At 36.3% G+C, this 144179-nt stretch overlaps 3 protein-coding genes and 1 long non-coding RNA gene across 6 annotated transcripts; 2 read left to right on the forward strand and 2 right to left on the reverse strand.

The window, feature by feature from the left end:
- The first annotated feature begins 1229 nt into the window (after positions 1–1229).
- Positions 1230–39161, forward strand: LOC149791653 (uncharacterized). 2 transcript variants are annotated; one of them, XM_089970206.1, is made up of 13 exons: positions 1230–1686; positions 3221–3263; positions 6642–6696; positions 9150–9216; positions 17010–17138; positions 20564–20644; positions 23503–23621; positions 25752–25794; positions 27181–27334; positions 29957–30014; positions 31550–31621; positions 33395–33557; positions 38426–39161. In XM_089970206.1, exons 1-13 carry the CDS (start codon positions 1592–1594, stop codon positions 38472–38474), a joined length of 1128 nt encoding a protein of 375 aa, XP_089826332.1. In that variant the 5' UTR covers positions 1230–1591; the 3' UTR covers positions 38475–39161. The 2 variants fall into 2 exon arrangements, with proteins under 2 accessions (XP_089826332.1, XP_089826333.1); XM_089970207.1 differs by having other exon boundaries at positions 23506–23621.
- A 2090-nt stretch (positions 39162–41251) lies between these two features.
- Positions 41252–43200, reverse strand: LOC149791654 (uncharacterized). Its single transcript, XR_016423384.1, has 2 exons — positions 42778–43200; positions 41252–41744 (listed from the first exon to the last, which is right to left on the reverse strand). It is a non-coding gene; the product is annotated as an uncharacterized LOC149791654 (long non-coding RNA).
- Positions 43201–48800: 5600 nt separating this feature from the next.
- Positions 48801–54582, reverse strand: LOC149791655 (uncharacterized). Of its 2 annotated transcripts, none has more exons than XM_089970209.1 (4): positions 54426–54582; positions 53917–54309; positions 52859–53073; positions 48801–52459 (listed from the first exon to the last, which is right to left on the reverse strand). In XM_089970209.1, the coding sequence occupies exons 2-4, from the start codon at positions 54050–54052 to the stop codon at positions 51962–51964; spliced, it is 849 nt and encodes a 282-aa protein (XP_089826335.1). In that variant the 5' UTR covers positions 54053–54309; positions 54426–54582; the 3' UTR covers positions 48801–51961. The 2 variants fall into 2 exon arrangements, with proteins under 2 accessions (XP_089826335.1, XP_089826334.1); XM_089970208.1 differs by having other exon boundaries at positions 52859–53088.
- Positions 54583–55224: 642 nt separating this feature from the next.
- LOC149791656 (activin receptor type-2B-like) lies at positions 55225–109259 on the forward strand. Its single transcript, XM_089970210.1, has 6 exons — positions 55225–55500; positions 59213–59575; positions 74030–74748; positions 88884–89022; positions 90303–90433; positions 97094–109259. The coding sequence occupies exons 1-6, from the start codon at positions 55437–55439 to the stop codon at positions 97283–97285; spliced, it is 1608 nt and encodes a 535-aa protein (XP_089826336.1). The 5' UTR covers positions 55225–55436; the 3' UTR covers positions 97286–109259.
- Positions 109260–144179: the final 34920 nt, after the last annotated feature.

Here is a 144179-nt window from a genome sequence, read left to right on the forward strand (position 1 = left end):
AAATACAACTTGCCATTAATAGATGCACATCCGAAGTGATCATATATATATATATATATATATATATATATATATATATATATATATATAACGCCCTTGCATCACATACACCCCAAAAATAAAGAGAATTAAAGTTCTTCTAACAACACCTAAGATATACAATGTCTTTTTTTCCATAGCCAGCCAGAAAAGCCAAGGGAAATTATTTTTCTTTAAAATTCCAAATACGAAACTGTAGAGTGGAATAAATAAACTCGGAAGTATCTTAAGAATAGCGTTGAGTGAATGTGTTTGGTGAATTACCTCTTGGTTAGTATCTATTTTAACAGTAACTGTTCAGATTGTGAAGTTGTCTACTTCCGCCATCATAGTGTTCCATGTATACGAAAGTAGTTCAGAATGTAGTTCTATCTGGTTAGAAATTAGAATCGAGGTTTCTTACTTATCGAAAAAGGAAGGGAGCATTTCGGTTGTACAGCTGTTACGTTTGAACCCTAAAGGGGTGGGGATGGGTCTATTATCAACATGCATAATGAAAAGAATGTTGACATACCTCTGTGCCACTTTGTTATACCGTGAAATTACTTTACCTGTGCTAAATTATGGAAACAATGCACTATATAAAGCAGACAGCCGATAAAAATGTTCCGATGTGCTCGAAAATGAGCCTGAACTAGTCCTACAGATAGTAAAAATTAATTTTGTCCAATTAGATTTAACTAGCTTCTGAAAGTGTATTGAATGAATCATAAAACAAATGTTGAAAGAAAAGAGTTATTGGCTCATTTTTCCCCCAATATACCTTTGAAGACCAGGAAATAACCTAGCGGAGCTAGCAGTCTTTTGATAGATGTACATCTCAAAATTAGGCCAATCTTTTATAATGCCTTAGGAAAGAATGACCGCAAAGTTGAGGTGACTGATCCCCTATCAAAGTTCTCTATAGATGTGGTAGCTTCTTAAATGCCAGGGACCAAGCTATAAGTTGAGACGATGATACAGAGTGACTATCTAGTCTTCGTTAAATTAGCAACCATCAGTCAATAGATACGTAATAATAATAACAATAATTACAGTTCAATACATTTGATAACATCCACTAAAGTTGACTAAATTTGATGTTGAAGTCAGCGATTTGTTTATATGTATAGTTTTTATGAACTTTAAAGGTTATGCTTATTTTTCTTCGAATACGTATTTAAAGCAATAAATCAGGTTTCCAAGTCCACTCCATTTTTAAACAACATGGAGGACAAGTTGATCCGCATACAAGACGGAAAGACTAGTTTTATACATTTTGTAAAAAATATATATGCTTAACAAACTAGCACTTGACTGATTAATTGTTACGAATTTATATAATTTTTGGGAGGAATATTATTAATATATTTATCAGAGATCCCTGGTTAAACTTGGCTCTTTGTCGACTCGGACCGCGTTGTTTTTGCAGGTTTTTCGATTACTATTGTATCTGTTGTCACAGAGATTTTATGTGAGTAAAATGTTATTTTTTCCCAAATTTAAAAAAGACTGAAAATTCTATGGCAGATTTGTATCCGACAAAAAAAAAAATCTCGAAAGAGGAGTAAACATGACTGCTAACAGGTCTAAAACTGAACACAAACTACTTGTTCTAAGCGACGAAGAATCGCGGAATTCGCCATTGTCTACCGACCGTGGTATCAGGTAATCGTGTTTTTGGTTTTCAACGGCAGTGATTTCATTTTTACTATAATTAAAAGCTATTCTGTCAGAAGCTAACCCACAAATAAGCTACATATGGTACTTGATTTGATGCACTAAAATAAGTATTACATCTGTGGACTATGCAGTTAATTTAAGAAATAATAAACAAAATTGAATGCTGATGGTTATGTCTTTTACACTCAGTAATAGATAACATGGATATGTATGCAGTTAATCAATAATAAAATTTAGAAAACAACATTTTTAAGAAAATGTTAAGGAGATTTCAGCATTTTATCATATCTGCAGTGAAGATGTCATGAGCCATTGCTGTCATAATTACCAGTTTTCAAGCCATAGAGTGATCATTGGCATTCAAGTTACTAGAAATGCATAACTATACACACTTGAAATCATGAAGAGATCCTCAGAAATCAGTTATTATTTATTACGTTGGGTGATGTAACATTCATGTCAGAAGTGTTACATCCCAAAAGTGGATAAATTTTATTTCAGTTGTGTAAGCTCACAGCTGCATTTAGCCTTGTGAAGAAAGTTTATTTTTGACCGCATTCATGAAACAAGCAATAAAAATGAAGACAGACCTCAAAAGATCTGATAGCCCAGCACCCAGGGCCCTCTAAATTTAGATGTATCCCTCTCATATTCTAAGTGAGTTACTCACCAGGTCTGACCCCTTCCACCCCAAAAAGTGCTATTTTGCTACATGTCTGCGGTTTGATGCCCCAGTGCTAGACATCACTATAAACTGACAAACTGCAGACATTGTAGCAATATGACTGATTTTTTTTAATTAAAAACTACTTTCAAAATCCAAATATCACCCACATATGCACAGACACAATTCATTGCTCATGACCAAAATGTACAGTTGAGGCTGACTCCTTACATCTGTGATGCAGGAATTTCAGTACAGTGCAGTGTCAATTGAATATATAGCTTATAGATGATTATGTCTTTTTTACATGTTTGATATACCTATGGAGTAATAACCACCCTTAAAAAATGTGTATGAATATCCAGGGGCTTGAGAAAATTAGCTTGAAGAAAACAATTTTGAAAGAGAGTTTAAAAAGAAAATAGCTGGAGGGGAAGATAATTACTTGTGCCCTTCCCACCCTGTATTGGGTTACCTTGATCATATGCCCGTTTCTTTGGATAAATGATCAGTGAGAAAGATATCTTGCATACTGGTACATGTATGTATATAACCTATTGCAGTCATACACATGTGTCACAATGCTTGGTTGGGGCATGCAGCTTGTTAAATGACTGTACAGTGTTTGAATTCTGCATTTGAACATTGTAAAAAATTAACTTCTAATGCAGAAAATAAGTTGGACTGAAGAAAACATTAAATTCTGTCACAGACCCCCAAACTAACATGGAATTACTAGTGTGGAAGATATCTGTATTAGTATTAAGCTTCGTATAACTTATTATTCTGTCTACTTGGATTTGATATATTAAAGTATTGCCCTTTGTAAACTAGCTTCTGTATTTTTTTCTTCAGAAAAAACACTACAGACAAGACAAAACATTCCATCTCACCACTGGTAAGTGATCAGTATAGTCATCTGATTATCTCAAGATTCAGAAAAGATTGATTAAGAGTAACTGATTTCAGATTTACCACTGCAATGATGTGACCAACTGCACATTTTTCGAGATGTTATATGCTTGGCAGTAGGTCAGATTATCTGTTGTTAAAGTCAGTAAGAAAGATTAATCTTATGTCACAATATGACAGCTTAATTTTAGTCCAGTAAACCTGTTTTGAAAGACCACTGTTATGAGACCACATGTGTCAAGAGACAAGATTCTTAATGCACATTGATTGAACTGTCATGAGTACCACATGTCTTGAGAGAACTAGATTTTTAGGCAGAAGGGGTGGTCTTTCCTGGCAGGTTTGGTTTAACAATAGTGATTGAATATTAAAATCTGGTGTTGACCAATTAACTGTACATGTAACTGCTGTGCTGTTCATATAATACCATATTTGTTCCATATTAAACATATAACCTTGTGATCTCAGAAACGACATCATGTAATGCAAAGGTATAGTGTTTGAGGCGTATGAATGTACCATATATACTCACTTATAAGTCGAGTTAGATTGTGAACAACAAGGATCTTGATCTGCTGCATACAGATTTGGGTGCATTTTATCTGTTCTACTGATTATTCCTAACAAACTGCACAGAACCAGATCACTGCCCATGAAAAGACAAATCAGATATATAATCCTGGCTATTTATTTGGACAAGATCTATGGTCACAGAATTGTTGATTCCAGAGTTGGACATTGTTAGAGCTACCAAAGGATGGTGGACTTAATTTTTTTTAAAACGTTTAGCAAAAAAGGTAGCACTTGCAAATACATTACTCTGATCTTTGTTTAGCAAAGCCATCAGAAAGATAGCAATTCCAGGAGACCATGTTGGTATCTGCAACAAGATTTGACTATTAAATTCAAGTTGCACAGAAACTCTTGACCTTTATGATTTTACTAAATTTTATTTAAGTTGACCATAATCCTCTTATCATTGCAACAACTCTTGTTCTTTAGTCATTGATGAATCTTTCTGTTTGATTTTAATTTATTAATAATGGCATTCTGGTATTTATCGTGGGATGAGCAGCTTATAACTTCATGCAATGTTGACATGAATAATCAATTCTTAGGACTTTTTGCCTCTAACTCAGTTACTATGCCACGCCAGTGCAGCATATGTACAATTTCGGTTTGGCAGTTGCATTTTCTACTTTGGTACTGTAAACATAAAAATAAACAAATGTATATATATATATATATATATATATATGTATATATACACACACACACACACACACACGTGAAGTGGGCGACTAAGTTGCCTAAAAAAATTATACTTTGCCACCTTTTGTCAGGAAAGTCAAAAGGACTTTGCCTTGTGATTTTTTTAGAGGAACATTGAATGACCATCCTTTTTGAGATGCTCCCTCACTTTATCCGGGTTTGTTACAGTGTTGTTATAACTCATTCTAAATTTAAGCTTCAAACCATCAAATAGTTGGTGTTGATATCAATTGTACCTACAAACTCTTGCAGATTCACAGGCATGTGTTTTGATAGCTGATTGAGCATTAACCCTTTCCTGAGTAAGTTAGATTCTATATACTGCCTGATTTCCTCAAGTTATCTTTTGATGATGAAAACATACAAACGTGTGTTTCAGACCTTACAGTTATGTAAATAGCAATTTGTGTTTCAAGAATAGAACATGGATATTTGAACTGCCACATGTACAAAATCAGTTTGGAACTGTAAGTAAACCTGTCATGGGGAAATAATGGTGGACATCACCGAGTCTGGAAAGTACCATTTTATTAGATCATGTCTTTTTGTAAACTATTGCACAAATATATTCAGGAAAATATACAATTCATAGAAAGCAGAATCTAAATATTATGTTATTGAAGTCTTTGCTTTAAATGTTATTATGTAGGTCAGAAAAATACGGGACAATGCTAGGTTGTGAAATTCAAGAGACATGTCAGGTCAAGGTTGTATTCTGAGTTCACTCATTTTTTTTTAAATAGGAAGGAAAAACTAGCAAAGCTGTTGCTATTTAACCAATGCCTAACCTTACACCAAGTACATAGACAAATAATAAAACCTTATATTTTCAATCCTCAATTGGACTGATGTAACAAAGTGTGTGGTTACATTAAGAAAATCCCACTTTTAAAAATAGATGCACTTGCATGTTGGCAGTGTTGATTCGGTTGAAAAAAGGATTAGTTTATTCATATACTGGCTCTAATTCTTCAGTGTGTTGTCTATGAAAAGTTACGTAAAGTTTTATCAGCAACAAGAAATTAGGATCAACAGTGTGATCTGAAACCTGTGTGCATTTGCTCTCATCTACATCTTACAGGGGTTGTTTCAGACAAGTTTAGAAGTCTTTTCAACTGCCATTTGATAGTGAACTTTTAGAATCTAAAAAGAAAAATTCTTGATTAAGTTGCAATTACAATACTGTAATCAAGTTACTCAGTTAAAATTCATTACAATGTAGCTTCTGTTGTTCTCTTTTTAAGTCGTTTTGCCAAAATACACTGCATTTGAATATGATAGTTTTTGAACATACACCACTTGTGTTTATAATATAGATAGAACTCAGAAAATTTTGTGCTAAAAAATAAATTATTGTTTAAAACCAATGTTAAGTGCAATTATGCATCCTAGGAAATAGAGGGCATAATTCAGATAAGAGAATGAAAAGACTCACACACGCAATTTGGTGGAAACACAATTTAAGAGTCACTTTGTTATGCATGTATATGTCAGTAAGTCCATACAGCTGTCAGCATTCTAGATTAATCTTCATGTTAGTAGTTGTATATTCAGTTTGCAAGTCAGGTCTGATGGCTTACACACTAGTTTTCCATTGCATAATGCACTGTCAGGTCTCAGCAGTTTGTTAAGAGTAATCAGTAAAGCAGCTAATCTTTCAGTCATTTTGCTAACTACTCGGCCAATTCAGACAGCATCAGAATGGCATTGATGGAGCAACTGAAAGAAAATGCCTGTATCTCTTGTAACATTGCACTTTGTTTATTTATGTTCAAGACATTTTCTGAAAAACATAAGGTAACCTATCTAAAAAAACAATATGGCTATTGAGTGGGGAATAAAATGTTTAAAGTGACAGCAAGTTGAAGTTTTACATAAGGAGTAATCATTAGACTGCTGTTTCATTCTAGGTTTAGATACTAAGAAAGTAAATGCAACTTTGAAACATGAAGGAATATGTGATAAAAATGTCGTATTCAGCAGTAACTGTTAGTTTTGTGATGCAGACTTTCACACTTGTATTCTTAAATAAGTATTTTAGTACTTTTGGTAATTGTAAATCTGATCTGTAATGAAATTATTTTGTTTTCAGAATTCAGCACAATTCAGTCCCACTCCATCTGATATTCCAGTTTTAGGTGAAGGTGGTAAGTTCCTTGTGTTAATGACCAAATTCAAAACAATACCTTCATGTTAATGAAATTAATTATATGGCTATTGATTTTGTATTCTTTGATTAGCCACAATAATATAAGTTGTCTTTACAAGAATATGTCCTCTCCCCTATTTATGCAAATGCACATGTAGAAATGCTGTAAGAGTATGCTTCCTTGCTAGTTAAAAGTATAAAAAAAATAATAAGGCCCAAAGAAAAATATTTGTGGTTCAGGTAATGGTTAATAGGATGGTGGATATTATTGTTTGTTTTTATTGCTCTTCTGATCCAGTTCAGGTTAGCTTATGTCACATTTTCCAATCTAAAGTTACTGGTTCAGCTGTGAAAAATGGGGTAGAGTTGGTACCATTAAAATGGGGTAGGTCTTTTTAATAGAACCATACTTTTTTTTTCTTTAGCCTAACGGGAATTGTGGTTTATTGGTAGCATTCAGTCTCATTCAGGAACAAGTCATACAGGAACAAGTCATACAGGAACAAGTCAGGAACTTTCAGCAGTAATCAATATTGTTAACAATGTTGACAAATAATAGATGACAACGACATAAAAGAATTATATAGAAGAAAAAACAACATTTTCCTTGTTGCTAAAGTTAAAATATGCTTGTCTTCATTAAAAGAGAGAAAGAGAGTTAGCATGATAGAATTATTTTGAGAAAGATTTCAGATGCACTCCAAGAACCAAAGACAGGCCATGAGGACATTCGGAGCTAACTTATGAGAGAAAGATGTGCTGATGATATGTCCGAAGGTGACCTTAACATAACTGGCAAAGTTTCATGCAAAGACAAGCCAAGAAAGTTGTGAGCTGTACAGAAAAGTTTATTTTTATTACAACTTGAACAGAATTATATTATCTCAGAGTTAGAGGTTGTACTGCAGCCTAAAAGAAGACACAAAGAGGATGGATATTATTGAAAATTTTCTTGTAATATACTAACCATTTTTGGAAACCTACTGCAATACATGTCTTTGTGAGCATAGGCATCTATTGATATAATGTCATTACAGGACACAAAGCTGAAAATCCAGTTGAAGACTGTTACTAGTTATTCTAAACATTTTTATGTGAACAATACCCTATAGCTTGCACATAACAGAACCTACCCCACCTCACCTCCAGCAAAAGAAGAGGATGTGTGTATTGGAGAAAACTGAGTCTGCTCTTAATTTAAGTGTTAACTAGGCTGAATTGGAACCATTTTCCAGCGTGCAGCTGTAGCCTTTGTGGATGAAGTAAAAAAAAATGATGATATTGACGATATTCGGAGAACAGTTGATACATACCATATTCATACAACAGTTGATACATACCATATTCATACAACAGTTGATACATACCATATTCATACAACAGTTGATAAATACCATATTCATACAACAGTTGATACATACCATATTCATACAACAGTTGATACATACCATATTCATACAACAGTTGATACATACCATATTCATACAACAGTTGATAAATACCATATTCATACAACAGTTGATACATACCATATTCATACAACAGTTGATACATACCATATTCATACAACAGTTGATACATACCATATTCATACAACAGTTGATACATACCATATTCATACAACAGTTGTCACAGAAAATGTTAATACAGATGTTACAGATATTACCAGCATGTTGCAAAATATTTCATACTTTCAGCTAGTTTTCACATTGCTGCCCATTTTTATGATAAGTAATTGTGGAAGTCTTGCAATATATATTTGGAAAATGGAATAAAACATGATTCAAGTAGAAGGAAAGAATGTTGAAAATTTTCTGATAAAGATTTTAAAAAACCCCAACTAAAATCATTTATTATTCCTGTATGACCTGATGAAGCAAATGAATATGCTGTGGGTGAAGTATTCCTGGTTTCATATAGTTTATGAACAAATTGCATATTTATGTGTTGTTTTGTTATTCTAATTGTCCTTTTTTTGTAATAAATTAGTTATATAATAAAACAATTAGTAACTTTTGATTTTAGCTGTTATAATGTTTTATTAACCCCAAAAATAATAAATATGTATCATTTTTTGGTCAGGTATATATATATATATATATATATATATATATATATATATATATATATATATATATATAATTGAAGGTCACTAAGTTTAGAATTTTTATGAATACAATACAAATGTAATATCAAATATAGTTTTTGTTTTTCATTTAGACATGGAACCATTTTTGTGTGCCTAAATTTGAGATAAACAAGCTTCTAGATTGGATAAAAAATTTTAGTCTAGATATGTTGTCTTATTTAGCTTGAATTGAGATTAGGAATGCAAACCATGCTTCTTGCATTTTGACTTTCCTTCATTTAATGTAATTTTGGCAAGTTTTATTGTTTTTAATTCTGAGACTCCCAAGTAACTCTGAAAGACAACATACAATGCTATTGCAGGTGGTTTACTGGATGGATTCTTTGAAGAAATGCAAACTTCACCAGGCAATAGACCAGGGTCTAGCAGGTAATGTAAATCAATTTCTACAGTTTCAGGAGGGTACAGTTTTTGTACATTTTAAAAAATGATAACATTTTTCTGATTTTATGTGCATCTATGACAACATACATTTCCAGTGTTTGAAATTTGTAAAGGAGGAGTAAACCATGAAACATTATTGTAGCTAATATGCAAGGTTTTTTCATACCACCAAGAAAAGGAAAATCAGTCCTTTGTAACATTAAATTTTATAATCTCTCCATTGTTATTTTAAGAAATGAATAAAGTCACACTATTGCATAGAAATTTGTGGTTCGGGTGAATACTGCATGTAAACCATCATTCATACAGGGTGGGGGATGCACTGATTACTTTTGCTAAGTGTATTCATTTATTCATCAGAAAAGATAAACAGAGAACTAATTTTACCCTGGTATGCAAAAGAACATTGTACATATGACTTCATTTTCATAGTGGGAATAATGAGTATCCAATTGTCATAAGGGGAGTGTAAGTATCTTGCTGGTGTGTACACATGGGTGAGGTCAGATAAGTATATTGGACTGGAGTCTGTCAGTGAAACACAGCACAGATAAGATTTTGTGTTTGATTTTGGATCAAATGGATAGCCAGTGTAGGGTACAGAACAGGGGGAGAGGTGTGCTCTGATCATGGTGCTCTAAGGATGATCTGAGCAGCTGTGTTTTGAACTTTTTGAAGTTTCCGGAGTAGATATTGAGGTAAACCAGACAGAATTGAGTTACAATAGTCTAGTCTTGAAAGTACTAATGAACACACAAGTGTTTTAGTGGCATCAACTGAAAGAAATTTGCGAATTGAGCTGATGCGTCTCAGCTCAAGATATAGTACTAATATTAGTACCCTTACTCGTACCTCGTGGACAGGGTACTAACATGAGCATATACGTGTTAATGGAGCAAGCCGGGTGTGATTCACACCCGGCGCTCTTTTAGCCTAATAATAACACTTTAAACATATTCCTTGCACATAATCCCATAAATTGAGTAGTCCTCTTATTTAATACTGGAAGTATCGAAAATCTTTGTAGAAATAGTTGTAAAATCCCGTTTACCTTTTTTAGCTGATATTTTCGTTTAGATCGTCCGCCATGTTATTTCAAATAATGATTACTTCCGTTCACAGCCTCGCGTGTTTGTGTGCCATATAAGGACATTGACGCCTTATTTGGAAATGTAAACAAATCGTAGTAAAAATTTGGCGCCGTTTGGGTCAGAAATTCTGCGCATTAAAAATAAATAGGGTTTATTGGCAACTTTGAAATTCCACCAAGAAGCTATTATTCGCACTTGATTGATAATAATATAGCGTAAAATATCAAAAATATGGTCTGGCAAGCCTTACGTAGAAAAGGGGTCACCGCGAGAGTCTCGCGTTATCTGTCATGGTGGACAGGATAAGGTTAGAATAACCATGCCAATTTACTTTATCGTGTAAGGGCTTAATAAATTCAAAATAAGCCAAACTTCTTTCACAACATGATTATATTTATGTAGTTGATTTGTACACTTTTTTTTTTTTTACTTTAGTGTTGATTATTTTTGCTCCATTACATGATATGGGATCAGTTCGTAGCCTCAACCACAACAAATCAAGTCGAGGCTACGACATTGTGGCTACTCAAGATATGCATCCTTGCATATGGTCATGACATGTTGGTGCAGTGTTAGAGTACTTTCCAGAGTAACACCTAAGTTTTGTACTGATTGTGTGAATTTAATTTGGTGTTGCTGATATTTATTGTTTGAGGTAAAGGATGTAAATGAGAAAGTCTTTGTGTTGTGATCAGAATGGCTTCAGTTTTATCATCATTCATCTGCAGAATGTTACATGTCATCCATGATTTCACACCAGAATGCACCTCTCTACACCTTGGATGGTAGCATCAACTTCAGCTGGGTGGCTTGATTTGTATATTTGGGTGTCATCAGTTTACAATTGGTAAGGCACTGGATGATGATCTATGACACTTGAGAGCAGTTGAGTGTATAGAATGAAGAGAACAGGTCTAAGAACAGACCCCTGTGGAACACTACAACATAGATCAACTGGGCTGGAATTTATTCCATTTACAGACATAATTTGTGTCCTGTTGACCAAACAGGACTTGAACCACAGTAAGGCTGTATCATGAATGCCAAATACATGCTGGAGACGGTAAAGTAATATATCTTGGTCTTTTGTGTCAAATGCTGCAGACAAATGAAGGAGGGTGAGGACTAATTGTTCTGCTATCCAAAGCAGAGAGAAGGCCATTAACTACTTTTAAAAGAGTAGTTCCAGTACTGTGGCAAGGGCGATATGGAGACTGTACATTGGTAAAAAAGACTGTTTGAATTCCGATGAGATTCAAGTTAGGATAGAACAACATTTTATAAGATTTTTTATATGAATGGGAGATTAGAAACTGGGTGGTAGTTCTTTAAATCATTATGGTCAAGTGTTGGTTTCATCAGCAGAGGCTTTATACTGGCAATTTTGAAAAATGATGGGAATTCCCTGGATGAAAGAGAGGTATTAATAACATTAGTTAGTGAAGGCAATACTGGATCTAAGTACTCAAGCAGCAGTGATGTTGTAATTGAATCAAGTAAGTTCACATGACTTTGGTGCACTCTTCGTCACGATTGTATGTACTTAATACATAGAGACAGGTTCAAATGCTGCTAACGGTTGCCGCTGAAATTCTGTATTGCAACTGTATGGTGAAGATGGGTCAATTGAAATTGTGTTGTCAAGCTTATATCTAATGGTTTGTACTTTGTCACGGAAGAAATTTGCAAACAGGTCCGGAAGGTCGACTGGAGAAAAGGTAGTTGGAAGTGGTGTACATTTCTTCATTGACATTAATTAGTTTGTTAGTAATCTCGAAGAGCTCTTTGCAGCTGGAACTTTCCATGATTTTAGTACTGTAATGGGCAGCTTTTGATGTATGGACTCTGTGACATTCTTAGCGACTTCATAGATTTGCTTATGAATAGCGAGTCTGGTGGACAGCCAAAGCCTCTCAGCTTTATGGCAGTCTTTTTAGCAGTGCAAAGCTGGTCCTTAGCTGGTCCTATACCACGGGGAACACTTTTGAATTGATACTCTGCGCTTGGTTGGTGGGGCATGTTTGTCAAGCAATGAACACAGGCAGTTATCGAGTTGTTCTGCTGTAGGAGGTAAGCAAGTTGTTAGGTTTGCTTGGATGTCATGCATTAGTTTGGTTCTATTTATCATAGTAGCAAATAAAGGTAGATGGTTTGGGACTGATATGTCAAGATTGCATATAATGAAGAGGTGATCTGATGCAAGTTCTTGGGATACTAGTGAGGACCGTAGAATGTTATCATCAGGTCTATGAAGAATCCAGTCTAAAATGTGACCATGTTTATGGGTGGGATGGTTAACTGACTGAGGTTGAAAACATTAATGGAATCTAGGAGTTTTGATGTGTATGGTTTCCAGGACAGTCAAAGTGAAAGTTGAAATCTCCAAGAATAATCAGGATGCCACCTATCAAATTTTCATACTCCGGGATATTCGGAAACAGCTTCAAAAAGAGAGATTCAGTCAGCTTGTTTTTTTAGCTAGGAGGAAGGCAGTAGAGGCAGATAAAATGGACTGACCTTTGTTCCAGTATGAGTGTGGTTTGGACTAGTTCAAACAATGTGTGGAAGAAATTGAAGGTTGTGGTGTGGTTAAGACATTTGATCAATCCATATAGTTATTTGCGATGACAATAATTCTGCATCTGCTAGAGTGGCAGGGGAATGACTTGATGGAGTAACTGGTGGGTGTTAGATCCACACACTTAGGCTCATCGCCTGATGTTTTTAGCCATGCTTCTGTTAGGAAAAAGACGTCGATATTCTGATTGTTGATAACATTAACTATCTCTGTGCGCTTTTCCGGTGGTCCTACTGATTGGGCATTGAATAATGCAAGACGCAGATGTATATCTTGGATAGTTGACACAACGTTTGATGATTTAATAGGGATTTGAAATAGTTTATCTAAATTTGCGGTCGAATTTTTAAATTGTTGAGCTGGAAAAGGCATAAGAGAGATAACGGGAATTCTTCCTTCTGTTATACGCCGGCCAGCTTTGAAACAACGTCCCTATACCATATATTCCTCATGGTTAATGCAACTAAACACAATTGTGCTTGTACCGTATATTCTTTGTAACAAATTCAACTAAATACATATGTTTGTATACCATATATTCCTCGTGATTAATCCAACTAAACACAAATGTCCTTATACCGTACATTCCTTGTGATTAAAAGAACTAAACATACGTGTCTTTATTCCGTATATTCCCCATGATTAATGCAAATAAACACATGTCCTCGTACTGTATATTCCTTGTGATTAATACAACTAAACAAATGTATTTTAATACCGTATATTTCTCGTGATTAATACAACTAAATACATATTTCCTTATATCATGTATTCCTTCTGACTAATACAACTAAAGGTTGTGGTGTGGTTAAGACATTTGATCAATCCATATAGTTCTCTACATCTGCTAGAGTGGCGGGGGAACGACTTGATGGAGTAACTGGTGGGTGTTAGATCCACACTCTTATGCTCATCGCCTGATATTTTTAGCCATGCTTCTGTCAGGAGAAAAGGCATTGATGTTCTGATCATTGATAAAATCAACTATTTCTATGCACATTTCCGGTGGTCCTACTGATTGGGCATTGAATAATGCAGTATGCAGTAGTATCTCTTGGATTAGTAAATTAAATGATGATTCACTTCCTCACCAGTCTGGTGAAAACCCTATTTTCAAATTCACTGGAAAACAGCTGAGTTATTTTCAGCCAAACTTAATAGGATGTGCTCAGTCAAAGGTATATCTGACATGGCTCTTCTAGCAATGGGCCGATAAATCAGCCCCACCCATGACAATATTGATTTTAGGGGCTGGTATCACCTATTCATTAAAAGCTGCAAATATTTGCAGCTAATTTTGGCTGCACACATCATAGTGCGTTTTATACTCTTACTGGTATTTCTTGTAGCTGCGGATCTACCATTTGCAGAAGGGTTCAATTGGTGACAAGTACTTTATGTTTCTGGAGCAAATCATATGTATTTTGACTTGTAAATCCATGTGGAATAGCACAACCATCTGTCCTGTGGCCATTTTGAATTTTGTACTAGATATGGCTGTTACCAATTACCAGTATGTGTCTAAAGTGAACATAGGTTTGTTCTGGAAAGACTTGCATACAGCGAAATCACACATTTTATTGAACAAGTTAGGAATGTTACATTATTATACATTTGTCTTCCCTCCAATTCAACTCTTACCCCAGGGTTAGGGGCCACACAGTTTTGGCATATTTTTTTTGACACACACTCAGACATGCACACACACACACACACACTCTCTCTCTCTCTCTTGTGCTTACATCACAAACCTCAGACCCTGCTCACATATGATGTTGCAAAGTTTTGCACACACCCCCACCCTCTGATACAGATTTAAAAAAATAAAATGGGTTTTAAATCACTTTCTATAGAAAAACATACAATAATGCAACACTGTACTCTGAATTATTTAGTACTTTAAAAAAAAATCTTGTCATCTTGAGCAATCCTGGTTTAGATTTCAGGAAATCTATACTAAAGAGAAACATTATGGATAGGAAAAGGACTTAAAATTCAATAAATAAAGTTGTAGACATATCATCTCATGAATGGTGATACTACAATGCTACATAGTTTACATTTTCTCTGGTAGATGGCACTGGTGTTGTTTTTGTGACATCACCTTGGTCAAAACTACCAGTCATCACATACTGTTAAAGAAGTTTTATCCCCTCCCCACATTGTCAAACATTGTCACACAAATCGAACCCCCTATCCCCCCTTGGTATGTGACATAATATTTGGATGTCCCTGGATATGGCCATGAGATTCATATGTAGAACATTGTTTGGAATCTGTATTTTACTATTTGGGTAATGTCAGAAACTGTTAACATCATTCAGGATTAACACATATTTCATTCATGCCAAATGGTCTTAAGTATAGAATTGTACCTTGTCCTGCTGACATTGTTAAACAGATCATTGCATAAAAAAGAAATTAATGCTGCTGAAAGCTGTATGAATTTTCTAATTAAATCTTATAGTTATTTGATTTGATGCAAAATAAGTACAAAAAGGTACATTAATTGTTACGCTAAAAATCCAGTCAGTATACTTATTTCTAAAAATAATTTCAAACGTAAACACTATCTAGCATAACAGAATAAGTATTAGATTGAATACTCGCTTCAGTTATAAACGTGTGAACAAAAAGGACATGCCCTAAAATTCTTGATATCAATGATGACAGTCTAGCTCTGAGTGCAAAAATAAAAGAGGTTCTGGCAGCAACCCTTTGTTTTGTTTCAAACAACCTCTGTCCAGGTTGGTCCAAATTTAGAATTGTATAATGATCTTAGACTTAATATTCTAACAGTAAAAGTTGTTTTCCCAAGGTTTCATCCCTAGATTGGGTCATTTGGGTTTTGTTGTTGTTGTTGTTGTGGGGTTTAACGCCATTTTTCAGCACACGATAGGCTATATATGGCGGCCAGTATTAATGGTGGAGGAAGAACCGGGGAAAACCCTGGAAAGAACCACCGACCCACGAGAAGCTACTGGCAAGCTTTCTCACATACCCACATTGGCTGAATCTTAGACTCGAACCGACGCAGGCAGAGGTGAGATGGCAGTGATCCGTAACGAAGAGTGCTTTAGACAACTCGGCCACTCGGGGCCCCCATTTGGGTTTTAAAACAGGTCATGGTTTAGTTTAAGTTTTTATTTTGCCCCCAAGGGCATGTCTGTATGACATTGGGCAAGTTTGGTTAAAGTCCTTTCCAGCAAGGGTAAGACAGTGACTACTTGCCTATTTTACTTGCCCAGTTCGCTTCATATTTGGAATGTTTTAAATTCACATACCTTTCCCTCAGTACCAATCTTCCCTCTGGGTCATGTCATATGATCCACAGTTATATTAGGCAAAAAGTTTGATAAATTGTTATTTCGTTGCTTGATATTTCCACAACTCCATGCTCAATTGACATAATGCTTGGAATTTAACATCATCACATTGACCCTGAGTATGCATCTTACCACTCAAGTCCCAGGGTTATATTCGAGGTTGTGGCAATGGTTCAAGAAGTACATGGAGTTGCACTTTAAATTTTGATAAAATTTCTTTAATATTTTTTTCCTTTGTTTTTTTGAGATTTTTTTTATAGTCCACAATAATTCAGTGCTGCAAGTTGATAGCAATTCATTAGCTGATCAGTTAGTATTTTGCATGCAGATTTTTGTTGCATTCATCTGGTCTTCAAAACATAGTTGAAGGAAAGAGGGGGTATTAACAAGATTTTCTTGTTTGTTTGGCAAGTCACTGTAATTCAACGAGTATCTATTCTTATGTTTTATTTTCCACAGAGAACTAAAAAAATCAAAAACAGTCATTAAGTTTTAGAAATATTTTTGTTAAGTTTGGGAAGCTGATTTAATTGACCTATTTCTTTTAATTCAAAAATACAAATGAAATCTGATAAAAGTTTGTTTTTCGTCATTGTTGTAAGTGCCAGAAATCCTGAATAAAATCTAAAGGAGACTCATGCAAACACAGAAAAGTTGACATTTATGTCTCAGTGCTTCTGGTTCAGCCTTGCTATGGCAGGAAACGTTTTGAATGCTAATCAGAAACACTTAAACATCTGCTGTGTATAGGGTATTACATTAATGCTGTATACTTCTTTGTAGTGGAAGCAGGCCTGGCAGCAGTACTTCCAAGAGTGTGCCACCCAGTCCCCACTCGAACTCCAGTCTGCGTCGTCAACCTACACCCACCAAACAGATTTCACTGCAGGCAGTGAAAAGAAAGGAAGAAAAGTAAGAAATGCAAATTACCTACCATTTGCTTTGTAACATGCAGTCAGCTGTGAAAAAAATAGATTTGTCATTATATAATATGCCAGTAGATCAGGGTTTATACTGTTTAGTAAAAAAAAGATGTGAAGAACATACATGTATGATCACATAATATGGCAGTAGATGTTTGATCAGATAATATGCCAGTAGATGTGTAATTGCATAATATGAAAGTTGATGTATGATTACATAATATGACAGTTGATGTGTGAGTGCATACTATGACAGTTGATGTGTGATTGCATACTATGACAGTTGATGTATGATTGCATAATATGACAGTTGCTATATGATTACATAATATGACAGTAGATGTGTGATCATACAGTATGCCATTAGATGTGTGATCATCTAATATGCCAGTAGATACGTGATCATGTAATATGCCAGTAGATGTGCGATCATATATTATCCCAGAGGATGTATGATCACTTAATATGTCAGTAGATGTGTGATCATATAATATGCTAGTAGATGTGTGATCATATAATATGCTAGTAGATGTGTGATCATATAATATGCTAGTAGATGTGTGATCATATAATATGCCAGTAGATGTGTGATCATGTAATATGCCAATATGATCAAGTTTACATTATTTATTCGAAAAATGTCAACAATATATTAGATTTGTGATCACATAAAATGCTGGCAGATATGATTTAAATATGTGTACAATATCATGCTTGAATAGAGCAGGAGATCCCTCTGCCCCTGCAATTTAAATGGCTCTGTTTCAAAGTCAGGCGTCCAGTCTCAGTACATGTAATTTGAAATTACCAAACCATTTTAAGGACGAAATAAGATATATATCTTAACTATAACTTTGTAACTTAATGATAAGAATCACAGTCACAAGTAGCTTGCATGCTTCATTTACTGTATTATAATGAATCGATTGAATGCAGATCATTTCAGATTGTAAGCATATTGGTATAGCCACCTAATGACTTTGGCATATGCATGAAAGACATAATGCATGTGTGTGTGTGTATGTATGTATGTATATATATATATATATATATATATATATATATATATATATATATATATATATATATATATATGGAGTTAACTTTAAGAGGTAACATGAAGAAGGAGGGTGAGGGTACATATATGTAGCAATTACCAGAACTGCTCAGTGCATGATGAATATCATAACAACAGTAGCAAATTTCTGGTCTAATGCAGTATACACAAAATAAATATCTATTCCACTTATTTATGTTCTTTGGGACAAAGGTATTGTTTACCAAAGAACTGATTTATTTTCAGCTGCCAGTCAGTCGATCACATGACAATTGGTTGACAATACAGCCAAGCACATGTGTATAAAGGTGGCTTTCATTTTTTTATTATTTTGTATTTATCTTTTGTAAATAAACTAGCATACAATAATTGCAACATATATTTGATGTGGGATTCATTTGGATGATTTGCAATGGCCATCTTAGGTAGTTAAATTAATTAGTTTATCAATTTGATTGAGAAACCTATTTCAATAATGGCATTTTTTCTTGCACTGTTTTTTATGCAGGTTGATTCATGATCTAAAGTCTTATCGTCAGTTTAAGAAACAAATTCTTAATATTGTGAATGATTTTGCCAACAGATACCATCAGTTATTAATCCATCTGTCATCCATCTTTAAAAAAGAATAGATGTCAAATAATAAATTAAAGTGCCTCTGCATACTTATCAACTGCATTATCATCATCATCAAGATCACCATTATCATCATTATCATGACCATCATCATCATCATCATGACCAACATCATCATCATCGTGACCTTCATCATCATCATCATCATCATCATCATCATCGTGACCTTTATCATCATGACCATCATCATCATCATTTCTCGTATACCTAATATATAATAAGATACTACAAGTATATAAACTGTCATTTTTAATATTGGTTCACCACCATGATAATAGCTATAAACACTGCAATAACTCATGACACCGAAGAGTAGTCAGGTAATTCATTATAGTGTAATTGTTTGCTACCTTGTTCATTACAGTAAACTATATTGTTGATTGAAGTGCACTATCTTGTTCACCATAGTGTACTAAAACCCATGCTCAGTGTGCAACACTGATACCGCGTTTACAAGCGCGATCGTTAGTGTTGATACTCACAACAGCAAATCTCTCCAGAAATGTCAGTTGAAATAGATCTGGATTCAGAAAGAGATAGAAGCAAATGAAGTTTCATAGTAAGAAAAGTTAATGAATAAAATTCCACAAAATAATAGATCAACATAAACCTTCATGACATTGTTATGCATTCACCTTCATACAGTGTCACTTGCATTTTTATCACCATGCCTGGCCACATGTTTACAAAGAGATACAATAACATGACAGTCAGTACAAGTTAGCAGACATATATATATATATATATATATATATATATATATATATATATATATATATTAGAGACACAAAAAATTTACAGTTATTTTAGTCATTGTTAAGTTAAATGTCACTTTAAATATTTCCGGCTAAGTAAGGGAAAGTGTTTTCAGAATTCATTAGGTGCCTTTTTCACACCCGATTGAAGCTTGATTTATCAATCTTCCTTGATAAAAAGATTTTTATTCTGATGTTTGTAATCAAGGATGTCCAGCCGAATAAAAATTATTGTTATTGAGACATGTTTATTTATCAGACAGAACTGAATTTTATCTTGGCTCATTTACCAGCAAACACAGCTAGATAATTGCATAGCAACAAAATAACAGGTTCCATTAGATGGTATTCAGTAAAAAAATTTTATTGTGAAACATTATCCAGAAATTACAAGTTTTTAAAACTTTATTTGGCAAATAGATTTTTGTGTATGAAAACAAACAGTGCCCAAATACATACTGAAAATACCATATAAGCTGTAATTTTGATAATGATTAACAATCAGCAGCTTTTTAATTGCTAAAGTCCCTTATGAATAACAAGCTGGTAATAGAAAGGCATTAACAGACCAGTTATCATATTTGAAATCAACATTCACAAATAGAAATTTGTAATACCGTAATTGGTTTAAGGAAGGACAAAGTGCTCAGACAATTTTTGTTTAAAGAATATGTGATTCTCACCAGATTAGCGGAACAGTGTTGTAGAAATTAAAAGAGCCATGCATAACCATGTGATGTCAACACTGGTTTATTAACCATATTTCCATGTGTGTCTTATGTCTATTTTGGCAATATGAAATCATTGAATCATTGTAGAGTAGTTACTGCAGATGAAGACTTTTAAACATCAGTGTGTGTGTGTATACTGTATATATATATATATATATATATATATATATATATATATATATATATATATATATATATATATATATATGCAAGTCAGGATGACTTTTTGTTCTAGAGAGGGCTCTATTCCTTTGGAACCAGATCTAACATGGAGCACATTCATCAGGACACCACGAAGTGTTTCAAATACAAGCAGGTAAATATTCCTTGAGGAAATAAAACAGTGTAGCAGTTGTGTTGAATATGTATAGCAACCAGTCTATTTTCTAATAGAGCCAGCAACAAAAAAATATATTTGTGTTTCCTATTGCACTGGTTTTGTAGGGTTTGTAAAAAAAATGTGTATGTTGATGATTAGTGTGTGTGTATGTGTATATATATATAGTACTAAGCACTTAAAGTACTGGGCAAAACTGTTTCAGTAAGTTGCACAAATCAGTTTTAGAATTTTTTAAATTTATTTGTGTATTTATTTAATCTTTTTGTAACCAGAAGGAAAAATGATAGGGTTGGCATAGAAAAACTGGGATAGTCAGCTGAATGGAAAAAACATTATTTGTGTCTAATAATCCTGACACAAAATACATTTGCAGATAGTGTTCTAATACTGCTCTTATAATATATATTTTAACCCTGTAAACCTTTGCTTTTCACATTCTTGTATTTGCACACTGTGAAGTACAGATAGAAATGTATCTGCATGTGTTATACTTGTACCCATCAAATATTGCCCACTCCCCAGCTGCTTCCAAGACCCAAATTCTGTTTTTGGAAGGCTCATCAGATAATCCTGTCTGTCTAGCTACATACATACATACATACATACATACATACATACATACAGACAGACAGACAGACACACACACACATATACATACATACATACATGCATACATACATACATAGGGTTGGCACAGAAAAACAGGGACAGTCAGCTGACTGGAAAACATTTTTTGTTGTCTAATAATCCTGACAAAAAAATACATTTTCTGTACAATTGCTGATAGTGCATGCATTTTCCTTCTGGTTACAAAAAGATTAAATAAATATACATACATACATACAATGATACATACATAAATACAGACAGACAAACATACATACATACAGACAAAAACAGACATACATACATACATACACACAGACACACTTACCTATATTCATACATACATACAATGATATATACAATGATACACACAGACATACATATTCATACATACATACACGCATACAATGATACAGACAGACATTCATATATACATACATTCATACATACATACAATGATACATACAGACAGACAAATATACATACATACATACAATGATACATACATAAATACAGACAAACATACAGGGGCCCCGAGTGGCCGAGTGGTCTAAAGCGCTCTCCGTTACAGATCACTGCCATCTCACCTCTGTCTGCCTGGGTTTGAGTCTCGGATTCGGCTAATGTGGGTATGTGAGAAAGCTTGCCAGTAGCTTCTAGAGGGTCGGTGGTTCTTTCTGGGGGGTTTCCCGGGTTCTTCCTCCACCATTAATACTGGCCGCCATGTATAGCCTATCATGTGCTGAAAAATGGCGCTAAATCCTACAACAACAACAAACATACATACATACATACAGACAAAAACAGACAGATATATATTCATACATACAGACAGACAGACAGACACATATTTATACATACATTCATGCATGCATTCAATGATGCATACAGACAGGCAGACATGCATATATTCATACATACAAAGATACTTACTACGATGTCAGCCTATTCTGCGCATTGGGTAATTCTTAATTCTGCTGAACAAATTTCTGTAAACATTGAATTATGTTCTATTCTGGGTCAAAAATCCATTTTGTATCAAGAAAGAACAATCATACTTTAATTAAGAAAAGTGATATTCATAAAGTGTACAGAAATATCCCACATTTCGACTCGAAATGCATGTGAAAATGTGATTTCTAAATGTCAACATGAAGACCCACTCCATGACTTTCTTGAACCTGTAACCCAGAAAATCCTATTTACTATGTATCTTTTAGAATCATATACATAAATACATTATTTAAAAGATGGAACTGCATACCTTAAAAACATTCTGCATCTTAATCCAAGTTTCCAATTTTGCAAGAAGTTGTCCCACACATACAAAATCATCTGCTGCCCAATGTGTCAGCTTGCCGCCAGAACAGAATTTTCAAGAAATTCCCAGGTGTTTAGTCTGTTTCTAAATTCTTTAGTAATTTTTCCCCATAAACATGACATTGTAAACACAATACATCCTATTCATTGTTGTTTCTCTTCCAAATAATATTTTATTTTTCATAAAATGTTGAACTTCTCAAATTTTTTACAAGATTGGTGACTGCTCCAAGGGCCTAGTGGTTAGAATATCCGCCTTGGATGCCGTAGGTTGTGGGTTCGATCCCTGGCCGAGTCATACCAAAGACTTACAAAAATGGTACTAACAGCTGCTGTGCTTGGTGCTCAGCATTAAGAGGTTAGTGTTAGGACTGGTTGGCCTGGTGTCAGGATAATGTGACTGGGTGGGACATCATGCTATATGTCTGTAGCATGATGCCTCAGTGCTAGACGTCACTATAAACTGCCACACTGCAGACATCATAGCAGTATGACTGAAAAATTGTTAAAGCTGCGTTAAAAATCTAAGTCACACACACACACTCAAACATACAAGAAAACATGTTTGTAGACAAGTTTGTTATGTTGGAGTTCTCGGGAATGTCTGAGATTATTTCAATAAACATCATTTAAAAAGAATAATCTTTGCTTGATGATTCACCTCATTACTTTAGACAGTCTTGTTCAATGCATAACTGAATCCTGATCCGCCTTCTCATAATGTGCTGGCAGATCAGAGACTGTATTGTTGTTGTACCGATTACCCCTAACAAACTGCATAGAACCATATCTGCTGCAGTATTATGTGATGGCAGATCTGGGTCTTTGCAGTTTGCAGTTAGACTAGACATATAAGCAAATATAGATTCGTTCATGGTGTCCCTGAAATTAATGTTAATATTTGTCAGCAGGACATCTCCAGAAGCCAACAAGGTGAGGAAACAAGAAAGTCATACAAAAGAAGCGGGAAATATTGCTGGTGCACATGCAGTGGACAGTGAATTTTCATCACTTATAACAGCATCAGGTACATAATGGCAATAGTTTATCACGAGAACCCTGGCAATGAATTAAAAACGGGTACATACTGGCAGAATTTCATCATGAGTACCCTAGCAATGAGTACCCTAGCAATGAGTACCCTAGCAATGAGTACCCTAGCAATGAATTCAAACTAAGTACATATTCACAATTGTTTATCATCAGTACCATATCATTGAATTAAAATTAGGTACGTAATGGCAATAGCTCATCATGAGTGCCCTAGCACTGGACTGCTTCAGTGTCCTTGTGGTTAGATCATTCACTTCAGGTGCAGGAGGTTGCAGGTTCGAACCCCAGCTGAGTCATACCAAAGACTTAAGAGGTTATTGTTAGGACTGATCGACCTGGTGTCCAGAGAATGTGACTAGGTGGGACATCATGCTACATCTTTGCAGCATGATGCCCCACAGCTAGACATTACTATAAACTGCCGCTTTGTAGCAATATGACTGAAAAACTTTTAAAAATCCAAATCACACATACACACACACACACACACACACACTACCCTGAATGTTGCCATTGAAATAAATGCAGCTGTTTTTTTGCAGAAGATATCTTCTCTTTATATTTACTAGCCATGATAAGCAACCGTATTTTCTTGATGATGCCCAAGCTAATAAAAATTAGTAACTTAGACATTTCTGTCAGCTAATGAATTTGATCAAGTGTCTCTTTGACAAAGATTGCACTCTGTTCAGGAAGCCGGCCTTGAATATGCTTGATTTAGTTAGCCTAAATTCAGCTGTAACAATCTTTCATTTTTGTTTTTATGAAGTCTTTTTTATGTGCACTCTGAGCACTCTGAGCACCATGCAAGCAACTTTCTTGCATCAAAGATGACAAAATAAGGGTCAGTTGCACAGCCTTGTATGAAATCTCTACATGTGCAGGCAGTAGATGCAGTGACATTTATATCAATTTTCCATCAGATATATATATATATATATATATATATATAATATATATATATATATATATATATATATATATATATATATATGTTTGTAATGGTGCTAAACAATTTTAAAACAATCCTCAAAATGTATTAACTAAATTGTCAGATATTTTCAAAAAGATGTCTTAAAATCTGGATTGTGTCAATGCAGTTAAAGACATGTGTAAATGAAAAAATCTTAAGTTCAGCTATGTGTGGCATCACACTGCCCATGCTCTGGGCAAGGTATAGCAGCACATTGTCAATGCCTTGAGCAAGGTATGGCAGCTCATTGTCATTGCTTTGGGCAAGGTATGTCAACACATTGGCAATGCTTTGAGCAAGGTATGTCAGCACATTGTCAGTGCTTTGAACAAGGTGTGTCAGCACATTGTCCATGCTTTGAACAAAGTATGGCAGCACATTGTCACTGATTTGAGCAAGATATGCCAGCACATTGTCCATGCTTTGAGCAAGGTATGTCAGCACATTGTCCATGCTTTGAACAAGGTATGGCAGCACATTGTCACTGATTTGAGCAAGGTATGCCAGCACATTGTCATTGCTTTGAGTAATGTATGTCAGCACGTTGTCCATGCTTTGAACAAGGTATGGCAGCACATTGTCACTGATTTGAGCAAGGTATGCCAGCACAATGTCAGTGGCTTCCATATAAGTCGATGTCAGGTGTACATCTAATATGCAGATTAGAGGGAAAAAAATGAATTTTAGATCAGTTCTTTTAAATGGGAATATTTTGTTTTACTGTATAGCATATTCATGTTCAGAAAGTTTGGTAAACATTTCAGACTTCAAGGCAAGTACTATCTGCCAAACTATTGAACTATTGAACCTGAAATTTAGTTGTTGCGTCTACATTCAGTTTTGATTTTATAGATGTATTTACAAATGTGGCAGACTTTCTACATTTACAGTTAGTAGCAAATTGTAATGAGATATTAGTAAAGACATGAAAATTGTATAAATAACCTTCATATTGCTAGACTTTTTGAATTTTCAAACACATAGTACTTTTCTAATAGTTCACTAATACTGATACTTGAAATTTTAAAACTTTGTCCTTTTTTTTTAAAATCTGACTTTCTCATTTTGCAAAAGATCATGAAACTATGTCAGTTTTCAGAAATATTTTTGATAGTCTCCCCTTCCTTTCAGCCAATGGTCTTACAGATAGCAATGGTCCTATCCAACCAGAAAGGTCAGTTTCTTATCATTCATTAGAAATAATTCAAATTACTTTAAAATGCCTTGTTTCTTTAAAGCAGGTACAGCAGACTGCTCTCACTTTTGTTTCGCTGATCATATTTGATATTGGAAAGAATGTGTGTGTTTGAGTGCACCAAAATATTGTTAAACTTGACGTGGTTTTTTTCTGAGCAAAAAATAAGCAGTGTATATTTGCTTATTTTACATAGACACATTTTACTAAAGACAATTTTAATGCAAGAAAGTATCATTTTAAGCATTCAATCCAGCATATTTCTTCTGCTGTAAACATGGTTCCTATTGTATGATAACACATTCAGTCAGTTTGAACTGTGCTGTCTATTCAAGTTGCCAATGTTCCATACATGTTTGGAATGGTAGTACTTGATCATCATGAGAACACTCACTCAGGTACTGGCATACAAATCAAATGCATCCTGAATGAGTCTTGATAACTAAACCATAGGTTGCATTTAGAAAGGTATGATTGACATTGATGATTAAGACTCAGTGTAAGCATGTGTTCCAAAATTTCAGCTACTTATAACCACAGGGTAAAACAACCAGCTTGTTAACATTTTTTTGCTAACACATTACATTGAATATTGTATGTGCTGCATCAGCATGGTAATCATTTTATATAAATAATTTTTATTTAAAAAGGCAATTTACATTAATTATTCTCTTTCTATTCTTTATATAGTATGATCTAATTACTGTTTGAGTTTCTCATGAAGAAATATTATAGTTGTAGAATGACAGACGTTTACAGTACATTTCATGTAGAATGAACTTCATTTATATCTAAAAGAAAAGATCCTGTTCATATATCAGTATATTTATCTTAAATTACAGCAGTGTTTTTGTGAGCAAACTTTATCAAGTAATGCAATAAGTGGAGTATTTAAGTCAGTGATGGTGATGGGTTTTAAGTACTATGTAGTAAATTTCATACTGAGTAGTTGAAGCTTGCTAAGATTGAATCCAAATGTAAACTACATGGGTCGAGATCGGACATCACATAATGTATATGCAGATCTAGATCTGTACAGTTTGCTTGGAGTAATCAGTAGAACAAGTGACATAGACCCAGCTCTACCATTACATAGATCAGGGTCTATATTGCTTTTAGATGGACCTGACTTGCTGGGCACTGGGATCATATATCAATGTTAGTTTTTTTCTTTTCCTGTAAGGCTTGACTTGTTTTTCAGACCAGAGTTAAAGAGTATAGATCATAGATCATATCTCAATGTTAGTTTTTTCTTTTCCTGTAAGGCCTGACTTGTTTTTCAGACCAGAGTTAAAGAGTATAGGTCATAGGTCATATCTCAATGTTAGTTTTTTCTTTTCGCATAAAGCCTGACTTGTTTTTCAGACCAGAGTTAAAGAAGAGTGAGTCATTGTATAAATCAGAGGACCCTGAAAATGATGAAGAATCTTCATCCAGTACAGAGGAGGGGGATGTGGCAGAGGAAGAAGATGATCTTATTGGACACAAGGGCAAGGCTCCCAATAATTTGTTGATGGAGGTAATTTACCTCTTACATTATATTTTTTCTTGTTTATATATGGACAGGGATTTACAAATCCACTTGCCAGTGGGAAAGTCCACAACATTGAGAGAGGAATACAAGAAATTTTATTGACCATCATTGCCTGGGTAAAATACAGTAATTGTTTGTAAGCTAATTAACTAAACAAGGAGTCTTGGTCAGTGTAAATTGTATACCCTGTGATCTCACCACAATGCATATATAAAACTTTTATATAGTGGTGATATTAGTGCATACCTGGCTACAGTTTCATTCATCTGTTGTTTTTTGTCATTTCAAAGTTGTAGTCAATGTCAAGGTCAGTCATGCATTTTCTCACACAAAAGATGTGAATATTACTATTTGAAGCAAGTTTTTACAAATATTTGTGTTTTAACTTGCCACATTGTAATCATAATATTTGTATGTCTCATGTATTCACCAGCTTTAAGTTGGCCTTTGGCAGTTTGTGGGAGATTGTCAGAGATTGTTTTGATGAATGTTGCCATTTTTTATGGTGAGTAGATGTTAATGCTAAAAGTACAACTCATGAGACTTCGTTCACAGGTGTGCACTTAGAAATAAAAGGCACTCATCTCTAATGATTAACTACCAGGACAATTTCATTCAAAGTGTGATTATGTTAGGAAATATAGCACTCACAGATGGCATTTATGATATGTTGTTTATGCAGTAATTACAGGAAACTCAATATACAATGTATGGCAAACAATTAAATGGACCTAAAGTGTCTTCAAATCATTATTAAAAGTCAAATTCTCAAATATTTTGATGCATGTCACTGTCAGATCCTAGAGTTTTGAGTATAAACAAATCATTAAAAGCAGTCCTGCTTTAATTCTTTCTCTTAAAAATGTACCTATTTCTAAAATCTTTTCTTCCTATCCCTTTATTTACATGTTTGTTTCTACTTTTGCTCTTTCAATTATGCATTTGAACTTTTTCTAATCTACATATAAATATATGTGCATTATTTCCATACATGTCTTTAAATAACATTATTATCATCATATGGTTGTGCCAGCAGAGATACAAAAGAAACAAAAGTTTCAATAAATGTAATGTGATTTTCTTAAAAATATACTGTATTGTGTCCTATTGTTCTATTCAAGTTGGTATATCATGTTTGGGCAGAAGCTAAAATTTCCAAGGGCAAGTTTAATTTTCCAGTCAGGAAAGCTGACTTTTTATAAAAATTTGTAAATCTCTGATGGAGATATAGTTAAATATGTAAGAATGTTGAATTCTCTTGCCCAGTGCCCAGGACAAGCTCAGATTTGGCTCAGACAAACTAAATTTTCCAAAGGGCAAGTAAAAAAAAACCCTGATAGATATAGGGAGAAAGAGGGTGTGTTTGTTCATAATACTTATGTTCTGCAAATTTTATAGCCTGCAGTGTCACCACAGTAATATATCAGTACTTTTATTTAGTGTTTATATGTACTGCATTCTTCTGCCAGTTTCCTTCATCAGTCATTTCCAATTTGTAGTCAGTGTAGTCATTGTCTAGGTACTCCTCTGGAATGGGAAGTAATATTGGCATGGGATTTACAGCAAAAGACTTCTTGTGATGTTTGGATGGTCCTAAATCAAAATGATGCTGATCAGATGTCCAAAATGGCCACCACAGGGTTCAATTTGAAAACGTTTTAATGCTAATTTAGCTGAATGAAAAATAATATTGCCATTGGGATTTTACTACAAGACTTCTTATGAAGTATAGTCAGTCAAAAATTAAAATGGTAAAATGGTTCTGATCTGTTTCCGATATAGCCATCATTGGCCATTTTGACATTGTTAGTATCACTGTTCCTGAATGGATGGTCGTATCAACATGGTGTTTTTATTAAACAACTCCTTGTGGTGTTTAGTTAGAATAAATGGTGCCATTCATACATTCAGTATACCTGCCACAGTTGCCATCTTGAAAATGTTGTTATCTCTATTTCTCCTAAATAAATGGTCATATCAGCATGGGCTTTTTACTGAAGGACTTCTTGTGATGTCTAATTGTTTGTAAATAGAAATGGTGCAAATCTGAATTCTTATGGGACTGCCACAATGGCCATCTTGAAAATATTGTTACCACTACTACTCCTAGATTGCTGGTAATATTTTATTTTTGCCAAAAAAGCTTGTTATGTTGTCTGGTTGGTATTACTCTGTAATAGAAATGGTGCCAGTCTGACATTAAATATATCCACAATGGCATCCATCTTGAAAATGTTGTTATCATTATTGCTCCAAAACAAAGCCATATCAGCATGGGATTTCCACCAGAAAACCTTGTATGATGCTTTGATGGTCCTAAAAGAAAATGGTGTCAAGCTGAAATCCAATATGTCCACCACAGCAGCTAATTTCATAATCTTTGTACCACTGAAAAATATCAAAGATGGTTTAAACACTGACATTTATAAGGAAGAAATGGTCTTGATTTCCTGGAAATTCTTTTCAGCGAGTAGAGCTCGAGTCCTTACAAGAAACTCATGTTTTCAAACATCTGCTATTAATTTTGTTTATTTTTGCATCATATTGATCACAGATTGTTTTTATTTTGTCTAATGAACTGAAATTTTTCTTTCTTTTTAAAAAAAGTTTTTGACAGCTGTTATGGAAAAGGATTACCAAACAGCAGCAAAGCTATGCAAAATGAGTGAGTATAGATAGGATCAGCTTCAGGCTGGAGGGAATCTTTTTCCATTGCTTTTAAGTTTGAATCATCAGTTTTTTAATAGTTATATTTTGTTTAACAACTTGATACATAGATTTTCTGCATGCTGTTGTAAAAATTAATGCTGTGTAAATTTTGATGTACACAATTCTTCATGTGTTGGGTTTATTCTTTTCAAAGGGTAGTAAATGAGATGTTGAATTGATGTCATGGGATATGAAGGCAACTTTCACTGTTGATATAACAGATGATTGTATGTGAACAAATTTGACAATCTTCATCAGATTTTGAAAGAGGTTATTATTTCAAGTTACTCAAATTGTTATGTGTATTAACAAATATGCTAAGCTTATTAATGTATATAACTTTCTTATGTCTGATTACCACAAATAAAAAATATTCCAGAGAGAAGCTTGTACTGTTTTCATTCATATGTAGTAATGGTAAATTTTTCTTAAGGTTTATATATTGCCTTTGGAAAAGACATTGATTAAGAAAGCTGAGTCTTGCATACTGGAAAGGAATACTTACATACAAGGAATTATTTAGAAATTATTATCAACTATTCGTAATACTAATTTGAAATGGGTAAGAAAGTTTCCGTATTCAGTTCCTGGTGCCTTGCTTTACAGAAAGATATTTTTTAAAAATTCTTCCAATAATGTTTTTTATTCATTAGCTCAGCAACAGTTTTCAGTATATAGGACATCTTACCTATTTTGAAACTATAGTACATACTTATACGTATTTTGAAACTATAGTACATACTTATTGCCTATGAAAAAATAATTTTTAAAATTAATTTAGTTATGGGGTGATATGATAATTTGTTATTGCTCTTTATCTTGAAGTCAGGTACATTTTTTACTTACCTTAAATGGACTTGAGTAAATTGATTTTTAATGATCAGTACAAAGGGAGATAACTAAGCATTTCCAAGTTTGGATGCCCATTGGGCATGTAATGTATATTTATTTCTAGTGCGTGTGTGTGTGTGATTTGGAATTTTAATGTAGCTTTAAAAAAATTTCAGTCATATCGCTACAATGTCTGCATTGTGGTAGTTTATAGTGATGTCTAGCACTGGGGCATCATGCTGCAGACATGTAGCATCATGTCCCACCCATTCACATTATCCTGACACCAGACTGACCAGTCCTAACACTAACCTTTTAATGCTGAGCACCTAGTGAGGCAGCTGCTAGTACCATTTTTATAAGTCTTTGGTACGACTCAGCTGGGGTTCAAACCCATGACTTCCTGCATCCAAGGCAGATTCTCTAACCACTTAGGTCACTGGAGTGGTTTATTTCTAGTCTGAATATGATATAATCTTGGTAAGTTAAATATTGTCAGTATGAAACTCTACAGTTTGTAGTAAAGCTTCATTAATTATCATAAATTGGATAAATGAGATACAAATAGTTTAGAGATTCTAGTGATGTTAATAAGTCTCTTGTTTTTTTGTTATTATTTCTTTTCACTTAGTATTTAATTTTCATTGATTTTATTTGCAGTTTTGATCTATGAACCTGATAACAAAGAGGCTTTATCATTTGCTCCTTTGATTGAGGAGAAAATGAAACTAGGTGAGATTATTATGTCTAACACACACACACACATACACACCTACATGCATCCACCCACCCACCCACAGAAAACCCCAAAACCACACACACGCTCATACACACAAACACACACACACATTATGATCATATGTCCATTATCTGTAGTAACACAAGTTTTAAACTTAAGTACACACTTAAACTCAGTTTATGAAATCAGATAATGAACATACTAATTAAAATGTAGAAGTGTTCAATTTTGTATTTTGTAAAGATTGTGATGTTAATTTTGGGTAGTTTGTGTCATGAAGCATTAACCAAGAATATGTTTATAACAGGAAAATAGTTTGGTGACTATAAGACAAGAGCCCCATTTCACAAAACGCTGTAATTTTTGTTAGTTTAAGCATAAGAAAATCTTACACTTAATAGTGCATTTCACAAACATATCAACTGAGAAAGTTTCTGTGTCTAAGAAAGAAAAAAATTATGTAAGCAGTTCGTTTGTCTAGGAGGTAGGTAAAATGTAATAGGACGCCTACAGGATATAAAAATTATGACATAGGTGACAAGATCATAATGATGACAATTTAGGACAAAATATGATGAGTATATTGGCCACATTGAATCAGACCAAGTTGTTATTTCTGACAGAATTCATCTGCACAATGTAACAGATCTTAACTTGGAAGATCTGAAGAAAATGGAGCATGTAAACTTTGAATATAGAAATTTCACAAATCTTTTTTGCTCACTTGTGTGCAGATTTCCTCCAATTTTCAATTAACTGCTGGATTTCAAACAATATCCCAGGAAAGTGGGGTGGGGGACAGAATTAGAAGGTGTTAATCAGTACTGTTTAGATCTAGCAGTATGGGTGAAATTTGGGGTTTTGTGAAGTTGAGTTTTCAGAGTTGCTGTAATTTTGTAACTGAATGAAATAAATGAAATGAACCAAGTTCATTTGTTGCTTGTAAGTATTGGTTCATAAAGATCACTGTTTATTTCTATCCCAGAATCAAACACCCACTGCAAACTCCCTTTAACAAAAGAAGCAGTTGGGGTGATGGTTATTTGGGGATATGCAGTGCTTTTAACATTAATGACAATATTTTTATAACAGCAGTAAAACATGTCTCAAAAGACCACTGCTATATGAGACCACCTGTCTTGACCATATTTTTCACGCACAGATTTATTGATTATATAGTGTTCTGACCTGTCATGAGAGACCACCTGTCTTGAGAGACCATAATGTTTTGGCAGAAGGGGTGGTCTTTCAAAACAGGATATAATGTACTATACACAAGCATGGCTTGCACATGTGAATCTAATTCTGTACTGAAAATTTGATTCATTGTATTATGCACCATGATATTAGGATTCAGTCTTCACATTACTGTCTATACTTGCTTGTACATTGAGTCTGACTGCAAACTGTGCAGACCCAGATCTGTCATTGCATAAAGTGCCAGCAGATCAAGGTCATTGTGAGTGATAGGAATAATAAGTATAACAAACAAAATGGACTCTGGTCTGCCAGCACATTGTACAACAGCAGACCAGAGTCGATGTTGTTTGCAGCAGTATAGATGGTATAATGTATTCAGTCCATTCAGCACAGTCGTCATTCCATTCAGTATTATTGAAAATGGAGAGAATATATTATAGTTACCTTAGTTTCAAAACCCATTAAGCTTTAAAGTTTTTTTATATTGTATCGAGAAATATAAAACCTTTTTATGCACCTTATGGTCAATGGCTGATGTACTTTAAAAAAAAAAATGTTTGACATAGATGACGAAGCTGATGTAAATGAATCTGAAGGAGTAGATGAGGAGGAGGATGAGGATGAAGAAGATGAGGATGGGGATGATTCTGTGGAGGATAGTGATGAAGATGAAGATGGTGATGATGAAGAAGATGAAGATGAAGGATCTGATCATGATTCTGAATCTGAGTAAGCGGTAGACTTATTATAGTTAATGGGTACAGAGTAAACAGTTGACATATAGTTACTGTGTACATAGTAAGCAGTGGACATATGATTATAGGTACTTTGTACAGAGTAAGCAGTAGACATATATTTACTGTGTACGGAGTAAATAGTGGAGATATGATCATAGTTACTGAATACAGAGTAAGCAGTTGATATATGATCATAATGAGTACATAGTAAGCACTGGACTTCTGATCATAGTTATTGAATCAGAGGAAACAGTGGACTTATGATCATATTTACTGAGTATGATTTATGGCGATATTTCTGCCTGCCTTAAGTGAGGTTTATTATTTTAAGATGTTCTACTTCTGCTTTGCTTTTTCAGCACATAACTTTATAATTGCTGGAGAAATATTCATGAAGCTGTGCATCATGAATGACAGTGTGTTGCTTACCGTAACCATGTATATAGCCTCAGTGTCAATTTAATGGGAAGGGGAAAAATGTTAAGGTTTTAATTTGTATCATTATCTCAAGCATAATTTTCCACCCACTGGTATTTTAATTAAACTTTTTACACATGATGATAGGACTGTGTGTCACATACCTTAGCTATACCGACTGCTTCAAGGTCAGGGTTGCAGAAAGGGAGAATATAAAACTCTATCCATGTACAGATACAACTTTTACACAAATTATATATATATATATATATATATATATATATATATATATATATATATATATATATATATATATATATATATATATATACAGTGTGACCCTGCTATAGCATGCTCCGTTGTAACATGAATTCAGATAATACACGGTTGTGGCGTGGCATTCACAATTTTATATACATGTATTTTTCTTGTACACAAAAAAAAATCTTTCTTAAAAGTACAAAAAAAACAAAAAAAGTTTATTATCATCTTGGGGAAGAGATCATGCATGAATAGTACAAGATGATGGCAGCATTGCTCTTGAAATTTTATATGTATTTTTCTTGTACATGGAAAAAGTTTTTCTATCATAAAAGTATAAAAATAACATGTTTTCTGGAATTGAGTAGGGCTTCAACAATGTCACAAACTGCGATTTTATTTTCTTTATTGGTGGCAGAATATACCATCTGGCAATTTTTTTTTATTGACGACATTCTTGGCTGTTTAAACTTGTATGTACAACCATTTGGACTGGAGAAATTCAGAGGCCCCATGAAATGAAGCCGCAAACTTGATATAAAATGCACTGAAATTTATCTGTTGTTACATAAACAAATTCTTTGTCCATATTGACAAACCATCTTAACAATACATTGTTATCTCATAATCCACTTATGTTGACATTGAGCATGAGTACTGTATGTTGTGAGATATCCACTTTTTTTTGTTGTTGACATTTTGGTAGTGGAGATCAACTGGACAAGGCATTATCTCATAATCTATCTTTCATCAGATTTTCGTCTGCTCACTAGAAATTAATATATTTACAAAGACTGACATTTGTATGTGGATGGTAATTAAAATTCCTCTTCTTTTCACTCAGAATTAAATCCTTCTGAACACGCATTTTCTGTACAAATCCTTGTCATTAGACCAGAACACCTGTGTCTCTGTCATCTGTTGACCCTTTGTTAAATTTCTGACAAATGCGTGAAAGGCAGCATCACTCTGTTAACCACAAATGTAAAAAAAAAAAAAACTCACTTGTTGGTCTATTCAGTAGGCAGGGTGGAACAGTAACTACAGTCAACTAACTTATGGCCAGTTCCTTTACAAAAATGTACCCAGATGAAATAGTGTACTGAAATTTCAAAGAAAACCTTTGAAGCTCCAGCTGTTATGAAAACATACTAAGCGAATGGAAAAAAATCGGTCTCAGTCATACAGTACATTTATTTAATGTTGCTGTCACAATAAGAAATGGGCATTTGTTTGGTTCTCCAAAGCTGTCCTTTAGCAGTGACTTCAATAACACATGCACCTTTCATCAAAGAAAGCCTGACTACAGTCTTCAATAAAAACAAAGAACTTTTCTTCAAAAAAAGTCAGTACCAAACTTTTAAAAAAGCAATGGAATCAGATGGATTTTTCATTTTCCATCATGACTGGAACACGTTTTCTGTGCCATGAAAGTTTCCTTTTTGCAGGGAAAAAGTTTATGCTTATGAATTCTACCAACAGCGGCTTCAAATGCAAACTAACTTTTACCGAATTGGGATGTACTGAAAAGTAAATGTGCTTCATCATTTGTTACATTGTTTTTCCACTGAATTCAGACCTATATGACCTGTTACAAAATTATTGAATATTTTAAATCTCTGTGTGTGTGCATATTTTCCATGGAATTACTTGTATTTCGGATTCAATGTATGTGATGAGATTTGCAGTGAGTACATGGTTTTGATACTCTATCATGCTATACATTAGACATGTATATATAAACAGTATGCAAGTATATGTATGAATCCATGGCTCTCTACATAAAGTAAAATATTATATATGCCTTCTCTGTTTTCACTACAGGTGTATTTCCCATTTAATATGCATGGATTTAAGACAGTAACTGTGCCAACGAAGCATGTATTTTACTGCTCGCATTTATTACCTACCTCCCCCCAGCAGATTTTTTTGAGGTACATGCATAATATTTTTCAGCTAACCGAACTGGTTGCTTATAACACGGTTCAGTCTATAACATGGTCGGGTTCTATGGACCTCAGGGTTAACCAAGGATGGTGTAATTCAGTGGCATGTCTCTTTATCCAGGCTGTTTTAATTTAAACCCCCACAGATATTTTATGAAACTTAATCCAGATCCATGCTTTATCTTACAGTAGTCAAGTTTGTAGATCAGAAGTCAAAGTCTTTTGTGTGAAAGTGTCGCAAGATGGGCATATCATGTACTCTCATTTCTTTCACTGAAATCCTTAATCCATCTGTTCATAATTACATCTTCTGTTAAATTGATTGGTGAAAGTTCATCAGACTTGGTCCTTAGGTTGTCCCTGTGGTGACAAAACTTTGTACATAAGTCATCCCTATGGTGACAAAACTTTGTACATAAGTCATCCCTGTGGTGACAAAACTTTCTACACAAGTCGTCCCCCTGGTGGCAAAACTTGGTACATGAGTCATTCCTGTGGTGACAGAACTTGGTACATGAGTCATTTCTGTGGTGACAAAACTTGGTTCATAAGTTGTCCCTCTGGTTACCATCTGCAAGTGGTGTATGATTTTGAATCCCTGGGGGGAGGGGTCAGAAATCAAATATATAAAAATTACAATTACATGGATATTGTTGAGTCTTTATTGAAGAAACTTTATAAATGCATTAGTAACTTATTTGGGGTTATGACACCTGACACCAGTGTCAGTCGGGGGGGGGGGTATATTATAAAAAGTGCTTGGATTTTGCTCTGTGAGTTTACTTTTAAAGAAAAAAGGAGATATTAATGTATAGAAATATTATTGTACTCTGAAAGACAATGTTGTTTTACAGTTGACCATTTTCATTGCATATTTAATGTAAATACAATTCCATATAGGCAATTTCATTTCATTCTATGTTGATTGGGTTGCAGAGTTTCAGATTTTTCAGTTCTGTCCATTGTGTCCATTAAGCATTGCAATAGATACAACAAAATAAATATTTTATTTCTAATATCATTACAATAATTCTTTAAAACTTGGAAATTTAAGTGTTTATATAGTGTTAAAGGTTCCTGCTGGTTGTCTTGAAGAATAAACATAATAATAACAATAACAAGAACATTTATTTTAAACCTTTGAGCTAAGTGATGTAAAATCAAAGAAATACTCACCTCACTTGATGTAAGTATTTTTGAAAAATTCTTACTTTAGTAAAAACATTATATGACTTGTTGTCAAAGATGGTTATGTCAAAAATGTTATAATTGCAATGGGGCAATTTAAATAATGTCATAGTTTCACATAGATTTAAACATACAATTATCAATATTAGATATTTTTGTCTTCATTCAAAACACATAATTTTTCATCACTTCTTCAAAACTGAATACATTATTGTGTACAAACATGGTAGAGACACAGTTTCAGCTAAATAGAAAACAAAGACTATTATTATAACTAATAACTAGTTTTTTTCTTCATACATTGACCAAAGTTTGTCCACAGAGGAACACAGTAAATTGCACAGTAATAAGATTTGAATAATCTAACTTTGATATTCAAAGAACAAATTAAAACTTTATATAGAAGCATGCTTATTCAAGAACACAATATTTGTAATGTCTCATCATCACCATCTGGCTGGTTGTATTTTAAAATATCATACAAATGCATATAACTGTTGACATATTTAAGAACATGGCCATTAATACGTAAATACGGAGAAGGTAATTTGAAAATAATTTACTGAAAGACCATGCATCCAATTTTTTTTGTATTATAGATGATATCATTCTCAAATGCGCATTGTTGACATATCTTTAATAATTTCCTTAAACCTGCGAGAGAAGGACTTGTCAGTGGCATAACAGAGTCATACTGTGTAATGAACATCAAGAGTTTATTATTTGGATTATATTATTCGCTTTGACAACCCATTATAATGCAGATAAAACCTGACTAAGAAACATTTGAGTCAGAGCCAAGATTTTCTTCTGAACAGATTACAAGTATTGTTCTTTGTTTTTGAACGTTGCATATTGCTTGAGAACAAAGACATGCTTACTTTTGAAAGTGAAAGTATGAAAACTATTGGCATGGTTTTATAGTCCCAAAACTAATATTGAGTATTCCAACGTTTATTTTATTATGTTGGTGTCAATTATTATTTTATGATTTATACAATTATTAGATATAATAAAATAATTTAAATTTCCATTTTATATTTTCTAGAAATGACAGTGATGGTCCACTTGACTCAGGATTTTCTGATGGAATTTAATTTTACTGTGCAGAGAGGAAATCTGGTTCCCTGAAAGAACAACCTGGATAGATACACTATATTTCTTAATTTTGGAGGGAAAAAAGTATTTGAAAAAAAAATTGGTGGTATGCATTTTTCCCAAAATTTGCAGAAAGAAAACATTAGTATTGGATGCCACAAATGTTTAATTCTATTTCTACTGGTAACTTAACATAATACTAAAAAGACAGTTTTAATCTGAACAAATTACGAAAAATACCCAAGTTTTTTTATGAATATTAGTTCTAATTAACAAGCCAGTAATTGTGTGTGAAAAGAAATACAACCATTAACATGTATGGGTATGTCTCAAGCAAGACAAAACATTCAGCTGGGTCCATTATCTGAGCATATCATGTAGAAAACCTGGTAGAACTTTGAGTGCATGTGTGTTGCAGTTGCATCCATGCTACTAGTCATCACTCTGGCATACCACATTATTGTGGCTTATTTCAGTCTTTCTGTTATAGTACTAAATTAAAGGTTTGAGGCAAGCTTTCATATATATGTATGCGGTTTCTTGTATAATATTTTTGTGAAATTTGTCAAGCACTAGAGTGGTTTAAAAAAAAAATATTCTGTGAGATTTGAGTTTGGCAGTGTGTGTATCTGGGCAAATTTTCTATGTCACTGACGTATACACAATTAAAGCTGTATGTTGGCTTATCTCTTGTTCAGAGTTTAATTTTGAAGTGCGGGTGAAAAACTCTTTCTTTTATTTGGTGATTGTCGTTTTTTTTAAAGTATTGGTATAGACACAGACAAATTTTATTTACAGTCCAAATTGCATTTACATCATTGGAACTATTTTAATGATTAATCAATAATATAGCAATTAACTTAGACATGCATACATATATACATACTTTACAATATTTGTTTCTATGCTAAAAATACATATCCCACTACCACCTACAATAAATAATTTTTATTTAAAAAACTGAATGCAGAGATGTCAGTTTGCATGAATTGATCATACTCTACAATTACACATAGTGTTAAAATATACATGTCCAATGACTGGCCAATATACATTCTTTTATTTGTTTGCTGTTGCAGCTAGTTATAAAAATCATATTTCTATGCTAAAAATACAAACACACACCAACAATTTATAATTTCTGTTTAAACATTCAGTGCAGTGAAATCAATTACCATGAATTGATTCTGCTCTACAATATCATGCAGTGTTAAAATATACTCACATAATCACATAATGGCTTGTAAATACACACTTAGAAATTCCCAAGTCACATGTCCCGATTTGTAATTTCTATTAAATAATGCAAGACAAAGAAACCAGTATACATGGACAGATACTACTCTACAATTATATGCAGTGTTGAAATATATATGTGTCATGGCTGGCCAATACACACAGATTTTAAATGTACAAGGAAAAGGAGTTGACAAGACAATGCAAAACATACAGAATGCACACATGTTATGATTAGCATTAATGCATTGGAAGCATATATCACAAGGGAGATAAGTTACAAGCAATTTATTGCCCCCAGAAGAAATAATGGAACTAAGGGGGCAGGGTCCAGTTTTTATGTACAAATTTAATGCTGCAATCAGTGACCTAGTATAAAAAATCATAAAAAATCAAATACACAAGTGAGGTCAAAAAGGTCCATATTTTTAGATACCTATATTAAAACAGAGCATAAGAATAGTATTCACTTGACCAGAGAAGTCAATGGCAGTTCATAGCAGAAGAGGTTTATGCACCCCAACCCCTATTTTATACCTGCATTTTTCACATCCAAATGCCATTTTTGACAGCATGTAGTACTCACAATGCAAACGCAAGCCCTTTCCCTGGATGAAACTTTTGAAAAACATTGTCTACTAAATAGTTTGATGCAATTCAGAATAGTTGTCATCCAAGCCGTTTTTGAGATACTCGGCTTGCCTTGAACCCACGTGTCTACTGCTATGGGAGGCTAGCTCTTCTTCCTAGCCAACTATTGGTATTTCACTATCAACATACTGCAGAGCAACTATGGAAGGTGTACATGACTGACATCAATTTCAAGAACAACACAAGCCCAAAACACCTAGTTCACAAATATATCCATATCTATAAATAGTAAACAATAGTAGCTGAAAAAGTCACACCATAGCCTTAAGTTAAGAAATTTGCCAGGGGCCAAGTTACGAAACTGGACCCTGCCACCTTAAGGATTTGGCTCAAAATGGTTTATGTCAAAAGCTGTGTACATATCACATATTTAGACATTATCTAGTACATTGGTATAAAGGAAAACTTTCTGTGCACAAAACTAAAAATGGTATTATGCTTTTAAAAAAGTTACCTCTTTGCGGCAAAAAGCACTGCATTATTTACATTGTGAATTATGACTGACTGCATTTCTTGAAAGATTTCAAATTGTTTGCAACCTACAATGCTCTTGGTCTTTGTTTACCACCATAGCATCAGTACAAAATCAAAATTCCTTTACAATGTTTCATGAATGTCAAGAAGAGATCTGGAAGTTATACATTTTAGGAGGGAATAACATAAATGCTATGTTAGGTGTCAGTGACAGAAGTGAAAAGTTTCTCTAAACTCTTCTAGCAAACTTAAAGAAATCACACATTTAAGTAAATCATGTGCTTTAGAAGTACTCTTAGACTGATATAAAAGAAGTGGTTCCTAACTTTTCATTATCATTCTGGAGATGCTAATAGCAACATCAGTGTTGTGTCAGTGTATATTGGGGGGGGGGTAATCGCAACACAAGTCTAGCTAGTCTGGAAAAGTCAAAGTTTAATCAATTAACATTAGACAATGCTGGAATATTGATATACTGATGTGTAGGACCCTAAAACTTACAAGGAGTGACATATCAAATAAATTCATTGATACATAGCCAATGAAATTGACCATACATATACAAATTACTCAATACAGTTTAACAGAGAAATTTCTTCTCAGACACCAATTTACTTACAACTGACTTTGATGTTTTCTGGAGTTTACAAAATCATAGCAAATAATAAGATAAGGTATAGAACAAATATTTATAGTGGAAAATCCAGTTCAAGGTAAAAAGCATATCACCGGCTTGGCTTTTGATAAGCACGTACCATAAAACAACTCCTGCAGAAGCTAAGTCTGTCCGTCAAAGTCACTCTCTTGTGCACTTAGATCAGAATGACTATCTGGATGAGATTGAAGCTATTGTTTCTTTCAGCATGACTAACCGATTAATCCTAATCTCTTACTATGCAAACTGACACCTGCAAAAAGAAAAGAAACAAGTGATACTGATGTACTTTTAACATTCAGTGAAAACATAAGACTTTCAGAGGAGAAACTGTATGTGCATTGTCAAATGCATGAAGCTGCCACTTAATTTTAAGCTTTTCCCCCTTTGTTAACTGAACCTAGAAATTTCAAGATATATACATAACACTGAAACATTTTCTACTATCACCCAAGTGTGAGATATGAATCTCTTATGTCAACTTCAGAGTGGGGTCATGAAGGTATAAACTATGTCGGTGTGCTAAAACTTTCATTCTTCTCACCAAAATATACCAAGTAATATGCCATATGCATCATTATTTCTAAGACTGTTCCACTGGTGACATTCAATATTCACAATAGTGTGTTTATGTATGATTCCTCTGAATTCTATCTGCTCCTGTGGAGTTAAATTACTTTAAAGAATACATGTTGACATGCTATGCAATTGTTTAGGCGTGTCTGTATTGAAATGTGAATAGTATTCATAAAAATAGAGGTGCAAAACCTTGACAGCTACAGAAAGTGCAAGACAATACATTATGGTTACCATTTTGTTCTCATATTTAGTAAGTTATATCCAAAATATGCTACTTTGTCATGATGTAAACAGTTCTCACATGGAGGTACAAAACACAGTTACCTCCCTCTCCAAAGAGCATCACATACAACACTATGTAATATATGGAAAAAGGAAGGAGATATAATAAAGCTAATGCATAAAAATTATTTAAATATACACAAAGAAACAGAAAAGTGTAATAGATGTGGCTGACTGCACCATCAAAAAATGATCAATTTTCCTTAAGGGGGCAGGGTCCAGTTTTTATGTACAAATTTAATGCCGCAATCAGTGACCTAGTATAAAAAATCATAAAAAATCAAATACACAAGTGAGGTCAAAAAGGTCCATATTTTTAGATACCTATATTAAAACAGAGCATAAGAATAGTATTCACTTGACCAGAGAAGTCAATGGCAGTTCATAGCAGAAGAGGTTTATGCACCCCAACCCCTATTTTATACCTGCATTTTTCACATCCAAATGCCATTTTTGACAGCATGTAGTACTCACAATGCAAACGCAAGCCCTTTCCCTGGATGAAACTTTTGAAAAACATTGTCTACTAAATAGTTTGATGCAATTCAGAATAGTTGTCATCCAAGCCGTTTTTGAGATACTCAGCTTGCCTTGAACCCACGTGTCTACTGCTATGGGAGGCTAGCTCTTCTTCCTAGCCAACTATTGGTATTTCACTATCAACATACTGCAGAGCAACTATGGAAGGTGTACATGCCTGACATCAATTTCAAGAACAACACAAGCCCAAAACACCTAGTTCACAAATATATCCATATCTATAAATAGTAAACAATAGTAGCTGAAAAAGTCACACCATAGCCTTAAGTTAAGAAATTTGCCAGGGGCCAAGTTACGAAACTGGACCCTGCCACCTAAGTGCTATAAATATTAAAACAAAATGCCAAGGGGAGAGAATGTTTGTCAAGCTATGTACACACTGTAATAACTGAAATAATCCATAGTTCAGTGGAATTCATTGCTTCTGTATACACGCAGTGAACTAGAACCCATTGTAGGGGATTATTTGGAATAAAGAACTTTGTTTTTTATAACTTACCTTACTAATAAATACAAATTGCTTATGGAGTTCAATAAATCCTGTGTTGTAGACAGGATAGTACTCTAGTTCTCCTTGTATGTACTCTCCATTTTATCTCTTCTAATACTGAGAGTGAAAGACAAACTTAGTTTTGCTGTACTACTGATGATTCACCAAATATCAGATATTTTTAAAATGGAACATCTAGAGGATCTGTATCTTTGTTGAAATATTTGAGACATTTTTGAAAAGGAAGTTCACATATATATGCCTTTTTATGCAGTGTACAATAAGTAAATATCTTTCACTCAAGTTTTACCTTTGTATTGACTTATCATTCATTCCAAGACATAAATATTTGTGCCTGTTGAGTTATTATATGAGATACATATGTATTATGTTCTCATGTGATGTTTCACTGTGTTTTTAGATTGATTTATTTTCTGTACATTTGATTGAGTCATTTATAAGCTTATCAGTGCAGTGCTAAAAAATAATTATATTTTAGCACTGATAAGAATTTATCGAATTTATAAAACTTTTTGCCATGTTTGGCTCATCTACAGTAATGTTCAGGAGTTTGGCTCCTATACAGTAATGTTCAGGAGTTTGGCTCCTATACAGTAATGTTCAGGAGTTTGGCTCCTATACAGTAATGTTCAGGAACTTGGCTCATATGCAGTAATGTTCAGGAGATTGGCTCATATACAGTAATGTTCAGGAGTTTGGCTCCTATACAGTAATGTTCAGGAACTTGGCTCCTATACAGTAATGTTCAGGAGTTTGGCTCCTATACAGTAATGTTCAGGAACTTGGCTCATATACAGTAATGTTCAGGAGTTTGGCTCATATACAGTAATGTTCGTCCTATGCTCAGATATTTGTCATCATCGTTGTCAGTGTTGGTTTTATTAATTGTATTGAAATGTTGACTTTTGATGCAGTTGCTACTCCCTTGCCTTAAATTGATGCAACATCATTTCATAACATTTTTAAAAATTAACGAAAATTCAACAACAAATAGGTTTTTTAGTTCATTAGGCAAAATAATTATATAAATTCAGATGACTACTTTAATGCAAAGATAAAACAAAATAAACAGTAAACATTTGAAAAGAAGAGTCCAAAGGGACTGATACAATACTGGCTAAAAAGAATTTCCAGGAATTCAAGAAAAGACTATTTCTTCCTTTTAACTGCTGAGTATCAAAACCTTCTCTGTTATTCTTCAGCAAATAAAAAGATTTTCAAACTAGCTGTTTTGATTGACACATTGTATGTCAGATTGGCATTATTTTCATTTACAACCAGTGAGTCATAATAATACATTTTCATGTTGATATGACTTTCTGTTTTGGAGGAGTAATGATAAAAGAAAATTCAAGATGGGTGCCATGGAGGCCATATTTGATATCAGATTGGTTTTGTTTCCATTTAGCACCAACTACACATAATAAAAAGAATTTTGGTGAAAACACAATGTCAGTATGACCAGCCATCTTAAAGAAGTAAAGATAACAAGATTTTAAGGATGACCACTATAACAGCCATATTGCAAGTTAGATTGGCACCGTTTTCATTTACAACCAGTTAAACATCAATAAAGGTCTCTCAGTGAAAACGCCTTGCTAATGTAACCATTCCTTCAGGAGAAATGGTGAATACAACATTTTCAAGATGGTAGCCATGGCAGGGATGTTGAATGACTGAATGGTACCATTTTCATTTAGGACCAACTAGACAACTCAAGAAGTCATTTAGTAAAGGTCCCGTATTGATATCACCATCCATTCAGGATTAGTGATAATATTTTCAGTGGCCGTATTAGACATCTGGTCAGCACCTGTTTCTTCTTGACATCATAAGAAATCTTACGGCACTATTTTTACTCAGAGGAGTAACAATAATAAGCTTTTCAAGACGGCCACTGTTGCAGCTACTTTCAACATCAGAGCAGAACCATTTTCATCGACCACCAATTAGACATCATAAGAAGTCTTCTGGTGAAAACCCCAGGGCAGTATTACTTTTCATTCAGGAGGAGTAGTGATAACAAGAAATTTTGAGATGGCCAATGTAGCAGCCATAGTAGACATCAGCTAGGCACTGTTTTATTTAGGACCAACTAGACATAAATAATAAGTCTTTTAGTGAAAATGCCATCCTGATAAAACCATTCATTGAGGAGGGGTAGAGACAATATTTTGAAAATGGATGTTGTGGTGGCCATCAGATCAGCACCATTAACTTCTACTGAACGCATTAACAGAATTTTCATGATGATCATTTTCATTTAGAGCCAACTAAACCATGGGACAATTACATGTATGTATGTGTGTAAAGCATAGGTGGGCAAACTTTCCAGTGCAAGTGCCGCATACACAAATTTACACCTTGTTGTGTGCCGCATAGTTCATTAAGTAAAATAATTAATATTTGAAATAGCAAAAACAAAAGGTTTTTCTAAATAACATCATAAATAATTTTCAGTTGTTAATATTTGAAAACTTAAACTTCAGAAGAAGCACATTTATTTGATAAACAGAGTAACACAAACAGAGTCAGTGCGAATGATGACTTGTTCCTAGGCCACATGAAAACCCTTGGCAGGCCGCATGAAAGCGCTTGGCGTGTAAAGGTTCATGGCAGTCCTAAAAGTATTTTAGGAGGACTAGTGATAACAAAGCTGCTAATAGATGGACAGACAACAACCATCCCATAAACTCTTCTGGTGTATGGCCAGTTGAGCTTCATATAAATATTTTCACATTAGAGCAATTGCACAAGTGGTTTTTTATGATAGCATTGATCCTAATTTTTATTGTTGCTGATATAACATTACTGTAACCATTCAGTAATGACAAACTGAAGCATAAAAGTCAATAATTGAATGAACTACACCCTTCTTTCCAACCAAATTGACACAGCCAAGAACAAATATGGTGCTATGCATGATGTGGATGCATCAGGTTTTAGAGTGACTTTCTTAATGTAACATTTCAATTTCTAGCTTGATTATAAACAATCCATTCAGAGGAATGCAAATTTATTGTTTTAATATTTGTCTACATACTTGTAGGGCTGTTCCATTAAACATACATGGGATCCAGAGAAGGCATTTTTAATGTGGGGTACTCACCCACAGATGCAATTAAGAATTTTCTTGCCATTTTAATATGAACTATGTGAAATCAAAGTACCCTGTCATATATTTTTTTTTAAACTGCCTTTCCTGGGTACCATGTGTGTTTAAATGGAACAGCCCTAATAACATGTATTGTAATTTGCTTGGCTGTTTTTATTTTAGTATTGGTGTCAGAAAATATTAACCTTAGAGTGCTTCTTGAATTCCACAACATAGTCTTGTCCCATTTTTTAAATCTGAGCTTTTATACTGGAGTGTACCCCATAATAAAGATCCAAATATTAAACATGAGGTGGCATTGGTCAGAGGAAACTCTATTTGCCATGACAGGTTCAGTTAAGGTTTCTAATTGAATTTATGAAGACCATAAATCAAACATGCAGTTAAAATCACCCCAGTATTAGCAAGTTTTTTATTTTATTTTCAAAACACAAATTAATATTTATATATTGATGTTGAAGTTTTTTTTTTTGGTATGTTTTTGTCATCAAGTGACAATTTGAGGAAATCAGACATTGATAATTTGTTAGGGAATGGTTTATTGTCAGTCAGCTATTAAAACTAGCCTGTGAATGTGCCAGAATTTGGTCGTCAATCCATTTGATATCAACACCAGTTACTTCATATATGCAATACATTTTGCTTGGACTACAACATACACTGGAAAGACGCTGAACCACCCGGTTTGGTCAAGGGAGCATCTCAAAAGTCATAAACTACAGCTGTTCAATTTACAGTGGAAAAATCATATTTTTAAGGTCAATTTTGTTTTTTTATAATGGAAAGAAACAAAATTTAATTTTTTTAGGCTACTTAGTTGTGCACTTTGCATGGTAGTGTGACCCCTGATTCGGGTTTTAATGAAATGGACTTGTCCACCCTTCAGAAAACCATTTAGCAAGTTTATACTGAAATGGATATGTCCATATGTCCATCATACATAAAACCATATAGCCAGTTTATAGTGAAATAGACATGTCCACCCTACAGAAAGCAAATAACCAACTTATAGTGAAATGGACATGTCCACCCGACAGAAAACCAAATAGTCAACTTATAGTGAAATGGACATACCCTACATAAAACCACATGCCAAGTTTATAGTGAAATGGATATGTCCACCTTAAATAAAACCAGATAGCCAGTTTATAGTGAAATGGACATGTCCACCTTAAATAAAACCATATACCCAGTTTATTAATGAAATGGACATATCCAACCTACATAAAACCATGCAGACATCTCTGATGGCCTAATGGCTAGAGCGTCTGCCTCAGATACAGGAGCTCTTGGGTTCGATCTCCGGCAGAGTCATACCAAATGACTTATAAAATATGGTACTAACAGCTGCCTCGCTTGGCACTCAGCATTGAGAGGTTAGTGTTAGGACTGGTCGGCCTGGTGTCAGGTTAATGTGATTGGGTGGGACATGCATGTCTGTGGCATGATGCCCCAGTGCTAGACATTGCTAGAAACTGCCACACTGCAGACATCATAACGATATGACAGAAAACTGTTAAAGCTAAGTTTGAAAAAAATCCAACCAAACCAAATATAAAACCATGCACCCAGTTTATTGTGAAAATGGACATGTCTAATCTAGGTAAAACCACACACCTAGTTTATAGTGAAATGGACATGTCCACCCTGCAGAAAACCATGTAGCCAGTTTTGTACAAGACAGTAGGCCAAGATCAAAGTCTAGATCAGGAGTTGGAAACCAAGTTTAAAAAGTGTGCCACATTTTTCTGGATTAATTACAAAATGAATGAACATGTGCCACCAGTAAGAGTGTTACAATCAAGATTTTTGGCTGCCCTGCATGTGCCACACAAAACCTCTTGATGTACCACCTCGTGGTATACGTGCCATAGATTACTGACCACTGGGCTATTTCATCATCCATTTATTTTGAAAACAAAACAAAGTATTTTTTTTCAACATTTTTTTATTTCAACAAGATATCAGAATGATTCAGTGTAAGCATCTAAAAAAGTATTTCATATTTCACAACAGTAGATACATTTCAAATTTACATTATACATGTAGAATTTTTCTTTTCTTTTCCTCTGAGAAAAAATTGATAGAGGATAGTCAAAGAAAGTGATCTTTCATTGTTTTTAAATAAAAGGTACCAACATATTTTAAGCAGTTACCAATGAGAACCACAAATGATTACAAATTCAATGAGACATGACAAGAAAGCATTCATCATGCAAATTCTTAAAAATAACAATGCCATTTAAAATACAAGCCATCTTAAAGACAGTGACAATTGTTTATACAGTGTTGATTTGTGCAATTAATGTCAGTGTTGGGAATGAACTTTAAGTACAATGACATGGGTCAGGTATACATATTGATAAACAATGTTTTTAAAACTCATTTCCTCCACTCCCACCCATCTTGAACAAGAAAAAAAACGACACCATAAGGAACAAGTCCCAAGGTTAAGAATAGACGAAGGGATCAATTTTTGGATTTACATATCTGAATGTTTCTTTTTATGCCCAGTAAGTGGGGGCATGGAGACTGCAGGAGTCTTCACCCCCTGGACCCTTATTGGCAGTTGCATCCCCTACATACTTTGCCTACTTGTTGATGCTTCCCTTAAACAATACTGAGATTTGCACCTAGCAACTGAATGGCATGGGGATCCAAATGATTTTCCCAAGGACACACAGAGACATTTGACTGAAGTTATCTTGAGCAGCTCCTTTGAGTCCAGTGCTCAAATGATGTAGCCATAATGGCTTAACTAACATGCAGTCTACAAAGAGAGACCTTTTTATTCCATGAAAGACCATATATGCTAATTAGCCATCCAGTAAGAATTGAAAGAGATCACAATTTTTAAATTTGGAATATATCAACTCACATAGGGGGATATGATTGCATTCTTTGCCCAAGGAAATCATGAATATCATTTAATATTAATAATTAATTAACCCTGAGCTTTACATCAACTCTTGAGATAACTTGTCCAGCTGGGCAAGTTTCAACAGAACCTGCTTGCACTAAACAATTCATTACATGTCTGGAGCAGTTTTACATAAAAATAAAAAGGGAAGCAAAAGAAGTACAACTCGCTGACACATAAAGAAGTACAACTCGCTGACACACGAGTAAAATTTAATATAAAATTAACAAAACTAGAATTGAACAGGATCACAGATCTGTCTGGAACATTTTATCTAATTAACAAACTTCAAACTGAAATAAAATAATATATGATTATGTACTATTTTAGCAGTAACAAAGGTTGACTGACGTGTAAACAGGAAGAACATGACAAAATATGATTAAAAGATTAATTAACTGATTGATTAGTAACTTTTAGTGCAATTACATGACCAGAATAGCCAGCTCTCCCAAAGTGTAAATATCATCATCAAAAGTGACCCACCTCTTTCTTCTCTTTTGATGATTAAAATTCATATAAAAACATGCCATTTCATTACTGCCTTCAATAACATTTGTCTTCAGCGATTGTGAATAGCCAAAAATCAATCTTATGTCGTAAAATAAAATTACTGAAGGTCTGAAATTTGGGACACAAGACGGCGCTGTTATAGCTGAATAAAACCAGTTCAATTTTGTTATATCAGTTAAGAATGTTGTACAAACAATTCATATTTAAAAGTTAATTTGGAAAATACAAGATAATTTATGATTACATGTTTCTGACAGTGTACATCACAAAAACATCTTAATTTAGATAATTTTAACAGTAACATCTGCAATTTCCCTAAGTTGATAGTCTTGGCAGTCTGAAACTAGCCTCATTTACAAATGGATATGCATTACAAGTATTCCACATTACCACTTATCTGTCCCAAAGCAACCCCAAACCGACCAAATATATAAAATGGGCTGGAAAAGATCAACAGAAACTGCAACAACATGTGGAGTGTGCAATTTCAGCTATACTTGTTGAAATTACAAAGTGTTTTCACAAGTTATTGCTTGTCTCCCTTATGAAGACTGTCCTATTTGATATGGTGAATGGCTCAACTTTAACCCATGTGAGAGTTCTGAACCACGATTCAGATGGAAAGTTCACACTATACATTAGATACCCTGTGCATAAATATTTTACAACATTGTTTAAAGGTACAACAGTCCATACCGGTAAAAAAAAGTCTAACACTTTACAACTCCTTGAAGGATAAAGACCAAGTAACGAGATGTAGCTACCCAACCCCCTCTTTACAAAGGTAAAATGGAATGGAATAAAAATTGGTTTTATTTGATGATATGAGTAAAAACTGCTACATTTTCCTCTTTCTTTCCATTTGCAGTACATTTCACACTGATCATCAGTTGCCTGATCAGACAAATTCTTTTACATTTCACTTGTCCTGATCCTAGTTTCACTTGCCCAAGGCAAACAAGCAAGTGTTAATGTTAAGCCCTGAACCCACTGGTAGTCATAAGATATGCAATAAAAAACAAAGAAAACCTGTTTTATAAAGGTGTAAAATGACCATCACATGTAAGTTCTTTTTTGTTATTTATTTTCTTCAAATAAATAGCATTTATATCGACATACATCAAGTCTAATTCATCAATCAATGGCAATAAACCAGATGACAAAGGATTGTACATGTAACACAAAATCTCAAGAAATGACGTGTAATCATGAATGTACATTTATGTGCAATAATTCTCCTTGAATAACAAATCATACATTTCTTCCTTAATGCACCATAATCATTCATTTTTCATCACAATTGTTTTTAAAGAGGTTTCTAAGAACATGCCATGGGAATAACTGCAAAGGTATATGTGATTGTTTGTTCACGCTTGGTGTCTTTAGGAACCAACCATTTAATTTTCAGGGATGGGGTGTGTGTGTGATTTCACTTTGAGCTGGGACATATTGTTTTCTTTATTTCAAGATAAAAGAAAATTTTCAAAAAGTAAAATGGATGCAATTAGTTTCTTTTCATTTAACATTCAAAACAAAAATATCTGGAGACTGAAATTCATTTTCTCAAGCCCCCCCCCCCTCATAAAATGGTCAGTCCCTTACTAGTAAGATGGGGAACAATCTTCTCTGTCAGGGTTTTGAAAAAAAAAAAAGAGAGTACCCCCCCATAGAGATATACAAATTGAACACCTGTGCAAATAACAGTTCTGAAAGCCTCAAAACAACAGGAGAGCATCTGCAACTTAAATACAGGCACCAGCAAATACCTTTATATGGTGCAACTATCGTCTTTTTGAAACTATATACTCAAAAAACCATTAGAAAATGTTATGAGAAATAATGTCTACGGATTACATGACATATTTTTTGTTTTAGTTTTTTTGTGTGTGAAATAAATTAGCACAAGTGCTACATTTTCTATCATGCAGTGACCATTTTGAGATTTACAGGGATTTAATCACTAGCGCAATTTTCTCAATATGCAGTTTGGCTGGCTGTGAATATTACTTTTTAATTGGCTGTCATTTTCTTTATCAGTGTAGCTTTCATTTCCTTTGCAAGCTTTTCTAGCTCAACAATTTTTTTGCTTAGATAGTCATTTTTAATCACCAGCTCTTCTGCTTCCTTTTCCATTTCTTTATACTTCAGCTTACGAATTTCTCGAGACCTCTTGGAGGCAACATTGTTCTTGTCCCTGCGCTCTCTATACTTTTCATCAGTGGGAATTGGAAAACTTGAGTCAGAGGCAGCATCTGGAGATAACTTGGGTTTTTTGGACACATAGTCATGGTCAAGTGTAGAAACACCCTCAAAGGTATCCACATCCACCACACTGACTGTGTCCAATACAGATTCAACTGCAGAATGCTTGCGCTTGCTCACTTGTGTAAATGTGGCAGAAAGTACTGGCTCTGGGTCATCCACAATGACTGAGGTGAACTCCATCCTACTTTTAGAAGTATCATCAGTATTAAAGATGTCTGTGAATTCATCAGGCTTTGATGCATTCTTAAAACATAAGAAAATTTACATTAAAAAAATGAAGAAAATGGGTCAAGACCAAACTATTATAATTTCTTAGAGAACCTGAAACCTGTACTCTTAAATTGTACAATATCATTTCTTTAAATTTATAAACGGATGAGCTGCAATATACAACTGTTGAATATTATGGCACGCAGTTAATTATATTTGGTAAAAGGTAAACAGACTACCATTTCAACAAAGACTCAAACCAACATATCACAATCTGGTATTAAAAATGGTATCCTTCCTTAAAAGAACCTTTAAATATCGCTATTATTAAACCATTCTAATTTAAAATTAACTACCCCCCCCCAAAAGAAAGGGAAACCAAAGTTAAAGCAAGGATCAAATAACAGTTTAATGTGTTCAGTGACAGTTTACCTCAGTGACAAAGTTTGAAAGGTCCATAAAACTGTCCAGAAAATCACTTTCTGCCAAGCCAGTGGAAAGATCTCCCAAACTGATCTGATCTTCTGACAGCCCAATATCCAATGTATTTTTATCATCCTCCAATCCCTCAAATATCTTCCAGGCATCATCTATGTCTGCAAGGTTGTAGGTCGTCATCATAGAGTGGCTGACACAGTCAGCCTTCTCTGAAACAAAAAAGGCTGATTTGTGAAATGTAATATTAGTTTATAACACATGTCAATGTGCAGTAAAATCAAATGTAATGTGTAAAGATGACATTCATCTGAATGGCATTAATGGTACATTTTCTTTGATGACTGGATGTAGTTCAGAATGGGGCACTGTGACTTGCTTGCTTACTATTCTGTATGAGACACAGGTTGGCATCTGACCTTTGTTCTAAACACCTCAATTCCAATACAACCTTAACAATTGTCAATGGTCCAAAACACCAAAATATTTCAGTTTTCTTATTATGTCCTTTTATATGTGGGTCCCAGATCTAGCTTGCATACTCAAACTAGGACAAACAATATCTTCATATGTTAATATTCATAAATAATTTTTAATACTGATGCATTAAGTATTTTCATTGTGAGAATAACATTAGTTTTATTTTGTTCTACAAGTTTGGGATGAAGCTGTTCAACCATGGCCATGATGTAATCAAATAAAGCTTGAATAGGTTTTTATGGTATACAACCGCTAGGTCCGGTACGCCCATGATCATTTCAATCAAGTTGTGAAATACCTTCTTAACCAAACATTGTGATCATGTGACTTGTTGTGACTACCCAAACAAGGCAACCTTTGTACCATATCCAGGTCATGCTTAAATATGAACATTCAAAACAGCACTGAATTGTGACTGACGTTTGTAGTTTTATATAATAAATTTTTCAATTTTAAGCATCTATTTTGCAGCTCGAAGTTTTGCATATTGTTTCTTTTTGTTGCGTTAGTTTTAATGATTTATTTTATTTTATAGAAGTGATGAGCTGGCAAAATTAGGCCAATATATAGTTTACCAGTGTCAAATAGGCCACTTGTCTTCTGTTCCGAACGTGGTGAAAAACATGGGCTCATGTCCATTGAGAGTGTTGCCATCTTTGATGTGGGCATCCAACCCTCGAGGGTCGAGCTCGAGGGTGTCCACGAGTTCATCGAGGGTTGTAGGAACGAGAGCCCCTGCGTCAGGTCTGTTGATTTGATTAGCACCGTCTCCGATTCGCATTCTGTGGATAGTGAATTAGTAAATTCTTGTTGTCCGTGTCGGGAAATGGTTCTGACAAGAGCTGCTCTGTTTAGAGATAGCCCTTTTTTCTCTCCCAAGTTATCCGCCTGTCTTTTGTCACGAGTTACTGATTGCTAACTTTCTTTGCCTGCTCTGTCCTTGCCTTCTTTTACGGCCGAAGCCGGTGCTAAAAGAAACAATAAGAATGCCATATAATCTACTAAAATAAGACATTACACAAGTATAATTGGTCTGGTATTTTAAATCGGCTTACATAGTGAAACATAACTAAGTTTCGCTAACCTGTTTAGGTAATCCTCTCCCTCAGTCTACATGCGTTCTACTGGCGTAGATTGCACAGTTGCCCGTTTATATGGTGCAATCCGTGTTACTAAAATAAGACCTTACTCGCTCTAATTTTGCGGAATGGAGCAATCGGCAATCGCCGTTGTAACACGCTGGTCTAAAAAAAGAACTCTTGACAAAATACGTCACCATGGTCCAATGATATCGTGTCTAGGGAAATTAAATGGACACTCCCTCGTTAAAGTTTGTAGTCTGGTTCCCTGGTGTATAAGGGATGAGCGGCATACAGGGAGTATACTGAGCAGGGAACCAGACAAGATTTAAAGACTAGTAGTTTTAAACTCGTGGGAAACTACTTAGCACTTTTTAAAAGAAAAATCATTGAAAAGAATGGGGGACCGCTATTTATCTACAATAATCACACTTTTATGACATAATCTCCTAAATATGTAATACGATGTTATAAGAACTGACCCAATAATTGTCTATAACAGGTACTCTTTTGTGTCACCTCTATGACCTCAAGTTCCGAAAAGAATCCATTTCATTGGTCAATCAATTTTCCTATATTTTCAAGTTCACATGAAAGTTTTCATGTCGGAAACCGCAGTATATAGTTTTAAAGAGAGCTAAGTAATAAAAAGAAATTTATTTCCAAAATTGTTCTTACAGTAATCTTTTCTCATTTTTACTTGACACTGAACCGCTCTGACGGACTTGGACAACAACCAATGAAAATCTATGTTACATATCACCGGAAAAGATTGGTTTGGAAACATCCGGGTTTTATGGCGAACTATACATATACGTGGCCGCCATATTGGTATAAATGTGTTGAGTTTGAAGGCTGACGTGTGTCAATTTTCGAGAAGATGTAGAGTAAATTTCAATTATGCAAACCCATATGATAGTTTGAAACATAACCGAAAGGATGTTGCCATATAGGCTAGAATTTTTATTTCGCTGAATGGCTGATTTCGAGGTGGGCATCTCCATACTTGCAGAGACATGGTGCCAAAGTTGATTCGACCTCTGTCGTTTCCAATCCTTTGTCTTCTTGTCCATCTATGTGGTAGGTATTTAACACAGACAATAAGCGAATCTATGTGTTTTCTACCCATCAGTATCTGCGCATGTTGCAGTCTTGCAATAGGAAGAGAAATGATTACGGTGTATGTAGTGTGCAGTATTGAAGAGCTACGAGTTAAAATCCAGGTCAAGGGTCAAGACCTCTAGAATCTGTGATCACAAAAAGAACTGGTAATCACAAAATTGTTACCATCATCGCATACAAAGGGTGACCATCCACTACTGTGTTTTATTACTAGTTGCTGACTATACAGATATTTCCTCTTTTTCCATGATTATACACAAACCTACTGTACCTGTCACAGCGATTGATGCGTGTTATATTATTGAGGATGTCTTAAGAGCATGCATCCATGTGATTATAGTTAAGATATTGAGGCTATGATCTGATCTTATACTGTGCACTGGAGCAGTTAAAACTATTGTAAAAGATATGAGAAAAATCTACAGGAGTAGAGCATAGTACTATTATTAGTACCCTTACTCGTACCTCGTGGAGCAAGCCGGGTGTGATTCACACCTGGCATTCTTTTAGCCTAATAATAACACTTTAAACATAGTCCTTGCACATAATCCAATAAATTGAGTAGTCCTCTTATTTAATACCGGAAGTATCGAAAATCATTGTAGAAATAGTTGTAAAATCTGGTTTACCTTTTTTAGCCGATATTTTCGTTTAGATCGTCTGCCATATTATTTCAAATAATGATTACTTCCATTCTCAGCCTCGTTTGTTTGTGTGCCATATAAGGACATTGAAGTCATATTTGGAAATGTAAACAAATCGTAGTAAAAATTTGGCGCCGTTTGGGTCAGAAATTCTGCGCATTAAAAGTAAATACGGTTTATCTGCAACTTTGAAATTCCACCAAGATTATTCACACTTAATTGATAATAATTTAGCGTAGAATATCCAAAATATGGTCTGGCAAGCCTTACATAGAAAAGAGGTCACGGCGAGAGTCTCGCGTTATCTGTCATGGCGGACAGGATACGGTTAGAGTAACCATGCCAATTTATTTTATCGTGTAAGGGCTTAATAAATTCAGAATAAGCCAAACATCTTTCACAACATGATTATACGTATGTAGTTGATTTCTACACTGTTTGTTTTTCTGACTTTAGTGATGATTTTTTTTTGCTCCTTTACATGATATGGGATCAGTTCGTAGCCTCAACCACAACAAATCAAGTTGAGGCTACGACATCGTAGCTAGAGTAGAGCAGTGTTTTCAGAAAGTTTTACTAATGATGTTATTAATTTAATGCAAGTTAAAATGGTATGTTTACACTAACTGTACATTGACCACCATGATAGATAACATGAAATTCTCAGGTTAATGTGCTTTCCAAATACTGCATGCTATGGGTTGTTTCACAGATGTCATGATTGTGTATAAATACCACAATGCATGTGCACACAACTTGCACCCGTATTTCAATTCCCGAACAAACTTTTATCAACATTACATATATTTGCATCTACATCGCTAAATCATCTGAATTTGAAAATTTACATAAAAAACTGATTGCTGCTATATCAATATCAGAGCCTTTACCTAAGTTATTGAATCTTTCATAGTTGTAACTCTAATCGTGAAAACTCTAGTAAGTACTGAACAAAATTCGCTGCCTCCATTTTGGAGAGTAGAGAATACGACCCAGTTACTTTAAATAGCAGATTTCGACCAGAGCATAAATAGTGAACACATGATCAGACATAATGGTCATTCACACCATTGAATGTATTATCTAATGGGGGCTTTCACTGAAGGTATTGCTACAAAAACCCGCTCAAAATGGCTGATGTTTACAGCAGGCATCAAAAGGTACATTCATGAGAATTGTGTAGACAAACATAAACAACCTTAATATAAAAATCTAAGACTCAATGAGAGGACCAGGATGAGGGTCAAAAGTTCCTTTCTAGAGCATCCTAAGTTGTCAACAAGATCAGGTCTATTACTAGTTTTCTAAATAATGTGACATATCAGGCACATCTAGAATTCTGGAGGGAAAACCAAAGCCCAGAACCCAAATCCAAGTGAACAAGTTTACCTACAAGTAACAGTTGTCTTAAAATATAATTTTCAATCATAGACTAGAAGTAGCTATGTCAGAGGTCTCGCTAGGAATTTAAAACTAGGAGTCCAGGACTCCCATTTTGTTAAAAATAGGAGTCCCACCATCTAAAGTTGCAGTCCCCTCCAAGGGTAAAGCTATACTTAAATTATAGGAAAAAGTTACTTTTCCATTTGGACAGAATAGGGAGCAATCGGATCACAACAGGGAGAAATGGAATTAAGCAAGAAATGCAAGATAGACATATATATATATGTGTGTTCTCTTTTTTAAATTAAGCCCTCTATTTCCCAGTATTCATATTTGCATTAACTTTGGATTTAAGCAATACTTTATATTCAAGAAGACAATATTCTGAGTTATTTTGGCCATATGACTCCAAAAGAAAATAACAGAAACTACATTGTAACAAATTTTAACTGAGTAACCAGATTATATTGCTGTGATATCAAGTTAGTAAAAATGCTTAATCAATTACCGTTAACTCATTCGGCCCCATAGTTTTTTGTCGTTTTTGCCTGAAATGCAAGTAGGAAAGACCTTTTGGGGGGTTATTTCTGAATACATTGTAATATATCGGCTTTCAACAGATTTTCCATGAGACTAATGCCTAGTTGTATTAGAAACATAATTTTCCATTGGTTATTTTGCTTGCCCATGAGCAGAAGAGTAAATGTTGGAGTTCTTGTTTGTTTGTTTTTTGCTTAATGGACCCATCATTTTTGTATGGAGACCACTCTTTAGTTCCAAATGCCCACCTTATCCTAGTTTTTGCAAAGGTTCACCAATCAGTGTGCAGTTCCCTGACTTATCGAAGTCTGCCATTATTTCCTGTTAGTCCGACTGGTTCACTTACAGTTTCAAACTAATTTTATGACGAAATAGTATACAAGAGGCAGCTAATATATATCCAGATAACCGATTCTGATATTAAAACACAAATTGCTATTTATACACTATTGTTAAAGTTTCGAAACACAGGTTTGTATATTTTTCTCATCAAAGGATAGCATGCAGGAAATTGTTAGTTGCTACCCTACTCGGAAAAGGGTTAATGGTCAATCAGCTGTCTTAACATATGCTTGTGAATGAGCAAGAGTTTGTCAGTGTAATTGATATCAAAACTAGGCCTAACTACTGATGTCTTCATGAATACATTTCACTACAACACTAGAACTAACCAGGCTATCAATTCTGGTGGCTTTAGCACTCTTTTGAATCGTGTTACAATCTTTTGTAAGTTTGCCGTTTAACCCCAAAATACTTACCGAAATTTAGAATGGCATTTTGTCTAAGGAGGTCTTAGAAGCATGGAAATCCCATGGAATTTTGTCAAATGTTACTTGGTTTAAGAGACCTTAGGTCAGTGACGTTTTGTCTTCAATTAATTACCTTGTTGTATTCAGGTTATCATTAACTACTGTATACAGATGTGCTTGGCATTCTCTCTTGCAGCTCCAGTTTGTTGACTGTTTTCATCACATGGTGAAATGCACCCATCAGTTTTGTTCATGTGTACATGTAGGTCATGACAGAACATAGAGGAAACATCTGAATTTACTGCTGTTGAAACTTGAACAGGGCAATTTTTTAAAACTGTTGATTAATTTCAGGTGGCCTTACTTCGACAGCAGATGCTGCACCTGAGTCCCAGTCCACAGTTACCATCTGTGAGTATTACAATCCAACGGAGTGTGATCCAGAGAAGCAGACATGTAAGACAACAGCAGAGTGCAGCACTGCATTGGAATTTGTGGAGCCATATTGTTATGCTGCCTGGAAAAATGATAGCGTCAGCGGTTTTCAGATAATAAGCAAAGGATGCTGGACTGACAAAGAAGGGTGTAACCAAACAAAATGTCTGCAGCTTCCTAAGATTGATAAACTTCAGTTCTGTTGCTGCAAAGGGGACCTCTGCAATCAGGATGTACACAACAACGATGACAAGCCTACGACTTTAGCTTCAGTCATTACAGGTTTGAGATAAGCAGTGTTTTGTTTATTTTGACAGTCGATAGTTTAAAACCACAAACTTAAACTTTTAATATATTCAGATTGTGCAAAATAATTACATGTAGTAAAAGACTGGCATTGTATTGCTGTTACAAGAAGCACATTCCATGTTGAGCTGTACTGATCATAGACCATTAGAGTATATGGGATGGTCTGTTATAAGTCTTGCATCTGTCCATTATCGCTGTGCCTCCTAAATTACCTAGAGGATACCCTTTACATACACTTTCATCCTGTGTTCTAGTTGGTCCCAAATGAAAATGGTGCTGCTTTTTGGAAGTCCAACGGGGCAACCTCAGTGGCCATCTTGAAAATCTTGTCATTTGTTACTCCTCCTGAAATAATGGATGGTCATATCAACATGGGATTTTCACTAAAATTGAAGATTTCAAGTTGATACTGAATGAAATGGTGATGATCTGACGTACAATCTTGTTTTTGCCACTCCTGAATTGATGGTCTTTATCAACATTTGGTTTACACTAGAAGACTAAAAATGATGTCATCTACTTCTGAAGAGAACTATGCCAATCTGTTTGTTCACTGTGGCTGCTACTGTGGCCATCTTGAAAATTGTATCACTAATCCTTCTGAATGGATTCCGTATCATCCTGAGGTTTTCACTAAAAGGTTTCTGGGGCTGTTCCAATAAAACATAATACCCCGTGGGGGGAAGGCACTTTCAAATTCAACCAGCCCACAACAGAAGCAATTAAAAAAAAAATTATGATCCACCGTCAGATGTTTTAATCGAAAAACACTGCCCTCTACAGAAGCATATTTTTAACATAATTTCTGGTTATGGGTTAGTGGGCAGTAGAAGCGATTTTAATATTGGGTTGGGGCCAGAAGTGATTTAATAGACAGCTGGCTGGAGGTAATCTACTGAATTCTTATAGATCATGTAATCTACTGCATATTTTTATTTGTATTCATTCATTTTAATCAATCTTTTGTTTGTCTGTCAGCCATGTATGTCTCTGATACTGTGAAATCAAAAATTTTCATGGTGGCTTATTATTTGTATATGTCATTGATCAGTCCCTTAATACCTACTAATTTTACGTCCATGAATACAGATTTTATAATAGGGATTTCTATTCTAATACAGAAATCATGAATTTGTATCCTTACTAAAATGTGTGTTTACTAAAGTGATCACTATGTTTTGCTATTTTTCTTTGTTCTCAGGCATGCTGCTTTTGATTAGAATAATAGTTAAATCTTGTATTGCTTTAAATGTGTGGTCAGATGCTATGATTCCTTGTTATTATTTTTTTCAAGAGATATTTTGGTAAACTTATAATACATGATTTATCAGAAGAAGAAAAAAAAATTAATGCTGTTGCATTATTTCTGCCTACTTTTGCACTATATCATTTCTTGTAAGAGCATATAATTCAGTTATCAGTGTCTTATTTTTATGCTTGTTGCAAGACTTATATAAAGTTTAAAAAACAAAAGAAATATAGCAAGTAGAACATTTTTATATCATTAGATTTTAAAAAAATGGATGAAAGTCAATGAATCATTTTTCCCATAGTACTCGTAAAATCAGTGCCATTGCAGTTAACTGTACTGTCATCATCACTGATGGCCTAGCAGTAACATTCTGCACTTTCAATCCAGTTGTCACAGGTTCTATCTCCCACTTCTAGTCTTTCATATGAGACTTACACCTATGGCCTGAGGAGCTTTCATGGCAGTGGTATAAGATGCTTGACTTCTGATACAGATCTGAGGGGCTTCCATGGCCGAGTGGTACAAGATGCTTGTCATGTGATTACTCGCTTACATCCAATGTGTAAATGAGAATGTTTTCAGTTACTTGTGGAAGATCAGTGGTTCTACATAAGTGATGCAGGTTCAGCCAATGTGGGTATGTGAGAAAGCTTGCCAGTAGCTTCTCGTGGGTCGGTGGTTCTTTCCAGGATATAGATTTGCTTCATCTGAAAATGGTGCAAAGACCATAATGATCTACAGAAACCCGAGATCTCATGTCTAAATGACTTTGGTTGTTGGAGATAAACATCAAATCAACAGAGGCTCCATGTGCCCAAGTATACTAAGGTGCTTGCATTTACATTACTTGCACTTCTCAAGAGTGAGTTTTTGTCAAAGATCAACCAGTTTGGGTCGGTGGACTTACGTTGTTCTTCCTCCACCTAATATATTGTTAAAAACCTCAAAACTAAATCAACCAACTAATCAACTGTGGCAACAGTGGCAAAGGTACTAGTCCATCATTTTTGCCACAGCTGTACGAGTTTATAAATTTTGACAGTTACCAAACAGTCATCATCAGTTGGTACAAATGGATTTTTCATGGTGAGCATATGAGATGGAGAAGTCTTAAGCAATCCTGCATCACACACTGCCAGAAAGTTTACATTTTAGCTCACTTCTCTAACAGTGTCCATTCAGAGATCTCGGAAACGCTTAATTATGCGTATTTGGATGCCAATTTTTGATCCGGGACACAGAAAATCACTGAGGCGGGAGTCCTCCGTACGCATGTAATAGGCGTGCGGCAAAATTCAAAGACTTGACAGTCCTGCTTCAGCCACCTGCTTTGTGGGAAAATATGTTATCAATTAGCAGCCGGGTGGGAAAACGTACTGATATTTACAATGATTGAATTCAGAGTCAGAAAGACCCAGAGATGTACATGTGTTCTTCTTTAAAAGTACATCAAATAAACAACTTTAGCTTTCGTTATGGTGTTCATTTCCGAATGTATCGGAATAAGTAGTGCACGAGAATCAATACATGTTGAGACTTAGACAAAATACCATGCGTAAATTTGGATAAGTATTTTGGGGTTAAACGGCAAACTTACGAAGATTGTAACAAGATTCAGAAGAGTGCTAAAGCTGCTAGAATTGATAGTTCGGATAGGACAGTAGCTAAGTGTAAGAATGTGTGATGCCTAGCTTAGTGTTTGGAATAAAACCTTACTTGGATTGACAAAATTCAGTATCACTCTGATGGACGAACAAGAGCTATTTAAGAGGTACATTGACTGACCATACTTTTTTTAAAATGCCGCTCGCCTTAGCCCGGTTAGTTCTAGTGTTTTTAGCGAAATGTATTCATCAACAGATCAGTACTTAGGTCAAGTTTTGATATCAATTATGTTGACAAACAAACTCCTGCCCATTCACAAGCGTATGTTTTGATAGCTGATTGACCATTAACCCTTTTTCAAGTAAGGTAGCAACAATCAATTTCCTGCATGCTATCCTTTGATGATATAACATACAAACATGTTTTTTAAGATCAGAATCAGTGATCTGGATATATATTAACTGCCTCTTGTACACTATTTCGTCATAAAATTAGTTTGAAATTGTAAGTGAACCATTAGGCCTAATGGGAAATAATGGCGGACTTCGCTAAGTCTGGAATGTACCAGTTTATTAGATTATCTGTTTTCGTACATCATCGGGCAGATATTTTCAAAAAAATATGCAAATCATTGAAAGCAAAGCCAAGGTATTATTTTATTAAAGATTTAACTTTAAACTGCAAATTATGTAGGTCAGAAACGTAGAGGACAGTGCTATGTTGTGGAATTCGCGAGATGCACTTTAAGGTCTTAGCTGTTTTCCGACTTGACACATATTTGTGAAAATACGGGGAAAAAAACAGCAAATCAAATACTATTTAACAATTGCCTAAAATTACTACAAGGACGTAGACAAAAAATAAATCATAAATTTTCAATCCTGTCAGTGGACTCTTGTAATGAAGTTATATTAAAGTGATTGATTACATTACGGAAACCTCTTCATCTAAAAGTAGATGCACTCACGTCTGTGTTGATTCTGTAGGAAAGAAGGGACTGCAGCTTTTGATGGTGGGACTCCTATTTTTACCAAACTGGGAGTCCTGTACTCCTTGTTTTAAAATCCTAGCGAGATCTCTGGTCCATTGTTCCAACTTGAACTGTTGTAACTTATTCAAGCTATATTCTCCGATTTCTGGAGATAAGCATATATAATAAATATTTGTAACAAAGTATGAGAATTCAACAGTCTTTTTCAGTGATGTATTTGAATTGAGCAACAACCAGAATCAGCAAACCAAGAAATAAAATTATTCACATCTCTCAGGCAGAGAAAATAATGTTGCACACATAAAGAAAGAGGCACACTTCTCCTCATTATTGTTTTTATTATTTTTCTATATTCTAGCCTGTTCTTATGATCTTCTCCCCCCCCCATACTGTTTATCTTGTTTTATTGATATGTATCTAAATTTGTCACTTACTTTTCCTACTGCTATACTAATTGTCTGTGAATATGCATATCAGTGTGAAATGCAACAGGGAGACTAAATCCAAGATTGAAAACCTCTACATTTCTGGATGTAATCTGCTTGAATTCCATGTTTCTGCACAAAACTCAAGAATTCAGGACTTGCTGTACTAATTCACTTTCCACTGTAAATCTGTGCAAACACCAGGATATTAAAATTAAATAACTTAAAATTTTGAGTGCTCATGATCAAATTTGTATCACTATAGACACATCTATGATGGCAGCTTTTGTGAAAAGAAAACCATAACAGCTGGACCTACACAAATTTGAAAAGTGTGCTTTCATTACTGCACCAGAGTCAGCTGCTGATTTAAGTAATGAGTCTTCCAAACTCTGGTCTGTACGGAAATTAGGTTAACAAAACAATGTCCGTCACTTTTTTCAGTTACAAGTAGAAAGAGCTCTCAGAAGGTTCTTTTAACTAAAATTTTACTTTCATTATCAACCAATCAGGGACAGTCAGACCCATATATACTTCATTTTATCTTCACTGATTTACAGTATGGTTCTCGTTCTTTCATATCTGTAGTAATGTGTGTCCTTCAACAACTCTCAATGGTTGTAAGCCTTTGTCGACCATCGTGACTGGACACTGTAAGATAATGTTCATGTAACAGAAATACCTTGGGATAACTAGAGACCAATAAAATCAAATAAAATAGTGAAGTTATCTCCCCTGCATGGATGCTGCCAGGATTTACTCTAAGTTCTGTGTGCGTGTGATCTCCAGTGAGGAAGTGGTGGCAGGAGGAATATCCATTGTTAAATATCTCCCTAACATTTAAATATCTGACACTCTTTCTTACTGTTCCACTCTGTTAAGGCTCTACTGTAATCAAATCAAAATACTCCGAGATGTCATCTCTGGTTGTATAGCGATTATTACTGTGATGTCATAGGGCACGGTCATGTGGTTGTGGTGGGGTCTTGGTTGGGATGGCAGAAAGATCATACGCCTACTCCATATTTGACAGCTAATTATGATGTTGTCAAAAGAATTAAAATTACATTTTTTTTACTGTGAGAATTCTTGATGTTTAAAAATTGCACAAGAAACGAACATCAGATCAGAAAATTAATACCATTGGGAAAATGTTGTTGTTGTTGTTGTTGTGGGGTTTAACGCCATTTTTCAGCACGATAGGCTATACATGGCGGCCAGTATTAATGGTGGAGGAAGAACCCGGAAAACCACGGAAAGAACCACCGACCCACGAGAAGCTACTGGCAAGCTTTCTCACATGCCCACATTGGCTGAATCTTTGACTCGAACTGCCGCAGACAGAGGTGAGATGGCAGTGATCCGTAACGAAGAGCGCTTTAGACCACTCGGCCACTCGGGGCCCCCCATTGGGAAAATACTGATAGGAATATGCAGAAAAAGTGATAATTTATTTAAATGGAATATGTGATGACAATATGAGTGCTGGTTCTACAACTTCATAAAATACATCTTGTACAGCTGGTTATTTCTAACAGCACTAATATGGCAATAATTTCTGCACACATGGAGTTGACCCACTTTTTACTTTAGTCCCTTGCTAATTAATAGTTTTAGATTTTACATCAAAACCAAGCACATTTTACCTTTTGACAATAATACTTAATACAAATACAGTGTATATAGGTTGTAAGAAAATAAAAGTTACAATTTTATTAAAAGTACTGGTACCAGTAAAACTAAAAGGGATGGTAAAAAAAGATTACGATGAACAGATTAGTAGTGTAGTACTAGTAAAGAATCCATAAATCAGAATGACATCAAGTATTTTTTCATCATTAATGACACTGCTTCAGAATGTTGTCTACTAGATAATAGTAATCCAATTTATAATACAAATACCAAATGATGGCTTGGAACTAAGGGCCAAAAGGTCTGCATAAAATATCACCATGATCAGAATATACATTGGAAGAACCGAACACAAACAGGACAATTTTTATCCATCTTGCTTTGAGTTTACACAGATCTGTCAGTCTCTTATGTTTAATGTCATTTAGTTTTTGCACTTAGAGAGCATGTATTTCATTTGGTAATACATCTGCATGATATTAAAGTTCGTCTCATTATTTTGTTGCCATAGCGGTTCTGTCAACTAGAGATCCACACACATGTAATTGTCTTGTATGAGGATTATCTGATGTTCCCTATGAGCATTAATCTGTTAATTGTTTCTGAATTTAATATGATCCTCCTCTGTGTATGAATATTATTCCGTGCTGAGAATTCCTTTCATTGCCTGCTGTCTGAAACGCATATCCATAACTAGCTTGAACAAGTTACTGTTTTTTATGGTTGTGCAATTATCTACATCTCACAGGTATGGCCCCGTGGATATATCTGTTCCAAAAAGAAATGTTTTCCAGAGGTCTCGCTAGGATTTTATGTGGACTGCTTATTCCGTTACACTTGAAAATGAACACAATAATGAAAGCTAAAGTTGTTTATTTGATATACTGTTATAAATGACCACATGTAGATCTCTGAGTATTTCTGCCTCTGAATTCAAGCACTGTAAATATCAGTAGATTTTCCCACCCAGCTGCCAGTCAAAGCTTTTGATCTTGCTGCCCAGCTATTGCAGCATGTTCTTTTGATGTACTCTTATAATGATGACATGGGGTGGGGGGTGGGGGTTTCAGTCACTGAATTCTGTCATTGTAAATATCAACACAGCTAATTGATCAACACATTTTCCCACTAAACAGGTGGCTGAAGCAGGACTGGCAAGTCTTTGAATTTTCCCACCCACTTATTACATGTGTACAGAGGACTCGTGTCTAAGTGATTTTCTGCATCCCTAATTAAAAAAATTGGCATCCAAATACACGTGATTAAGCATTTCAGAGACCTCAGAGTTTTCACTAACATGAACTCTGCCAAAGAGTACTTCCTTGAATCAGTGCATTGCTGCTTCTTATGCTAGTTTATTTCTCATCCATAATGCTGTATTAGGGTTTTATGTTCAACATTCTCATAGTCTGCTTGTTCAGACATGGGTATCTTGAATAAATAACTGGCATATTGTCCATCCAACACGTACATCGGACTTGCACTCAACACCAATGTTTGGCTCAAAATCATACACTGGTATTTCTAGAGACATTTTCCCAATGTCCAGCAGACCGATATACATGAAATTCATTGTCATCATAGCTATCACCAGCCAGTATTTGACAACCAAAACTGTCGTCTGAAGACAAACCCTGTTGTGATTCAGCCATTTTGGTTTCCTATGGCCCTTATTTGAAACACACATTTGTAAAACTGCATGATGAAAATAATGTTAAAACTACTATAAAATGCTTGTTCCAGGGCCCAATGAACCAATAAAAGTTAGTTTAACAGCCATTCATGGCGAACCGAAGTATCCAGCTATCTGGATGTCGCATCAAGCGCTGCAAGAACTTCAAGGCGAAAACGACAAAAACCTCCAGAGGTTAATGTCATCAGGATCTCAAAACAAGTGTGTTTAAGTCGTGAGAAAAATATCGACACTAATTCTTAAATATGCCATGCAAGAAAGGAGAGAAGTGTCCTCCTTTGTGTTGTTATATAGTACATTTTTGACAAGTAAATTGTAAGCAGCCATACGAACCCCTGTAATGATGAATAAATGGGGACATGACAGGATCTTTGAACTGTAATCATTATTCTTTGTCTCAATCTGAACTTGAAACTTTTTATTTTTAAACAGGTACCAGGTTGTTCATTTTAGTACCTGGGTTATTATTAATGGGAGTGGCCAAGTGGTCTAAGGTTCTCACTGTTACGGATCACTGCCATCTCACCTCTGTTGATTTGATTTTTATCTCACCTCTGTCTGCTTGGGTTCGAGCCTCGGGTTTCGGCCTATGTGGGTATGTGAGAAAGCTTGCCAGTAGCTTCTCGTGGGTCGGTGGTTCTTTCCGGTGTTTTCCCGGTTCTTCCTCCACCAATAATACTGGCTGCCAGGTATAGCCCTATCTTGTGCTGAAAAATGGCCTTAAACCCCACAACAGCAACATAAAATTATTAATGTGCAGTACCTGAGTACCCATTGGCATCTTTAGTCAAGTTGACAACCAGTATCTGAAAATCTTGTTATTGCTTAAGAAACGTCAGATAGTTTCAACACTCAACAGTTGAAAGATAGAAATGGGTTTATCTTGAATTCTTTGAAATCCTTTTCATCATTGTGAATGGCAGTCCCTTTGAGGGACTCGTGTTATATTTGCATTCATTCAATGTAGACTATGCTGCCGAGTCAAGTTCCAGACGCATGTTTTAAAGGCTAGTACTTGACAACAAGAACACTTAATAACAAGGGTCCATATAAATAAATGCATCCTGAAATAGTTTTAGTCATTAAGTGATTTTACACGTTCTGAAGGGCATGATTTACATCTTGGTGGCTTAAATGCAACTGTTAAACATGTAAATAGCAGCCACACATACTAAAGGGTCAAACTGGTCTTTGTACACAGCTGACCTCTGCAGGTTCCCTTTTTCCTAGTGCAGTCTCAAATATTGTCCAACAGTTGTCAAAAACTGGCAAAATAAAGGCATTATAGTTAATTATGTTTTGTTTGGTAGATATATCATAATTTTACTTAATATTATTTTACTTGTATGGGATTTTGCACAATAAGTTTATACCATTTTAAATGCCTCCTGCATACATGCCTATTGTGCTTTTGGTGTAATAATTACTCTTTTTTTCACTTAACTATGTTTTACACTGGCCAGTGTGTGGAGTGTGCTTTCTTGGTACAATACAAAATAAAATACAGCAATAAAAAGTTGTTTGGTAATTTGTATTATCATTGTTTTAATTCCAATCTTATACATTTGAGAATTAGTCTTAAAATCATGACATCTGCATAATAGTACCTTCCTTATTTTGCTGTTTATATCAACTGTATATGACCCATTTCCAAGAAAACATGGGATTCTTCAAATATGAACTTTGCCTGACAGATTCATTATAGTGATTAGTTAGTTGATGGACCAGTCTATACTTTTAAAGAAAATGGCACCATATGTTAAGTGAAAAGTTTAATTTTGCAATATGTGGATGTTAAATAATGGAAAATGTTTGAGCAGATAGATCTTTTCAAACTTAATAACATATCAGGTCAGAAAAAAGGATGACACAACTTTACAAACTTTCAAAGAATATGAGAGTAATGTAATAAAGCCCTTTATGATCATGCTTATCGTAAAATTCCTGTTCGTGAACATTCAGAAAAAGTTACATATGTAGACTAGTTGTTGTGGGGTTTAATGCCATATTTCACCACACGATATGCTATACATGGCGGCCAGTATTAATGGTGAAGGAAGAACCTGGGAAAATCCCGGAAAGAACCACCAACCCACGAGAAGCCACTGGCAAGCTTTCTCACATACCCACATTGGCTGAATCCGAGACTCAAACCGGCGCAGACAGGTGAGATGGCAGTGATCCGTAACAGACAGCACTTTAGACCACTCGGCCACTCGGGGCCCCTCATGTAGACTAGTTAAAGTAAGTGCTGAATATAAATATCTCATTATGTTTTGTGTCTATTCTGGTTGTTATCCTTATGGATTTTACCCTTTGTAACAAGAATTTTTACCAGCTGCAAGAACATGTATCTATTCATACATGCTGCATTTCTGGCATGTAATATATTGATTACATTTTTGTGGCAAGAAATACACTTTTTGCCACTTACAATAGCAATAAAGTCTTTTATACTGCGTGGGGGTGGTGGAGGTGGCATGTATTCTCCTGCTGGTCAGTTTCTGTCTGTTGCTAACTGGGTCATTTAGCAAAAAACCAGTTTCTTTCAGTAGTTCCACTTCCATTGGAGATCCCCATTCTCCATCTTCATCCTGTATTTCATTGTGCAGATTTTGTCTTGGCAAAGAAAAAGCAATGATGCACCTTATTTAAATGAAATTATTGTCTCCTGAAATGGTCCACCTTAAAGTTGCATATAACCATAGTACTAGAACACTGTGTAACAAGAACTGTATATTTTACTGTAGTTGGCATTTTCTTACCTGAATTTGACATTGTGAAATAGAATATGTTTCATATTGGAAACCTATGGATATTTCGTGGAACATTATTTTAAGGATCAGATTCAAAAGTGACAAAATAAATAATTGTATGGTCATTTCAGCAATGCTAGAATTTTAAAATTAATTTTGGATCCATCATACCTGTAAGACACATTCACTTCAGAAATCACAGTTCCTGGAGAGAAAAAAATGCACAGTAGTGTTGCTTCATATTGTAGAAGCCACTTTTAGAGTAGAAACAATCCATTTTTGGTTTAATAGTGCATACATACCAGCAAGTGCATGAACAAATTTGAATGCACTAAGCATCTCTTTGGCTAAGTGACAAGCTGTTATAATTTAAAAAGTGGTACTGTTTTGTTGTGATTGTGTTTTGAGGCTGACCAGGAAACTTTGTTGTGTATATCATAACATTGTGTGTGACCAGAGTTGGGCAGTGTTTCAGCTAGAAATGGATAAAGTCGGGCCCAATGGCCTCTACCAGGTAAAAATTGTGGGATCGTGTAGAGAAGAAAAATGGGATTGCAAACATTCTTACTGGTGCCTTGTTGATTCACACAAATTCAAACACTGATCATTATCAGCCTTCCGTAATGTGACTGGAATTTCTGATGCTTAAGTAATAGTTGTTTTGCATACAGACTCGAGCATTGCTGTGCTTTTCATCTTCCTTTTACATGTTCAATAATTTATCATCAACCATGTGTTCCCAGTGGGTGCCCAAGCTAATCAAGATCAACAGGACCTTGAAATTGATCACCTTTTGCTTCTTTGACAGTGAGTGTACCATGTTCAGCATGCAGGTTTTTTATCTTTATTTTCTGGTACCAAAGATGTAGATTTTGCAAAATGCTTGATTTGGGAGGAAGTACTAGCTTGCACATAGAATGTACAAGTTTTGTTTTCCTTTGTCCTCTAAATCTAATAATGCATATCAATGAAAAGACATTAAAATAACCACCACAAAGTTAACCATTCAACCAGTTTGGCATGAAATAATGTCCCTGCTTCAAATAGATAACTGACCACTTCCTGGACCTTGCCATCATAACCCCCCCGCCCCCCCAACCCCTGATAACTCGTGAACCCACTAATAACGTAGGGTTATGCATGGATCCCATTTTTTAAACCAGAAAATACCCTAAAAATTTGCTCTTATTTGCTGAACTTGAAGAAAATTGCGGTCAAAATTGGTAACAGAAACTTTGATATATTGCTCGTTTTATCGTCAAAAACGGTAGATAGGACCTGGAAATTTTAATCAACATTGTGAAATATCAAATTTAAAAATAGGTCATAATGTTTTTTACATTTTCTTTCCAAACGACCTTCCTAGTACACTGCAATTAACAATATGTAAGGAAATTTTGTTCAATAAAAATGTCACCTTGAGTGGAGGCAGTACTTTAATCAATAAATACAAATTAAATAAAAAAATTTATCAATTGAAATTTGTGTTCTAGTTCTATCTTTTACTTCCTTTTAACTCTTTACCTTCTGCAAGTACTTGCTCATGCTGCCCTGCCTACTAAGCCTGATAAGCAGCCTGCCTTCTAGCAGCTGTTTGTAGGCTGAACCCCAGAACATCATAATGGCTGCCTGAGTGAGAATTTCTTGAGTTATTTACATGCTGTCTACATTTTCTGTATCAATTTTGTCTCGTGCAAACTATGTAATTTAATGAAAAATAAAATTTTAAACACTTACCAATGTTTTGTTCCACTCACTTCCACCAATAAGTACATATAATCCACAGGAATCAATGTTTATATTGACAAATTCAAAAATAAAAAATATACCTCAAGATATCTGTGTGTAATGTAATATATTTTATGTTTCTCACCACTATTTTGCACAACAATGTGTCCACTATTTCATTGCAGATATGGTAAGTTTTTTATGATACTTCTTGAAGCATGTAAAAAGAAATCTATCTCCCTTGCATTTTCTTCTAAAATAAATGTTGGCCCTGAAACTGCTGTAAAGTCGTCATGCATTTCATCCTTGGATTCAGATAAATCTGAAATACTAGTGTCAAAACAGGACTTACACTAATGTCTGATCCTTCGTCTTGTATCTGATTAAAATCAGTATCATTTGCAATGTCATCTCTTTCAAATCATTCAAAACTTTCAACAGAATCATCATCGGAATACATGAATGTTGACATTTTGTTTTACTGTCACAATTTACCTCGTTTTCAATAGAATTTCCCGCTTTTATGCTAACAAACTACTAATAGAATACGTTCATCATTTTATGTAAGGACTATTTTCATTGGCTAAATATTTTAAAAAAGAATGGTTGTTTGTAATTTCATCCAGTACAAAGCTTTAATATGAAACGTGTATATGTGTATCTGGGGTTTCCCAACCCTTGGCCGGAAATGCATGTATGAGCCAGCCGGGACAGAGAGAGTATTGTTAGCAGCTTTTATATGCATCTCTGGGGTTACAAGGCTATTTTTATGGTCGCATATATGCGTCAGCAGAAGGTAAAGAGTTAAGTGTAATCTTTGCAACTGCAATGTCTCCTCTTGTAATTAAACATAAAATGCTTCAATCTATCATAACAGCTATGTCCACGAGCGTTTTCTGATAACCTAATTGAGTGCCGACTGTGTTTTGATAACTGACCTGCAGAAATGTTTGTGGTATTGTTGCACTGAATTCAAAGATTACCTTTTTTATATTAGCACGTTAATTATGTCTTTTGAATCAAATAAAGGAGGTTGAATAAAAAAAAAATTAAAAAGCATGTAAATCCTACAAACCTTAAATCTAGTGGACCCTGTCGTATGTTGGGTGAACTCACTTCATTTGATCAGTTGAACACTGTTATAAATGTTATTGTGTATGTAACATAAACGACCTTAAATTAACCGACGTTTTCATAACTGTGATCAAAGATAGCAAGGCAGCCAAGCAAAATGAATACAAATAAGGACTATTATGGGCAAGCGATTTTCAGAGAACTCTTGAACTGGCACTTAGAGATATCTTCAAGGAGTTTCATTATTACTTCCAATGAAATCACGACATAAGTATTGTACTAATTGAACAATACAGAAATTGAGTTTCAACGTAGATGATTGTCTCACGAAATAAATGTTGTATTTTTAAAAAAAGGTATCTTGTTTGGTGGTATATCAACAGTTAGTTTAGTTCCCTGCTCTAGAATCCCGATTTGGCAGGATACTATTAAACACCACAATGGGAACCAGGTTCATCAAGAAAACAAAAAACAGTGACATAATACAGATTTTTCGCGTACACATGAGGGTTGTTGAAACCAGTTGGAATGATCTTTGACATTTTGAAAATAAATGTTATTTAAACAGAATAACGAACGATTTCATTAGAAAAAGCGCATTATTAAAAATTATTGTCGACATGATTGGAAAATGAGGATTCAGTCATTAAACAGCCCAGTTCCTTAACGCTGCCAACTTCCCACCAGTTTTCTCAATGTCAAAGCAAACTTTTTTAAGTCCCTCATTAACTTGCGCCCTCATTTATAGTGCGGTCTATGTTTGTGGACCCCGTTGTGCATGAGTTATTGAGGGAGAGGTGTATTTTAGGGTAAACTTTCTTTCCAAACCAAGCAGTGAGTTCAATGTAGTAGACCCTTCAAGTCTTGGGGAAAGGCTGCTACTTGTATTAGGAAACATTTTATTAGATTATAGTTCATAATTTATTAAACATGATGTTCTTATATCACTACCTTAACCTGCTTATTGGAATGATGTTAAGTTGTGGTGCTCTCTGACCATCTTGGGCCTTTTGCTCTGTTTAATTAGACATGCAGGTTTCTGAGTGGTAAGACCAGAAAGTTAACTCCTCCAGCACCTGGTCCTTATAAAGATGGATTCATTAAAAATTACTAAACCAGCTTACAAAACAACATGGTCACTAGTAGTCAATAATATTTTCATAAAAATGTAGTTTCCTTGTGTTCTCAATTTTAGGTAGATAATATGCCAGAATTGAGTACTAAAGAAATATGACAAATTATAATGCAATTTTTACTTGAATATTTCGCAGATAACACTCCTGGAGTGAAACCAGTGGATCAAAATCAGCTGACAAGGACTTTGATTTGTTCCATTGTACCTATAGTTGGATTAGCAGCATTAATTGTTGTTATTTTCTGGATGTGGAAGCGATTTAGACGTCAAATGTATGAGTACCATGAACAGCTTCCCACCGTGGACCCATCACTTAATATACCCCCAGCATCCAACCCTTTGCATCCTCTCAAACTTATAGAATTGAGGGCAAGAGGGCGTTTTGGTGCAGTGTGGAAAGCACAGTTAATGGAGGATATAGTGGCTGTGAAAATTTTCCCATTACAGGACAGACAGTCTTGGTTGACAGAGCAGGATATATATGGTTTACCTCAAATGGATCATGACAATATTCTAAAATTTATTGCAGTAGAGAGAAGGGGAGATAACTTGAACATTGAGCTGTGGCTGATCACGGAGTTCCATTCCCGGGGCTCATTATGTGACTACCTCAAGGGGAACACCCTGTCATGGAGTGACCTGTGTAAGATAGCAGAGACAATGGCCACAGGGTTAGCACATCTCCATGATGAAGTGACTGCTGCACGGGGACTTGGGGTTAAACCCGCTGTAGCACATAGAGACTTTAAGTCAAAAAATGTTTTGCTTAAGAACAATTTGACTGCATGCGTGGCTGACTTTGGTTTAGCACTTAAATTTGAACCTGGGAAAAGTCCTGGGGATACGCATGGACAGGTAGGTTGATGTTGTTCCGATATCAATGCATAAATAGTGTTGCACGTAAAATAAATGCCACAAAGAGTTAGAGAGACATTGAATCTGATCCTCGTTCATTTTTTTATATATTGTTTGTTTTTGTTGTTGTTTGTGAGGCCTCCATGGGTGTCATTGTGTATATACTGTAGCTTTGTAGAGATCTTTGGCTGGTCATAGACCATTGATAAGAATTATATAACAAGTAACTATCAAACAGAAAATCTATTAACTGTTCAGAGCAGCTTGCAAAATTCAGTCTGTTGACAGAGGCAAATATTAGCATTTAATTAATAATCTTAATATTTCTTCTTAGTTTCAGTTTTTTGGTAAAATACATTAAAATGGTTCTTTGTAAGTAAGACACCTTGATTACTAAATTCTCATTAATTTTAGTACATTGTAATTATCATTATTATTATTATGGTTCTGTCTAATATTTTACTTTATCCTTTTGAAATCTTTGTGTCATCCAAATTTGTTGTTGTGTTTTTTAAATGGCATAGCTATATTGTGCAGAGGAAATGGCAACTTTTCCAAGTTTGGATCTGAAATTAACATCCTATTGATGCTAATATGTGTCACGATTTTATAACTGTGTTGATGGTGGCTATATAACTTTTGATTACTGAAATTAGGTCCTCCTTAAGTATACTTTCATCAGTAGGGCCTGTTGCAAAATCCAACCTGGCTTGAAGTTGTGTATTTCACAACTTCGTGAACATGTGCTGTTGTTAACTGTATATTGTTACCATTACTGGTTATGGTCTAAGCATATTTCATTGTAGATGCTTGTTTCCAGGGGTTGATTTTTCAGCTGGCATAGAAATCAACTGGCCCCTCCCAGTAAAATTTAATTTGCAACATTGACCTTTTGTCAGTATTAAATAGCACTCCTAATTACCCACAGGTCACTGCAAATGGGCTAGTAGCTTAGTCAACCTCTGTGATTGTCATATTTATCTTATTAATTGAATAGTCGATATGGCCATGTTCCAGATTGTATTAAAATCTTTTTCTTTCTAATATTAACCAAAGAAAACCTGAATATTTCTTTTTTTTTATTAAATTTAAAAGAATCTCTCCTGCCCTTTCTCTCACTCAGTCTCATCTACATTTATTGTACCATTAAACATTCTTTTTCTTTTGATGCACAAAAATTGATCCTGAAACTACTACAGTAAACTTTAGTGAAACACCTAAACATTCTCATGATTTCTCATCTCTAACAATAACGGTCAGTTCATGAATTATTGTGTTAGAGTCCTAAAATATTTTTTGTTTTTAAAAGACATGTACACTCTGCACCATCTACTACTTTAGCTCAGCCAACAGGTAAGTTTTACTGTCTAGTGGATGTCCACTATTGCAATAATAAAACTTTATCCATCCACTAGGAGCCACAACATTGTTACACACAGTGATCACTATGCTAGGTTTGCAATGGACAACAGCGTGGGTGGATTATTCCACCATGGACTCATGGATTTTCCTAAATCCACCATGCATGAACTGTAGCATCCTGGCACTGAGGCTTGTCAGTATTGGGGAAAATGATGATGTGGCATCAAATATGGATTTAGATGGAGAAAGCCTGAAAAAGTTATTTTTGTCCATAAGCATTCAATAGCAAATGTTAATGTAATTTCTGTAGAGATCATGCTGTTGACTGCAATTTTATTTCAGCTTTAATTTGGGTGGTGCTCTACAGCTTCCTAATCTGCAACCTCAATATTTTATTGCTAGTTTTAAAAAAAAAGAGTACTATCCATTTATCTCGACATCCTTGGAACCAAGGTAATATTGTCAACATAAGCTTTTGTTTGGGGGGGGGGCTGAAAATAAATTGAAATTTTGCATACAAGTGAAATTTTTATGAGATGACCTGTCGTCAGTGACTAGTATTTATGCAAAGAGAAAAAATGGAAATTTTGATTAAATGAAGATAACTGTCTGAAATACACTTGTATATTGATGACTTACATTTGTATGGTACACTCTGCAATGTTAGATAATGCACATGCATAAGAAAAATCAATGAATTGAAGTATTTGATCATACCATATTTCATGTATTTTTTCGTACCCTTTAATTTTTCATGGACAATCCTGTTATCAAATTAATAATTATTTAGGCGTATCATAATTTTTCGTACAGATCATTTTGTATGTTTCGAAAAATCCAATAAATTATCGGACATAAAATTTCTACTACTTTTTACGTTTACAAAAAATATCGTAAATATATTATTGCCATTTCGTTCTTTCAAAAATTAATAGCTAATTGGTGTGAGAAAATACAATGATTGATGCATAAGCATGGGCGTCCACAGCGACCACCCTGGAAATCATGCTACAAATATATATACAAATTCTGACAAGTTTAATTATGCAAATGAAGCTGAAAGTATGTCACAAGATTCTGTTCAAAATGCTTAGTAAATATTAACTTTAGTTTCAGACTGCTTATGATACTAACTCTCCTGGCTGTGACTGACTGACCCCCCACCCCTGCAAAAAACCCTGTGGGCACCCATGTGCATAAGCTTGCACACTGACATTACAGTATCTACTGGTGTTTATTAACAAATGGACAGAGGACTTCACAGACCATACCTTTAAATATTATTGTTAATTAGTTCTCCTTATTAAGTCCATCAACATAACAAAACAGCATGTACATTTTAGAAAGAGTTCTGACGCCCTTTGAAGTTTTCTTATCCAACAAAAATTACATCTTGGTACATGCTGAAGTGAAGACCACAGACCATTAGTCAACGAGTCTTATTGTTTCATTATAGTCATACAGACACAAAAAACAAAAACCTTGTCATTTTCCATTATGTATTTGAAAGTCACGGACTCCGTTAAATAGATTCATATATATACATATACTATCTTTTAAGTACTTGCTCTCTTTTGACTTGGATATAATTAACATTTTATTCTAAGATATACCCCACTATTATCTTTATTGGTGAGTTTGAATATCAAGTAATACATATGATCACTAGTCTTAATACATTAACCCCCTAGTGACGACTTAATGGGGCAGGAGGTAGTAGCCTACTGCTGAGCTCTATAGCATCATGGTCATGCATGATACACTAAAGTGGGTGGTATTATAGAAAGGTAGACAGATGTAGCTCTACAATGATACCAAATAATCTGGAATATCTAGTTGCACTACAAAATACAGATTTAAAAAACTCCTTTTTTGGACCCGACTTTTTTCTACTGAAAATTCGCCCATGGTCGGAATCTGATTTTTTTGTCTGGATTTTAGACTTTTTGGTCTCAGATCTATGGCAAACCGGTACGAACTGCAAACAGACAGATGAGCCTTTGCATAAAGTAGGATATGATGGGCATTTGGAATAAAGAGTGGTCTCGATACAAAAATAATGGCTGCATTTAGCAAAATAAAGAAAAAAGAACTCCAACTTTTACCCTTCTGCTCATGCACGAGTCAAATACCAATGAAAACCGATGTTTCTAGCACAACTAGGCAGTATGTTATTGAAAGATCACTGGGGATTTGGTGTTTTTGATCTGTTCAGAAATAGCTTTCAAAATGTGTTTCCTACTCAATTTTCAGGCAAAAATGACAAAAACCTCCAGGGGTTAATGTGTTAATAACATCTGCTGTATGGACAATAGCACATTGACAGATCTTCATTTCCTTTACTAAAGAGAGCCTCATTTCCCTACTGGCAGCCTCGCTGATTTGGCCTCTTCTGTCAAGTCTTGCCCTCAATCTGGTTTCAACTGGAATAACCAAAGCGCTAAGCATGATTAATTGCCATGTAAATAACAGTGCATATACATGTGGTTGTGATTATGTACATTGTAATTAAAACAAGAATGAATTGTTGATTTAGCAGTGTTCATTGATAATGGAATTTAGTAGGGTCATAATACATGAGGATTATCACACTTGTCCGGTAACTGAAAATAGTCTTTTTTCTCTTTGCAAAAGCTACAAATAAAAACCACCCTGAATAAATATGGTCTTGTACGCTAACAAAATTTTGTTTCACCCCTCTCTCTCTCTCTCTCGCACACATGCGCTCACGCACATTAACTAAAATGGATTTCAAGTTCTTCATTTGTTGTTGTAATTTGATAATAAGATTATTGTTGCTGTAAAAATACAGGTTGCACATAATTTCTTGACGTGGACTCGTATCATTGCATTCAATTTACCAAAAAATAATACCCATAACTAATACATGTTCAAACCATCTTAATCATTTTGCCACCATTGCATAACATAACAGCTACATATGCTCTAAATGCAGACGAGCTTTCACACTGAGGCATAATCCTTTCTCTCTCGTTCCCTAACAGCAAAAATTATCTCTCTTTTTGCGTACTTTTATTTTTATTGTAATTAGATTCTTGATTTGAGAGCACAATGAGACAGAAAATATATTTAGTTTGTACGATTGTACTGTTAGGTTGTCGAGTAGAACTTGTTCAGGTAAGATCCCTTTATTTTTTGTGCACTGAAATTAATAATTATTTTTCGTGTACGAAAATTTACATGAAATACAGTATGTTAGAAAATTCATCTATCTGTCAAATCCCATTCGAAAACAACTGAAACATGCATATAAAAAACGGTAGTCCTTGTTCGATCTATATCCTATTGTCAACAAGTTTCCTGAAAAAGTTCACTCTGATATTTATTATCCTTGTAGCACATGGTTGTATTGTTGTTTATATGTTACATGTACATGTTCGTAAATTGGCCTATATTTTGGTTTAGCCAGTGACAACTACCATGATGCCGAGGTTACCAAGGGATGAGGCTATTCATAGGGAAATGAAAATATGTGAACAAATTAAAAACGTCTTACATTCTTGTGAGATGTCCTACCTTCATTTAACTCAATCTGTGGTTTCAAAATATTGGAACTTTAATTTGGATTTTAAATCGCCATTGGTAACGATTGTAAGAATGAACTTTTTTGTTGCAAACAGGAAACTTTCACCATGCAATAAATATGTTCCAATCACTGTGAAAAATGAAACGATGCTTTTTTTTAAGTTTGTTTCCAACTTTCTTTGACCAAAGGTCTTCGGCTTGCTTTGATGAAGGTTCATGTGTTATTGAATGTGCCGTGAAAGTCGCTCTTTGAAGGACCAAACAAATGCCCATTTGTTATTACTGCAGCAACATAAGTAATTGTAAAACATTGACTAAGGCAGAATTTTTTTCTTCATCTGTATATATACAGAACGATCGATGCTTCAAAGGTAATCAGTTTTCATTGAAGCTTCAGCAAAACTGTTTTTTCCAGTACAGGTTTCAAAAAAGGAAAAAAGTTGGCATCATCTGGTAGATTGTAGCCATTCAGTTCCTGCCTTCATAGGTGGTCGATTGTAGCTTGACATGTAGCATGACTACATGGGTTATATTACAGCAGAGTATTTAGGCCAAGCATCAGCATAAGTGGATGATAATATAACAGTGACGTGTTAGGGTGATTTGTAAATGTGAACAAAGGATTTGTTTATGTAACAATGGATTCCAATGTGATTTTATATTCAAGTTTGCAGCTTCCTGTCATTGAATTCCTCAACTCCAAACCCAAGACTGTATCTTCAGTTTTTAACAGCCAAAATTGTTGTCACCAAAAAGATCGCCAGATGGTTTTATTTGACACCAATAAGGGGGAAAATATTGAAATTTGTGACATTGGTGAAGCTGAGCGCAATCCCTGTATTGTATACTTTAACAACATTCATTTTCCTTACTTTAATAACTGCTCAAATTAGTGTATATTGGACACTGATTAAAATCAGATTTCCACCGTCCTACTTGAAGATCTGACAGTGACCACTTATGTGTCATGTTCTGGAGAATTTTGAATTAGCCAATGGAAATGCGGCTTTCAGGAATCTGTATCAAATTGTTCAGCACACATTGATACATTTCAGCTATTGCTCAGTCTTCCAATCATGAAGATATGACTTCATCTGATTGGCTGACAAAATTAGCATTGATGGTAATAACATAACTTAATGTCATATATAGTTATTGGTGATAATAATACAGACCTGCAAACCATTACAATTTGAAGTTTTTATGTATATTTGATTTAATTATATCGGATTTAATATATATTTATTTCACTTTAATTGTTCGTCAGTTTTTTTTTTTCATTACATGCTATTGTAATATAAATTTATTCACTGGAGATGATACTTTTTCCAGAAACTAGTTTGACCTTGACTGTTAGTTTTATAAACACCAGGTGTTGATCTAGATTCTGACCTTGATTAAAAATTAGTAGCAATCACGTAAACAAGTTCTATTTTTATTTTAAAAGTATTGGTGGTTCTCAATGTCATGATGGCACTACATGTTTAAGATGCTAAAAAAAAATTATTTTTATTTCTTATGGTAAAATAATTGGTTTTCATCAGGGCCACACTGGATGGACGTTATCTTTAACAAGTACCTAATTTCTACGAGCTTCTTGAACATGATCATGTGACCCCCTTTTTACATTTTAGAATACGATATAACCTTTGTTTTGGAGTGGTGTGGTTAAGACGTTTGATCATGGAGTTCTTTGTGATGACAGCAATTCCACCTCTGCGAGAGTGGCGGGGGAACGACTTGATGGAGTAACTGGTGGGTGTTAGATCCGCGCACTTGGGCTCATCGCCTGATGTTTTTAGCCATGTTTCTGTCAGGAAAAAGACGTTGATATTCTGATTGTTGATAAAATTAACTATTTCCGTGCGTTTTTCCGGTGGTCCTACTGATTGGGTATTGAATAATGCAATACGCAGAGGTATCTTTTGGATAGTTGACACAAAGGTTGACGATTTAAAAGGGATTTGAATTATGTTATCTAAGTTTATAGTCAAATTTTTAAATTTCAAATCAAACTTCTTAGAAGCTTGATTTAAGATCCTTGTCTCTTCCTACAGGTACCTATTGCAAGAAAAAAGGACACATTATTTCTGATTGCTACAAATTAAAAAAAAAGGCATCAGAATCAAGACACCGATTCCAAAGGCTCTTATTTCTGAGAGGCCATGGTCACTGTTGTGTATTGAAAGCAATACATTTGTTGGGTCTAATAAACCCCAGCCTGATTTGATTATGGAGAATTATGAACCATTCATATCGAAGGGTTCTGTATCACTTCTGGGTGATTCGGCTAATCCTATCCCTATTAAAATTTTAAGGAACACAGGAGTTTCTCAGTCTTTAATTGTCAGGTGCTTTGCCTTTTTCTGACAAGTCTTTTTCTAATGAGAGTGTTCTTATTTGGGGAGTAGAGTACGGCTTTGTTAATGTTCCTCACCATTGTGTAAATTTGTCATTAGACAGTCTCAGGACCCGTGCCAGTCGGAACAGTATTTTTTACCCGTTGAGGGCTTTCATTTATGACTAGGCTACGACCTAGCTGGAGACAAGGTTGTGGTTAATCCATTTGTAACTGACAAGCCTTGCTTGGATCAGAAAGTTGATCCAATTGAAAAAGAATTTCCAGCTTGTGCAGTTATCAGAGCTATGGCAAAGAAAGCTCTTGAGAATGATGTAACTAAGGAAAGTATGCCTTTAGCAGACATTTGTACTGGTCGGGCTTTTGATGAGGTCACTTTCACTCCTTGTCTGGATCAATCAGAAGGTATTGATCAGTGATCCTCTTAACGGTTCATTCTCTTTATTCTAATCAGGGTGACAAATGACAATAACTTGTCATTGAAGAAGGAAAAGATCCTGAGATCTCCTGTTTGTTTCAAAAGGCCATTAGTGAAACTGAGGCTACTGAAGTTCCTGTCTTTTATTTCATTAAAAATGTAATTCTTATGAGAAAATGGAGACCTCCAATGGTACCTGCTGATGACAAATGGTCAGTGAACTATCAGATTGTAGTTCCAAAACCTTACAGACAGGAAATACTTAGTCTGGCCCATGAAACTCCATTGTCTGGTCATTTAGGGATCAATAAAACTTTTCACAAGATCTTAACTCACTTCTATTGGCCAAAAATCAAAAGTGATGTTAGTAATTATTGTTGATCTAGTCACACATGTCAAATGGTAGGAAAACCAGATCAGAAAATTCCCAAGGCTCGTCTACCACCTGTTCCTCCCTTTGACGAACCATTTATTAGAATTATGGTAGATTATGTTGGTCCCTTACCTAATATCAAGTCAGGTAACCAATGCCTGTTGATCATTATGTGTGCATCAACAAGGTTTCCAGAGGCTATTCCTTCGAGGAATATTAAAACTTTCATAAAGTTTCTAACCCAATTTGGCCTTCCCAAATCTATCCAATTGGGTCAAGGGTAAAATTTTAGGTCTGGAACTTTCCAGCCTATTATGCTTGAATTTGGCATTCAGCAATTCAAGTCAAAAGTGAAGTTATGGTTTCACAGAACTTTAATGGAGAGATTTTTTGAGTTTGGTAATAATGGAGTTCTGTTTCTCTTGCTAATTCTTCATTTTTCTTCAGATTAGATATTACAACCCTTACAAGGTTAAGAAGAAAATGAGAAGTTAAATTATAATATTAGTGCTCCTGGGATCTAAATAAATTACAGGAGTACCAGTATATTGACAGAGATAGCCAGGTTAAACATGCAATTAATTTAGTTGTACCTGTTCTACTCAGTGAAGATTTATGTGACACCTGGAAAGAACATTTAGCAACAATTCGGAAATACTTTGACATACTCAGATGCATGTTTGACAATTAATTTATCTAAATGTGAGTTCTGCCATGCTAGTGTAACTTTTCTACGACACATCGTTAGACATGAACAAGTTAAACCTGTAGATGCTAAGGTCAAGGCTATCTTTGAATTTCCCATGCCTGTTATTAAAAAGCAACTGATGCGATTTTTAGGTATGGCTGGATACTATCGCAAATTTTGTTCCAATTTTTCTATAATTGCTGAACCCCTGACAAAAATTATTAAGAAAAACAAGTGCCTTTGGACTGAAAAATGTCAGGAGGCTTTTGACAAGTTGAATGCCATACTTAAAAGCACACCAGTTCTTACAGCTCCAAATTTCAGACAGTCATTTAAACTGTCTGTTGATATAAGTGATGTTGGTGTTGGAGCAGTTTTGATTCAAGAAGATGAAAATGATATTGATCATCCAGTGTGCTATTTTTCTTAGAAATTAAATAAGCACCAAAGAAATTATTCAACAATTGAGAAGGAATGTTTGGCTTTGATATTGGCGTTACAACATTTTGAAGTTTACCTTAGTTCCTTCTTCGATTATTGTATTTAGTGACCACAACCCCCTTACTTTCATCAGCAAGATGAAAAATAAAAATTGAATACTAATAAGGTGGATTTTGTTGTTACAGGAATATAATCTTGACATCAGGCACGTCAAGGGAAAAGATAATTTAATAGCAGACGCACTTTCCCCGTGTATAGCATTTTTTTTATTTCTTAGAGTAAAATGATTGGTTTTCGTCAGGGCCACATTGGGTGGATGTGATCTTTAACAAGTACCTAATTTCAACGAGGTTCTAGAACATGATCACGTGACCCTCTTTTTACATTTTAGAATATGATATAACCTTTGTTTTGGAGAGTTATTCTCGGGTAGAAGTTGGGCTGTTACACTGGAAGTTGTATGTTGGGCTGTTTTGAGTTATTTCAGATTACTTGGATTGGAGTTATTTCAAATTGCTTGGATTCAAAAGGATTAATTCTTTTTTCTGGAAAATACGTGTGCTCATGTGAAATTGTTAAACAAGGACAGCTTTTATAAACATTTATGCAAATTTTCAAAATCAGAGTGATAATTCATGTTTCTACAAGGAACTGTAGACTTTAACACTACAGGTTACAGCATATATCATCATCTTCCATCTTGGATTCTTCGTCGGGACTTTAACTTTAAATCATTAGATCATTTTGTTATTAGGAATTAAAAAATTGTATTCGTGGATTATTCTTGGATTATTTTTGGATATGATTCTTAAAACCGTAAGTTCATATTTTTTCATTTTTACAGAATTTATCCAGGAAAATAAATTAGTTTTTTTCAAAGCTTGTTGTTTTCACTCTTTCTTGTGTTACTGTTTATTCAAACCTAAACACATGACATAAGAGCAAGTCTTAATGAAATTAAACTAAAATTGTGGACTTTTGGAATAATGGCAAACATTACAAAAATGATTGTTGCTATTAAATCTTGATATCTTGTCTGATTCATCCAGATCTGGATTCCACATTAGATTGAGTGGAGTCTATATTTACACAAGTACCTCAAATGCTTTCATGCAAAATGCCTGCATTATCGAGCTGTTGCTCATGTATAAACGGCATCAAGTTAATGAAACATTGCAGATGAAAAGGACAACACACCTCTATAAAGGTTTTATTCGTTAACACATGAACCTAACAAAAAATGGAATATGGGGGGGGGGGGCAAGAAAGGCAACAATTGTGTTTATTGAACAGCATGTGTTGATTGAAGTATGTCTAATAGCTACAGGGATGTTAGCCATCACCACATGAGAATCGGAATAAATATTATGTCAGGTTGTGACAATAAAGCATCAAAACAATGTTTCGTATTGCACTGTTTTCAATTTAGGGTAGGTGTTTTTTTTTTGGTTTCTTTAATTATATATATATATATATATATATATATATATATATATATATATATATATATATATATATATATATTTTAATTATGATTGTTATATATAATGTACTAAGTACTTCAAGTACTAGTCTAGCCCAGCTCAAATAGATGCACAAATCAGTTTCTGTATTTATATTTTTTAAACCTGGGGGGGTGCTAGGGTTGGTGACAAAAAAATAGGGATAGTTGGCCAACCGAAAACATGAATATTTTTTTATTGTGGACTAAGTAAGAAATTTTTGAGCTTCTTGGGGTTAGGAACTTCAGTTTATTAAACTAATGGGGGTAATTAAAGGTCCAAGTGCACCGTACAAATGTTCTAGTTAAAAATAAAGGTTGCCATTACTGATTAAGACTTAGATCACAGTTTGGATTAAATGCACATTTTCTGTGTTAATAATGAGAGTGTTTGATATTGGGTTATACCTCATATAAATTGGTCCGACTTGTGGAAAAATGTTGACTGCCTTACTGAGAAAGGCATGTTAGAGTTGGCAGGTATAATAAAAGCCAGTGGTTATTGAACATACAAAGCATAATGTCCGGTAATACACAGTGGACAGGATAATTGGATTACTCACCTCTTTAGTTGGATTAAAATTAGAAGCTCTATCGGCATTTTGTGATAAATGCAGGTTTCCGGTATGGGTATGGAATTCTGAAAAAGGTCTAAAGTTTGAAAATTGCACTTCTAGGACCTTAGAAAATGTCTGGAAAAAAGAAAAATAAAGTCTTGAAAAGGTCTTAAATTTTGATTAATACAGTCAACCATCTTAGAAATCAAAAATGCCACTGCTCTTCTGCATTTGGGAGAAGTTTTAGTATACATGTTCAGAGCTCTGGGAAGTCTGGACATTTTTATTTTTGGCTTGGAAAAGGTCTGAATCTTTCTTCAGATTTGTAGTAGGAATCCTGAAAATGTTATTGTGTTAAATCTATAATTAATCATGAAATTTATGTCTGTAAACCTTATTTGGCTGTGCATTTAGGGTAATTTCAATCTGATTAAAATCAGATCTGCACTGTCCTACATAAAGATCTAACAGTGACTGCTTAGGGTTCATGACCTGGTAACTGTGCTATTACCATAATCATTAATTTTATCAGCCAAGTCTTGTTTCCTTACATTTGGGAAACTGAGCACTATAGCTGAAGAGCATCAGTGTTGCCAAATTATGTTGTTGTTGTTGTTGTTGTGGGGTTTAACGCCATTTTTCAGCACGCGATAGGCTATACATGGCGGCCAGTATTAATGGTGGAGGAAGAACCCGATTAAAAAACCGGAAAGAACCATCGACCCACGAGAAGCTACTGGCAAGCTTTCTCACATACCCACATTGGCTGAATCCTAGACTCAAACCGCTGCAGACAGAGGTGAGATGGCAGTGATCCGTAACGAAGAGCGCTTTAGACCACTCGGCCACTCGGGGCCCCGCCAAATTATGTGATTCACTTTCAGATTTCTGAAAGCCGCATTTCCATTGGCTAACTTAAAGTTCACCAGAACATGACTCCTAAGTGATTACTGTCAGAGCTTCACCTAGGACAGTGGGGATCTGGTTTTAGTCAAATTGGCTGCTGATAACCTTAGAGAGGTGACCATAGTAGAGAGTACTGCTAAACAGAAACTTATTTGCCAAGGGATTGTGACCATGTAAAGAGGGTGTGTCCACTGATCAGAAGTGGAGGCGGTATTCAAGAGGGGAAAAACCACTGTATATTTACCTTTTGAGTCTCCTGTATGCCAGATGTACTGTATCCGGTCCACTGTGTCCTTGAGTTGACTTGTTACAACCCATATTTAATTTCGATTTTAGTCATTGCTCATTTCATCATGAATTATTATTTCCACAAATCAGCATTGGGTGGACTCTATAGATTCAAGCTGATTGCTATTCATCTTTGAATCAGCATGGGGTACTGGTAGACCTGGGTTAAATTTCATGTAATTCAGTACAATTTGTCAGTTTATGTGTGTGTGTGATTGGGACTTTTAACATAGCTTTCAAAATTTTTGGCTTGTTGCTTCATTGTCTGCTGTGTGGCAGTTTATACTAATGTTGAGCAATGGGGCATCATGCTGCAGACATGTAGCATCATGTCCCACCCAGTCACATTATCCTGACACCAGGCCAACCAGTCCTATCACTAACCTCATAATGCTGTGTAGTGAGGCGGCTGTTAGTACCATGTTTTATAAGTCTTTGTTATGACTCTGCCGGGGCTCAAACCCACCACCTGCCACTGAGACAGATGCTCTAACCGCTTAGGCCACCAGAGTAGTCATTTGTCACATTTTTGCCTTGTTGATTTAAAAAAATTTCAACTGAGGTGTCTTCAAATGAACCATATTACAGACATGATTTTTCTCTACTTTAAAGCGGAATTCTGCTTTTCTCTTGACCTGAATCTGATGTTTCTTGATATAGTCTGTTTTTTAATCATCTTTGATCCAGTTTGTTAAAAACGGTCTGTTCAGTCCCGTTCGGCAACGACCCTTGTAATGTATTTGTTCCATATATGTTAGCCCACAACTCTTGTAAAGGGTATTCTGATTGGTCAAAAGTTTAAATTCATCCAATAAATCTTCGTGTAATGGAAACTGATGGAAATGGAAAGAAGCATGCTTGCAAAAAAATGGTGTCCCGAGTTGTTGAGAGAGACCATGTCATGAGAAGTTTAGTTAATGGTTTAAAAAACGTATGGAAATGGGGAATGGCTGGAGCAAAAAGTCCGCGGAAATTTAGTTGGTCAGTTTATAAGAAAACTGAATGCTGGAGGACTGGCATTTTATGACCTCTGATCTACGGTAATTGCAGTTAGAAGAGTTTGGAACAGCACCTACAAAAGAAGTTGCATACAAACAAATTGAAGCTCAGAAGGCATCTGGAAAAAGTGCAGTTTACTACTATAAGAAGAAAGATTTCTTGCATGAGAACAGATGTAGCTCTTTCAGAATATGCGCACTCCATGTCACCAATACAAGCACCAACCAGAAAGAAAAAAGGCTCTCATTGAGAAGGAAAAGAAACGATTGCACATTGAAGCAAAAAAGTCAGTCAAAAAGGAAGACTAAAGAAATCTTTGCCAAAGCCGCAAAAAGAGCTTGACTGGCATATCAACAGATTGTGTCCATTGGAGAAAAAGACAAGTGAATGTATGGGATTATTTGTATATAGTGGGTGTATTTGGATGAGAGAAGTATAAGTTTACTGCAAAAGCACTGAACCAAACCCCAAGACACATTTTTAGTAGTTATTTGGACATCTTGGTAAAAATCGGCCTCATCTCTACTTTGCTCAACAAATCTAACATTGCTGATAAAAGAATATCAGAAATCAAATTTTATTAACCCCATGCTGCATTTGTTGGCTTTAAAACAAAGCTGCAATATGAATTTGAGGAAATACATTAGGCTCAGTTGACTAATTTGTTTCGTGTAAATGTGAGTTTGTATATTTGCAGGTGGGAACACGCCGATACATGGCCCCAGAAGTGCTTGAAGGGGCTATAAGCTTCAACCGAGATGCTTTTCTCCGCATTGATATGTATGCCTGTGGCTTGGTATTATGGGAACTTATAAGCAGATGTGATGCTGTGGAAGGCAAGTGATATATAGGTCCTTTAGAACTAAAACAATTTGTACCTGCCATTATTATGTGGAATGAATATGTTGTACATTTTTTAAGTTTAATCAACAGACTCTCCTTATGTTTCATACATTCTTTGTGAACAAAATGACCCTGACTTCTGAAGATTGTGTAGATATAGTAAATCAGAGTGCAGTGTTTTGTTGTTGTGGATTTAAATCTCAAGAAGAACCACCAACCCACAGGAAGCTACTGGCAAGCTTCACATTTAACCATGTTGACTGAACCTGAAACTCGAACTCCTAGGGACAGAGGTGAAATTTCAGTGATTGGTAAAGGCCAGCACTTTTGACGAGTCAGCCAGATGGGGCCACTGCACTATTTGTTCTGTTTGTCCTATTTTTATTACCTCTAAAAGTCATAGAAGAACTTACGAGATGGTTTGTTGTTCATCATCCATCCGTCCATTGGCAAATGTTTGTTATCGCTACTCCTCTTAAACTACTTGGAGGATTGCCTTGAAACTTTACATGCATATGCAGCCCAGAGTCTAGGTGGTCCTGAATGAAAATGGTCCTGCTTGGACATGCATCTTGAAAAAATTGTTATCGCTGCTTTTCATGAATGGATGGTCATATCAACATGGCATTTTCACTACAAGACTTCCTATGATGTATAGCTTGCCCATAATAAAAATCTCGCCAGTCTGACATCCATTATGGCTACTATAGCAGCCACCTTGAAAATCTTGTTATTACTCCTCCTGAATGGAAAGTCATATCTTGAAAATATTATCTTGCTCTTTTCCAAATGGATGGCTATATCATCATTGAGTTGTCACCAGTAGACTTGTAATGATGTGCACATTGCCCTAGATGATGTCCAATATGTTTACCACAGCAGCTAATTTAAAAATCTCATTATTGCTGAGGAATATGGGGGATACTTTCAGAGCTGGAGAGTTAAAAGGAAGAAATGGACTTCTCTTGAATTCCTGGGATTTTTTTTTACCAGTATAGTGCCATTCTCTGTCGGACTATTGTTCAAGAAATACGTCTCTCAAGGGCCATAAGCCTGATGTAGATGTTTGTCAGAGAAGAAATAATATTGCTGCATCCTGTTCATTGAATTAGTTGGGGTATATGTGTATATATTCATTTGTACATACCTGATGTTGCCATTCATTTGAAAATGCAAGTAGGGCTTTGTTTTTGGTAACTGTCAGTATCAGTTATGAAAACTGTTTTCTAGAGACAATAATTTACTATCATCTGACAAAACTTTCCCTTTCTAGGGCCAGTAAGTGACTATCAGCTACCATATGAAGAAGAAGTTGGAACACACCCCACATTGGAGGACATGCAGGAACTGGTTGTCATCAATAAAGCACGGCCAGCGATAAAGGAACTGTGGCTGAAACATCCGGTAAATTTAGTTTTCACAGCTGTCCAGCCTGTGATTAGGGTCTGAATATTACACTGGTCCAAAGTCATCGACCAGCTTTATGTAGCCACTGACCAATTGTACATAAGCAGGCCTAGCCCATTTTACCTTTAACATTTATTTGTTCCAGTAAATGAAGAAATTGTGCTTTCTAATCCTTAAACTTCTGAAAAGAGTCATAAAAGTGCACCGATGTAAGCGAAGTAGAGCCATGAGAGGCTGATGTTGTAAAATACCACTGGAAGTCTGCAGATTTAGTGTGATATATGCTGATTACCAGTCTAAGCTTGATCATTATCAGTCAGATATTTGTCTGTTCTACACCATAGCTAAAACTAAGCATCTATAGTATCAGATTTGTTTAAGTATGGATTTACTGTCCGAAGGCTAGAATCAACCACAGAGACTTTGCTGCAAGACGTGTAGCACTTCAGGGCATAAGAAACCCATATCTGTAAAGGATGGACATTATGATAAAAATAAACATATTTTGACTTAACAGGAACACTGGATAAAAGCTTGGACATGAGTATGATGACAAGAGGTCGTTTTGTTTTAATATATGGCATACATGGAATCAGCCAATCGTTCTGGCACCTTATTCAGAGGCATTTTATTTTTATTACTGAACTACTTACTGGTAGCACAGGAAACAAGCAAAGAGCATATTACATGCACCTGAAAAGTTATTTATAGTAAATAACATACACCACGATTACCTGAAAATTTAAATGACTGAGTGCATAATCATTTATTTACTATGTGGAAGGGACCAGAACTAGTTGATTTCTGTCCTGTTAAGATAAGTCTCCACTGACTGTTTTCTTCTGAGAAAGCACAGCTTTTGACCTCTCCATTACCAGGACCAAGGCAAAGTTCATCTGAAGCAGACCTGCCAGCCCTCATGATCTGGCATGAATTTCATGACTCTATAGCGATTCAGATTCATGCCACAATTAAAAAAATCATAAATTCCCTAATTCATGATCAGCTTGAATTAGGAATAAAATAACTTTTATCCTGTTTAGTGCTAGCCACAATAATCAGCAGTGGTCACTGATGCCAATAACAGTCCCATACTGCTAGTCACGATTTTAGTAGACATATATTCAGTGTTCCACGAATTTTAGAATTGGGAATGGGAACTTGAGCTTGTACATGTCATACCTGTATTATATAGTAATAGTATTATAACATTATTATATAGGCCGAGTGGTCTAAAGCGCTCTCCGTTACGGATCACTGCCATCTCACCTCTGTCTGCAGCGGTTCGAGTCTAGGATTCAGCCAATGTGGGTATGTGAGAAAGCTTGCCAGTAGCTTCTCGTGGGTCGGTGGTTCTTTCCGGGGTTTTCCCGGGTTCTTCCTCCACCATTAATACTGGCCGCCATGTATAGCCTATCGTGTGCTGAAAAATGGCATTAAGCCCCAAAACAACAACATTATTATATAGTATATGTGTGACACAAATTGTAAGCAACAATACAAGCTCCTGTGGGCAGATTTCAGCTCTTCAATACTTTAAGCCTTCGACTGAAGACCTGAATCTACCATTGCTGAAGCATTGTGAGTTTTCTTGTTGAATTTAACCTGCCTTTCTCTGTTGGAAATAAGTTACAGTAAAAGAATATTTTCTATCATGAGGAGAAATAAGATGGACTTTAGGGCCTCCTTAGGTGCTGAAAATTTGCAACAATTTTAGTCACAACGATCAACTACCGAGCAAGAAGCTTGAACTGTTTTGAAAACAAATTTACCATAGCTCAATTGAGGAAGTTCAAGTCTGCCAAAAAGCATCATATAACAAATAGCATGAAGTTTGTGTATATCAGTAAATTTGGCTGAAAATGAATGTATACATGTAATTCGAGTAAATAACGTGTTTTAGTTTTATTTGGTGATTTTCATGTAATTCACACTGACCATCAGAGTGGATGGAGTTAGTGTCATGGCATCATGTTTTACAAATTGTGTTCTTAATTCACTATTAAAAAAAATCCTCTTTTCACTAATTGTGAGTCTGGAGGGTTGACAGCTCTGCTGAGGTTGAGCAATCTGTAAGGTAGTCTGAGTTTTCTCAGACTTTCCCCATCCCACCGTAGATATTTCAACAACAAAAATATCTAAAATTGGGTGGCAAAGGTCAGAGGAAACTTGGGCTGAGCCAGATGAGGAGATACTAATATTGCTTCTGACTGACTTTATTTTTTTTTCCTATCTGTTTCGTTGAATGAGCTTTGAATGTCGTGTTTTTTTTTATCTTGGTCTTAGATATCTTTTTGGACAACTTTCAGACTTGACTAACTACAGCTGTGACATTCAAAGAGGATCCACCAATAGAAGGCACAATCCCATGATTTCAGAATTTTAAAATTAGTAAAATATTTACATAATTGCATGAGCAATAAAGTAATTGTATGAATTTTGAGTTTTCATTAATTTTGTTATTTTTTCCAGTCATTGGTTTATGTTGATGCACTGTAGTAAATGTTCACAGGTAAGACTTAAATGTTGGACAGTCCTTGGCTTATGCAGACCAGGGCTATGTAGGGTCCTACTGGTTTTGGACCAATGAATCAGAAGTGAAATTTTCAATATTTGATAATTGAATATAGGAGTATCAATCATCCTTGTCATTTACTCACCTCATGGCAGCTATTTTTCCTGCTTATCAATCACAGTCAGTGGTCTTCCAGTTATGGGTCTTCTTCGATAGATTCAAAACCATCTTTAAGACAATGAAACCATCTCAATTTTAAGATATAACAGGGAAATATATCCGTAAACTTGATTAAAATTGGCTTTGATATTAGTCGCAGAATACCCTAAAGAGTACCTGGATTTTACAGTGTGCTCTTTGCACAAAAGCTGAATTTTTCTTTGAAGACATCTTGATGTAACTTTTATTCACCTGTGTTATGTCACTTATAGATCTGGTGTCCAGCATACTGCATCTTCATCTGCAGTTTTTATTGAAGTTTTTTTCTGTCAATTAAATATGCAGTAAATTTATTTACAGATTCAAAGAAACAAAAACAATTAAGAACTTTTAAAATTCCCTTCATATCACTTAGCTCCTGTTCCCATTAATAACCAATGATGAATATATTGACCCAAAAAAATAACAACTAGGAAATCAGAAAATCCCTGCCATTGAGATCCCTGTCTTATAAGCATGTACATACTTATTGGGCATGAAAAGACAAATGTACACCCAGATGATATTTTTCCAAAGGACAGCTCTTGCCCAAGAGATTCAAACTCAGGATTGGCAGTCAGAACTGGGGAGCCTATGAAGATGTGTTTTACAGACAGAATTCTAACTTGAAGGAAAAGCAAATGGTGCCAGATTTGTATTTCAGGAGATAGTTATCTATGTACAATAACCTAAACCATGCTGTTTAATCAGATTGAGTTGAAACTCAACTATTTACCCAACCTATTCATTAGGCTTACATACCACTTCGGTGGCCTAGTCGTTAGAGCGTCTGCCTTGGATGCGGGAGGTTGTGGGTTTGATCCCCAGCCCAGTTGTACCAAAGACTTACAAAAATGGTTTTTACAGCTTCCGCACTTGGCACTCAACATTACGAGGTTAATGTTAGGACTGGTCGGCCTGGTGTCAGGATAATGTGACTGGGTGGGACATGACACTACATGTTAATATTATGGGTTCTTTTAACAAACTTGTTTTTCAATGATAAATAATGCAGTTCAAGAAATTTTTCAGCATTGTTAGTAAATTCACCTGATGTGTAATGTTGTGGCATCTCTGGTACAACTAATTCTCATCAACTTCAGCTTTTTTTAAATGATGCCACATTTGATGTGGAAATCGTCCATTTTTGTAGAAAACAATTTTTCAGAAAAATCCTACTTAACCAGATATCAGAGGTCATGGCTTCAAACCACAGCCAAGTCATATTAAAGACTTATAAAAATGTTAATGGCAGCTGCCTTGCTAGGTGCTCAACATTAAGAGGTTAGTGTTAGGACTGGTCAGCCTGATGTCAGGATAATGTGACTCTGTGGGACATCATGCTACGTCTGTGGCATGATGCCCCAGTGCTCGATATCACTATAAACTGTCACACTGCAGACATTGTACTGATGTGAATGAAAAAATTATTAAAGCTACTTTAAATGTCCAAATCACACACACAGATAATCAGATATCATATTGCCTGTAAGTCATAGTTCAAGTCAAATTTGATATTGTAACTTTTCATCCTTTTACAATATACAAGTCGGCATGGAGTATAAGAGGAAGCCAGATCAACAAGGGGTTTTATCTAACATTATATTTCAGGTTAATTGGGAAGCTGCTGTTACCAGTGCTGACATGCCTTTTTCCCAGGTTTTTTTGTGGGTGGTGGGTGGATGAGGTTTCTGTATTGTTCATTTATCTGATGATTGTGATCTTTTTCATGTACAAGGGCATTACTATATTCCATTGTTAATTGACACCTCAAAATAAACAGTTTATTTTAATTTTAAGTACATTGTCCATTATTATAGGAGCTATATGGCTGTGCAGTATTATTTTCATGCTAATTCAATATGTATGGAGATTGAGCCAGGTTATTCCAGTTGATATCTGGTTGACGACGACAAGATTTGACATTCAAGTTCAAATTAGTCAGGCTACTTTGAGAAAAATAAGAAATGCAAAGAAAATGATAAGGGAAAGGAAAAAGAAAAGTTAAATAAGAAAAACAATAAAATACTTTTTAATGTTTCTGTAATATATCTGTACAGTACTAGAAAAGGGTTTCCTTTCTAGTGATCCTCAATTAACTTGAGATTGTAAAACTTGTAATTGATGTGGATTAATGATGGAGAACAAAAGGTGTACAGGTATTGCCAGTTATCCAGAGTCAATAGTCAAATACCTATCCATCAATTAAAATGAAAGTGAGCTGTTGAAACAACAGCTTGTTAACAACGAATATTGGACATTGTTGCCATTTCATTTTGCTTTAACCTGAAATGCTTAATTAAAGGCTTATTACTTATGCACTACAAGTAGTCCATTACTGTTCAGAATTTTCACCTATATTATGGACATTCATTGACAGTATTGTGAATACATGATCGTTATATGCTTAATCTACAGTATCTTTTAAATATTCCTCAAATATTCGAGTTGGTAATATGGATTATATCCCATTAAAATCACATCTCCACTGTTATTCATGAAGATCTGAAAGTGACTGCTTAGGGGTCATGTTCTGGCAACCTATGTTATTACCTTAATTGCTAATTTTATCATCCAATCAGATGAAGTCTTATTTCTTAGCATTTGGAGACTGAGCAGTATGGATGAAGAGCATGACTGTGTACCGAACAATTTTATTCACTTTCAGAGTTTTGAAAGCTTCATTTCCATTGGCTAATTCAAAGATCACCAGAACATGACCCCTAAGCGTTCATCATCAGATCTTCATGTAGGACAGCAGAGATCTGCTTTTAATCTGATCGGATTATATCCCATTGTTGGCTCAATTATATCATGAAAAAGATGTACCGGTAATCACTCAGATGCGTCAAATAAAATCCTGTTAAATCCATTGTCAGTTGACCTTTGTCTAAAATGTAGACAGGAATAATGAGTTGTGGTTTAAAAAAATAAGATTAAAGCAACATCTTTTCAGATTTTTTTAAAATTGAAACAAATGATATGCTTTGCATAAGTGTGGTGTCAGGTATTGACCATGAGTGTGCTATGCTGCGTTTGCATAGTGCATTTTTTAATCTTTCTGTTTTTTTATTTGATGTTGTAAATCAGGAAATACAAGCATATACAAATGAATGAAAATGATTTTAATATAGAAGCAGTGATATTGGTTTATGAAAAGTATATTGACATGGTAACTAAACAATAATTGGTACAGTTTTGTGAACTGTGTTTGATTTTTGCCTATTTGCATCTCACTCAGAGCATCACCAGTACTTGAAGCAATTTTGGTGATTTAATCCATATATTAATCAATTTGAAGTAAAAGATGAAGTCCCAAGTTACAGCTAAAAAAAAGTATTGACTTGTAGGCTGGAAAATATGGTACTTTGAATTGTGTCGATTTAAATGGGTAGTTCCTACATCACCGACTACATTTTGCATTTTCATTTGTATGGTTATGGATTTTGCAAACAATTATGAGCAGTAAACAAAGCTGAGCTATTTACATGTCTAAAGAATGCAGCTGTGATTCTTTGAGTTTTAAATTCATGCATTATTAACGATTTATTATTTTTGCCGTATCTAAAAAAAAGTGACATGTGCAATTTACATTACACGGGGTTAAAAAAATTTATTCTGTTATAATGAGATTTTCATCTGAAGCCATTTCATGCTTTGGGTTCACATGGTAAACTATTGGTTCCCAACTAACAGGTTACAGTCTAAATCTGGGTAGTGAGGTTTTTTAGGATGGTGAAAACAAAAAACAAGGTAGTGAAGCTCAGAATTTTTTTTATGGTCGTGGCAAAAAAAAGGATGAGAACCATTTTGGTAGACAGTGGAGTGATGGTTTTGTTTCAATAAGAAAAAAATAATTTACTTTGAATCAAGATATTTGGTTTTAAAAAAAGTAGATCATTACATTCATCAGTTTAATTCATGTATTTCTTTCTGCCTGTCAGGGTCTGGAAGGAGTCATCTCCACCATGGAAGAGTGCTGGGATCATGATGCAGAGGCACGTCTCTCGGCAGGCTGTGTTCAGGAACGCATCATGCAACTCAGTCGTAATGTCAACATCGCACAGAGCAATCAGCAGACCCCACTGATCATCAACACAAGTCCACTGATACCTTCAAAAGAACCTAACTTGTAGGGATCTTGTGATGCTGGTGTTCTCACAAGCAGTTCATAAACACCAGCAAACTGCAGTGCTTTTACTGGATATTAATAACTCCCCGTGCAAGGAGCATCTTTGGTGTAGTGTTCATTATAAAGATTGCTGGCCACAAGAAAGAAATTTGTCCTCACAGCAGCATTTAGTCGTATACCTCTCCTTTCTCTTAAAACTTTATTAGAAATATAGGGTAATTGCTATACAAGTACCGGCCCTTCTTTTTCTTTATCTTTCCCTTTGAGTATTTCCATATCAGATGTACCTGGCTTGTTATGCTAGGAATAACTAACAATAAGGTGTACAACAGCAACAGGAATGCCATTGCGACTGAAAACTAGATGACCACATGTACATTAAACTAACGCTCTGTGCCATGAAACCTGCTGGGCCTGCAATGAATGGAGCAGCACATCATTGTTGTTTCATGCATGAAAGGAGGTACAGAAAACATCTGGAGACGATGCTAGTTGTTAGAAATTTCAATATTTAGCAGTTTGTGCTGGTGTTATTTACTTAGTTTTATATGTTAACATAAACATAAACTGTTTATACTCAGAGAAACAATTAGTGGTCTCAGACTGAGAAAACAAAATGTTTTTTTTGTTGTGGTTTGTTTTGCATTTACTCTCCCTAATTTTCCCTACCATAGCTGCAGTTGTTGGCAATCATCAGGATAAAAGCCGAAGACAAAAAGTAGCACCCCCACCCCCCTGCACCTCCACTGCTGATTGTGAGATAAATGTACTATTGTAGACAGTTACACAGGTTTTCCTGTTGAATTGCCATTGTAATGTCATTTGCAAAATTGCTTCATTTCTGAAAAGTCACATTACCTCAATATTAGATTCAAATCAAGAATGAAAGGAGGCCGGAGTCAGTGCATGACTGGTATATGAAATGGAGCAGGTGACAAAACAGCTTCTTCTGATTATTTTTGCATCAGTGTAGAGCATGATACTATGATAAAATGTCATCACAATATTTTATCAGATATTATTTTGCCAGCTGAGTAAAACGTGTATGACATACTTGACGTCGTAAGAAATATTGAATTTGGAAATAAGAAATTGTTGATCCAGACATGAATGCTGACTAGCTGACCTTTGTTACAGATGTGCTTTAGGTATGGTCATTCATCCTTTGTGCATCACGTCATGTCTTCCTTTAACAGTTGCAGTTTTCAATTTCGAATACCATTACTAATGCAAAAAAGTTGAAACATCCGAAGAAAAAAACCAAATGCACGGCAGAATTTGTTCAAATTTGACCACATCCTTGTATGGGTGACATTTTAGATCACCTGGCCGTAAGTGAGCTTATGGTATGGCCATGTGTCTTTGCATTCATCAACAATTGCTGTTTGAAACTTCTCAAACCCACTAGACCAATTTCGACCAAATTTGATACAGCATCCTTGCATGAATGGCTTTCAAGATTTTACAAACAGTGGCAATCTGCCATCAAATATGGCATCTCTTAATACTGGAAAAACATTTATACATCTTTATGCATTAAATAAAATGCTTAACAGAAAATGACCAGCTATGACAAAAGATTCTGGCAAGAATGGTCTTAAATAGGTGATGCATGATGTTGATGTACCATCAGATATGAATGAAAGCATTAAAGTTGATGAAGCTTGAATTGGTCAAATGCATTGGAATACATTTCTCCTGGACCTCTTGTTTTCATGACCAAAATTACCCAGCATACCTTTGTATAGCAATACAATAGTCCAAGCATATTCTCATTTTAGACTCGCTGTTTAAAATTATTATGTCATCCTGCCTCCTGGCAATCAGTATATTAGGTGCATTAGATTTCTGGCCTCTGAGAAAATGATGAATTGGAATTTATTTTGACATAACAGACCTCATTTGTTTTTACTGTTGTAATATAGATAAAATAGTTTAAAAGGGCATGTATATTGTGTGTTTTTGAGAGTGATATGATTGAATGTAAAGATTTTGTGTGAGACTGTTTAAAACCTTTTGGATTTGTTACCATATTTGTCTTAGTTTAATATGCATCCAGCTCTGTCACATGATGCCCGGTCGGTCAGGGTGTATGCTGTTTGTTATACTCCTGAGTTTTGAACAGCATAAATCATGATGGTCTGGTACAGTTTTCACTGTTTGTTATACTCCTGAGTTGATTTGAACAGCATAAATCATGATGGTCTGGTACAGTTTTCACTGGTGCATTTTATGCAGCAGCAAGATTTTGGGGATCACCTCATTTTTGGTGGTTTGTATTGTGTCTGCCTCATCGTTTTTTTTGTTGTCAGAACCCTGAATTTCGATTTCACAGACAAGATTCTATATTGTGTCCAAATCTTATTTTTACCATGCTGTTCAGTTTAGGGCAAGTCTGTTTCTTAACTTGGACAAGATGCTTGTGTTTTTTTGGAATAAGTGAGTGAGTTTAGATTTATCATATAATTGTAACTACCTGTATATATTCAACTGGCTGTGCCCATTTATAACATTTGTTTTTCCTTTTTCAAGTCATTTCAACATTAGCATAACTGGACATTAAAATGACAGTAAATACATTCATAAAAAAAGTAGAATTAAAGCGAATAAAATCTGTTCATGATCAATAAATGGGAAATTAAAAAATGCCCTATGATACATGGAATCAAAAGAAATGGTTTTTATTTTAAAAATTAAACATTTTCACTGTCATATTTTTATTCTTTGAAATATAAGCCAGGAATGAAATTTTTAAATGATTATTCCATATATTACCATAATTACTGTATATATTGAGTCACCTGCATTTTTTTAAAATATATTTTTATAATGCACTTAAGATGGGGACATTTCACTTAATCATTTTTTATTCCATGATGAAAGCTTTCATACACTTTCTCCGATGCAAGCTTCTTCAAGCCTTTGTTTGTTTGTTAATTAACATGAAGGGTTAATTAATCCTTTTCTTGCCCCTAATCCCTAATCATGTCGTTTGAAAACTGCAGAGTGCAAAATGAAAAGGGCTATTTACTAATGAGTACACGTCTAAGTTTTCCATTCAACTTAGCACAATCTGGCATACCAAAACTAATTCCATAGCAAACAGCTCTAAACATGCCACTAGAAATAGGCGCTACTATCCAAATTTGATGTGATTGCAATTCATCATTTTGACATTGAAAATAAGCCAGCAAAATGATATTTGCATTTGATTATATACTGTGTGAATTACAAAGCTGCTAACATCAGTGTCAGTGGCTTTTCAGAATTACACAAGTTCACACAATCTTGATAAGTTTTTTAATTTGCTTACCTTGTAAAGTGCTTCAGTTTGACATTGGGTCCAAAAAAAAGTGCATGAAAATGTCACAGTAACTTGTTCAAATCATTGAATTTTAAACAAATGCACAGCATTGAACAACATTAGTTACTGATACAGATATAAAATAAAATAGTAAAAGATCCTTTAGAACTAATAAGAACGAGATCTTCCAGAAATTTTATTTCCATGCTGGGTCACTTGTGTATTCAGCAAGATTTCTGGTTGGGTCACTTAATACTTAACCTCATTGAGCAGAATTAATTGATGATGTGTTTATTGGGCCATTAAGCTTGATAAAATTTGCTCAGGTACTCCATAGTGGGAAGCATATTTTCAAAATAGATTACCATGGGCATTATACACATAAGTAAGGCTATGTGACAAATTAAGTGGCCTCTCTTGTGTTTATCTAAAGATGTTTGGGAAATGGTAATTGAGGTTACTGTAACACTGCAAGTTCTACTAAATGTGGCCCATCAGACCAAAAAAGTTGTAAAATCACATGTCTGGTTTTGTTGCACTTTAAATGAAATAAAAAAATTGATTATAGAATCCAGTATTTTTTTTTAAATTCAGTTAAAACTGATGAAGAAATATGAACCAGCACAATTTATTAGATTGCCAGGATCTGACAACTCTGCTGAAAATTTTATTGCAATGACATTAGCTCTAAAGTTACAACCAACAACATCACAAGGAACTTGTCGAGCTGGGGTGACATCAGCTAGATCAGTGTTCTTGAGTCCCGTGGCAAGAATGAAAGAATGGATTATCAACAACAGGAATGAATTTAGAATTTTTTTGTGCTCAAAATTGGAAAAAGTCTAAGAATCTAAAAGTCTGGCAGAGGAGACTACCAACTTCTAAACTGATGTAGATGAGATTACTCAACCTCTATCCCCATTTCCCAAAGTCCATTAATTTCAGTGTCTACTCTAGGCCTAGTTTAACCAAATATATTTCACTATTGCTGGTTAAGAATGAAAGTACTTAATTCTGAAATGTTGTGGACAATGCAATCATAATCAGTATTCTTTAGTTTATATACAGTTAATTGTAGTGCTTGAGAATTACATTTTTGTCCTTAAATGTCCTTTAAAAGTGCTTTAATAACCCATCAATTTCAGTGGTAAGCAGAATAATTGCTGTCATAAAGATGAAAATGAACCCCGCTAAGTAATTCTCAACTTTTCAAGTCATACAAGTTATTATAACTTTAAATAATCACATTTGAGCAATAATTTTTCAAGTACGGTTGTTGGCAGCTTTTGTTAGTATGATGTCTGCATAGGTGAGAGTAAGACCCACACTTCTAAATGTTTGCATTTATCTTTGGAATTATTTGTTTTATTCAAAATAAAATCAAACCAAAGAAAGAAAAATAAAGATATTTAATACATTCTGATTAAAGATTGAATATTTAAATCCATATTGGGTGCAACATGAGGTGGAGATGAAGGGGTTGTTGTTAATCACTTTGAAAGTTTTGTGGAAATATTTTCAAGTGAATATTTTCAGTTTCCAAATTTTTGGGACAAAGGGGAAAAAAAGTTTCCTGTCACAAGATATATGGTAGTTATGGTAAGATATATGTACTTTCCCAGGACATTTTTTTAAAATAAAATTGTTTTAATGAGAAAATGCACATTTCACTTGGGACTTAAAATTATGTCACTGAAATATTAACTTGCCATGAAGGATTTCCTTTTCTTTCAGTAAGAGTGAACTGTAAACTACATGATAGTTGCTGTAAAGTTTATTTTCCAGTAACAGCATCTCAACAGAATGATATTTGTAATATTAGTCAGTTTCCCAAAGGCTCAGAATGAAAGCTGGTATTTTAGGATCCTGTCATTCTGGTAATCAGCTGGACTGACAGATTTATTATGTGCGAATGGTACATTAGGAGGCACTGGTAATTAAACATGTTCAGTGTACAGCAGGCAATATGGTCAATATAATTAAGGTCCTACATTAAGGTGTGGGAACCATGTAATACTTTTCTTTCTATCCAGTTTATCTTGATGGCTACATCTGCATGGCCATTCATGCTCACAACATTGCTCTGCAGCTCTTCGAAATAACTGGTAAGCAGATTGCCTATTATAGATGTGTCTCTTGAAGGTTTCATCCTTTTGGATCATATTTTGATGGAGTTATTTCCCTTTTTCATTAATATTGTATCATTACAGCAAAACCTTATAACCAGAGTAGTTCAAGATCAACATAATCGAGTACAAGTCAGTATGCTTGTATATGGAGTAGTTTTGCACCTCAGCACCTCTGACTAATGGTGAAGCTCAGAAATATAAAAGGAAAGAATTACATTAAAACTTGAGGAATATAAAGACTTCTAATTAAATGTACATTGTGTTAAAACTGTACAAGGAATAACAAAAAAAATAATCCTTAAAATATGGTGTTACTTGTCTCATGGATCAAGAAGTGTTTCACCTTTTATCAGTTTTGTCTTAACTCGGCTGGATTGAGTTGTGACTCTTAATAGTAACTTCACATTTTCGTGTGCTACCTCTATGACCCATACAGCAATTGCACGAAATTTGTTTGGTGATTTGCTTATTATATGTAGATTTGCCATTGAAGGTTTCATCTTTCAGTTCCTGTGTTGGATTTGCTGCCACTTTTTTCCATTTCTATTAAATTTCCTCTACAGGAAATCCTTGTAGCAATAATAGCATTGTTAGAGTTGCTGCCCTTTTTATATCTCTATTAAATCTCCCCTACAGGAGATCCTTGTAGCCATCATAGTATTGGAACCATGAACAATTCTGATAGTTTGATGCATTCGTTGTCTCAGAACCAAGTTGTGCCCTTTATTGGTTTTGTTTCATAAACTTAATTATGCACAGTTGTGGCCCTTGACAATTAACTTCATATTTTTACCTTTTAGCTCTACTGACTGTAGCACAGGAAAACTTGTGGTATCGTCGCTTGTTTATGATCTGCCCATTTGCACAACCTTGTTAGTGCTACTCTGCCTAAACTGCTTGGATGAAAATTTATACACACATCATCATCACAAGGTCTGGTTTGCTCTGAATGAAAATGGGGTTGCTCAGACATCTAATCTAGTTGACGCTCTTCTCCCTGAATGTATTATCATGTCAGCATGGGAATCTCACTAAAAGGCTTAATGTAATGTCTAGTTTGGGTCCTGGCTGTAAATGGTACCAATGTTTTGTCCAGTATTTGTCATGGGGTTTGCACCAAAAGACTTTAAATTATGTCCAGTTGATCCTGAATCGAAATGGTGCCAATCCCATCTCAAATATGAGCAGCTTTTGTGAATATCCTTTTATCACCACTACTTTTAAATGGAAAGACATATTTACATGCATTTTTACCAAATGACTTCTTATGATATCTTTTTGGTCCTCAATGAAAATGACACTAATCTGATGTCTGTTTGTGGCCACCTATGGTGGTTACCTTTAAGAATCTTGAATTGATGGTCATATTGACATAAGGTTTTAACCAAAAGATTGTTTACCATATCTAGTTGGTATTAAATGCAAAATTTATGTCAGTTATGCCTGCCACTACAGCCATATTGGAAATTTGTTTTTTTCTACCCATATAGTCATATTGGCATTAGGTTTTCACTGATCCTTTCAATGAAATCTAGTTTGGTCTAAATGAAAATGGTGCTAATCTTGTGTCCAGTATAGCCACAACACTAATTTGAAAATCTTGCCACTCTAGAATATCAGATGGTTTCAGCACTCAGCAGAAAGTAAGTAGCAGTGGTCTTCTCTTCAGTTCCTGGAAATTCTTTTCAGAGAGTAGAGTGCAAGTTCCTTGGGAGACTGTTTTTTTTTTTTTATTACTTGTAACAATCATCGTTGAGCATTTTGCAGAGATGCAAACTATTTTGGATTTTGTTGACTACATTTTATTCGATATTTTGAACTACATTGATGAACTTGTACAAAATTTACATTTTGAAAAATAGAGATTTGAACAGGAGTTTTCTTTGTGGACAGGTTGGAAAGAAAGTACTTCACTTTCAGCACTTGATCTTGAACGAGTTGGATTTCCAGCAATGCATGTCATTAGCAGAGTTATGGCCCTTCAAATTCCCATCTTCTCCAGTCTTTGGTTTTCAAGTAGAAGTTAATCTGTTTATATCCCTTCTCTTATAGCTGTAGTTTAGACATTTTTCAATGTATACGAGTCCACTGATCATATGAAAAAGGTTCCTTAGAAAGTGGTTTCTTTGATAGGGCTGTCATTACGACTCCGTTCAATAATGCTATCTTTCAATTTGTGCCCTCAAAACATTTAAATCAGTAACACACATTCCAGGTTGAGTTTAAAACCGGCATTAAATATGCATGTTAAACCTCTTTAGAAATTGGATCAAGTAATGTTAAGTCACTGGTGAAAGTGCATTCTTCCCATAATGACCTGCCCCTACCTCGGTAGTTATCAGAAAAATCATCCACTGTCAAGTAATATCCTAATCAAACCCTTGTTAATTTATTGCACATTGTTAAGATCAGTTTGAAAATACCTCTGATATGCATAGTTCACTGTTTGTTTTGATGCATAAGTTGCACAAGCATTGAACACTTTAAACCATACTTATTTTGGTGCTGATAAATTTGTGTCATGTTTTGTTGTTGTCATTTCTCAAAGCCATATTTTACAGTCTGAGCTTACTTTTAACATACAAGGTTTGCATTACATTTTTCTTAATACAATGTAGTTTATTTTGGAAGATAACAGGAAATAACTCCTCCATCAGAGTTTTTATATATAATTGTACAATAGAGTAGAAACTTACTGTAAAATTCTTAGTTGTTTTGAATGTCGGCTATGGCACTGCATTTAGTTTTTAAAAAAACATGTAGTCTTGCTTACTGATGGGCATATAATCTTTTATAGCTGGAGATTCTATTTTTATACAACAATGATTGTATGCCTTCAGTAGCAACTTGAATACCAGAAATATATGTAGACATTTGTCTTGTTACCAAAACTGGCTTTTGAACTTGGTTTTCTGTGCTACTGGCACAAAGTAATGTGCACAGTAGCTGCTGCAAATGGTGGCATTGTGGAACCATAAACCCCATAATGCCTGGGATTGGATAAGTCTGTTGATATAAGACGTACAGTGTTATTGTCTTCCAGTCAGGAAGATGAAATTTTGTTGGGTATGTCTTTGATACAGACTCATTTTATGCCTCTTTGACACAGGAAATTTAACTGCCCTCTGAAGGTAGTCTTTAAGGGAGCAAAAAAAAAAGGGGGCCAGAATGGTTAATTTAATTTCATCAATAGTTTCTCTGGGTTTTTTAAATCAACTTTTACAACAGGCAAATATTGATTTATGTAATCAAGGCTCAGAAGAAGAGATTTTGTCTTTACACTTCTGCTGAAGTATTTTGAGACTACTTAATTTTTCTATTAGTTGTAGCCATTCTAGTCCCTTTTCGTTATAAGATGGAGCCCTTTATATATGACATTTTTGCAGTGAATTTAACTTTTTGTCACAGATGGAATTTTAAAGTTCATTTTATTGCATGTATCTGGTTTAATGGCACATCAGCACCATACTACCTACACAGTACGAATTAAAAGCAAGTTTTATAAAAAATTTATTGAACATCTGTTATCCACTGTAAAAACACATTAGAAAATTCTTCTATGAAGAAATTTGCTTGAAAGTGCAAAATATTTGTATGAGGACATGAATCACTCATGATGGAATATGCCTTATTGAGTTTAGTTTTATTTTTTGGGGGGGTATGTGTTTTTTTAAAAATTGACTACTTGTTTAAGCAATAGTATTTGCATGAATCAAGTCCTGATCTTAATTGTTGTCTGTATAGAATGTCTGATCAGACATGTTTTATTCTGCTGTGCATGATGTGGTAATAAAAATCTTAAATAGCCATTAGAATGTAAAACTATGTTTACCATCCTACAGAAATATCGTTCAGGGTTTATTTTACTGGTGAAAACGATGTGGATAAAACTGTAATGTGAAGGAGCAGTCAAAATGTCAGATGTCTGCCATCTTAAAGGAATGTCATTCATGGTTGATTTTGTTACTGGTTAAAAGGATGTGGATAAAACTGTAATGTGAAATAGCAGTCACAATGTAAGATGTTTACCATCCTACAGGAATGTCATTTATGGTCACAAAAGAGTCATTTTATTTCTGGTTTAAAGGATCGGGATAAAATTATCATGTGAAATAGCAGTTATGATGTATAAAGATGTTTACCATCCTACAGGTCACACAGTTTTCATTGTATTACTGGTTAATTGGATAGGGATAAAATTGTATAGTTTGTATTTATTTGTCAGTGGGGATCAAATAATGCCTGAACTCATATAAAAAAAAACAATTCTTAAAGAAAACTTGGGGCACCTGTGTTTTGTGATACGACTTGATACATATATAGATATACTCTCATGATAAACATAATGCATTGTCATATCAGGTATTGAAAGGTTGTTGGGCTGTGTGACCAGTGTAGTCAACCTTTCATAGTCACAAACTTTTTGCAGACAACTTATTATCATACAAATTTTTTTAGTATCTTTTTTTTAAGAATGAGAGAAGGGACATTTTTAAATTTTTGGTTAAATTTTTAATATGATTTAGACTATTTTAAGATTCATGGTTTTAAGCATCAGAAAATTAGACTGTGATGATATTTTATGTCTTGGTTATTTTTAGGATGACATGTATTTTACACTGTTAGTTCAGCTGGTGGTGAAAGGAAAGCTGATTTACACAAAGTTTTCTTGTGTTGTAATGTGGAGATATTCTCAGGTCATGACAATTTTTTGTCTAGAGCCAGTTTATCCCAGACCTCAATTTTAATTGTCTTATTTTCGCCCATCAACTGTGAGATATACTGTATTTGTTCACATGATATGAAGTACAAATTGCATACACAAGTCAGATCTATTGTTGTAGAATGTGTGGTTGGATCAGGGGTTTCAGACAACATACATTTATGTCGTGAGCTCAGGGTGTACAAAAAGCATTCATAGCCATTGCATAACAAGACATCAAATCAGAGTGTAAAAACGACATATATGGTCAAGATTTGTTTTTGTGTAATATGTTTTGAGATCAGGGTTTACAGACAGTATGCATGGCCCGGATGTGTTTTGTAATATGCCATCAGATCAGGTCTAAAAATGGCATGCATAGCCCATATCTGTTGTGTAATATGCCAGTAGATCAGGGTTTACAAACAGCATGCATAGCCCAGATCTGTTGTGTAATATGCCATCAGATCAGGGTTTACGAACAGCATGCATAGCCCAGATCTGTTGTATAATATGCCATCAGCTCGGGTCTACAAATAGCATGCATAGCCCAGATCTGTTATGTAATATGCCATCAGATCAGGTCTACAAACAGCATGCATAGCCCAGATCTGTTGTGTAATATGCCATAAGATCAGGGTTTATAAACAGCATGCATAGCCCAGATCTGTTGTGTAATATGCCATCAGATCAGGGTGTACAAAAAGGATGGGCCAGATTTGTGCCAAAGCAGTAGTCCAGATTTGTTGTTGCATAATAACAAAGTTCTATGTCTATGATGTTGGTACTTGAATGCACTGTCTACACAAGGAAATGCATTAGTCTGCAAGACATATAAAAATATTTAAAAAAAACAAGTTGGTAACACTGGATATATAATGAATGCTGGCCATTGTTTGTATTTCATTTTGCAATAATAAATTGCTGTCATAACTAATGTGTATTCTGAAAATTGTAAAGAGACAAGTTTCAGATTGTTAAGTAAAAAAATTGTAAATAAATCTAAATTCTATTTTAAACTACTGAGAAATGGCATCAGTTTTAAACTGCTGGGATTTTTTTGATTTTTTTTTTTGCTTGCTGGAGACATTAGTATTCAGGATGTTTTTTCTTCTTCACAAAATTTTTATAGACTCTTGTCCTGTACAGACATTGCAATCTTTTTCTGCAATTGCCCTTTCTGGATGGAAAAAAGTACCATGTTTTTAATTAAGGACTACGCCCAGTAGATAAATGTTTCACAGTTGATGAGTGGTGTACTTAGTACCTGTATGTTTTTTTATTAATTGTAAATTTATCATGATGCAAAAAAAGGCTGTATCATATTTGAAAATGTACATTTCATGTCTGTATTTTTCTGGTCCTTTGATTGTGCAAAAAAATACATGCAGTATCTGTTAAAGTAGATGTCATACAAAAACATCAGTTAATGTGTCCAGTTAAGTTCATTGCTTCAATTATGGTTTTGGTAGCCATGTTAATTTGTTTACAGTATTTTTGCCACTTTGTCTTCATTAAATCAATTATTATTCAGAATTATTTCTTTACTGATCAGAATTAATATTTATAATCACGTTTTTTTTTTTTTTGTAATGTCCTCAACTTGATAAAAATTCATATACATTTAGAAATGTACAGTTTTAACAGTTGTTAAGGCAGTTTATGTAACATTTTTGTGAATCTGGAGCATTTTCAGGTCATACGAATTATAAATTATAATAAATATCATTTTGGTTACATCTAGGGAAAAATGACGGGTGTCCATAAGTTATACTTTGTATATGTTTCTGATATTATACATTCTGATATAGTATTGTGAACAATAAAATCCTACTGATTGCTATCTATTGTTTGTATTTTAAAACCCAGGTTGGATTCGTTATACGACCTATTATCTCTATATATACTATCATATACTGAATGCTTCTTTATGCTCCAATTCCAAAAATAGCTAGTGCCATAAAGTTTATACATTTTTAGAGCACAATTAAACTGTTCAAAAGCGCAAGTCAATTTTTCTTCATGCAAGGGAAAAATAATAGACATGATGGATATCAAGAAACTTCATAAAATTTAATCTGAATCTTTTCAAATCAGGACTGCTAGTAGTATAGTGGGACCCTTCGGGGACAATGGAAATCCCAGTCAAAAAGGTTGTGGGACCCTTTAGGGACATGAATTTTAGGGTCAATGGAAATCCCAGTCAAAAAAGGTTGTGGGACCTTTTGAGGACATATCAGATAGCAGACCACCTACTGTTATGCCGTCCGTTTAAACTTCTATGGTGCCACGTCTTTCTTTGGTACAGCTAGTGGTGTTCTACACCGGTTTACAGACATGGTTCTGGTGGTGTGTCATATCACTGGCTGCCTAACATTTTTCTGAGCTTCCTCGTGTTGACTGCTTCCTCATGTCTCTGTGCCTTTCCAGTGAAATCTTATCTTTGGCATTTGGTGAACGGTTGTACAGCGAGCAGAATATTCTTGTTCGTTTTTGTTCTTTATTCTGTGCTATGGACACATTCTTTGTTCTGTATTCCTGAGCGCACGTTTTTCCTGCTTATGACCTTGACACCCCTCCTGGTAAGCCGATCCTGCTCTCCGTGTCCACTGCCTAAATGGAATGGAATGGAATCTCCTGTGTGAAGCGCGCTTTACCTGCTTTTCCCGTCTTCACCCATTCATGAGCCTCTGATACTCCTGTCCTGCCCTCTCTGTGTCTATAGACGGAATAATGGTAGCCAGACTGGTCGGTTGGTCATTTTAAATTAGTCGTATTCGCCCTTATGAGCATGCACGACTGGTTAATGCCCCATTTGGGGCTGATTGACTGTTTCGAGGGTGAGTGAATGTTGTCACTTCCCCCCAACGCATTAATGCACTCATAGGGTGCTATTTGATTAGCCGACAGGTCGTGGGACAATATGTCCCTTTTGACCTGTATGAAAGGCTATCCCAAGTGGGATTGGACCCAACATGCACTTGAGGTAAATATATGTCTGTGTGTCTGTATTACTTGCAGGATAAGACGTCTTATGACATCACCCCGGTTCCGTGCCTACACGTTCATCGGGACACCCGATTTATAGACGAGTGGGGATCGGCCCACATACTTGTCTTTCAATGTCCGAGCAGGCAGAGAGAATTCAGAAGGGAGGAACAAATGTCCCCGGAACGTACCTGAAATGCCATGGCATACTTTATGTGAAATTCTTCCCCGTTTTATAATTATTGGGATTCCCTTTAGCCAGTTCTGTATTAGCCACAATTGTATTTAGAGTTATGTAATATTAAGTAGGATAGCATTTTCCTATCACCTAACAATCCAACTTAACAAGTATATAGTGTACATAATGTAGTACCCTACTTTTACGTATATAATTTGTCTAAGCGAGAAAATAAAAGTTTCATCAATATCAGGTATCGGTGTAAATTTTGAATGATGAATAAAGGATCATACCAGTATTTGTGGTTTAATCGAATTGGGATTCCAAGTCAAAATTGAATCCCTGAAAGAATGAGGCATTTTGATAGCCCTTAAAATGGCTGTTTTTATAAAGGCAGTGTGAAAGTTCCATATAGGTCTTCTTTTCCGTATTCTGCTGCGCTTCGTGTTTCTTCGCTGCTCTGTACACGGAACGCCTCATATCCGTGTAATTCTGGCAGCAGCTTCCACCAGACTGGAAAGGGGATATTGTTGCCATGGCTGATGATAGAACTGGGTGAGGATTCTGACTCGTTCTTGGCTTTCTGGTTTTTAGAGTTCTCTAGGCTAGATATTTGACAGCATTGATGAAATTGCATGCCTTCTTTGTACACTCAAGCACTTCTAGTCTCATGACTAGGAACCTTTGCTGAGGTTTATTTTCTTGTTACGTCGTTAATGGCGGGCTGCGCAATGACTGGGTGTGCATATGTTGCTCCCAATGTCGTTGCTGCTTTTTTCCACCTCTTCGTCTCCTGGGCCTTTTCCTTACTTTAATTTGTTTGTCCCATATTAAGAGAAATGTTGTTCTTTATTCCTGTGCTGTTAAGCTGCAACCAGAGTCTACTAAGATATCAAGGCCTCGTAGTGTGCTCAACGCTTGGGCGGGAATTATCTTCGTCGCTAGCTCCATTGCTGTTTGCATTACTTGCTTACTGCTTTGTTCGTCGCTGACTGGTAGCCAGACTGTCAAGTACAGACGTGAAGGATAATACCCAAACTTTCATGACCCAACTAATTAACGAATTTAATTAAAGTCGTATGTCGCCCTTTCGGGCATGCACGACTGATTTATTTCCTGTTTGGGAATATTTGATTGTTTCGAGGGTGAAGGTATCGTGCCACTTCCCCCAACGCATTGATGCTCTTATAAAGTGCTATTAGATTGGTCCGATTTCGAGACATTTATGTCTCACGAGACTAAAAGTGGGTGGGAATGGTCCACACGCACTCACCTAGTTAGTACATGTCCGGAGGTGGTAAAGGAGGATCAGGCTCAGCATAGGGTCGCACCCTACATCCGGTATCTATTCTTTTCCCCCATTTTTCGAATAGTAAAGACGTCGTTTGCCGTATTTAGAGTTTGGAAAATCATTTTGTGCTGTTTGTAGGAAGAGTATAGATATAGATAGCAGGATGAATCTCCTAATCTTTTTTTTTAGGGGAGAAGTTATTTAAGTGAGTGATATTTGGTGTTTCTATGCTAATAGTTATTGTTTCCGCCTTGTGCGGGGGGGGGGGGGGGTCCTGATGACTGGGTTTTTAGTCACCTGATAGTTCACTATTGTGGGGTCATAATTCCTAATTATATATTTTGGTGCCACCTTGTGTGGCTGGCACTGATGGCTTGGGTTTTTAGCCACCTTATATGTATAATTTTGGGTTGTTATTTTTGTTTACTAGCTAATTTATAATCCATATGTTGCCGCATTTTGCAGCGGGCCCTGATGGCTGGGATTTAAGCCACCTTATACTTTTAATGTTGTAGGTCAGTTATAATTAATACTTTTTATTGTGATTCATCATGCTGTGAGTAGGAATAGAAAAACAGAGAAACGTGTTAGTAGTAAGTTATAGTTATAATAACACTGGACAACAAATTTTTACAAAAGTCATGTTACTGAAATAAAATTAGTCAATTCTTATCAATTTTTATGTGCTGAACACGAATATGACAGTCAAATTGCAAAATTGGCTCTAGTTTTTTTGTAATCTGCAAGAAATTAATGTTTACATAACGAAATGCATTCCAATAGTAAAAGGTCAACTGTAATAGCCTACCTATAAAAAATCAAGTCATTGACTACATCTTAGATTTCTTCGCCTGTCTCTTGTACAGCTGTTCGGGAGCATCTCTGAGGAGTGTCCAGCAGTAGTCAGCCAGCATTGTAGTGGACCATTTTCCCTGGTATCTTTGTTCCATTGTTGCGATATCTTGATGAAAACGTTCGCCGTGTTCATCACTAACAATACCACAGTTGCTAGGAAAGAAATCCAAATGGGAATGAAGGAAGTGAATCTTTAGAGACATATTGCAGCCAAGTTTCTTATACTTCATCAACATGTCTTCTACTAGTTCCTTATAGTTTTCTGCCCTAACATTTCCGAGGAAGTTTGTAGAAACTAGGCGAAAAGCATTCCATGCTTGTTTCGCGTCACCTTCCAGCAAGTTGTTGAACCGGTCATCTTTGAAAAGCTCTCGAATCTGAGGACCCACAAAAACTCCCACTTTAATCTTTGCTTCGCTGAGTCGAGGGAATTTTTCATGCAGGTATCGGAATGCTGGCAAAGTCCGGTCAATGGCTTTCACGAAGTTCTTCATCAAACCTAGTTTGATGTGAAGGGGTGGTAGCAAGATTTTCTGAGCCTCAACCAGAGCTGGGTGTTGGATATTCTTCTCTCCAATGGCTACATTCTGCCTGTGAGTCCATTCCTTCCTCATGTAGTGCATTTCCCTTGCTCGGCTATCCCACTCGCATAAGAAACACATGTATTTTGTATATCCTTGCTGCAGTCCCATTAAAAGGGCAACTACCTTCAAATCACCACAGAGGTGCCAGCTGTACTTGTTATACTCAATGGAATTCAGTAGCTGCCTTAAGTTATCGTATGTCTCTTTCATGTGGACAGCATACGCTACTGGAATAGATGGAAGAATGTTTCCATTGTGCAAAAGCACAGCCTTGAGACTCAGTTTCGAAGAGTCCACAAATAGTCTCCATTCTTGTGGGTCATGAGTGATTTTTAAAGCATTCATGAGGCCCTCAATATCGGAACAGAATATCAGATTACTTTCCTTTCTGAAGAAAGGCTCCAATTGCTGGTGGCGCTTTCGATATGCAGTAATTGTGACATCTTCTTCTAGAAGATTCCATTGTTGGAGTCTTGATCCTAGCAATTCTGCCTTGTTCTTTGATAAGTCCAAATCACGAATCAGGTCATTTAGTTCTTCCTGTGTTATTCTGTGTGGGGTTGATGATGCACCACAGTGAAAATCTGGATCACTGCATGCTGATGGACCAGGAGAAGAACAGGTCGACTCACCTTTGTCTTCGTCAGATGAATCAAGAGAATATTCTGCTGGAGGTTCTGGAATAGGAAGTCCCTCACCATGTGGAACTGGTCTCAATGCAGACGGAATGTTTGGGTAGACTATTCTCGACTTCTTTCGCTTCGTTATTCCGCCGGAAAGAGGAGGAACCAAGCAGAAGTAACAGTCATTTAGGTGGTTGCTTGGCTCTCTCCACACCATTGGGACTGCAAACGGCATTGATGACCTTTTGCAATTCAACCACTGTGAAAGCTGTGTTGTACATGTAGCACAGCATATATGCGGAGCCCAAGGCTTGTCTTGGTCACCAGCCTTGCATCCGAAGTAAAGATGATATGCCTTCTTCACTTGAGAATTGATACTTTTCTTCTGGTTGGCAAATGTCACTTCCCCACAAATATAGCAAAAATTGTCCGCGGTATTAACACACTTTCGAGGCATTACTGTTCTTTATTGTACGTAAATGGATAAAATAATAAGTTTTATGTAACAGTAGTTTGAACTGTCTCGCACAACGTCTAAAATATTTTAAATGCTGAACCTATCTGATTGGGCTTTATATAGTACACTGCTTACGTCAGCTTCAGCAGCCGCCTGGCATTAGTATAATAGGCCTACACATGTATAGTACACTGCTGACGTCAACTTACTTCAGCAGCCGCATGGCATTAGTATTGCATTGCATCAGAAAATGATGCAATCAACTGTGGATGATGTGAGCATGATGGTATTATGCAATGTTACATCATTATTCCGGATGTTGCTGCAGTCCTACTTGAGAAATTTACACAGTGAAACATAGAAAATGAGGTATATGAATATCTTCAAAACGAGAGCCAATACAAATTTTTCACGGTTATATTCGTGTTCGGCACACCAAAATACTACAGATTAGGGCCTTTTCAAGTCAGTAATGATTTCACTGTTGACCAGTGTAATCAGCTACCCGTTACACCACCCGATGGGCTATACATCTGGGCAGCTCGTGGCGCTGAGGTAGGTGATAGGCGCAGGTGTAGCATCGGCCAGCGCACTGATGGTACTCACCCCGATTAGGTTGTAAACCGTATGCCAATCCTGCCCCCACTTCCCCACCCAGCCGCAGTAAGAATGGTGTCCAGTAGCGTACAGCCCAGCGGCCGTGCACGAGTATATCATATTTTTTATTTAATTCTATTTCTAATTTTAATTTTAGTATATATTCCTTATGTACTCATAATCGTCCAGTCAGTCTATGTATGGAGGTATAGCTTATAACTTATTGATTTGGTAAATTTCCTAAGGAAAATCAACATAGCATCAATCGTTTGGTTGGGGTTTGGGTTAGGTTGGTGGAGGAATTCAGGGTAGGTATATGACGAATTAATTGACTTTAGAGTATTTGTCAGTTTTTTCCTTTGTTCGTCATATTACGGGCATATATTGAAAACGTGCCTAAGGTCTTCATCATCAACGTAATTGGGACACTTTACTCCCAATCCACGATTAGCCAGGACATATTTCCCCATATTGCTTGCGAGTAAGGTTTTTCCTGTGTTGATTCGGTTAATGATCCGTTGATGATGCTTGATCTTGGTTTTAGGTGCTTTGATGTTGCGACTCACTATTTTTGTGTCGAGTAAAGCGTACGTCCTTTGACGCATGTATCCCATTGTGTTTGCCATTTGGAAGCAATTTTTGCGGTTATCATGCTGTACAGGGACGTTGTAGTCGATGTGGGTTAGCTCAAGTTTGCTTAGGGCGTTCTTTGCTGCTTGATCGGCCTTTTCGTTGTCTGGGATGTTAATGTGTGATGGAACCCACATGAATTCTACAGTTTGGCCTTGACTTTCCATGTTAATTACCAAGTAGGTTTCTTTGAGGAAGTTGTCACGTCCCATAGTGTCGCCTGGTTCAAGTGTTTTGAGTACACTGAGACGCTTACTATTAGTATTTTCTGGATTTTCTGTTGATGTGCTAGTTTCACTGCTTCGAGTATGGCCCAGAATTATGCTGTGTATATTGAACATTTGTCTGGCAGTCGATATCCTATTTCATTGTTCAATTCCGGTATGGTTAGTGCTGCATCAGTTTTGTCTAGGTTATTTGGTTTAGACACGTCTGTGTATATTTTGACAAAGTCTGTGTAGGAGTTGTCTAATATAGCGAGGATCTTTGATCTTATTTCTAATTGAAATTCTTCTTTGGATCCGAATGATGTTGATATGATGTTAATAATTGGTTTGTCCCTTGACCATGGGGTCGGGTCTGGATATCGTATTGGTTCTGCACAGGGGTAGTCGAGTTGTAGTTCTTTGCATAATGTGTGGATCATTTTTCCAGATGACGGGAGGGGGACGGAGTCTCCGGCTAAATGGGATATTACATTTGTCGATGATGTTTCTTGTTGGATGATTTCGATTTTGTATACAGTTTCTGGCGTCGTGTTTTAGTATAAATTCCTCTCTCCTTAGTGTTAGAGGTGTTTCACCTGTGAGGACTTTTAGCTCTTCTTTGGAGGTGTTTCGGAGTGTGCCTGTGCATATTTGTATTGCTTTTGATTGGATTCTGTCAAGGCGTTTGAGTAATGTTGGTTTAGCCGATGCGTAGATTTGGCATCCATAATCCGTTTTTTTTTATATATCTAATTAGGGCTCTGTAAAGTGTTACCAACGTGTCTTTGTCTGCACCCCATTGTGAGCCTTTGATGTTTTTCAAAAGTATTAGGTCTCCACCACATTTTTCCGTATTAGTTCGGTAATGTGATGGTTCTATGTGAGATGTTGATTGTAATACATGCCTAAAATTTTTGCTACTCTTTCAAATTTGATTTGTTCGCCTTGTATATATATAGGATAGGTGGTTCTATTTTGTATCCTTTATGGGGGAAGAATAAGATTCCCGTTGTTTTCCCTTTTGATAGTTTCAACCCCCTATTTATCGGTCCATTTGCTGATGCTGGTTAGGCTGTCTTGTAGTTCTATTAATAGTTGCTGGCTGTATGGGTTGCCCGCTTTACATAGGCCACTGTCGTCAGCAAATTGTGATATATCTATTTTGCTCAGGTTGATAGAACGTTCTAGATCGTTTATCATGATGTTGAATAGGGTCGGACTCAGGACACTTCCTTGTGGGGTGCCGTTCTCTAGCACATATTCTTCTAAATACTGCGCTCCTATTCTGGTTCTGATGTGTCTATCTTTTAAAAATGTTTTGACCCATTTATGCATATTGCCATTGATCCCATAATGGTTCAAATTGGCAATGAGACCATCATTTCAAACTAAGTCGAAGGCTTTCTCAGGGTCTAAGAAAATAGATATGAGGTGTCTATCGCTTTTTCTTTTAGCATTAAAGCTAGTTTGATACGAGACTCGAGTCTTATTAGTTGATCTAGAGTGGATCTTTTGTTGCGAAAGCCACTTTGGTTTTGTGAGAGAAGATTATTACTTTCAAGGTGATGTTTGAGTCTGTTGTTAATCATCGTCTCCATCACCTTGCATATGATATCTGTAAGGGAGATCGGTCTGTAGGAGGATATTTCGGTGGGATCCTTGCCAGCCTTGGGGATCGGGATGACAATAGCCTAATTCCACTTTAGGGGGATTTGTCCGGTCTGCCATGATTGATTTATCAAATCTAGTATGACTTCTTCCATATTTGCTGGTATATTCTTATATATCTCGTATCCGAGGTTATCTTCCCCCGGGGAGGTGGGTTACATATATATATATATATATATATATATATATATATATATATATATATATATATATATATATATATATATATATATATATATATAATTGCTGATTTTCATTCGTCCAAGTTAAATATGTCATTTAATCGAGTGTTCTTTGGATCTAAGTCAGTAAATAGGTGCGAATAATTACACTCTATTGTTTTTCTATGAGCTTGGAATCTGGCTGTGTGATTATCGTTTTTACTCATTCAAACGAAGTGTATTGCTAGTTTTTCTGCTTTATATTTTTCAGTTGTTGCACCTTACTTGCTGTTACTATTTGCGCCTCGCATTGCTTTTAGTTTCTTCCAAACTTGTTTTGAATTACTTTGATTAATTTCAATGGTTGAGCAATATTTTTGCCAAGATATCTCCTTTGCTCTTTTGATGATGTTCTTTAATTGTTTAGCTATTGTTTTATAATTTATGCAATCAGTTGAAAAACCTGTATTGCGAAATTTAATGAGGGCTTTCTTTTTTCCCTTGATTTTGTTCTTGAAGTCGTCGTTCCGCCATGGGATTGGTTGTTTATTAATATCAGCATTTTTGGTTCCAGTGGTGGGTATACTTTGAGTGGCGGCTGCATTGATCGTTTCAAGGATATTTTTGTTATATATGTCGATGTCGTTGTCCCGTAGGCTGGCTATGGTCACTCCGGTGAGTAAAGAGTTGAATAAGTGTCAATTGGCTTTGTCTAGTCTCCATGTGGAGACTTTGGATGAAGTGGTAACAGGGGTAGTAAAATTTATGGTGGTAATAATGGGGAAATGGTCGCTGCCCAACGTGGTATCTCTATCTACTTCCCATTTAGACACAGATGCTAATTTGGGTGTGCAAATTGTTAAATCAATTGCAGATAGTGATCCGTCCTCTGGTGAAATTCTGGTTTTAGCACCATCGTTAAATATAACCAGATTTTTGTTGGTGGTCCATTTTTCGATTAGTTTTCCTCTTTTGTTTAAGTGCTTTCCTCCCCATCTTTTGCTATGGGCGTTGAAATCGCCGCATATCATATACTCCTTTGATGTGCTGACGAGTTGAGCGTAATTGAGAGGGGAGACGGTATAAGGTTTGCCAGGGTCGTAAATATTAAACATTTCAAATATGAATTGCCCACTATGGATGAGTATCGATTGATACTAGAGGGGAGTGGGACTATTGGGGGTCGTTTGTGGTTACAAAATGTTACTGAAATGACCAAGATGGATAAACCACCCATTTTGTTCGTTATCTCTCATGGTGAAACTACTGGCTGAGTAACCCGGGATTTTTGGTATATTTTTAGTTTTTTGATGGATAAGCGTTTCTTGGATACATATCAGATCAGGTTTAATTTTAGATTGTTGCATTTTGATCATTAATGCTGGTTTGTTGGTATTTAATCCCCCGGCTATTCCATTGCCAGATTACTATATTTTTTTCCTTGTTATATCTATTTATTTTCTTAGAATTAAATAAGGGAGTTTCTTATAAGTTCAAATCAGTGCTTGGTTTGGAGGTGTTTTTCTAATAAATCAGATAGTAACCTGAAGAATGGAATGCAAGGTATGTGGTGGTTTTGAGAGATATTGGTGATACCCACCATGAAGTCCTTTAAGTAATGGATACTTATATCGTGTGTGAATTCCTCATGTGGGGGCGTACTTTTGTTACATGCATTGCTTTTTTCCCTGCTACTTGCATTGCTTGGTAATTGTGGATTTGAGATCTCAGATTTTACTTGGTTTCGGGCCTCCTGAACAAAGTTCGAAATATTTAATTTGGTTGGTTTGTTATTAGTAATATTATCTGGAATCGCTTGTTTTGGTTTAGTTTCCACTTATTTTTATTTGTCTTGGAGGGCATAAGGGTAGTTTTATTTGTCGGCTGATTTAACGGGTGTAATTGGGCTTGGGTACTTCCTCACAGTTTTTTTTAGGTTTGGGTTCCTTTTCCTGCTTTGGGAGATTCGATAACAGAGCAGATTTGGCATTTGCGTATGGCAAATGTTTTTCTTTCATAAGTTTTATGATGGCCTCTTCTCTTTTAGTGTGGGGGCACTCTTTGGAGATAGGGTGATGTGGACCGTTGCAGTTAGTACATTTTGTCCAGTGTATGTGCATTTGCTGCTGTAGTTTCCGCCGCAGGTGTCATTTTTTTTTTTTTTTTTTTTTTGCATCTGCTGGCTTGATGTCCCAATGATTTGCAATGCCTACAGAATTGAGGTTTGATGTTGTATTCCAGTAGCGGGTAAGAGTGGCCATCAAAGTAGACTAGTAGTGGTGGGGTTGAAATGAAGTCGAGTAAGATTATGTTGGTCGGGTGTCCTTGGCTAAATTTAAACCTGGAGGCTCTTGATATGTCGGCTCCTTGGTTTATTAATTCCAATGCTATGTCATTATTGCTTGAAAGGTTAAATTTTAGGTGTAATTTGATAACCTTTTTATAAGTCGCGTTTGACTTATGACCAGTCGTTGCTTTTCGTGGAATATTGCTTTTTGAGGTGGCATTAGGTTTTTCCCTCTTTTTCTCGTTCTTTGTGCAGACCTGCGGTATGATGTTTGGAGTACTTTTGGGGAGTGCTTTGGGTCTTGTTACACTCACTTTAATTGATCCTATTTGTTTGAGTTCCATATATTTGGCCACTTGTCTTGCGGTGCTGCATCTAACTATGATGTAGTTGGTTTTGGGTCTGATGATTTCCAAGGCTTCAGCATGGGATTTGGTTAAGACGGATGCTATACTTGTTGTACTTACGTTCAGTTGTTTAGAACTGTTATTGGTAATGAATAAGGTAAGTTCAATGTTGTGATATTGCCTTTTTACGTATTTTCTCCCTTGCTATCGGTGTTTTCATTTTGGTTTGATGGGTTGTCCCTTCATTTGCATTTGCATTACTTCCTGTTGGCTGGGTGGTTACCGTTTCTTTCTTCGTGGCTTTGGTAGTGGTCTTGGTTGATTTCCCGGTTGTTGCTGGCTTACTGTTTTCTTTGATTGTCTTTTTTGCCCTTGATATTCCATTTATAGGTGTTTTGCCTTTTTTGGAGTTTAGTATTTCCTTTGGTGTTTTGTCTTTTTTCTTTTCTGGGAATCACATGTGGCCGTATTCGTCTTCTGATGGGAGTAGATCATAGATGTTGGGATCTGCTATGTCTGATGAGTATTTTTTTTAATTGGAAGGACCTGGGGTTTGGCTAGAATGCAAGACTTCTCTTGATTTTTGGTGTTTCAGGTTCTTGGATGGTGTTGTCTTAGCCACTTTGTCCTGTTTGGTGTTCTTTCTCTTTTTGTTGGTGGTGGTGAGTTTAGGAACACTTGTCATTGGGTTGTCCACTTGAGATTTTTGGATGGGGGGGTGGGTGACTTTGGGTTGGTGAGGGTGGAAGTGGCGACAAACATTTGGGTGAATAATTTGGAGTTGGGTTGGTGGGTGAGGGTATTTGCGTCGATTGTGGTAGTTGTGAGTTAGTTGTGGAGTAGGGTGTAAGTATGGGAGGTTCAACTACGTAGGATGGGCGGTCAGGGGTTCGGTTTGCTGTGAGGAAATCCAACAAAAAATCCGACAGGTCCGGCAACCCCGACAGGCCCGGAAGTACTGCGACCACTTCTGTTATGTTAGGTGGTCCTGTGAGTGTAGCCATATGATTTTACTGAAATCCGATTTCTATGGATTTTTTCTTATCTGGGGTTTCACTTAGCACCTCCAGGCCGGTCGGGGCCGGTAAAGCTGTTGGCGATGTTGCATTTTTCAATGCTGCCCGATATGTGAATATTGGGCTACATGCAATGAGCGAGGGAATTTGAGACATTTGGGACAATTGGGACAGTTCGTTCATTCTTTCATGACCCATATCATCACCCAAAACAATTATGGAACGCGCGGACCTAAAAGAAGCACTCACATGACAACATGTGAAATTATGTTAATTCCTATCTAGATCATATTTTGTATTTTTTATGATTTTTTTTAAAAATGTGGTACACATGGCTGAAACTGTGTCTGTTGTCACTAGATAAATCTTACCCCTGTCTAGTTCCAGCAGAGTTATCTCTCTTAAATGCAATGGAGTACCTGGTTTTGTCCTTGTCAAATTGACAATCTAGCATTGTTCTCAGTGCGTGACATGCATGCTGAGGTAGGATAGAAAGTATATTTATTTCACAAAACATTAGCATTGAGGTATGTGGAAAAACAATTGGTACCGTGATACCATCTGTGTTTGTTTAGTATTGATTTTTTTGGACAGCATCAAATTTTTCTTCCTTTTCCTTGTTCATTGTCAGGTTCTGCTGGGTTATGCTTGGGGTGTTTTTTGGAGAGCGCTTTATGTCTTGTTACTTTCACTATAGTTGGGCCTATTTGCTGTATCTCCATATATTTGGCTACTTGCCTTGAGGTGCTGCATCTGACTATGAATGATGTAGTTAGATCTTGGTCGGATGATTTCAAATGCTCCAACATAGGTTTTAGTTAGAATGGATGCTAAACTAATAGTGCTTATGTTGAGTTGTTTGGAGCTCTGCTGGCCAAGAAAATGGTTAGGTCTATACTATGGTATTGATTTTTGACATGTTTATCTCTCATTGTTGGTCAATTATTCATTCTTGTTTGTTGTTTTTTCCCTTCCTTAGTGTTACTTACTGCTGGTTGTGTGGTTGTCTTTATTTCCTTGGTTGTTTTAGCAGGTGTCTTGATTGTTTTGATTGTTGTCCTAATAATTGCCTTAGTTGTATGTTTTGCTTTGGGTATTGCGTTCATCGGAGTTTTACCTTTGCTTTGATTCAATATCTCCTCTGGGTGAGACTCCAAGCTTCGTCCAGATACTCATCCAGTTTTTCTTCTTGACTCAGCATCATACATTTATGGTGTTGAATTCGACTGGGATGGTCGTTTTGACATCCATAGCAATCTTTCTTGATCAGTCCTGGCAAAAAACAGGAGACTAAATGTTGTTCTTGTTCTGGACTTCATCACTATGGCCTCATCATCTTTGTCTTTAGGTTCTGCTTCCACTGTATACTCCCATTCCATTTCCATAGATTCTCCATTCAAAGAGGGATAACAGTTTCCATTGCTTCTAATAGCTAGAATGACTTCTCTGAAACTGTTTATTTCTATGATATTGTTGAATTCGTTAAACAAGATGACGTTCACCGTTACATCGGGCTCCTGGTTTGCAAACTGAATTTCCACATGAATCTGGCTGGATTTTATAGGGTGGAAATGTTCCTCGTCGCTTCCTTGGTCTGAAGTGAAATCAAAAGCCCACAAAGCATAGCCTTCTGCATAATCATCGTACGTAATACCACCTTTGTTGTTGGTTCCTAACTGTCCGGTGGCTTCGTACAGGGACAAGCACGATCTCACGTAATCTATCTTATTGGGAGAAAAGACAGATTAGAAGGGTCTGGTACACAAGGTATTGCCATCGCAACTGACTTCGATTTTTGGACACGCCAAAGGTTTGAAAGTTGAAAGGATTTTAATGCGCGCTCCGTTGAAGGCATCATTCTCGACGATGCCAAAGATTAAACGTTTATGTAGCTGTCACTGGAACAAATGATCTTCGATCTAGGATCGCTGACCCTTGGGAATGGTGAAAGTTTTCACTTCAACGCGTCAAATCGGATACTTGGTGGTCTTTTTGCTCAAAGTGTGACTGATGTCCCTTCCCACTTAGGTAACACTTCCACGCATCGCGCGTAGAGTCTGGCTTCTTGGATGACAGTTTGTAAAGATTATCACCTGCAGCCATCAAATGAAAAGCGACACTGTTGCGATTCAGTCTGAGGCGGACATCCACGCCGTTTAGCAAATACTTCTCTTGCAACCACATGTCCAAATGCAAACGATCAATCAGTTCTGAACTACGACTTGCTCTGATTTTCTCTTCTCTTTACGGTCTTTAAACCCAACATTGTTGTCATATAGGACAATGATCTTGATTGGCTTGTCAGGTTTCCGTACTATGCAGGCATCAAGATGAGTATTCTTGGATTCTGTTCCGTACGTCAGAGAGTTTCCAGGTACGCTCGGTAAGGGTAAGTGTCCATGCTGCTACTGACCAATTGTTATTCAAGTACAAGTCCACTCCGTCGAACAAGGAATGCATGAAATTGTTGACGGGAGCTGCTTCATCATCGTCGCCATTGTTAGTATTGGGATCTTCGATCACTTTCACTTTAAAGTACAGGTAACTGCTATTCAGATCAATGTAATCTTTGGTCCGTCCTTTGATTTCAAACTCGATGGGAGCTGAATCCGTCAAAGAGGAGATGAGATGAAATTTGACCCATTGGGAATCTTGCATCGTCATCATGGTGGGTGGTATGGCAAACAGCTCCAGTTCAGACTTGGAACAGGTGCAAGACTCTCGGTTCATCATTTTCTTTCTTCCTTTTCTCTCTGTGATAATAATCAAAAACGTCTAAGTCTCGAGCAGTTCTTTTTTTCTTCGTCTTTCTAGCTTTATGAGCACGAAGTCCTCTGAAGGGCTGTTTTCGTCGTCTCTTTCTGCCGTGTCCTTGCTGTTGCGTCAGGGAAGTAGGAATGCGTCCAGGGCATTTATATGAGTTTCTCATCGGCCCAAAATGTCTTTGTCTGTTTTCAGGAAGACATTTTTCCCTGCTCTCAAGAAAGCTTCTTTGCGTTTTTGTTTGTCGATGATGACATTTTGGAGAAATTCTTTGCCGTCTGTCAATGCGGCATCTTTCAAGGCGTGCATCCGTCGTGTCATCATCGGTTTCAAAACAGAAGCCACCGAACGAAAGGCCGATTTCAAAATATCTCCGAAACCCTGTCTTCGCGGTAGAGCGACGCCTCGGTACACTGGATACATGACTTACGAGTCGTTAGATAATCTTTTTCGAAAATTTAGTTTCACTGTGACTTTCCCTTTGGTGAATGGAATATTTTGTCCCAGATCTCATTTTATAGCAATGTTGAGAGTGTCGAAATACGACTTACTGACGGTGAAATAGTGAGGATGTACAAATTCGCAGTGAACGTGATAGGTGCTTCCATCTTCCTCGTCAGCGTTCGTGACAGAATCCACTTTGAAAGGAATGACACGTAGTAGCGGCACGGAAGTGAGTCCCACCACGTTGTACTCCACCACATCGGAATAAATAAAAATCAAATTCAGTCCTTGGTTCATTTCTACCGAGCTTCTAAACAACGCCACAAAACTCAAGTTCTTGTAAACGATTGGTAATTCGCCTTTTCTCACCATATTCATCCTTAACTTGATGTCCCCCCCAAAAATGTCAAACAATTCAGAACAATATAAAATGGAAAGCATTTTACTCTCAGAAAATTTCTTCATTAGGGGACGAGCCACTTTATAGTACTCGATGGTGAAATTTTCTCCTCTTTTCTCCAAGGCTTTAAGAAATACGGCACTGGACTTCAAGAAATTTTGTAAATCGTTGTCATGAACTTCGACCGCTATATAGTTTTAATTTTCAACAATGTTTCTCATTTGTGTAGGGTGAACGATTTCCACCAAAGCCACTTCCCAATGGGCTTCGTGATCCAATTGGATGGTAATTGGTCATGTAACAACAAACAAAGGAAACACCTACATGTAACTGTCACTTGGTAACGTGATGTACAATTGGTTGTTGTTCTTCATATTTCCAGAATTCTGCTGCTGTCCGATGGGTCACTTGAAGTCAGAGGAGTGTCTAAAAGAGGGTTGCGGTGGTGGTTGTTGTTGTTGGAGTGGTGACTGACGTTGGGCAAAAGGCTCCCATTGATCCCGTTCGAGGAGTAATTCAGGAAAGGATTGGGAAAAAGGTAACCGACGCAACTGCTCAGTAAAATGGTCCACAATTGTTTGTCTAATGGCAAACTCAAATTGGAAAAGGCAGCACCGATGACACAATACACCACAAAGATTTGGCAGAAAAAGACAATTTGCGTTTTAGGCACACGTTCTCCACACTAATCCCACAAGGGGTGCTTTTGTAGATCTTGCAGAGAAGAACTATGTGAAGGAGTGGTCACTGCAGTGGTAGCGGTAGCTTAGGTTGTGTGGTAGGGCATGATGGTCACGTCTTTGTTTTTTATGGTCGATGACCTACGAAGCGTCGATCCAAGAATCAAAATTGGGAGAATATCCTTTCCAGCTCACTTTGACTTTTTTGACACGGCGTTTTCCCACTTTATAGGTTCTTCGTTCGAGAATACTTTCGATTTCGTACACTTCTTCTTCTTTTTTGGTCACGCGTTGTAACTCGGGCAAGTGAAACGTTCCTTGTAACACTTCCCCGTTCATGTCTTCCAATTTATAGACGGCAGGATGACGGTCATGCATTCGTTTAGCGACATTATACAATGCGTTAGTCCTGTTAGGTTAGTAACCTTTGTTTAAAGTGCGTTTCGTTTTACCAAAGCGCACCCAATCTCCTGCTGCCAAGACTCCACTTTTCTTGGGGACTGTCAACGTCGGGGATTACCAAACAGACGCTCAAAAATGAGCATTTCGTTGTCGGGAGTCACTTCTTGGTGGGCACGTCTAATGCTCCAACGGTAAGATTGGCTGTACGCTGGAACCATGTGCGGTAAGACATCAATGTACTTGACAGTGTGTTGATGCGTAAAATATTTCCACATACGTTTTTTCAAGGTGCGTTGACAGCGTTCCACGATGCTGACTTTGGTTTCAGGATTCTCGTGGTGAAAAAATGAATGTCTCTTTTCTTTAATTCTTTTTGAAAGCTTGGTTAAAAAATTCGGTGTCTTTGTCGGTTTGCCATCGAAGAGGGTGACGATCACTTTGTTTCAACACCAGTTTGAGGGCTCGCACTAATTCACTGCTCGATCTGGAAGTCAATGGCACGACCCAGGCAAATTTAGAAAAGATTTTGATGACACAAAACAAATATTTGTAGCGACGATGATGGCCAAATGAGAGACATTGGCTAAATCGGCTTGCCATTGATGATCGATGCCCTTCACGCTGGTGCGACTTCTGGAAAGGTTTCGTCGAATGGGTTTGTTTAAAGTGTACATGGCTTGTTCTTGTAACCATCGTTGCACTTGAGGTAAACGGAGACTTTTCAGTCCAGTTTCGGAAGCACGATACAGTTTCTGAATTCCTACGTAACCAAAAAGGATGGAATGGATCGCAGTAAATTCTGGCCAACATCTTCTTCATTTTTTAATAAGTGACCCACTCTTCACTGATGCTACTTTGGACGGAGTGAGTTGGTGGTTTGGAAAAGGCTTTACGTGTCCGATGTGCCATGGGAGTTGACGTAGAGGGTAGTGGCAGTGGTGGTGTTGGTATTGGGATGGCTTTAGTCTTCTTTTCATTTTTCTCTTCTGGTTTCCCTTCTTTCTTTTTCATTTGTGTCGAAGGAGGAGTTGACATCATTATTTTAAATTCTTCTTGTTCGGGAGTTAGGGGAAGGAATCAACAAGGACGCCGAAATCTTACTAGGAATGGGAGCTGCTGACGGTGTTTGAAAGACTTCTCGTGCATCTTCTTTCTCAGGCATTCGTGGCGCTGAGGGTTATGGTGGTGATGAACTTTTCATCAGTGTCTTAAAATCTTTCAGAGTTGGCCAAGCTGTTTCTTCTTAAGCTTTCTGGTGAAAGAGTTGCTTTGGACAGGACGGACAACATGTCGCCATGTTTGACTAAACGAGGAGGAAGTCCTTTCCATTTTTCCTTTGGGGTTAGATGAGGAAGAGGTTCTGGTGGTGACATCTCTGGATGTTCAGGAGCACAAAAACACTGATTCCCATTGTTTTCCTCTGGTCTTGTTTATACTGGAATGCGTCGCCACTGATTGTCTTTACATAGTATCAACTTGATGACAGGCATCACACGTCGTAGAGGGGTTAGCAACTGACTAACTCGGGACAGTTCTTGATTGGACAAATCCAGTAAACTCTGTAACATGACTGATCTCTCTTGGACTTTGATTTTGGGAGCAGATAGTTTTAGAGAGGCTGCCACTGCAGATAAAGAGGAGGAATGAGTTACCGCTGGAGGAGACGTTTTTGGAGACGCGTGTGTCCATTGTTTCATCAAATGAGGCAGAACGGGTTTCAAATTGGGTTTAGCTGGCATCATCAGCTACGGAGAAGTGGAAGAACCTGAGGCTACCGGAGACGCGGTCACCGTCGCTGCAGTTCGTGCTTTACGCATGTAAGGTTGCGTCCTGACTGAAGTGTCTCTCTTGCGGATAGAAGTTTTCTTGGGGCTTTTGTTTTTCTGGTATTTTTCTTTTTCTTTTTCTGTGGGCTTTTCTTTTTCTGTTGCTGTGACCTGGTTTTGACACCGTTGCTCTTTTTCTTCTTTGGGGTTAATTTGACTTATTTTGGAGTGGTTTTTTCTTGGGGAGAACTTTGGGGGTATTAGGATCCAATTTTAAGAGGGAGCAAATAATGACACTTCATAAAGAACCGATAGGTTTCAAAATTATTTGCTTTTTGGTTTGAGTGTCGATGCGAAGAGCAGCCAGTTGCGTCAAAACTACTTTGTTTCTCTCAAAAGCGTTTGGTTTGATGTGGAATGTGAATGATGGCTTGCAGTAATTGACGTGCTGTCACCGTAAACCATAGTAAGACTTCTCTGAGACTGGCTTCTAAGACACGATCACGTATTTGTGGATTTTTGTACGCGACTGATGCCGTACAAGGCATGAATCAATTTGACGAGAAGATGAGACTGAAGGGACGTAATGTTGAGGCTGCATGAGACAGACCCAAAGTGTCCGAGTTTTTATAGATATTTTTGTTGCTGTTTTTAAGTCCACGACGGGTACGTGTACACGACAGGCCCTCCGTCTTGGCACCAGTGGTGAAACAGATAGGTACGAAATCGAAAATAATCGGGGATGGGTGGGTTTTAAATCCACGAGTAAATAGGTGTGTTGGGTTTGAGTGGTATCGTCCTAGGCATGAGTCATCCAAGACGTTCCTAACTGTTTGGCTAAGACTTGCACTTCCGATTTATCTCTAGGGATTTTAAACAAGTCCACGTAATGAGCGCTGAGACTGATGGCGATGGGCTTGACTTTGTTGAAACCAAGTTTAGGTGATGTAAATGACACTGACATTACGATGATGACGTTTGCGCGTAAAGCAGTTTAATTTCTTCTTCGTCTTCTACTAACATGTCGTCGAAAATGACCGGATGGGTTTGACTGTAGTCAGACACGATACCGTCGTCTTCGCCAGGAATGCCTTCCACAAACACGATGGAATCGCCTTGACTTTCTCGCAAGAGACTGTACGCTGATTGCCACTCTTTGCAACACCACATGATCCTCCGAGACAGACGATCGATCAAATAATGTTTATGTTCGATCATTTTTGACAAATTCGGTTTTGCCTGAACAGTTAATCCAGGAAATTCACATGTTAAGGGGATGGCGAAGATAAAAGGCCTCCCAACTGGCAAGATCTAACTGTTCGTTGATGACTTTAAAAGTGAAGGAATAAGGAGCATAGACAGCAGAGGCAGCTATAATATAAGGAATGTCACTTTTGACACGAAGACAGACAAGACAATAGTTTTTATACTTTATTGAAGAAACTTTGTTTTTAAATGGAACAACACGAAAGAGAAAAATACGTAAAAGCCAAATAGTTAATTCAAGCGATAAAATACACATTAAAACGATTAATTAGGAAGATAAACAAAAAACTGTACGATATGTTTTTGGTAACAAAGGTTTCCTAGGGACTGTGTAATGTTCTTAAAGTCTCTACACTGGGTAAATTCACACAGGAGTCCTCCCGGAATGGCCTTTCGGGGATGTTTATGACAGTCCTGTTCTGAAGGGAGTGATTGTCCTCGTTGACGGGTTCTTCTTTTGGCACTGTCACTGACACATGTTTAAAAGTTACTTTCTTAGCTGGACGTTTTTATTGAGGATCACAACTCTTGGGCATAATTGGCCACTTCTTGGTTCAAGCCTCGAAACCCCAATTTTTCCACTCACGTACATCTGTCCGGTAAGGGCGTAAGTCACAAGCAACACACACATCGTTGTACTCATCCTTAGTACCCAAAAGTCGACGAATATTGCTTTCCGTAGAGGTCGAGAAGTATCCAGATAAAAAGAGCAAGGCTTTGACCAAAATGAGTTTCTCGTGCTCATTTAAAGCGACCACTTTCTTGCTTTGTTTTGTGGCAAGTACTGTTCGTAAAGAGTCCACAAGGAATCGACTGGTAAACGAAATGCCAGAAAACAAGTCACTATGACACACACCAGATGTCGACCCAAATTCATGGGACACAGTTCTCGTAATAAGTGTTGGTAATCCTCAACCGTTTAAATACTCTCATCAATTTCCTTCCATGGAATATGTTTATCACCTCTGATAAAGGTTTTGGCATTTAGCCCGTTTTTTATACCTCTTTCTGTTGGGGGCAATAAGTGTACTTTCTGCACAGAGATGACCGTACTCAGGTGGCGAATCTAAATTGTTTAGCCACTAAGTTGCACATCAAAACATACCGTTCAGACGTTTCCTATTGAACTACGTTAACGTTGTGCAAAAATGTTTGGTAACCCTCTAACTCTTCCATTGGAATTCGTTGCAGTAAGTATACCTTGTAGTACATACAATCAGTAACAAACCAATCCTTCTCGCCCACGAGTAGTTGATCAATGTCTGACCATTGGAACACTTTCATCTGAATCTGTCCTCTTATAGCATTCAGGTACCAGTGGTTTAAACATCGCTGACATGACGGATGCTATTGTTCTTTGCGTTTTACTTGTATTTTGACAAGCTCTCGGTAAATGCGTTCTCTCAACTCCACAGGCAAACCACGAATGTTCTCTTTTAAAGTATCCATAATCATGACAGTCGGTGTTAATTTATTTAAAATCTTCTCTTCGAGCGAAAGTAATGGACATAGTGAGTAATTTCTGACCACTGCCATTCAGGGGAACGGTCAAGAATGTCAAAAAATCTAATATAAACGGTCTAAAACGGAATAATCGGATGAAAGCAGACTTGATCCAGACAAATTTGACGAGTTTGTTAACTTCTGTTACTTTTCTTTTGTGAATTTCTCGTCACAAAAGTTCTACAGTCACCAATTGAGATTTTGCTCTGGCAAGTCTCTCCCAAACATCCTTGTAGATCTTCGCTTGCAGTTCGTTTGGTAATCCTTGAATATTACTTTTCAAATGGGGTTCAAATACATGTTTCATTGTTATCCAATGTTTGACTCCTAGCCAAGGTGGTTTCTTAAACGACATGGTATGACAATGACTAGGGTCCCACTAAACGTAGGTAGTGACAATGCAGACCATCGAGCATGTTCCAGGTGAACCGAATCTTTCTGCTCCCACTCGTAAAGTGACGTACCGCAACTGAAGCAGTTGGCTTTATCCCCTGTGCCAAAGTAGAAAAATCCAGCTCTGCCTAATTTTTCAGGGATAGGTCTTCCCAGATATTTAAGCCATTTTCCTTGGAACGTTTGGAATCGACTTTCAAAGTCGCAGTATTCAGGCAAATGCACAGGGAACGAATATTCGTCTTTCACATGTTCATTTCGATGAGGGTACGATGAAACGCGCAGAGTTTGCTCATTTTTGGACGATATCTATAGGGTGGTAGCTGCATGATTTCACATACAGAATGAGATTCTCCATGCAAGAGTCCTCGATAACGAATGGTATCGCTTTCGCATCCGTCAGGATTGACATGCACATCATCACTTTCCATGCTAGGTATGGTAGTAGTCGTATAGTACTAGACATAGCAATGTTTCCACGATGTGGTACTGCATCGCTGAGGTCATAGCGTAGGGTATCACTCTCATCGCAAGGCACAGCATCGCACGCCACTTAAGAACCACCGAACTTGAATAATGTATGTTTAAAAGGATTCAACCTTTTCGCCTGGTCTTGGAAGTTACAATGAACTATCGGTCTTAGACGTTGTCTCTTTTTATATGCTGAGCAATATCTACGTGTCCGTACGGCAATGTGAAGTGGTTGGGAAACCGAACTGTCTTCTGTTACACGATTTGATACATTTTTCCAAAGGTCGACTGACAATTTGGTGAGTGGGTAAACGTACAATTTTGTGCGGATCGTAGGTCATTTTAAAATTTCCATCCTGTCCAGACAGCAAGGCTTCTTTCAGCACTCAACTGGTGCGATAATTGAGAGTCAATCCTTTATCTTTACACTCGCTGTGCACTTCTACTTGTTGGTTCCAGTATTCGTAGCCGTAATTTTTAGGACCGCCACTAGCAAAACTTAAGATCTTGTCGTCCGGGTGATCGTCCGTCCAGGCTACTAACGGCTTCCTTCGATGTCAGGGTGAGGTTGACCCAGGCGATCGATGTAGATGCAACTGTCTGGGTCTGATCAAAAAATATTTATACGAACTTTCGGCATTTACGTTAGAGGCTAAAATGAATGACAACACTCCAAAGAGCACTGCCCTAAACAAAATTCAATTATTTTCTTTCCAGTCGCTTTTATGTTTGATTCAAAATGTGAAACAATATTGAAATTAAGATGCAAAATGAATAAAAAATCGCATTTAAAATAGATCAGGCATTTGCGTACGTAGGTAGTAAAGTAATCTGAAGCGAAAATAAGTGAGGGTGGGTTCAAAGAGAGAGAGAAAGGTTAATTTTGATACTTTTACGTTGATTTCTGCGGTTATAAAATACTCTTTACAGCTGTGATTATGTAGTATTGATGTACATTGACTAAACTAGTTTGATCGGCTATCGTAGAGTATATATAAAACAAGTCATTTAATTGTTGTAGTTGTAAGGGATTCATAGGTGGCAAGTAAATACTTACCAAGTGAAAGTGCACGCTATAACGTTCTCTCTCTCTCTCTCTCTCTCTCTCTCTCTCTCTCTCAGTGGTACCTTTTAATGGCACATCAACACAAATGTGTGTAGGTACAGTGGGGATGTATACGGACAATAGAAAATGAAGTGGAAAAGGTCGTGGGGCTGTAGACAGACAAGATTTTATACGGATAATGGAAAATCCAGTCAAAAAGGTCGTGGGGTTGTATGTGGACAAGATTTATACGGACAAAAGTTTGGGACTATATACTGACAAAAGGTTGGAATTTTATATGGACACTAGGAATGGAACAAACAACGGTGGACAAAAACCCAGAACGCTTGGCCGGGCGGTACTGGCGGGATATAGACATATATAACACATACAACATACAGACATAGAATGATGAAGATCAAACACATATATGGCAAAGAGAATTCAAGGCATATGAGTGGCCCAAAAAGGGGCCTTTGATTTTGTTTTTGTTAATATCATATTGGTAACATAGAGGGCATCACATAGGTATTCTTCTCGTCTTGAAACGTCTTCTGACTTCTGGGCCGTAGATGAGGACTCTCTTTAGACAGGCTTGGTGTTGTGGTAGTAGTAGTCATAGCAAAGCTCCCATGATGAGATACTGAATCTCTGTGGTCATAGCGTACGCCATCGCTCTCATCGAAAGGCACAGCACTGCACTCCACCTGAGAATCACCGAACTTGAATGATGTCTGCTTAAAAGATTTAATCTTTCTCGCTTGGTCTTTATAGTTACAATGGTACTATTGGTCTTTGACGTTGCCCCTTTTTATATGCTTACCAATATCAACATGTCCGTACGGTAAAGTGAAGTGGTAGGGAAGTCGCACTTGCTTGTGGTACACGATTTCAATCACTTTTTCCAAAGGTCGACTGACGATTTGGTGTGTGGGTAAACGAAAAATCTTGTGTGGTTCGTAGTTGGTCATTTAAAGTTTCCATCCTGTCCAGAATGCAAGGCCTCTTACAGTGTGTCAAAGTTCACCACTTGACTGGTGCGATAACTGAGAGTCAGTCCTTTCACTTTACACTCTGTGTACAATTTTCCTTTTTTTGTCCCGGTACTCGTAGCCGTAATTTTTAGGACCGCTACTAGCAAAACTTAGAATCTTGTCATCGGTGTGTTCGTTCGTCCAGGCTTCTAAACGGTCTCCTTCGATGTCAGGGTGACATCGACCCAGGCATCGATGTTGATGCAACTGTCCGTGTCAAAGTACAGGACACGGTCTCCTAATAGTTCTAAAGTTTCGTACCGTTTTAAGCGAGCATGGGCTGTCACGTAAGCCACAATGATGACAGTTCCAAATTTGTCGGCTTGTACAAATTCCAGTTCTTCTTCGTAACTGATTAAGATTAAGTCTTCACGAATGATGTCCACGTATTTCATGTATTTGGTTTTGTTGTTTATCATCTGGGAGTAACGGGAAGGTTCTGTCAAACACTCTGTCTTGGGTAAACGGTCTTTGTGCAATTTTGCCCCACAAGCAATTTAGCATCACTTTGGCAAACTATCACCTTCCTTCATTTTTCTACACGAGGGTTAAAGTGATGCCTACCTGCTCACAGTATTTTTCTTTGAGTTTCTTTTGGTCTTTGGGAGTGTGGCACCAGGAAGGATAGCCGCTGGTTTCTTTTTTAAGTTTCAAAAAGGCATCCACGTAGTCTGTGAAAATGCCTTTCTGAGTCTCGTCGCCCTTGTGGGTATTTTTCTGTCTTGGGAAAATTATACATTTCGTACACTTCTAACAATTGGTATCCAACGTCTTTAGATTTAAACAATTCCACGCTGACCCATGTTCCCGTCAAGGGGCTTTTTTCCTGAGTTGTTCTGACAAGATCGGCATTGGTTGCACGTTTCGGCACAAGTACGGCACAAGAGAAACATCAGTTATCCTTGCTAATGGTGAGGTAAAACGTGATGGTACAAGTCGGTGGGAGGCAAAACTTTGCACTTGATCAATCCTTCGTATTTTCGATTGTTTTGTAGATCGATGTACTCCGTCAGCAAAAAGAGGGTGCCATACATTATTTGCACACGTAAGGATACAGCAAATACCCCCCAAGTATTTGATTTCTTCTCCTTTCTCCTCGTCGGTTTGGTACAGCAAACAGGTGGTATTCGTCCGTCCTCCGTACAAATTATCCCGTGTATTCAGTGGGTCCACCAACTTGTAACTTTCCACGATGCGTTTAAACTCGGGATCGGTTTTTAAACGGTAATCGTCCTCGTGTTCTCACATTTCCACCATTTGGTATCCTTGCTTTTCTAACTTCAAGCGCCGCTGACAATTGTCCTGGTAGAAGTCTTCCATAGTCCGTTGTAAAAACTGATTTTTACTGTCACGTCCAGGGTAGCAGAGGGGATATCCGTGAAAAAAACAACCGTTAAACTTGTACACGATCTTGGGGTTTTCTAAGTCCCAGCCATTCCCTGAATATGTTCCGATGGTCTTTTCGCTTCCTCCACTGCGGACATGTTGCGTACATTTGTCTCCAATGTTGCACAAGTAATGTAACCAGCATACGGCTTTGACTGAGTATTGACGTTTGACAAATTAGTCGTTTGAGGGCTTATGACAGCCAGGGTGTTTTCGGGTATGAATTCTAGACGATGTAGAAAGTAAAATGCTTTGCCAATAGTGCAAGCTTCTTTCAAAGAATCGACCCCTCCGTTTTCCACGAACAGTTCTCGAAATTATCCACAGCAAGACCGTAAAATGTCCAGGTCGGAACGACAATACATTAACATTTCTTCCTGTAAAACGACGAGATCCGAGGCATGAGTCTGGTACCAAGCGTCGAAAGCTTCTCGTTGTTCGGTATGCATGCTGTCGGGGTCTTAGTAGTGAGCCTTAGGCAAATGGGGTAGAACTGCGTGTTGATTGGCTTCGGTATTGAAAAAGTGCGAAAAATAGCCTTTGGTCATTTCTGTCATTCCAAACGTTTTAGGCATTCGGCTCAAAGACATGGCCAAGTAACTCATCGAATCTTTAATCTGTACTTTTCCCACTTGCATGTAGATGAGTTTAGGACGTTCGGTACTTTTTTCCGTATATTATCTCAAAAGAAACTGTCCAACGTATCCCGAGAATGAACTCGAAATCGATAACAATGCCCTTTCTTCTGGCCACTTTCTTCCTTTTGATGTTTGGAATGGTATTTTTGAATGTAGCATTCGTGTTCCAAGTCCAGGATTTGGTGACAAATGTGACATCGTTTCTTTACTGAACATAGGTGTGCCTTGGCATTCTTGGTACGTATGCATTGTCCACAAGTAGGGCTTATTTTCAGGAATTGGCAAGCACTTTTCTGCTGTGAACCTTGCGTCTTCAAATGTTGTTGGTAACAGGTAGGGCTGACAAAAGTGCGCTGAGAAGATGGGCAATGAACTCACTGTTATTATTCCTCAAGACAGGGTTGAGAGACCAAACATTCCTCACATTTCGATCCACATTGCTTGTGTTACTCTCGATTGTTATAGCCATCGTCATACTTCTCAAAGTAATAACTGTATCCTAGGAATGGGGCGATACTGGTAATGGTATCAAAATGTTTATTGTGAATGTATTTTCCGTCTTTGAAATATTTGCCTCGAAGCAACATAGATCACTTCTTGAGGGTGTACTTTCAAGGTGTAGCGTGGAGCCAAGACGTCTTGTCATTTTCGCACTTCAGGAATACCACAGGGTGTGTCTATGGATAGCCCCGCTTGCTGTAACAGGAGTTCCTCTTCTCTTCGTTGTTTGGCTCGGTTCGATTTTTGAATAGTTTGCCAGTCTCCTTTCCATTCTATCGTGTCGTTCTTGTCGGCATACGTTCGGGCCACCACGTTGGCATGGGCTAAACACATCTTGTCTTGAGGGTTGCTAACTCGGACGAGGCTATGTTTGATGCTGAAAAGGTCGTCCACCAAGATCACATTTTTGCGTCCTCTCCCTTGGAGAAGAGACACGTGGGTCACGCACAGTGTCGCTTTTTCATCGGTGATGTGAAAGTTGTCGTTGGATTGTTGCATGTGTTGAATCTTGTCGACGACTTTGGAAGGTTTAAGTTCAGCCGGGCTGCTAAACTCGATCCAAATGGGGACATCAAACTGCCGTGATGAACGGAAGGTCTCAAGCGATCGTCTTCTTTTGCTTTGCATTGCCGTTTTTTCGTCTCTCGAATGTGGTAGTACTTTTGAGGAGTTAACGTGGTGAACTTTGGTTGGGAGTATACTATCTGGGTCTGGATTCTGGCTCATTCAGGTCATCTTCAAAATCACTGGCATGAATTTGAGCGAAAACTTCTGCTACTGTGCGAGGCGATAAATCACGTTTCTGCCTCTTACGTTCTTCTCTTTTATCCACGAAATGATGAGATCGTTTCATCTTGACAGCATAAAGTCAAATAACTACATTTTAAACGCAATGGGTCCCTATATCCATGTCAGACCAGTGTCTTCCCTATATAAAGTTTTATTGTCTTTCCTCCCAATATTCATTTCACTCTCAAACCGACCAGAACGATGGAAGAGCCGACACAGATTCAACTTCGGATCAGAGCTTTGCGCGGTGTCTCAAGAAAGGTTTCTTCAGACAAGCGGACGGACTACTCCCCCTTCTTTCGAGATAAAAGTCAAGATACTTGCTTTATCTGTAAGAAGAAACGGCATTGAGTTACAGTGTCCAGACCTATAAAAAAGCAAGACAGGTGTCACAAGCGACAAATGCCAAGATACCTGTTATCATTATCAAGAGATCGGACATTGGTCTTCAGAATGGAATAAAAAAAACAGCACGAGCAAGAGGAAGAGAGGGGTCCCAAACAGGAAGAAAGGGTACCCTCCCAAAAAGAAGAAGTCCAGAAAGAGAAAAAGAAGAAAAAAGACGAGAAGAAAGTGAGGAAGAAGAGGAGGAAAAACCTGTGAAAGTGTCCAGATTAAAAAAATAGAGAGAATGAAGAAACAAAGAGAAGAAGTCTATGAACTCTTTAAAGTGTTGTGTTTTGAATTGGAATGTAAAATTTGTACCAGAATAGACCAGACAGAACACGTAAGTGTCTATTGGTTTTGATTGTTTAGAATAAGGACCTACACTCATGCATTGACACTTACATCATGGAGAAGAATAAAAAGGATTTTGAGTTGTAATTGACTTTGCAAAATGAATCCTATCTCTTTTTGAGAGAAGTGTGTGGCCCTGAAAAGGACCGTTGAGTATTTTTTTTTAAAAAAATCAGGAACGGGACATAATCCGCTTTAACTGCCTTAAGCCCTTGCCATGGTCAAGGCTAACTTCTGGACTTGCTCCTGTCGACAATTTGGTAGAAATCACTAGTGTTGATATCTCATGCGTAGCAGCTGTGTTGAATGGTTTGGACTGTTTGGCCCTGGAAAGTATTTTTCTCATTTGTCGCATTAAAGACGTCAGATACATTTGTTTGAGACTCATTAACTCTGCCAAATGTCTAAGAGTACCGTCACCGTTTGACTTTCACTGTCCCCCTTCTCTCCTAGAAATTGTTTCTTCTCTGCTGTTTCTTCCTGTCGTTTCTTTCTTCTAGCTTCTTCTTCTTTTTGCTGATGCTGTTGAAGGAGAAAAGCTTGTTCTGCTTCTTTCTGATGCTTTAAATATTTCTCCAATACTTCTTTCTGTCTGTTTGTTTAAAACCCTCGACGTGTGGTAAAGAAGGTGACGAAGGTGCTCCTACTAGAACAAATTCTTGAGAAGAAGAGAGAAAATTGACTAAACCCCAATTTAAATCGGACTCTTCTGGAAGTGATACTGTGTTGACCTCGGTACCACTGCTATGCAATCGCGTATCGTCTCCACGGCCGTTGCACCCCATTTCGTCGTGTTTTTAGATTCCGTCAGGTTTGAAAGCTCTGTCGCGTTGATTTACTGCACACAAACGCTAGCTCATTTATATAGGGAATGTGACGCCACATGCAGCTCTCTTATCTCCGAACTGTGATTAAATTTTTTAACGCCTGTTAGGATTGGTGAGAAAAAAAAATCCGTTTCGATCCGCTCTTCCACTATAAATAACAGCGGTTCACTAGATACCCTTCACCCGTTCTCGTCACAAGATGTCGGCTAACATTGAATCACCTACATTCGTATCGTATATGTTGTTCCGTAATGACTTACCTATGTATGTTAGATTATCATGGAAATCATCTGGATAACCGATACCAGAGTTTGAAGAAAAGAATCAATGTGGAGAGACAAGCCTGTCTGAATATATTCCTCATCTTCGGTCCAAAAGTTAGAAGACGTTTGAGGAAGAAAAGAATACTTATGCGGTGTCTTCTATGTGAACAAAATAATATAAACAAAAAAGGATCTTTTCAGGGCCACTCATATCACTTGAAAAGATATTATATTTTCCATATATGTGTTTGATGTTCATCAATCTATGTCTGTAAGTTGTATCTTTTATATATGTCCATGTCCCGCCAGTCCCGCCCCGCCAAGTGTTCCAGGTTTTTTTCTGCTGTTTGGTCCGATTGAGGTCAGCCCTTTGCAACATTGTTGCCAGTGGCCAGTACCATGACGTCACCTCAACTGTTCTAATCATATTGTCCATATAAAATTCCAACTTTTTGTCCATATATAGTCCCAGCCTTTTGTCCGTATAAATCTTGTCCGTATACAGACCCACGAACATTTTGAATGGATTTTTCATTGTCCGTATAAATATTGTCCGTCTACATCCCCACGACCTTTTCCACTGGATTTTCCATTGTTCGTAAACAGTTCCCCCTGTACTAATCACATTTGTGCTGATGTGTCCTAAAACGGTACCAGAGAGAGAGAGAGAACCTTTTAACGTGCACTTTCACTTGGTAAGTATTTACTTGCTCCTTATGATTCCATTACCACTACAGCAATTAAATGACTTGTTTTGCATATACTCTACGATAGCCGATCAAACTATTTTAGTCCATGCACATCAACATTACTTAATTACAGGTGTAAATAGTATTTTATAACCGCAGAAATCAACGTAAAAGTATCAAAATTAACCTCTCTCTATCCACTCACTTATTTACGCTGCAGATTACTTTTCGAGTTGTCCAACAAGTCGTATTTGTTGACTTGCGAAACTTCCTACGTACGCATATGCTTGACCTTTTTAAATGCAATTTTTAGTTATTTTATATCGAGTAAGATCTTAATTTCAATATTGTTCCACATTTTTAATCAAACATAAAAACGGCTGGAAAGAAATTTTGTAAAATTGTGTTTAGAGCAGTGCTCTTTGGATAGGTGCCATTAATTTTAGCCTCTAACGTAAATACCGAAAGTTCGCACAAATGTGTTTCGAGCAGACCCAGAAGTCTCTAAAATGGTGTAACTATGGTGGTTTTGTAATTTTGTTACTTTGCTATGTCACGGCCTTCTGCCCCATGACTTTTGCACATATTTACGAAAGTTGCAAACAATGTACAACCCATGGATTAATAATCCATGAAAATTAAGCGGCGAAACTAGTGGCGAAACATGTAATCAACAAGCAGTAAAACAGGTCTCCATGGTCATAAAACGTAGAGTCTGTGACCTAGATAAGTATTTGGGAAAAACACCTATCATGCTACTTGATGGGATATGTTTTGGGTTTTTTCCGACATTTTCCGACTCTAAAACTCTGCTACTACACTGTTCCTTATATGTGTTTGGAGTTTGGTTTTCCATTTCCACCAGAAAATGTCGAACTCTGCCACGCTAATTATTTTATACCCGATAACCACTGAATACAGTCTGCTAATCGCTCTGAGCCTTTCTAGTGCTGCTGCAAGAAGTTCTGAATAGACACATATTCGCAAACATAATTGTAATGAATGTTTTGTTCTTCTTATCAGAACCTCCTGAAACATCGGCTACTATTGATTGAACCCCCCAAAAGTCCGATTGGTGCACCTATGATAGTTATTGTTGCCATTATTCCAACCAAACGTTGTTGCCGAGGTAATTCCACAATTAAGACTGGCGACAAGACACGCACATTTGTATTTTACAAGCACGGCCCTCTTTGTGATTTCATTTTGCAGTTGCATTTCCGCTTCGTTCATTTTTTTTACGTCTATATCATTGAAGGTCCAACATAGTTCGTGGCCGAGTGGTCTAAGGCGCTCTCCGTAACGGATCACTGCCATCTCACCTCTGTCTGCGTGGGTTCGAGTCTCAGATTCGGCTAATGTGGGTATGTGAGAAAGCTTGCCAGTAGCTTCTCGTGGGTCGGTGGTTCTTTCCGGGTTTTTCACGGGTTCTTCCTCCACCATTAATACTGGCCGCCATGGATAGCCTATCGTATGCTGAAAAATGGCGTTAAACCCTGCAACAACAACAACATAGTTCTTCTATTAACAATGTAATTTTGTAGTACATTTGCTCAACAGAGAGATTTTGATCAGGTGTAACACGCGCATGCACTTCTAACCAATTACCCTTTGTTACTGGCACAACTGCCATACAAAATAATGAAAACATCTGCTTCGGAATATTTTCATTTACGGCGTTCTGGTGTCCTAGTACCCGTTTCATTCTTTAAGGATCATATTGGTTACACTATTGAATAATGTCTAAAACGATAGTTCTCGTCGTCGCCCGAAAACTGTTGTACAAACAATTGCGTTCTCGCTGAATATCAGTTGACAGTGTTTTTGTCTTAAACGAGTTAATGTACACTGATGCGAAAGCAATGCCACTCGTTATGGAACACCTTATCACTTTACTAGTTTTCATTGTTAATGTCTTACTCCACGCGAAACCATGCAGCTACCACCCTACAGATATCATCCAGCCCTAAGTAAACTCCTTTGGATTTCACCGTACCCTCATCGAAATGAGCTGGTGAAAGACGAATATTCGTTTCCTCTGTGTTTCCCTGAATGCTAAAACTGTGAATGTCGATTGCAAACCTACCAAGCAAAAAGACCTTAAGATGTAGGAGGACCTACCCACAAAGAACTGGCCAGAGCCGAATTTTTCTACTAGGGCAAAGGGGATAATGTCAAGTGTTTCAGTTGCGGTGTGTCACTTCACGAGTGGGAGCAGAAAGATTCGGTTTACCTGGAACATGCTCAATGGTTTCCGCATTATCACTACCTACTTTTAGCGGGACTCCTGAGTAATCTCTGGGTGGATACTTTTCAAGAGAACATTTATGGTTTGACTGTGGAGTTGAGAGAACGTATTTACCGAGGGTTCGTCAAAATACAACTGAAACGCAAATTAAAGTAATTTCTCGATTTTTAAACTATGCGCTTTTCCAAAGAAAACGAAATATGATTATGGGAGGACTCTGCTTCAGTCAGAAATATAAACAAGCCTCTTGCCCACGACCCAGTAATTCCTGATGTTTGGAGGACACTGTAGCGTCAGGGAAGCAGGAATTCCTGGTTAAGCAGCGTCCAGGGCATTTATAGGAGTTTCTCACCGACCCAAAATCTCTTTACCCGTTTGAAGCAAGACGATTTTGCCTGCTCTCAGGAACGTTTATTTAGGGTTTTGTTTGTTGATGATGACATTTTGGAGAAATTCTTTACCGTGCAATCCTCGTGTCACCATCGGTTTCAAACCCGGGACCATCGAACGAAAGACCGACTTCAGCACATCTCCTAAACCATGTCCTCGCTGTCTAGTGACGCTTCGGTACACTGGATACACGACTTATGAGTCGTTAGAGAATCGTACTCAAAAATGGAGTTTCACCGTGACTTTCCTTTTGGTGAATGCAATAATTTGTCCCAGATCTATTTTTATCGCAATGTTGACCGTGTCGGAATACGACTTACTGACGGGTAAATAATGAGGATGTACAAATGCGCGGTGAACGCGATAGGTGTTTCCACCTTCCTCGTCATTGGCCGTGACAGAATCCACTTTGAAAGAAATGACACACAGTAACGGTACGGAGGTATGTCACACCACGTTGTGCTCCACGACATCGGAGTGCACAAAAATCACAAAAGTCCTTGGTTCAGATCTGCGGGGAACGAAATAACTTCGCAAAATAATCGTTGTTGGAAAAATATTTAAGTTATAGGTCCACTTTTTAGTTTGTGCGTACTTTGTTTTCATTTTATTCAAGTACTTTTGTACTTGCTCGAGATGAACTTCGACCGCAAAAAATTGATCTGAAAGAACATTTGGTACGTGTGTAGGGTGAATGATTTCCACCAAAGCCACTTCCCAGTGGGTTTCGTGATCCAATTGGATGGCATGAGGTAATTTGGCCGTGAAACAGTATAAAGTGTAGTTGTGAAACACCTCCATGGAACTGTCACTAGGTAATGTTAAGTAAACTTGGTTGTTGTTATTCATAATTCAAGAGTTCTGCTGTCCGAGGGGGTCACTCGAAGTGAGAAGAGTGTCTAAAAGAAGATTATTTTGGTGGTTGTTGTTCGAGTGGTGAATGTTGGAAGGGTGATTGATGTTGGACTCAACGCTCCCATTGTTCCCGTTTCAAGAGTATTTCAGGGAATGTTAGGGAAGAAGGTTACCGATGCAACTGCTCAGTAAAATGGTTCAAAAGTATTTGTCTCCTTGTTGCACACTGAACTTGGCAATGGTCGCACCGACGACGACAACACAATACACTACAACGATTTGGGAGAAAAAGACGATGCAATGAGAGTCTTGCGCCTCTTCCAAGTCGCAACTGGATCTGTTTGCCATGCTACCCACCATGATAACGATGCATGAATCCCAACGGATCGAATTTCATCCCGTCTCCTCTGTCAAGGACTCAGCCCTAATCGAGTTTGAAATCAATGGACGGCCATAAGATTACATAGATATGAATAGCAGTTACTTGAACTTGAATGTGAAAGTGATCTACACAACGGTGGACTGTCCCGATCGAAAGGACGAAGATAAAGTAGCCCCCGTCAACAATATCATGCATTCCTAGTTCAGTAGAGTGGATGTTTACTTAAATAACAAACTGGTCAGTAGCAGCATGGATACTTACCCTTACCAAGGGTAACTGGACAATATCTTGACGGACGGAAAAGAAGTAAAGAACACTTATGTGGATGCTTGCGTGGCATTGAAACCTGACAGGTCAGGCCATTTTAACACATCCGAAAAGGATTGAAAGAAAGAGCACAATAAGGGATTTATAGAACGAAGAAACAAAATCCCACCAAATGTTTAGAGTTGATGGATAGTTTGCATTTATATATGTGGTTGTAAGAGAAGTATTTGCTGAACTAAGAAGATGTCCGTCTGAGACTGAATCGTAGCAGGTTTGCTTTCCATGTGAAAAATGATGCTACCTATTACAAAACCGTCATCCAAGAAGCCAGAGTCTACGTGCGACGCGTGGAAGTGTTACCTAAAGTGTAAAACGACATAGGTCACACTTTGAGCAGAACAATCATCAGAATAACCGTCAAATATCCGATACAACGTCTTGAATTGTAAACCTTTACTATTCCCGCTAGACATCAATTCATGGTCAAAGATCATCTGTTCCAAGGACTGTTACCCATGAGTTTGATCATTGGTATCGTCAATCCATCTTTGAATCGTGGAGAATCTATGGGAATGGAATTGGAGGATACAGTGGAAGTAGAAAACCAAGACAAAGACAAAAAGTCCAGATGGCCAGGACAAGAACAACATTTAGTCTTATGTTTTGTCAAACATCTAGCAGAAACAAATACAGATTTCATTAAGAAAGATTGTTATGGGTGTCAAAACGATCATC

The sequence above is a fragment of the Sinohyriopsis cumingii genome, chromosome 9, assembly GCF_028554795.1.
Source record: "Sinohyriopsis cumingii isolate HCF-2022 chromosome 9, ASM2855479v2, whole genome shotgun sequence".
Taxonomy (NCBI): Eukaryota; Metazoa; Mollusca; class Bivalvia; order Unionida; family Unionidae; genus Sinohyriopsis; species Sinohyriopsis cumingii.

Excerpts from the sequence above, each read along its gene's own strand:
- LOC149791653 (XM_089970206.1), top strand. The coding sequence starts at position 1,592 with ATGACTGCTAACAGGTCTAAAACTGAACACAAACTACTTGTTCTAAGC. Across the intron at positions 17,139-20,563 it reads GTGAAAAGAAAGGAAGAAAA|AGAGGGCTCTATTCCTTTGG; the intron begins GTAAGAAATGCA and ends TTTTTGTTCTAG. Across the intron at positions 27,335-29,956 it reads CCAATAATTTGTTGATGGAG|TTTTTGACAGCTGTTATGGA; the intron begins GTAATTTACCTC and ends TTTTAAAAAAAG.
- LOC149791655 (XM_089970208.1), bottom strand. The coding sequence starts at position 54,052 with ATGAACTCGTGGACACCCTCGAGCTCGACCCTCGAGGGTTGGATGCCC. Across the intron at positions 53,089-53,916 it reads AAGTGGCCTATTTGACACTG|CCTTTTTTGTTTCAGAGAAG; the intron begins GTAAACTATATA and ends TTCACAAATCAG. Across the intron at positions 52,460-52,858 it reads TTTCAAACTTTGTCACTGAG|AATGCATCAAAGCCTGATGA; the intron begins GTAAACTGTCAC and ends TTATGTTTTAAG.
- LOC149791656 (XM_089970210.1), top strand. The coding sequence starts at position 55,437 with ATGGTGCCAAAGTTGATTCGACCTCTGTCGTTTCCAATCCTTTGTCTT. Across the intron at positions 59,576-74,029 it reads TTTAGCTTCAGTCATTACAG|ATAACACTCCTGGAGTGAAA; the intron begins GTTTGAGATAAG and ends AATATTTCGCAG. Across the intron at positions 74,749-88,883 it reads CTGGGGATACGCATGGACAG|GTGGGAACACGCCGATACAT; the intron begins GTAGGTTGATGT and ends GTATATTTGCAG.